The sequence below is a fragment of the Oncorhynchus kisutch genome, linkage group LG7, assembly GCF_002021735.2.
Source record: "Oncorhynchus kisutch isolate 150728-3 linkage group LG7, Okis_V2, whole genome shotgun sequence".
NCBI classification, from domain to species: domain Eukaryota; kingdom Metazoa; phylum Chordata; class Actinopteri; order Salmoniformes; family Salmonidae; genus Oncorhynchus; species Oncorhynchus kisutch.
Window position 1 is genome coordinate 8,129,616 of NC_034180.2, and position 111,532 is coordinate 8,241,147.

Below are 111,532 nucleotides of genomic sequence, written 5' to 3' on the forward strand. Positions count from 1 at the left end.
GACATAATTACTGCAAATACTGCAAAGTATTTTTATTTAAGTACCGTTTACTTAAGTGGGGCGGGAGGGTAGCCTAGTGGTTAGAGCGTTGGACTAGTAACCGGAAAGTTGCAAGTTCAAACCCCCGAGCTGACAAGGTACAAATCTGTCGTTCTGCCCCTGAACAGGCAGTTAACCCACCTTTCCTAGGCCGTCATTGAAAATAAGAATTTGTTCTTAACTGACTTGCCTGGTAAAATAAATTTTAAAAAAGTACACCACTGCAAGTAGGCTACATCAATGCAATCCGGTCTTGCGTGGCCAAGACCAAGTCAGAGACAGCTCATTTTCAAACATCCTCTTGACAAACTATTTCAATAAGAATCTGACACAAACAATTGATAATGTACAGACATGACTAAATGCATCAATCATTATAGACAGCATATACTTTATCACTAGGATGAACAATATTATCCGTGCACGCAAAACAAGAATGTCACATGCATTTGTTGCAGCTATTTATTATTAACAGCCTCAGAGCAAATCCATATACTGTAGCTACATTGGAAAGTCAATTGTAGATTGAACGGAATCACCTGTCAAACTGTTTGGAATCCACGGCAGCTCTCAGAACCCATCCGATGAGCGGGACACCGGCCAGAACTTTTATATTCTTCAGCGGGATCCCCTTACTGCCTCCCCTAGCTAGGATCAGGGCTGCAACGTGTATCTTCTCGCCGCTGTCTTTGAAAATCGTTGTTTTTCCATCTATCACATCTTCAAATCCAGATAGCGTACGTTTTCTTGCAGCAGCCATTCGCCTGTGTTGATGAAGTCAATATTGGTCTGCTAATACGGGACTAGTAAAAGACTAGCGCACTACTTTTGTGAAACAATCTAAACTAAATGTATTGGATTGTTAACCAGCATTTGTAACGTGAGTCTGATCATTATCTGTACAGAACAGTTCATATGATAATACTCTGTGGAATATAAAAATACTTGCTTGATATACAGTACCAGTCAAAAGTTTGAACACGCCTACTCATTCAAGGGTTTTTAATTATTTTACTATTTTACAGGGTTGGGGAGTAACGGATTACGTGGAAGGGATTACTAAAAACTGTACATTACCAGCAAAAGTATTGTAATCAGATTACCGATACTTCTGAAAATCTAGATGATTACTTCGAGGATTAGTTTTAAATTCAGAAAGGTTGTTTGCGGAAAAAATATTTAAATTTGTTCCACCTGAGCGAGTCTGACCAAAAATCAGAGACCACTATGATGACACACCAAATGTGTTTGATGGATCTCGGGAAAAGAGCAGGAATAGGTTTTTGTAGGCTACAATCCAACCTATGTCTTCCAATGGTGCGACTGCTGTCGGCATCCAAAGATTATCCAATTTGAATAAACGCTTGGAGGTAAAGATGACAGTAGTGGCGTAGTCTACGGCGATACGGAGATCACTTATTATTGATATCTACACAGCGCATTGATGTGAATCACACTGCTGCTCTCTCATTTAGCAATTTGCGTTTACAGATTGTGGCTGTTCACAAATCTAAATGTGCATTTGAACCCAATAACGGTTGATTTCTAGAAGTTTAAGCTGCTTATCAATCATTGTTTTTGAAACCAGTGGACAGCCAGTGAAAATTGCGCTCTTATAAAAACTGCTTAGTGCGGATCCCAGCCTACGGAATAAAAGTGGAGCTTTTATTGCTCAATCTAATTCTTGCTGAAAAAATATATATCCATAGGCCTAATGGACACATGCTCAAAGTTGCACACTTTTGATTGCCACATTTTTACAGGCTTTAACACAATATATTTTTTTGAAAGTCAAGAGGTGTGAATACTTTCTGAAGGCACACCTTTTTTTTGCCTGGTACTAGATTTTCTTGTGCTCTTGCCAACTGACAGTTCCATAAAGTAAACAGAAACAGACCGGTACGTCTCTAACAAAACAAAGTCCCACCTGTCTCTTTCGGTTTGACTGATGAGGATATTGGCATATCATTGGATGGGCCGACTTGAAGGAACTGGATTAAAGGGCAGGTGATAAGCAATCTCTTCCCTTTTCCACCGTGCAAGATTGCCTCTGACAATCTCACCCTTAAAAAATAGTTTGCTTTATTTGCCATAGGCTTTTAGTCATTTACCAACTAAATGTATCACTTTATTTTGAAAATGCCTCTGAAATTCGAACTTGGTCCTGGCATGATGATTCGGGGTTCTAACCCCTGTTTTATTATTGCAGAAATTGGACAGAACCATCAGGGAGATATTGAAATCCCAAAGAAAATATTCAAGATGGCCAAGGTAATGGAAGCTACATGAAGAGACATTCTTACATTTTGCCTGGACAAATGAAGCCTAGATTTGGACTAAAAGCATGCTCAATGATTTTTGGACTCTGTCAGGGAAACTGCCCCTTAATGTGGGTGACATTGGATAGAAAGGCACACATATACATGTATGAGTGTGGAGCAACTTATTCATCCTGCATCCCTCCCATGTAAATCTTCCTTTAATAACCTCAAATCAAAAGCTCATGTAGAAATGGCAGGACTGAGGGGGAAGGTATTTTCTGCTGTGATCCTGATATTGTACTGCTGCTGTGCATGGATTTGTATAAACGGAAATAGCGTGTGTGTGTGTGTGTGTGTGTGTGTGTGTGTGTGTGTGTGTGTGTGTGTGTGTGTGTGTGTGTGTGTGTGTGTGTGTGTGTGTGTGTGTGTGTGTGTGTGTGTGTGTGTGTGTGTTTGATGCTATTACTCATGTTGGCATCAATTCACAGGACTGTGGGGCAGACTGCGCCAAATTTCAGAAGAGTGAACTAGTACAAGTTCAACAAGTGTGCTCTGGAGCGTCCCTTCACCTCCAAACATTCCTGGGGAAAGAAATAGGTGCCATCTAGAGTTCAGTCATGAACAATATAGAGAGCTCCAGAAATATGCAAAGGGGGTTGGAATCTTCTTCGCAGCTTCTGGGATGGACGAGGTAAGAGGTTATTCCATGATACATGTCTATTGAATTCGTCTGCTCTGACTGTGTAGATATTCCGGATCTACATAGGCTAAGAGAGGCCCATTATCAGCAACCATTACTCCTGTGTTCCAATGGCACGTTATGTTAGCTAATCCAAGTTTATCATTTCAAAAAGTTATTTGATCATTAGAAAACCCTTTCTAAATTATGTTACAAATACCACCACTACCACCAACAATCAGAGGGCGTTCAGCAGGGAGAAACTTTGTGGAACGTTCAGATATAACATTTTTATGAAGAACGAAGATGCCTCTGACAAGTAGAAAAAGGAATCCTAACAGCTCTATTCATGACATTTCTATTTCAATCATTTCCATCTGAATATGGCCCTGGTTGCAGTGTTTCTTTTTAACCATTAGGTGGCGCTACTGGCTTATGTACTTGTGCATATCAAATTTGTATTCTTGGGTAACCAAATCAATAATGTATGCACCATTGCACCCTATAATGAATATTTCTATATTATATATTATATGGTAGAGGACAACATTTAGTGGATAATTTTGATAGGTTCGTTTTGGGTGATTTGATTCTGAAACCAAGCAATTTACACCTACATTTCAAACAAAGATCCATTTATTATCATATGACATTTTATACAGAATGACTGATATGAATTTTTTTAAACAATATTTTACATGATTCAAGTATACATGATTATGATTCAAATACACGATTCATACTTAAATATATGGTATGTAACAGAAATATAAAAGCATTGCCATTCATTCTTTGTTCTGTGTTATTATGATAGACTTCCACGCTGTCCATATAGTTCTGTATATTGACCGTCTTTCCTTCCTACTCATCCATGCATTAAATGTTACACACGCATAAGATCCATTGAAAAAAAAGATCAAGAAATAACCCACTATATGAAAGTGTTTCTTTATTAATGCAACGTGGATGTCTAAAGTCATGAACGTTATCTGTCTTTTAAACACGTTCTATACATATCAATAACATTAAACCCTAAAGCAGTGGAAGCGATATTGGTCTAAACAGAAGATGGAATTATCATGTTTTTGAGTTTACATTACAGTTTACAAACTGTTGGTATGCATAAACATTGCATTCGCGAGAGAAAACAAATTGACAATGATGAAATTGGCTTCGAGAATTTATCAAAAAGTGAAAGGGGTTACAGTAATACATGGAAAATCTTTTAACAAAGATAATCCATTATTTTAGTTGTCAATATAGTATATCTTTTTTTTTGTGTGTTTTTTTTGCCTATTCAGTCTCAGATGGTTCAATTATTATTGTTAAAAATCACATATAGCATATCCCAGTGAGCAAATATGGTTCAAAATACGTTGTTTCCACTGCACATCTCTTTCCAAAAGACATATTTTACACCATTTTTGCCCACTAGGATGTGATAATATAACAAGTCACTATTATGGTACAAGTATTGCAAAATTGGGCTTGTTATCTTAACAATTATTTATAAGAAAACAACTTAATTGTGGTGATGCACATACTGTGTGCTTCATGTGCTAGAGCAGGGCTCTCCAAACCTGTTCCTAGAGAGCTAACGTCTTATGAATTGTCGCTCAAACACTAATCTAGCGCACCTGATTCTAATAATTAGTTGGTTGATCAACTGACTCAGGTTAGTTACATCTGTGGTTGGATTGAAAACCTTGGTAGCGCGCCAGGAACATGGTTGGAGAATCCTGTGATAGGGATAAGGTTTTCCAGTCAAAGGGCAAGCCTCATACAGCAACGGTAAGGTAACAATTCTGAAGCAAATAAATAGTTTGACATTTTTTTATGATCGATCTTATAGTGAAGAAGAAACATATAGATTTTTTTTTTTACAGTGTAGAACTATCGATTATTCTGAGAATATCATTGACATGCTGTTTTGCTTTTGGTCAATATAAAATCTTAAACCCCTTATTCTGTTCAGTTGATCACAAGTGAGAGAAAAAAACAGGATGTTATTCAGATATACATGTTACTGTTTGCTCTATTATACAGAGAAAATAAGCAAACAAATAACGAATAAAAAAATAGATATTTATATCCCTATATGATTCTGAAGCATACAAACTGTATCAAACATGGAAAACTGATCATTTGTACAGAGTTCACAACCCCTTTATATATATTTTCACTTCACATCTGCTTCTACGTTTGCATTGTTTGGGGTTTTAGTCTTGATTTCTGTATAGGACTTTGTCACATCTGCTGATGTTAAAGGGGCTTTATAAATACATTTGATTAAAAGGGGTTGAAAAAGTGTGTCCCTACATCACACCTGTCGACCATTTGAACTATTTACACTTGTCATGTTCCTCAGCTGATTTGCGTACAGAATAAGTGGAGCACAGTGTATATATCTTTTACCGGGGAAAAAAATGGTATTGTTACATTTTCAACCATAAAATTGTTGTAGCATTAGGTACAATAGATTTGCTCAACTGGATTCACCTTAATATTATATGTCAAACAAGTTTGAAAATATGGGTTGGGTTTAAGAAACAGAAGATACATTAGAAATACTACATTATATTTAATTCACAAAATTGTCCCAAACAAAACCACCCTCGTCATATTACTACCATTTTCTCTTCATTTACACTTTTACCTTTCCAAACTTTGCAAGTCCATACAAACATGTAACAGTTATAAGCCCAATCAGAACTGTACAAATTCTAGATTTTGATTTGAGAACAAAAACCTTTTGGGTTTTGCAAAGTAAGCAATTGTAATATAAATACAACTGACAACTAATTTACAAAAATCAAGAAAAACACTTCCGCTTGATCCACGCAATCCTCAGACACTCTTATAGCAAGGACCTGTGCAAATTGATCGCGATTTTACTGGAGTTCGGTAAACTCTATGAAAGCTGAGGTGCTGCTCTTTAATCTACCTGTTGGTGCATCCAACCATGTTCCTCATGCCTTGATATTTCTTGCATCTGTTGAACCTCTCTTCCATTTCTCTGCCAGGTTCCACTTTCTGGTTAGGACCTGCAGGACCTTTTCCAGAGCTCCACTTCATACAGCCATCAAAGTTTTTACCGGATGGACAGTAGATACCTGAAATATTCAAATCTATTCTCTAAATCATATCACATAGTCCTCTGGATTGGAGTAACCAGACGTGGTCCCCTACTCTCCGAAATGGGCGTGATTACAATCGCCTGTTTGCCAGTCAACGACAGATTTAAACCAATGGAAGCTCTCGGATGTGGTCATGTGACGTGGAGAGAAACCCATCCCATTGGGCAGTAGCATCGTGAATCAATCCCTCATCGACAGGTCCGTCTGCCCTGCTCAAAGTTCACAAATTATCATTTGCAGGTTGGGCTCGGGCATTTGGAATCAATCAATCAAGTCATGCTAGTTTTCTACTGCTCCTCCCAATGGAAGCCCCCATTGACAACGGGAGGATCAAATGATTGTGTGTACTGTATGTGTGTGTATGAGAGAGAAGGTGTGTTTGTGTTTCCAGGAGGTTGGGGTTGAAGAGGGGCCTTCAGATGGAGATGGGACACATGATGATCTTGTCTTCCAGCATGACGCTGGTTACCAGGAAGAAGATGTAGAGTAAAAACATGAGGCCTCCCAGCACCTTGCTCATCTTCCACTTGCAGGAGGCGATGGAGATGATGACGAAGAGCAACATGAGGAAGAGGAGCACGATGGCGCAGAACAGGCCGTTGCTGCTCACCTGCACCGCCTTGAAGTCATTGACCAGGCCGTAGATGAGCCAAGGGAACGGCAGGCTGCAAGGGTAGACGGAGAAACAGAGGAATCACATGTACTGTCCAGAGTGGACTATATGGTGGTATAGTGAAATCATAGTTGCAGTTGAGCCTTGACTTCTAGGTTGACATTTTTTGTCATGCAAAAGAGCATAGATCTGTGCAAAACTACTCTCACACTGCAAATGTGCAGTGATAGAGCTTGCCTGAGAAAACATTTTTAAAAATGACTCATTCATGCAAACAGTATTTTAAATGTGCTTTTGGACCAACTTACCCCACGGTAATGTCAAATATGTTGGAGCCCACAGAGCTGGACACAGCCATGTCACCAAGGCCTTTCCGGGCTACAATGACACTGGTGATTAGATCAGGGATTGATGTACCAGCTGCTAATATGGTCAATCCCATGATCTCCTCTGTAATCCAGAAGGTCTCTCCAACCTGAGAGTAAAAATGGGTTAACTACATTGTTCAAACAAAGACAAAGAATCAGATTTGGCGTTATGACGTCTGGCGATAGGCACGGCTGGAACTCAATCGATTGACTGGATCTTGTTTGGATTGGTTGGCTCTTGATTATGTGTCGTGGTCACACACAGACTGATACGCTTCCACCATAATCAAAAGGCCATAGGTGAGGTGAGGTAATGATTGACACCAAACCCTATGCTTTGATTGGCTCAGAATGAAAGTGACATGTGTCAGGGAGGGGCTTACCTGATGAGCCCACCACACCATGAGGTAGGAGAAGGCAGCAATCCAACAGATGGAACCAATGAAAGTTATGGGGAAGAATTTTGTGGAAGTCTGCAAAAAAGAAAAAGAAAGAAAGGTTGTCCTTTTTTAAAGCGTCATAGACTTTCACAAATCAATCAACCAACCGTAGCTACACCCCAAATGTTAATGTAGTCTGAGGAGCAGCTCCACTTGCCTCTCTCCTGACATCCGGCAGAGAGAGCCACAGGGGGAAGACGATGGGGAGGATAAGGAGATACGTTATTCGTTTGCGGTTCGTCTCCGGCCACTCCAAACTCAGAGGAGCATCCTCATCTTCCTCCTCCTCCGCCTACCAAACAGAGAGGGGGGGGGGGGGGGTTACTCTCTTAAACATGTGTGTGTGTCAGTTACTCTCTTAAACATCATGTCACTGATTTTGGAGGTATTTGGTAGAAAAAGCCTACCGGTCCTATGTCGCCGTTTGCAGGCGAAGTGACTTCCACTGTGACGTTGGAACTGTTCGGGATGTTTTTGTCTGCTTAGACAGACAGACAGACAGACAGACAGACAGACAGAGAGACAGACAGACAGAGAGACAGACAGACAGAGAGACAGACAGACAGACAGACAGACAGACAGACAGACAGACAGACAGACAGACAGACAGAGAGACAGACAGACAGACAGACAGACAGACAGACAGACAGACAGACAGACAGACAGACAGACAGACAGACAGACAGACAGACAGACAGACAGACAGACAGACAGACAGACAGACAGACAGACAGACAGACAGACAGACAGACAGACAGACAGACAGAGGCCAGGGGTTAGACTTGAAGGAGAGACGGTGAGAGTCACTGGAGGATGTAATATAATATATATTATGTATATACAGTATATTTAAGCAATATGGCCTGAGGGAATGGTATATGGCCAATATACCACGGCTAAGGGCTGTTCTTAAGCACGACGCAACACGGAGTGCCTGGACACAGCCCTTAGCCATGGTATATTGACCATATACCACAAACCCCAGATGTGCCTTATTGATATTATAAACTGGTTACAAATGTAGTTAGAACAGTAAAAATATATGTTTTGTCATACCCATGGTATACGGTCTCTTATACCATGGCTTTCAGGCAATCAACATTCAGGGCTGGAACCACCCAGTTTTTAATATAGTATATAACACGTATAAAGTATTTGAACATATTTAACATTTACGTACATTTGAAATGTAAAGCTCACCTGCGACACCGTTGGGTTTTTCCCCATCCCCGCCATCTTGACATTTCTGTTTAGCCATCTTGTGGAGAATGGAGGCCTTCTCTTTGAATCTCCCTGAAACGCAATCGTTGCTGCATAGTCAGTGATAAACCCTAACGATATGAAACCTAGCTACGGATTCCCCACTAATGGAAACGTAAAACAAAACATTACAAATATTTGACTTTGTTTCCATTAATGAGAAATTATGAAAACATGTCTAATACAGAAACCTATTGAAACAAATACATCAAATATAGATATTGGAAGTGTGTCTATATGGAAGGTGTGACAAAAAAAACCCGTTGTTTTACCCCCCAGTCCCTCACCCTCACTGAGAGGGTCCAGGGTGTGGATCATAAGCTGGAAGATGCTATTCCTCATCAGGGTGTTGTGGAGGGAGGCTGATGAGCCTCCTCTCTGGAGACGGGGCTTGGCCTGCAGTAGAGACCAAGGGCATAGGCTGCTTTAACGTCTCTATACCAGATGATAGTCTATAGCTTCAATACTAGATCATCTATAGCTTTAATGCATCGCTCTAATCTACAGCTTCAATACTAGATCATCTATAGCTTTAATGCATTGCTCTAATCTATAGATTCAATACTAGATCATTTATAGCTTTAATGCATCGCTCTAATCTATAGCTTCAATACTAGATCATCTATAGCTTTAATGCATCGCTCTAATCTATAGCTTCAATACTAGATCATCTATAGCTTTAATGCATCGCTCTAATCTATAGCTTCAATACTAGATCATCTATAGCTTTAATGCATCGCTCTAATCTACAGCTTCAATACTAGATCATCTATAGCTTTAATGCATCGCTCTAATCTACAGCTTCAATACTAGATCATCTATAGCTTTAATGCATAACTCTAATCTATAGCTTCAATACTAGATCATATATTGCTTTAATACATAGCTCTAATCTATAGCTTCAATACTAGATCATCTATAGCTTCAATACTAGATATTCTATAGCTTCTATACAAAGCTTTAATCTACAGCTTCATAACATAGCTCTAATCTAAAACTGCAGGGGGGGAGTCAATTTGGTTTTCAATTCAGTCAAGTGAAGTGAAATTCAATGTATGAATTGAGTTTCGATTTTACTTTCCTGGATTGACCCCAACCGTGAGCTCACAATGCATATGTGTCTTTGGTACACAGTGGTGTAACAATGAGGCAGTTGAACAAAGTGGTATGCACAGTGAATACACAGTGGTGTAACAATGAGACAGTTGAACAAAGTGGTATGCACAGTGAATACACAGTGGTGTAACAATGAGACAGTTGAACAAAGTGTTATGCACAGTGAATACACAGTGGTGTAACAATGAGGCAGTTGAACAAAGTGGTATGCACAGTGAATACACAGTGCTGTAACAATGAGACAGTTGAACAAAGTGGTATGCACAGTGAATACACAGTGGTGTAACAATGAGACAGTTGAACAAAGTGGTATGCACAGTGAATACACAGTGCGACGTGTCAAGTGCGTGAGTGTCAATAATGCAGTGCCTTGTAGTGCAAACCAGCGGCATATATTTAGAGTTAATATATTTAGAGAGTTCATATATTTAGAGTTAGGTCAACTTTTGTTCTAATACTGGGCTTTCAGTTACATAGCATTGTTTAAATATTGCCCATGTAATGTTAATGGGGAGCTAACATGGCTGTTATAGAATGTTGCTGTGTCATGTAAATGCATCATAATGCTCCTAGACATTCAGTTTTATAATATTTTGGGGGAAATATTCCCCAAGTAAATCATTCGTTAGTGGGGAGCTAACATGGCTGCCATGTTGAATGTTGAAGTGTCGTGTAACTGTGTCATAATGCAGAAACGGCTTTGGGCCAACACTCTGAATACATGGGTATTTAGAGTGGTCCACAAATGGTCCACATTTGTGGACTATTACGTTTCATTGTATTCATGCAGCATTGCTGTCTATGACAACGTGCTTTGTGTGCTGAATAAGAACACTGGATATTCAGTATTGTCAACATGACACATATAAATACAGATGAAGATGCCACGACAGAACGTAAACGTACCGTCAACTTGTTTTCGTCGTCACCCGTGGTTGCCTTCAAAGGGAAGAGGTAAAGAGAAAGACGTGCATGTATGAAGTCACACGAAATCGCTCTTAAAACAGAAAACATAATCTGCCAGGAAATGCTAGTTATTGACAAGACGGTGTGGCCTAATGAATGAAATAGAAGCAGCCGTCATGATAAATTATCAGGATATCAAACGGTCAATTAGGTAAGCCGGTTTCAAAATGACCCATAGAGAATGTACAGGTTGTAATGGAGCTGGGAATACTTGGCAGCTGGGAAGACATAAAGCTTGTAAAACCTACAGATGCAGCTCCTCTAATCTAAAGCCAACAGTTCTTCAGAGGACATATACATTACAGTTGTGGAGACAGAATCCCGTTTTACACAACCGTTTGAGAGAGAAATTAAATTGAGAAAGCATACTGCTTTTTTTGTTTGGAATGTAAGGTATAGTATGATACCAAAGCAAGCAGTAGGTCTCCCTTTTGAATTCATTTGGAGAAAAAAAATGTGAAAAACATTGCCATCATGTGGTGTTGCATGTAGGCCAGTGACATAATTTTCTTTTTAAATGTAATCCATTTTAAATTCAGGCTGTAACACAGCAAAATGTGGGGAAAAGTCAAGGGGTTTGAATACTTTATGAAGGCACTGTAAATCAATGATATGAAATGAGTGAATAACTTCACTGAAACCCTGCGCAAAGACGACAAAACTATGCAACACCTCAGCAGCTTGCGGTGGTCAGACACAGTGTTATACTATAGCTAACTGTGTCTCTTCACACCACAAAACAAGCGAATGGGAATACATGACAATCCTAATATTTATTTCCTTTAAAAATGGAAGAAGGAACATCTTGAATTATAGGAACTAAAAGTCTTGAGTTACAGGAGCAATTTGACTAAGCAGACATAGGCCAAGCGTTAGCCATACTGTAGTTAGCTATTGTATGATTCAATAAAACAATTCTAGACTGTGATTACCAATTAAAAAAATACAGAATTTCAACTATTTCTTCAATTAGCAGAGTTGAAAACCCGTTCAACGCTTGGCCTATGTCTGCTTAGTCAAATTGCTCCTGTAACTCATAGCCCTGCTATTTGCCTACCGGAAAATGGGACAACAATTACACAACCAGTTTGTATCAATGTAGACCGAGTCATGTCGCCTAGTTAAGGATTTCATTGGGGTTAGGAGGATCCATCCAGAGCCACTAGTAGCGGTCTCTCAAAGTGTTAGTGGATGAGCGTTAGCCATGTGAGCACCCAAACTTAGGCCTTTCCAGTAAGGCAGGCTAAGGCCCTGTGCTGTGTTTGATTCCCGGCGGTTGGCTGTTGCCTAATGCTCACATGGCCCTAACGGGTCATACAGGTTATTTATTAGGCATTGAGCCTAATAACCTGCAGAGCATCTGCTGCCGGAGCTTAGGGTTAGGAATGGATGGATTGGCAAGATGGAGAACTGCTGGAGGTTTGCATCGTGGCCTGGCTTACTGTGGGAGGCATTTAGTCTAGCAGCTTAAGAACATTGGGCCAGTAACCGAAAGGCCCCTGGTTCGGATCGCCAAGCCGACTAGGTGAAAAATCTGCCGGTGTGCCCTTGAGCAAGGCAATTAACTTGTTGCCCCTGTAAGTCGCTCTGGATAAGGGCGCCTGCTAAATGACTAAAATGTCAAATGTACAGACATGGTACCTTTTATCCCCTCTGAAACCACCGCCAAACGGTCACATTTCCAACCTGTCCCGTTCTCACCACACTGACCAGTTTGCTTAACAGTTGGTCTGCTGTGTGTAATGTGGTCTGAAATGGGCGCCATTATCGTCTCTAGCACACAAGCATTTCACTGCACCTTTTATACCTGCTGTAAACTGTGTACGCGATGAATGCGTTTGATTTTGGGATTTGACGTCAACAGGACATAAACACGGACCGTGTAGAAATAGAATCTTAACAGAACTCCCACCTAGGTCAGGAATTGGAGTGGGTTTGGAGAATACTCTAGGTTTTTGGCATAGCCACAAATGGGGTAGAAACAAATGGGGTCGACACGATACAAATGTAGCAATAATACTTTACAAATCCATCTTTGTTCAACTGAAAAGTATTTGGCCTTATACTGGCTATAGCTTATAGCATGAACCCTTTACTGCAGTAGGCTAAATTAGGGTCACAATGTGTTTCTTGGTAGTCTTAAACAAATCTACTTTGAAACAAATGTATACAACTCACACACATGGTTAAGGACTTAAAAAAGAAGACACCTGTACCATGTCAGATATAGAGTTGAAATGTATTCCGTTTTGGGTTTGCATCCCAACATTACACTTTATATGCATCACAGAAGACTTAAATATAACAAAACCATTTGACATAAAAACACTGGATTTTCAGTGTTGAATTTTTATTTATTTTTATGTTGATTAATTATGAAATTATGAAACATTTTAACATTCCAACGAGGCCACTGGAGGGCGATTTGGTCATTTGGCTGCAGGAAAGGGATTTATTAAAGGTCAAATAATGATTTGACAAATTCTGTAGGCCTATCGAGAAATTCATTTTGAGGTGAATTATGTATGACTCTACATATAAAAACAAATACCAAAAAGAACACAGGAGCACAGGATGAACTGTGATTCCTATCATTATAATAGAACATCATCAAATTGATAGTTATTAACTCTTGCCAAAATGATAGAGGCATAGATGTCTCTAAGGTACAGAATCTGGGATTGAGTAAACAATGCACTAATGGGTGATCCATTTGATCCACAAACAGGGTAATTGAAGTTAATTAAAGTTAATTGATTAATAGGGATCTTAACATTCACTGCCATTGTTTTTATATCAAGTAGCTTGGGCACCCTAACTCCCTTTAAACCTCTACAATAACGATGGAAATAAACTTTTTTTTTTTGTTACTTTAAGTACTATTTTCCACAAAGTGTTTTTGCTGTAGAAGCGCAATCAAACACTAGACATGTCCTTCATAGCTAAAACAATATTTACCAAAAATGCTGGGGAATGGCTTGGAGAGGGATTTCATACTCTCCATACATAAACATACAAGCAAACACACAGACTGGACATGCATACACGCACACACTGTACTAAAACAACTATCTGGAAGAGAAAATCAACATATATATCAAAGGCATATTTTTTTTAAACTTCTTTCAGTGCCTCAATAACAGGAAATAGCTATGCCTGGAATTCAATCAAACTTGCACTGCAGAAGGTAACTGCACCATTGGAAAGTGCATGTTAGGGAAGGAAGGGGGATACCTAGTCAGTTGTACAACTGAACGCATTCGACTGAAATGTGTCTTCCACATCTCTGAGTCAGAGAGGTGCGGGCGGCTGCCTTAATCGACATCCACGTCTTCGGCACCCGGGGAACAGAGGGTTAACTGCCTTGTTATGTAATGCGGTTAATTAAAGTGTAATTAATTCAAACTCCCAAACAAAATGATCTTTAAGATCTTTATAAGGAACACGTGACGCTTTTCGAAATAACAATTATTCACAGTATACTGTAGCCGTAAATACCATAAGGCTGACAGCCAGCCAGCCAAGGCTTTCTGCGAAGCCGGGAGTTTCTGCAAGTATCCTTGCAAGGCAGAAGTCAATTGTGTCCACCTGACCCGCCAAGCTCCCAGACTTAGAGAGGACTAATCCACAGAGATAACCGTATTTAGAACAGTAATTTCAACCCCTTCATGTTAACTCTCATAACAACCTTCACATGTCACGATGCTGTGACGTTTGATTCGAACCTCACACTTTTATTACACTTATTCTGTATTGGGTTGAATAATGGTTGTTACTTGGGTGGTGTTACAACCCTTAAGGACCCCGGTGTCCATTGGATATAGAATATATTGGATATAGAATACAATGTTAAGTGTGTTACCGGTACCCTTTCTTCATGGGAAAGAAGTTAACTCAATAACAATACAAGTACACTTTTAGTTACAATTAATAATACAGACTGGAGCATAACCCTATTTCTGAAACAATGAAACACAGTGTAGCTGATTGGTCAGTTGTGGCCCTGGGGTTTAGCGCAGGAAGTGAACCCTCGCAATTAAGGGAAACATTACAATAAAGCAGGGCTCTCCAACCCTTCTCCTGGAAAGCTGTAGGTTTTCGTTCCAACCCCAGTTGTAACTAACCTGATTCAGCTTATCAACCAGGTAATTATTAGAATCAGGTGCGCTTGATTAGGGTTAAAGTGAAAGTCTACAGGACGGTAGCTCTCCAGGAACAGGGTTGGAGGGCCCTGTACTAATGATTATGGAAGCATGGACATTTACAAAAATGGTCCACAATCATTGACATGTCAATGAGAGACATGATTGAAAGGACAAATGTTGATGGAATTACGTGAACACTGGTGGTTGCTTTCTATCTAAAACATCAGTGAGAATTTTGCCCTGCAAAATAAGCATTCAGTCTTCTTGTCTCTTGCAACAACAACAAATTGCAGGCAAACACTTCCTAGTGCAGTCAGACCATGCTAGTCAAAAGCTCTTACACATGAGTTCCAATGTCCATACTAGCATACTATTTAGAATACATTCCCAATACGTTGCTTCATTCACTAGTACTATACGCTCGTGTATTATACTGAACAAAAATATAAAACGGAACATGCCACAATTTCAACTATTTTACAGTTCATATAAGGAAATCAGTCAATTGAAATAAAATCATTAGGCCCTAATCTATGGATTTCACATGACTGGGAATACAGATATGCATCTGTTGGTCACCGATACCTTTTAAAATAAGTAGGGGTGTGGATCAGAAAACCAGTCAGTATCGGGTGTGATCACCATTTACCTCATGCAGTGTAACACATCTCCTTCACATGGAGTTGATCAGGCTGTTTTTATTTAACTAGGCAAGTCAGTTAAGAACAAATTCTTATTTACAATGACGGCCTAGGAACAGTGGGTTAACTGCCTTGTTCAGGGGCAGAATTACATATTTTTATCTTGTCAGCTCAAGAATTCGATCTAGCAACCTTTTGGTTACTGGCCCAATGCTCTAACCACTAGGCTACCTGCCGCCCCTGTTGATAGTGGTCTGTAGAATGTTGTCCCACTTCTCTTCAATGGCTGTGTGAAGTTGCTGGATATTGGCGTGAACTTTGAAACACGCTGTCATACACGTCGATCCAGAGCATCCCAAACATGCTCAATGGGTGACATGTCTGGTGAGTATGCAGGCCATGGAAGAACTAAGCCATTTTTAGCTTATAGATCCTTGCGACATGGGGCTGTGCATTATCATGCTGAAACGTGTTGATGGCCGCAGATGAATGGCAGGACAATGGTCCTCAGGATCTCGTCACGGTATCTCTGTGCATTCAATTGCCATCGATAAAATGCAATTGTATTCATTGTTCATAGCTTATGCCTGCCCATACCATAACTCCACTTTGTTCACAACATTGACATCAGCAAACCGTTCGCCCACACAACACCATTACATGTAGTCTCCGGTTGTGATGCCAGTTGGACGTACTGCCAAATTCTTTAGAACAACATTGGATGCAGTTTTTGGTAGAGAAATTAACATTACGTTTTCCGGCAACAGCTCTGTTTCGAACATTCCGGCAATCAGCATGCCAATTACACGCTCCCTCAAGACATTGTGTGAAAAAGCTAAACATTGTACTGGTCTTTTATTGTCCAGAGCACAAGGTGCACCTGTGTAATGATCATGCTGTTTATTAATCAGCTTCTTGATATGCCCTACCTGTCAGGTGAATGGATTAGCTTGGCAAAAGAGAAATGCTCACTAACAGGGATGTGCACAACATTTTTGAGAAATAAGCTTTTTGTGCATATGGAACATTTTGGGGATATTTTATTTCAGCTCATGAAACATGAGACCAACTTTACATATTGCGTTTACATTTTTGTTCAGTGTGTATATGGATGTAGAGAAACGTAATGTGGAAAAGATCCTCTACTGTTCATTGTTCATTCTTTGAGTCACTGTAGGCTTCTGTGTTTTTAGTTAGTCAGCTTTAGTCAGTCAGCTGCAGCAGGTTGGTCACATCATGCCCAGGGCCCGATTCCCGATTGCGATGGAACTAATGCTGCGTTCATAACCAAGTGGGAAGGACGTCATTTCAAGTTGTGAAGTCATAAATGCAGTTGGATGCATCATGCATTCACGAGCTTTGAACTTTGTCAAGAAACGTTGATTGGCTAATGGCCAACAAGCTGCGTCAACCATAAACTATAACTACAGATATCATGCTTATAAACAAATTATAGTGTTCCAAAACCATGTTAATAGATTGTTAAAAAAATATAAAAAAATAGTTGTTACATTTAACTGTCGAAAATGCTGTTATTGAAAATGCTGTTATTTCCTTGGTAGGGGACGTCAAAGGTCAGCATGTAGCATGAGTTGGCACTCAGCGATGATAGATAGACAAGTTTCCCACTACTAATTACGAGTTGGAGGGGCATTTAATAGAATTTCCCGTCATATGTGGTAAATACCCGCTTTCCACGTAGATAGAATGCAGCATTAAGCTTAGGAGTGTTTTAACGGTGCATCTTGCCTATAGCAACTGAATATCATATACGTTTCACAAAACGTTCAGTGTTGTTGGTTCATGTATCGATACTGATAGGATCGAACGAAATGCAGCACCGCTGTCGGATCAGCTTTTGCCTTCCAAGTCTTACTTTAACAGTAGAATTATTCCACAATACTGACGACGGTTCAGCTCCTATATATATATATATATATGAGGATATATATATATATTATCACTTATGGCTGCAAATATTGGGGCACATTATTTTAATGCTAACCCTATAATAATACACTATATCACAAATGAGGTATTGCGCACAATTTGACACAACATTAAATATATTGAGGCAATTACATACAGTAGCCTAGAATTAGCAACAACAACAAAATCTGATTGAACATGAAATTGATTTCAGTATGGTTTAAATATATCGGTCTATACTGTACTTATATTTTAATGCAGTCATTAAAGTTACCGGCTGGTCACAGAAGATTCAGATAGGCGCCAACATCTTGATGCTATGTTTAGTGGAGATCTTCTGTGTATAAAATAACTATAAAGTAACGCAGAAGGGCAATTAAGCATCTAACGACACAATTGGCTGTTGTACGAGTGGTCTGGAGGCAGTTGGTAAATAACGAACGTTTTCAAGTGCAACTTTACTAACGATGGTTTTGGAAAACAGCTCGGAGCTTCAACGAAGCTCCTACGAGGGTTCTAACAATGAACTTAGTCTTGAGATGCTTTTGGGAAACGGGGCCCAGGAGTCTGTTGCTTTATATTTGCTGTCGTCACAAATGGTAATCAGTTAAGGGTTTAAGAAGGATTGGAGTCTTAGAATAATCAAGTAGGGTGAGTTCTTCCTGACTTCCAACGTCTTACATATTTATACATATCTCTCTACATATATATGGCTTGGGTTAAAAGCACAGACTTTACTCTGAATGACAAAACAATAAACACAATTGGTTAACATTTTGTAATTATTATTATTTTTTTCCTAGTGTTGAGTGAGTTTTGATCTCCACACCAGCAGTAGCACCTGGCTAAAATTAGCTGTGGTAAATGGATTGGAGGATTTGCAGAGGGATTACTTAAGAACTACAGACATATGAGGGCAAGCAAGTCGTACATCATGTGCTGGCTGGTTAAAAGAAATCCCTGAGGAGTCAGACCAGTACAAGGATGAGAGACTTCCTGTGAACAGGGCAGTTTTCCCCGAAGGACGGAATACAAACAAGAGTTTTTATATCCCCTTGATGATAGAAATAGTAACCACCTCTTCAAGTCGGGTTGAATAATGGCACTTGCATCTCAACGTTAAGATCCGAGGTGTAAACTGAACATACCACACATCAAATAACCACTGATCAGATACTTGCACGTTATGTAAAGATGTAAGAGCAAGGTTTGCTGCCACCCACTAAATGTTGCTGTCACTACAACATTGGTCCGTATTTTTAGGAGAGAAAAAATGGCTCGTAACTTAGTTACCATTAATGAATTTAACTAGGTATTTTTAAAGTACTGCTTGCTGGAATCATTATATCAAACCTCATTGCTAGATATTTCTTTACAATATCTAGTGTCTCAATGTGGTGTGACGATGATAATAATTAGTACATATGGATATTATTGTCTTCTAAATGCCAAATACAGGCCTATAATCTAGTCCAAATTGAACAGTAGTATTAAAGTATAAACCCCTGAAGACCTGAATTTGGATGCAATACAGGTTAAAAAAATAATCTACAGGTAAAGCCCTAACAATCACAGCCGACATCCAGCTAGGGTTCACCTGGGCTCCGTAAGAGTGTGACTCTGAGTATATAACATCTGAGAGCAATGAATCAGACTCCAACTGAAGACAAAGACAAGAACACAGCAGGTCGGACACATGTAGGAGATATGTCACAACAGTAGAGTTTTGAATGATAACGATGCAGTTTATTTTTGTATTTAAAAAAAAAAATGTATTCGATCTATATCTACACACATCAATTTATTCGCTGTGTCTTTTTGGGGTCGGACCCTAAATGTTTTATCCCATGGAAATGTATGTACAGCCTCCTTAAAGTCTCAATCCTCAAATCTGTTGTTTTCTTACATTAGGACCAGCATTTCTGGAAAAATACTAGCTAGCCGATCTTGATAATAAAGTACACGTGGGAGTTTTAAGAAAACGGTGAGTGCTCAAGCTACTTTAGCCTACTGTCTTTATCTCAACTCTGGTCATGAAGAGATGTTGATTGAATACAGCTGTTGAGAAGTCGGTTCAAGGGGACACACTGTGCAGTGCACATTGTCGGGCCTATCCACTCAAACGTCTCGATCCTTTGAAGAAATGTGGCCACACAAAGCTACCCTCTGGGGCCATGTTGATAATAGGAATTGGAATCTCCAAACATTGAGACCTCGTCAGAGTAACCACCCTCCCCCATTTGCAGCCCATTACAGATATTGGCAATTCCTGGTATAACTCGACAGCTGGTTGGTTCCAATGTTTAAGACTCCCTCAGATAACCACAGACCACTGAATTCAGTAAACCAGTTAATGTGTAACTGATTTCCTATAGGTCGAAGTTAATGACAAAGTTAATAAATGGTGTGTAATTACAGTATCCATCATCAAGAAGATTAAAAAGTCTACATATTTATTACTTAAATGACGTATACATTTCCTAAACATTGGCTGTGTAAATGTGTCTTGTGTATGTTTAAAACGTTTAAGGGAAAACTAGATTTGCGTAAAGTTGGTTGACTGACTACTGCGAGGGCTGTATGTATGGTGAGCCAGCTTTGCAAAGGGCTCAGAGGCCTGTTATTTAATATGGGAGTGGATAGAAGACTCCATGGAGCGACCTGCTTGGTGGTTTGACTTAGTCAGCACGAATAGGGAGGGACATCTCTGTGAGGCCATGCACAGGTGACATGCAGCTAAACCCCATGTTAATCCCTGGGCAGGCAGAGGTTTGGCGTCTGTCCGTTTACCTGGCCCTCAGGACGACTTTTAAATACCCTTCCCTTACGTTGCACGCGAGCAGCCTCCTGACAAGGAATGTGAGTTAAGAATACATCTGGGGAGGAAAAGGTGGCGGCAAAACTCACCTTAGGAGCGGCCTCCACCTCATCCACTTGATTCTGGCCCAATTTACTCTTTATGAAGGTCTCTACATCTGCATTGAACTTCATAAATGTCACATAACTCAAGTAGCACATCAGCAAGGCGATACTTTCCCACAGAAAGATCTGGTTATCCAAAAAAAACAGGATGAGCATCAACAGACCAATGATGTAGAAGGAGACGTCTCTAAAGAGGGGCCACCAGGTCAGCTGGAGAACCTCCTTGGAGAACAACGCGCACATCCCGATGACAAACAGGATGTTGAACACGGCCGAACCCACAATGGTTCCTATGCCCACGTTGCTGTGGGAGATGAACACCCCGATGACGGAAGTGAAAAGCTCCGGGGCAGAACCCCCGGCCGCCATGAAGGTTGCCCCGGCAACGTCATCCGAGATTTGAAGTTTCTCTGTGATCACAGTTAGGGCCGGGACAAAGAACTCGTCGCACACAATGGCTAAGGCGATGAACATGTACAACATCCCAAACATGTGCAGACCCACAGCCCCCTGCCTTCTCTCCTCCAGGTTGAAGAGATCCGTGGGGTAGTCCCCCTGGTTCATCTCATCCATGGAAGACTTCATGGCCACGGGCATGTCCTCCATCATAGAGACGTTGTGGCCTCCCTGGTGCTTGGTGGTGAGCAGTGTTCTGCGGGGGGCCGACTGCAGTAGGTCTCCCCCGGACATAGCAGCGGGGGAGGAGGAAAGTAGATCACCTCCATTTCCAGCGAGCCCAGTAGAAGAAGTAGTCCACTGGAAGGCACCCAATGAGAAGACTGTGCTGAGAGTCACAATGCTGAGGACGAAAGCTAGAATCCTTATGGGCCTCAATTTTCTCCGGACGTGGAGGTAGTGATGCCTTCTGCTCAGGGGGAAGGAGTCCTTCTGGGGCCCCATGTCAGCACCTGGGAGCATCAATTCCATCGCTGTTGCATAGGTGGAGGCTGAGGCTCAGGCTGGCTGTGAGGCTGATCTGGCTGGTTTAGCACGAGCGCTTGCCTTACGGTGTCGAGGAGAGCATAGTCCTCTAAACACAACAACCGACTGGCTCCTGATGTTCTCCAGGGTCTGGGGCATGTAAAGGCTTCCTCATATTAGTGTCTGGAAAACACAAACGGGGAAGCGAGAGGATTATTACAAGCTCAATCATCAAATCACATCTGTAGAAATATCAATAGGCCCAATCAATAGGCCCAATCAATAGGCCCAATCAATAGGCCCAATCAATAGGCCCAATCAATAGGCCCAATGTGAACCTTAGTTCTCTAAGTTATAGGCCGAGATTTATATACAATGAGTGTACAAAACATTTTGAACAGCTGCTGTTTCCATGACTGACCAGGTGAAATCTGTGATCCCTTGTTGATGTAACTTGTTAAATCCACTTCAATCAGTGTAGATGAAGGCGTGGAGACAGGTTAAAGAAGGATTTTTAAGCCTTGAGACAATTGAGAGGTATGGTAGTCGGTGTCAACAACTGCAACGCTCAACAGTTTCTTGTGTATCAAGAATGGTCCACCACCCAAAGGACATCCAGCCAACTTGACACAACTTGTGGGAAGCATTGGAGTCAACATTGGCCAGCATCCCTGTGGGATGCTTTCGACACCTTGTAGGGTCCATGCCCCGACTAATTTAGTCTGTTCTGAGGGCCAAAGGGGTATGGGGGTGCAATGCAAAATTGGGAAGGTGCTCTTAATGTTTTGTACACTCAGTGTACAAGCCCTGTGTATCAACATTTACTGTACGCCTACCAGGAACCAATAAGCTATAGGCCTTCTTTCTTTGAGGGCTGCTTAAATAAAACTCACAGACTAGGGCTTGATCACTATTTTCTGTCCAATCTAATGTATATCCTCTAGTTGGTGTGTTTGTACATTGACATAACCATAAATGAAATACAGCTGTGTTAACCTATAGATGAATCCTACCCCGCTATCTCTAGTACTTGTAAAACCGCTGACTTTCAAAGTCCTGTCCAGTCCTGTTGAAAATCAAATCTCAGCAGCTCTATCGCTGAATGGCAATCTCACATAAATCCATCTCATTGCTTAATTAAACATAATAGACATGTTTTCGAGATTGATTTTGAAAGATGAATACTTTGCACGAATACTATACATTCAGTTGACTTGATTATAATTGGATTTCTCCATGTACCTGCATCAACCAAGCTTAGCCTAGGCTATTATGATGATCAAAACCCTGGAAAGGTATCTCGAAAACCTGTCCAACATCTTTAAAACGTGCGTCTATTCGTGTGGTTATGACAGAGCAGACATCTATAAGCAGAAGCCGTGTGTCAGGTGAGGTGATAGGTGATAGATGCTTAGAATTGATAAACCAATTAGGCTAATTTAAAACCTCCAAGATTACAGTTCACATTTCTTTACTGGCAATTTCCTCCAATGCTAAGACTCAAAAGGAATGCAAAACATTGTAAATAGAAAATATATCATTAGATTAACAATGAGCCTTGTTCTCTTGCATAGTTGCAAGAACACAGACCAGAGCCAATCAACTACTCACCTAGTCCACCTTGCCAAACCACCATCCAAACCAATGCAATATCAAACACAAAACACAAAACAGTGTGCAGCAATTTAAATAAAAGTACTAATTTACCACACTTGCAGTCTCCTGTTGGACGCTGTACAGAAGAAATTAAGGTAGGTGGCGAAGAATTTGCCAGTAAAGCCAATACTGAGTGACAAGTTCCTTTAGGCTCCGACTGTAGACTGAATAGCTCATGTAAATCTGCTCTAAAATTTCCTTAGCACCGAAGGGGTGGAGATTACAGAAACTAACAGTCAATCCTATGGTGAGGTGACTCCTCCCCCTCTACCTTGTGTACCTGCCTACCAGCCACGTGACAGGAATCAACCTTACCTAAGGTCTTCTTCTGTCTTTATTTGACTTGAAGGGAAAACGTGAGATCATGTTGCTTGAAAGACCAGAACCCAACCTTATTGATAGGCCTTATCCTACCAGGCCGTCGTATTGTAGCCTGGCATCAGAGAATAGACACAACATAGTCAACGTGAATCTATGACTCTCAAATTAGTGTGATATGTTACGTGTGGAATGGTTAAATAAGACAGTTTGTGTAGTGTACTAACCAAAAGAGCTCTACCAGTAGGTTGATACACATATTAAATGACATGTATGTGCACACCTGCTTGTCAAACTTCTCATTCCAAAATCATGGGAATTAATATGGAGTTGGTCCCCCCTTTGCTACTATAACAGCCTCCACTCTTCTGGGAAGGCTTTCCACTACATGTTGGAAAATTGTGACAGGGACTTGCTTCCATTCAGCGACAAGAGCATTAGTGAGGTGGGCACAGATGTTGGGCGATTAGGCCTGGCTCACAGTCTGCGATACAATTCATCCCGAAGGTGTTCAATGAGGTTGAGGTCAGGGCTCTGTACGGGCCAGTCAAGTTCTTCCACACTGATCTCGACAAACCATTTCTGAATGGATCTCGCTTTGTGCATGATGAACCAGGAAAGGGCCTTCCCCAAACTGTTGCCACAAAGTTGGAAGCACAGAATCATCTAGAATGTCATTGTATGCTGTAGCATTAAGATTTCCCTTCACTGGAACTAAGGGGCCTAGCCCGAACCATGTAAAACAGCCCCAGACCATTATTCCTCCCCCATCAAACTTTACAGTTGGCACTATGCATTAGGGCAGGTTGCGTTCTACTGGAATCTGCCAAACGCAGATTTGTCCATCGGACTGCCAGATGGTGAAGCGTGATTCATCACTCCAGAGAACGCGTTTCCACTGCTCTAGAGTCCAATGGCAACGAGTTTACACAACTCCAGCCGACGCTTGCTATTGCGTATGGTGATCTTAGGCTTGTGTGCGGCTGCTCGGCCATGGAAACCCATTTCATGAAGCTCCCGACGAACAGTTCTTGTGCTGACGTTGCTTACAGAGCCAGCAGCATACCACCTTCCATCCCACTGCTGGCTTGCTTTGCAGGGTTGTTCCTGGTGATGTTAGAGGGCCAGTATGAGGCACTATTTCCTCTGGTCTAAAATAATATCCAAATGCCCTAAGACAGTGATTGGGGACATTGCTCTGTGTAGGTTGCTGTCATTCAGATGGGATGTTAAACGTGTGTCTTGACTATCTAGTTTAGTTTAGTTTATTTAATTTTTTATTTTTACATGGACAGTGCACATTAATCAACGTTTCAGTAAAAGTGCCGGTTTTAGCCAGCCGGCTAATTTTCAACCGCAGTCCCTGGGCAGGTTATTAAAAACAATTACAATATAGACAATAGCAACATAGAACAAGCAAGACATAGCAACATAGGACAAGCAAGACATAGCATACAGACAGAGCAACATAGGACAAGCAAGACGTAGCATACAGACAGAGCAGCATAGAACAAAAAGCAGCAAGTCAAAATTCATAAAAGCAACAAAGTGTTTCCACACCTCACAAGCTACAGACAACAGACAACATGGAGAGCGGCAACACACAGCTAGGGACCATGTTCACAAATCTGATTGACCTTTAGCCATGTCTTCAAGCATTTTGTGAAAGTGTGATATGTGGTGCAGTTATGTGTGTCTGATGGCAGTGTATTCCAGACATGGGAAGCTCTCACAGAGAATGCAGATTTACTAAAGGTGCTTTTCCTTAGGGGAACTATACAGTCACCTCTCATGGCAGACCTTGTGGATCTGCTGCCATATGTTTGGGTTTTCTGTTTAACAAAAATATTGAGTGGAGGGGGAGCCAGGCCATTAAGGATCTTGAATACAAGACATGCGTCGGTGTATTGCACAAGATTTTCCCAACTCAAGAGCTCATGCTTTCTAAGGATGTGACAATGATGATGGCTATTGGGCTTCCTATCAAGCACTTTGAGAGCCTGTTTGTAGACAGACTGAATAGGTTTTAATGTTGTACAGCAGGCTTGGGCCCAACTAGTCAAGCAGTATGTTAAGTGGGGGAGTATCATAGATTTGAAGTACAGTTTTGCTACCTCTGTAGTCAAACAATTTCGTATAAATCGGAAATTAGCTAGGTTGAATTTGGTTATTTGAATGACCTTTTTCACATGCTTTTTAAAAGAGAGGTTGGAATCAAGTATGATGCCAAGGTACTTAAAATCGGATACCACCTGGAGCTTCTCCCCTGACACATAGACATCTGGCTCAGTAGCATCTGTTGCCCTCTTTGTGAAGAACATGCAAACAGTTTTTTTCACATTGAGATGCAAACACGAGTCACTGAGCCACTTTGTAACCTGGACCATTACAGTAGTGAGTTCTTGTGCAGCTTCTTGTTTGCTCTTTGCATGCACATATATCACTGTATCATCTGCATACATTTGAACTTCAGACCCAGTACAGACAGAAGGCAGATCATTAATGTACAGGCTGAACGGGAGGGGCCCCAGTATTGACCCTTGGGGCACGCCCACATCATAGCTACGAGTGGACGACAGCTCATTGCTCACTCTGACACACTGAGTTCTGCCTTCAAGGTATGATTTCATCCATCTCAAGGCATCAGGGGAAAAGTTGAACTTGGACAATTTTGTGATGAGAATCTCATGGTTAACAGTATCAAAAGCCTTCCTTAGGTCCAGAAACACAGCCCCAACAGCACCCCCTTTGTCCATCTTGGACTTCACATTTTCCAGAAGAAAGCAGTTGGCCGTTTCTGTGGAGTGTTTCGCTCTGAAGCCAAACTGCATGGAGTGTAATGTGAAGGGGCTGTTGTTGAGGTGGGCAATCAGTTGTTCTGCTACACACTTTTCAACAACCTTTGACACCACAGGTAGTATACTAATGGGCCTGTAGTTACTCACGTTAGCAGGGTCGCCTGATTTAAAGATAGCCGTTATTATGGCCGACTTCCATACCCTTGGAAACACACCGAGACCAATAGATGTGTTGGTGACCTTAGTAATGGGGCCAATGAGTGACTCTTTGTAGTTTTTAAGAAAGGTAGAGTCCATCCCAAACACATCTTTGGCTTTAGAGTTCTTTAGTGAGCTAATCACCTTGTTCACCTTTGACTCAGAAACCTCCCTTATGATGAAGACAGGTTGAGTGTCATTCACTAGCACTGAGCCCAAGAAACCAGTGGAGGGGTTCTGTGTCAGTACCCTGACAGAGTCAATAAAGTAGGAATTGAAGGCTATTGCTATTTCGACTGCATCCTGTGTTCACCTCTGTGGTCACTAAAGATCCCATGGCACTTATAGTAAGAGTAGGGGTGTTAACCCCTGTGTCCTGGCTAAATTCCCAATCTGGCCCTCATACCGTCACCTAATCATCCCCAGCTTACAATTGGTTCCTTCATCCCCCTGTGAATATCCCCCAGGTTGTTGCTGTAAATGAGAATGTGTTCTCAGTCAACTTACCTGGTAAAATAACCGTTAAATAAAGAAGTTTGGAACTTGGTTGTGAGCGTTGCAACTGAGGGCAGATCTTTTTTACTCGCTTCAGTACTCGGCACTCTCGTTCTGTGAGCTTGTGTGGCCTACCACTTCGCAGCTGAGCTGTTGTTGCTCCTAGACAATTCCACGTCACTATAACAACTTTTACAGTGGACCAGGGAAGCTCTAGCAGGGCATACATTTTATGAACTGACTTGTCTATGGAGATTGCATGGCTGTGTGCTCAATTTTATACACCTGTCAGCAGCTAGTGTGGCTGAAATAGCCGAATCCACACATTTGAATGGGTGTCCACATACTTTTTTCACCTCATCACACAATACACCATAATGACAAAGCAAAAGCGAGTTTTCAATTTTTTTGCAAATGCATTCAAAATAAAAACCAGAAATACCATATTTACATAAGTATTCAGACCCTTTGCTATGAGACTTGAAATTGAGCTCCGAAACAGGATTGTGTTGAGGCACAGATCTGGGGAAGGGTACCAAAAAAAATGTCTGAAGCATTGAAGGTCCCAGAGAACACCGTGGCCTCCATCATTCTTAAATGGAAGAAGTTTGGAACCACAGAGACTCTTCCTCGAGCTGTGTTAAGTCGCTTTGGATAAGAGTGTCTTCAAAATGACCAAAATGTAAATGTACTACACTTGTTGCCCATTTTCAAAGACATAGCTGTTTATGATGTTTACTGTGGTAACATTAGTTTTATTTTTTAATTGAAAAGAAAATAATATCTAGTTTATTTAACTAGGCAAGTCAGTTAAGAACAAATTCTTATTTACAATGATGGCTTAGGCACAGTGGGTTAACTGCCTTGTTCGGGGGCAGAATGACAGATTTTTACCTTGTCAGGTCCGAGATTCAATCTAGCAACCTTTTGGTTACGGGCCCAACACTCTAACCACTAGGCTACCTGCCTCCCCAGGTAGCCTGTTTATAGTACAATGTCACCAAGGCTCAAAAGCCACGTTGTGTTCGCTTATAGGCCTACAGTACCAGTCCATGTGTAGAATTGGGCGTCTGTCAAAGACCTGTCCATTACGGAGGCTCATCGTCATATGGAGCTGTAAGTAAGCACACGCAGGGATGGATAGAGGGCAGGAGGGGGTGAGAGGGGGGAGGGGGGGGGGGTGTATTAGAATCCTCCCAACAGCTTTTTCTTCTTCTTCTTCTTCTGGAGACTAAAGCTGGTGGTGGTGAGGTCAGCCTAAACACGTGAGCCATTAGGGCTGTAATGCTCTGCAGCCTCTCTGCTGAAGGTGAGCTCGACTTATCTGACCTGTACTGGCTCTCTTCTCGCCCCTCCCCCCGGCCTACCCCTTACATGGGTAGGCCGTGGGGCAGCAGTCAGCCATCGCCTGTTAGAAAGGTAGAATGTGGTAAAGAAGAAGAGACATGCATGTTTGCTCTGCTGGGTGCCTGTTCTTTGGATGTGAACCTGTTGGCTGCACAATTGCATGCATATGGATTTCAGTACAGGAACCGTGAGCCTTTTGACACAGAAATCTTTACAGAAGGAATACATGACATGGTTTTCAAACCTGCGCCAAAGTACTGAGCATCATCAAATGCTATTGCCATGCCGAGATAAAATCATATGCTCCTGACTTTTATAAGTGTAAGTAGGTACTGTATGGCAGAAGTAAAGGATAGAAGTGTAGTAGAGATGGGCACTAGTTACAGGAGGCTGGTGAGGGGAGGGCGGCTCATAATAACGTCTTGAATGGAGTGAATGGAATGGTATCAAACACATGGAAACCATGTGTTTGATACCCTTCATTCCATTCCAGACGTTATTATGAGCCCGTCCTCCCCAATTAATGTGCCACCAGCCACCTGTGGTACTAGTATACAGCATAAGTGTCCTTGCCCTTTGGCCCTAGATGACATGAGGTAGTGTGGGAAGGCAGCTAAACTACTTTACAGGTTAGGCCTAACCAAGGTCAGCTTCAAAGTAACCCATGTAACTGTCCGTCACGGCTATTTTAAGAAGAACCGAGGCAGGCTAAATATATTACATAACGGCTAAATTGTCATGTAAGGTAGAACCCTTATAATGCTCAAACTGAGGTGTTATAAAAAAAAAACATGATTCTTATTTTCCTTTAAATGTGAAATTATTTTTCTTATTTTTTAAATCATTTTGTTTCTAGAGGCATGTAAAGGTCAATGCCAATTTGTCAATCCCAAGGGTTCAAAAGTTACTGCGTGAAGCATTGATATTATTGACATTGGGACCACAAGCATATGGAATACCGATATAACCTACAGTAAGTCTCTATTTAACACGGAATTGAACTGTCTTCTATTCGGGATCCCATATTAAGACTGTGTTGTTATTCTAAAACGCGGGGGAATATAGTCTCTATTTCAGTGTATTGGCAGCACTCTCCGTGGTACCCTAAAAAGAGCAATAGATTAATGCAACTCTGTTAAAAGGAGATTACGATCGGTAATGACTAAAGCTCCTCTCCTGCACTGCTTTAAATAGACGCTAAGCATAGTGTATGGACACCCTTACTGCAGTGAATATTCAAGCTTTTTCAGCAGGGACTCTATTTTTTTTCCGCAACCAAATCTCATGACACAACCTAAAATCTGTAAAATGTAGATTTTACATCAACAAATAACCGTCAATTCATTACATTTTCATCTGTTATCCAAATGAAATACATTTACTCAATAAAATGTATTTTTTTTTTTTTTTTTTCCTCAAAAACGTTTGTATGTTGTCCCATACAATAATCTGTACTCTTAAAGTTTTGTTCCTTAAAAAAAAATATATATGTATTGTTTTTTGGGGCCACCCCACTGCAGTTCCCCCCCGACTTTGAGTTTCTGTGAGAATGACCTTATGTTGGTAGGTTGGAACCATTACCAGATTAGCCTATCTATGTGTGAACTACCTGATAAGAGTCTCTGGAAGGAAAGGGAACATGGTTGGTCACGGTAGAATATAATACGATTTAACTTTGTTTTATTTGTATTTATTATACCTACAATCATTATTTAAAAAACGTCACATCACACACAACGTCATGTCTACTCGATGACACAGTCCGTTAACTTAACTTGATCTTTTCAATCATTTGTCTCGCATTCATGAGTATCGAGTTACAAACAGTGAATAAACATTTGTTAATGAACAAGACAACAGCCAGGTCACACTGCAGATAGAGTCAGAGCCATATGTTTAGCGCTTTACCAAGTGGAGATATTGCTACAGCAAGCCCATTACATCAAATATGGCACATTGCCACTGGGTCTTTCAGGATATGGCCCAGCAGTGAGGACATAGTCAATAAAGAACAGGATAAAGCTGTGAAGAACTACTAGTGTTGAGTGGAGGTGGTATATGTCCGCTCTCCGGCGACACCTCACGGTCACATAGAAGCAGCAGCAGTTTCATAACAGGGCTTTTATTTTGACATGATAAAAACCCGGAAGTTGGTTGTGCAACCGACAAATGGCAGCCGCCAGCAACTCGAGCACACCGCTGTGCCCGCGGGTTAAAAGTAAAAACACAAACAATTGTACCCCTCTGTCCGCTGTCTTGCTGGTAAACAACTTTACTTAATTGCAATTTCCAAGACGCTGGAGAGTTTAGCCTACCGCTAAGTTAGTTAGCGCATGCTTTTTTTTGCGATTGATCTGTTGGAGCCTCCAACGCCGGTGAAGGATAATGCTTCTTCTCATTCGGAGTTCAAAGCCAAGAACTGCGATCTGTGTCCTGCGATGAGAGCCCATATCGAACGAAACAAACAGCGGGCTCTGATGCTGAGGTAAGCCCGACTGGCCAGCAGACAATCGGCAGGAGAAGGGGGTGGAACCTCGGCTAAAGTCGCCAAGACAGTCGACTCTGGAGAATGGTTCTTCATTTGACGGAGAGCGACAGGAGGAACAAAGGACAAAGAAAGTTGTGCATCAACCAGGCATGTGCATTAATAGTCAGTCAAATATGGCAGGGGGAAGTCATTTACATTTGTTGCATGATGTAAATATAATCTTATCTGCAGATCCTCTGCATGTCCGGTGTAACAGAGAAAGATTCATTGTTGGTTCATGTGCGGCCCTTTGGATTCATTTCATTCCACATGCTGAGTGGAGTCAGTTTCAGGTATTACAGACGTCCCCTATTTATAAAGGATGTTCATAATACATTATTTATGGCACAGTGACAACCGACCAACCACTATCTGAATGACTGTAGATCAGTTTTTACTGACAAGACACCTTGGCTGACCTCTCCCTCCTAGCACTCTGCATTGCCTGTGATTCGGGATAAGTGTGTGTGCGCTAAAATGACTAGAATGTAATCATTTTAAATGTACTAGTAGTGTATTGGCAGTGTTGAGCCTGGGTGCCAGTCTACTGACAGTTCCGTAAGTAGTTTTCAGGAGAGCAGAGGCTAACTGGCGTTCAGGCTTAGTGTTGAGCTCTGCTGCTCTCTCTGACTCCGTCCTCCCCCTAGCCCCGGTGATGGAGGCTAACTGGCGTTCAGGCTTAGTGTTGAGCTCTGCTGCTCTCTCTGACTCCGTCCTCCCCCTAGCCCCGGTGATGGAGGCTGACTGGCGTTCAGGCTTAGTGTTGAGCTCTGCTGCTCTCTCTGACTCCGTCCTCCCCCTAGCCCCGGTGATGGAGGCTAACTGTCTGCTGTGTGATGACTGTGACACGCCGTTTGATGGATTCCTACCTCAGCGAACGGCTTCGATCTGGTAACTGCAGGTAAAGTCATACTTCTCATGTCGATGACAACCAACACAAATAACTATATATATATATATATATATATTTGTTGTTGTTGTACAGTGTGCTTCTCATAATAGTGTTCACATAAGTGCAGGACAAGTTGATTGCTAGAACCACATATTCACTATAAACTGAGTGCACTGCAGTATTACATAGTGCTTTGGTTTGCATTGTGCTTCAATGGTAAGAGGATGCAAAAATGCATCTGAACAGGTATTCTGTCTTGTCTTCCCTCTGTTAATGTCCCCCCGATCAGAGACGACGAGGTGAAATACAAGCTGATATCCCGTATGGAGGCTAAGCAGCTCTACCTACTGAAGGACTGGGACCTGGACCAGAGGGAGCCAGTGCTGAGGTTTGTCCTGAAGAAGAACCCCACAAAACCCTCACCGGGGAGACATCAAAATCTACCTCGAGCTGCAGGTAGGACAAGCTTACCGATACCAACCATCACTGGTTCTAACCGGCTGCTTTCCCTTAGCCTGGTAAAACCAGACTGTACACACTGCTCTCACCAATATTGTTTCAATCAGTTTGAATGCCAGGCTAGCTTTCCCTCACCTTGTCCTGAACTTACTGCCACTGAACCAGTTTTCCCTACTATGGTTTGTTTACCCCTACCTCGGTGTGTTCCAGGGTTTGTTCATTAGGCACCAAACGGAAGAAAACTGACTGTGTTCAGTTTCATAATGTTGCATACATTTCTTAATGATGGATGTGTATTCAATGTTAAATATGTATTTAGGTTATCTAAGTAGACATGATATTGTGCTGTGTGTTTCCAGGTTTCCGTGCTCCTTAGAGGTGTGGGGCTCCGAGGAGGCCAATGAGTCCAGAGAGGAGAACAGGGAGGTGCAGAAGCGCATCAACAAAAAGGTCAGTAACACTGTTTTCTGATTCCCACTCAGACGCAATGTCACTTCAACAGATAAGTCATTGTAATAGGAATTCCCAGATTAACAAAAAGAAGACCAATTGTTGGTAAAGTCCATTTTAAACAATGGAGTTGCGACACCACCCAGCCCAGAAGCAGAGAAAATGTCTAACTGACCTCTTGGAGACGGGGCCTTTCTATCCTAATCAGACAGCACCACATGTTCAGTAAACACCAGCCAGAGAGGCTTGTAGGAAGACAAAACAAAAAGGTAGCGACTGTCAGCTGATACAGAATCACAGTGTTCACAGGATGTCATCAGTACAATACAACAGTGAATAATCAGTGTGTCCTTGTACATCCAGTCTGGTGTCAAACACTATCAACAGATATAAGAATAATTCATAACATTCACTATCAAGTCTAGTGACCATCAACCTGCACCTTGAGTGTCACAAACGGAACACTGGAAATCATGTGTATTACAGAAAAGGGGAAATATATTTTAGCCAAACAGTGTTTTAACCTCTCTAAACTGAATATGAACTTTAGTCATTTTAAATTTCCCCATTTGTTACCTTTTCTCATTACAAAACTATCTGAGCGATAGTGACATAGAGAGAACACTAGCACCCCCCAGTGGATTGTAGAAAACACGTCATTCAGTTGTATTTCTTTGTTATTGACTTAAATGAAAAAAGCTACACGCTGTGCTTGCCATTCTATTTGTGTTTACTGAAGGCTGTAAACACAAGTGATACTGGCAAACAGTGTGCAGACTTGTATTTTTAAGTCATTAATTGAATAATTCCTACACGCCTGTTATAGATGGGATAGTTTGTTTCTCTGTTGTGAACAGAGCTGTTGTCGTGCAGTGAGGAGCAGCGTGTGGACAAAGGACACCAGTGCTCACCGGCACGGCCCTGAGGAACTAGTGGATGAAGAGGAGGATCTCTACAGGAAGGCCTGTAAACACCTGTGAACACAATCTGACCTATGAGGAGATGTAGCCTTGAGTCTTTTAAATCGGAGGCTCATAGGGGGAGTTATTTTAGATTTTTTTGGGGGGGGTCTCTGGTAATACACCAGACATGTAAAACTGAGATTCAAATGAGTGATACATCATACTTCTCACATGCCTTGAAGCTGAAGCAAGGAGGCCTACCTGAAATTGTCTCAGCACATGCCATTACACAAAGCCACCGCAAGAGAGCATTAATACATCAACGCATTTTTACAGAGAAACGTACGGCTCAGAAGCTGGCGATGGCTGCAATGTTGTGTTAACATGCTAAACAATTGATAACTTCCATTTTGTATTTGTCACTTCTAGGATGTAATAATGTGTAGAAGGATCTGCATGTGCAAAATAAATATATTTTTCCATAATGTGATCACTTTTTTGCGTCAGTACTTGACTTGTTTTAGATCTATAGACAATCTCTGAAACGAATGTGCCGTTTTTCCCACCTTGGTTAAGATCGATAGATTGATAGATAATTTATTAATCCACAATCACATTTATTTAATTTGCATAACATTCATTGAAAATGGTAGTCAACTTTATTTTTTCCCCTTTGCTTTCTGTTGCAGAATCACGCTGTAAGTAATGTGTCGTTTTTATGATCTGCGTTGTTTGGTTTGTGGTCGCCTGCTCCATCCAGTTCGTGCTCGTACTTGAATATTTGTGCGCCGACCCAGGCTTCTGAAGCAACCTCTAGTTATAACCACCCGCACGTAGTTCATCTAATGAGTGAAGGACTCCGTAGTCCAGACGTCACTAATCTAAAGGGAGCAACTGTGAAGGTACAATATGACTCCCCCTTTTTAATTTGAATGATATTATTTTGTCCAACAATACGTATCGTCGTGTCTTTATTTTATGCAAACGAAAGCTGCTATGCAGTAGCTGTTGGATGTGACTCAGCATGTCGCGGTATATCAATTTAAATGCAGCGCTTCGTGGTTGACTTTTTATTAAGGGGGGAACGGGTCGAAAGCAGGGTTCGTCAACTAAGTTCAGTCGCGGGCCAATTATTATTATTTTTTCACCAAATAATTTTGTAGACTGCAAATTGAGCGCAAGAAGCCCAAACGGGTATATTTGACTAAAACATAATCGTTTCCAACTTTGCTTACATTTGGTATACAATCAAATCTCTATTATACGTAGGAATACTTGGGAACAGATTTCCAAAATTAAAATCAGTCTTTGCACAGAGAACTTGGGGAGCCAAATAAAACCATGCGTGGGCAAAGTTCAGGCCGCCAGTAGGCGGGACCCTGGCATAAAGGCTACTGTAGACCTATAGCATACCTAAAATGTGGGTACAGGCTATAGACGTGTACTGAATTGTTTCAAAGAGATGTCCTGTCCAGAATTACAATCTGCAAACTCCAACATTTTCGGTGAGTTTCATAAGAAAAATATAACCCTGATCTATGATATTGATAATATACTGTTATGACATGAGCTTTTGCTATACTTGTGTGGTGAATTTTAACTATATCCCCAAGCAGTCAGTCACATCAAGCCCATGGCAAATTGACCATCATATTTCTTAGGGGCTACGTGAATGTAAGGTTTAAACTATTGCATTCACATCATAAACACTAGTGCAATATGCCTAGACAATTTAATACAAACTGACAATCGGGGGTTCGAAGCCTTACTCATGCAAAGTTAAGACTGGCAAGTGTGATAGTCAAACACTCTGGAGTGGCTCAAAGAGTAATACTGATGCCTTTCACCAAGCAACCAATGAAGTAGTCTGCAGTGGTGTAATGTACTTAAGTAGTATTTTAAAGTATTTTTTTTTAGTATCTGTACTTTTACTATTTATATTTTTAGACAACTTTTACTTCACTACATTCCTAAGGAAAATTATGTACTTTTTACTCAATACATTTTCCCTGACACCCAAAAGTACTTGTTACATTTTGATTGCTTAGCAGGACAGGAAAATTGTCAAATTGAAGCACTTATCATGAGAACATCCCTGGTCATCTCTACTGCCTCTGATCTGGCGGATTCACTAAAACACAAATGCTTTATTTGTAAATGGCATATGAGTGTTGGAGTGTACCCCTGGCTAGTCATAAATACATAGTTTGCTTATGTGAAGGATATGTATAGTCTGGAGGGACAGTCTTAAAAATGTTCATCTTGTCTCTTTTGTCATAAATAATCCTTGGTTCCTGCCTGTGCTTGGATCAGCTACTAATTAGATTGGGTAACCCAGAATGAAGGGTTTGAAAGTGCATCTAAGTTTGACTAGGACCTCTCCAGCTTGCTGACAATAGAGTGATTCATTTAGTGTTGACTTTGGGTGTCCCTGTGTTGAATTTACACAGCTTAATATAAGGAATTTGAAATGATTTATACTTTTACTTTTGAAACGTAAGAATATTTTAGCAATTACATTTACTTTTGATACTTAAGTATATTTAAAACCAAATACTTTTAGACTTTTACTCAAGTAGTATTTTACTGGGTGACTTTCACTTTTACTTGAGTCAATTTCTATTAAGGTATCTTTACTTTTACTCAAGTATGACAATTGAGTACTTTTTACACCACTGATAGTATGCCTGCAGTGTGGGTTCAGAATGGGGGCTCTCGCCCCCTGTGAAAAGTGGGGCAAGCAGGAGAATAATGAGTTTCACATGAGTAATTCTACAATGTATATTTAGTGGGTTTTTCTTTTGGTTGATGAGATCAACCAGAACATTTTTATTTTTTTATTTCACCTTTATTTAACCAGGTAGGCTAGTTGAGAACAAGTTTTCATTTACAACTGCGACCTGGCCAAGATAAAGCAAAGCAGTGTGACACACAACAACACAGTTACACATGGAATAACATGGAATAAACAAGCCAATAACACAATAAACAGGTCAATGACACAGTAGAAAAAAGAAAGTCTATAAGTGTGTGCCAAAGGCATGAGGAGGTAGGCAATAAATAGGCTGTAGTAGTGAAGAATTACAATTTAGCAGAATAACACTGGAGTGATAAATGAGCAGATGATGATGATGTGCAAGTGGAGATACTGGTGTGCAAAATAGTAGAAAAGTAAATAAAAACAGTATGGGGATGAGGTAGGTAGATTGGGTGGGCTATTTACAGATGGACTATGTACAGCTGCAGCGATTGTTTAGCTGCTCAGATAGCTGATGTTTGAAGTTGGTGAGGGAAATATAAGTCTCCAACTTCAGCAATTTTTGCAATTTGTTCCAGTCACTGGCAGCAGAGAATTGGAAGGAAAGGTGGCCAAATGAGGTGTTGGCTTTGGGGATGATCAGTGAGATATACCTGCTGGAACGTGTGCTACGGGTGGGTGTTGTTATCTATAAGTCTATGCTAGCTTTACCTAGCATAGACTTATAGATGACCTGGAGCCAGTGGGTCTGGCGACGAATATGTAGTGAGGGCCAGCAGACTAGAGCATACAGGTCACAGTGGTGGGTGGTATAAGGTGATTTGGTAACAAAACGGATGGCACTGTGATAGACTGCATCCAGTTTGCTGAGTAGAGTATTGGAAGCTATTTTGGAGATGCCATCGCCGAAGTCGAGGATCGGTAGGATAGTCAGTTTTATTAGGGTATGTTTGGTGGCGTGAGTGAAGGAGGCACCTTTTTGCGAAATAAGAAGCCGATTTCTAGATTTGATTTTGGATTGGAGATGTTTAATATGAGTCTGGAAGGAGAGTTTACAGTCTAGCCAGACACCTAGGTATTTATAGTTGTCCACATATTCTAGGTCAGAACCGTCCAGGGTGGTGATGCTAGTCGGGCGGGCGGGTGCGGGCAGCGAACGGTTGAAAAGCATGCATTTGGTTTTACTAGTGTTTAAGAGGAGTTGGAGGCCACGGAAGGAGTGTTGTATGGCATCTAAGCTCGTTTTGAGGTTAGTTAACACAGTGTCCAAGGAAGGGCCAGGAGTATACAGAATGGTGTCGTCTGCGTGGAGGTGGATCAGGGAATCACCCGCAGCAATAGCAACATCATTGATATATACAGAGAAAAGAGTCGGCCCGGGAATTGAACCCTGTCGTACCCCCATAGAGACTGCCAGAGGTCCGGACAACAGGCCTTCCGATTTGACACACTGAACTCTGTCTGCAAAGTAGTTGGTGAACCAGGCGAGGCGGTCATTAGAAAAACCAAGGCTATTGAGGCTGCCGATAAGAATACGGTGATGGACAGAGTCGAAAGCCTTGGCCAGGTCGATGAAGACGGCTGCAGAGTACTGTCTTTTATCGATGTCAGTTATGATATCGTTTTGTACCTTGAGCGTGGCTGAGGTGCACCCGTGACCGGCTCGGAAACCGGATTGCACAGCAGAGAAGGTACGGTGGGTTTCGAAATGGTCAGTGATCTGTTTATTAACTTGGCTTTCGAAGACTTTAGAGATGCAGGGCAGGATATATATCAGTATATAGCAGTTTGGGTCTAGAGTGTCACCCCCTTTGAAGAGGGGGATGACTGTGGCAGCATTCCAATCTTTAGGGATCTCGGACGATATGAAAGAGAGGTTGAACAGGCTGGTAATAGGGGTTGCAACAATGGCGGCGTATAGTTTTGGAAAGAGAGGGTCCAGATTGTCTAGCCCAGCTGATTTGTATGGGTCCAGCTTTTGCAGCTCTTTCAGAACATCTGCCATCTGGATTTGGGTAAAGGAGAAGCTGGGGAGGCTCGGGCGAGTAGCTGCGGGGGGAGGGAGGGGCGGAGCTGTTGGCCTGGGTTGGAGTAGCCAGGAGGAAAGCATGGCCAGCCGTAGAGAAATGCTTTTTGAAATTTTCGATTATCATGGATTTATCGGTGGTGACCGTGTTACCTAGTCTCTGCAGTGGGCAGCGGGGAGGAGGTGCTCTTATTCTCCATGGACGTTACAGTGTCCCAAAAGAGTTAGAGCTACAGGATGCACATTTCTGCTTGAAAAGGCTAGCCTTTGCTTTCCTGACTGACTGCGTGTATTGGTTCCTGACTTCCCTGAACATTTGCATATCGTGGGGACTATTCGATGCTATTGCAGTCCGCCACAGGATGTTTTTGTGCTGGTCAAGGGCAGTCAGGTCTGGAGTGAACCAAGGGCTATATCTGTTCTTAGTTCTGCAAGGGGCATGCTTATCTAAGATGGTGAGGAAATTACTTTTAAAGAATGACCAGGCATCCTCGACTGACGGGATGAGGTCAATATCCTTCCAGGATACCCGGGCCAGGTCGATTAGAAAGGTCTGCTCGCAGAAGTGTTTTAGGGAGCGTTTGACAGTGATGAGGGGTGGTCGTTTGACCGCTGACCCATAGCGGATACAGTTAAGCTTATCCCAGTTTAGGTCACCTAACAGAACGAACTCTGAAGCTATATGGGGGGCGATCAATTCACATATGGTGTCCAGGGCACAGCTGGGAGAGGAGGGGGGTCGATAACAGGTGGCAACAGTGAGAGACTTATTTCTGGAGAGATTCATTTTTTAAATTTGAAGTTCAAACTGTTTGGGTATAGACCTGGAAAGTATGACCAACCTTTGCAGGCTATCTCTGCAGTAGATTGCAACTCCTCCCCCTTTTGGCAGTTCTATCTTGATGGAAAATGTTGTAGTTGGGTATGGAAATCTCAGAATTTGTGTGGCCTTCCTAAGCCAGGATTCAGACACGGCAAGGACATCAGGGTTGGCAGAGTGTGTTAAAGCAGTGAGTAAAACAAACTTAGGGAGGAGGCTTCTGATGTTAACATGCATGAAACCGAGGCTTTTTCGATCACCGACGTCAACAAATGAGGGTGCCTGAGGACACGTAGGGCCTGGGTTTACCTCCACATCACCCGAGGAACAGAGGAGGAGTAGGATGAGGGTACGGCTAAAGGCTATCAAAACTGGTCGTCTAGAGCGTTGGGGACAAAGGGCGTGGTAGAATAGAGGGCATAATGTGCAGACAGGGGTATGGTGGGGTGCGGAGGTAAGCCCAGGCACCGAGTGATGTTTAGAGAGGTTGCATCTCTGGACATGCTGGTTATAATGGGTGAGGTCACCGCATGTGTGAGAGGTGGGACAAAGGAGGTATCGAAGGTATGATGAGTGGAACTAGGGGCTCCATTGTAAACTAAAACAATGATAACTAACCTAAACAACAGTATACAAGGCATATTGACATTTGAGAGAGACATAAAGCAATCACAAGTATGTGCAGGAATAAAGTTGCACATTCTGGTAACTTGCCCCAAATTCCCAGTTCTTATGGAAATCCCAGTTGGAGAATCTCTGGAATCAGGTGGGAATCAGCATGTTGGCATCCTACAACTGGGAGTCATCTGGGAGTCAACTGGGAGTCATCTGGGAATCAACTGGGAGTCATCTGGGAATCAACTGGAAGTCATCCCGGCGGGATTTTGGGGGAAAATTACCAGGATTTTGCAACCCTATACTATTTCGTCAATAGGCCTAAAAGGGCTTGATTCATTGGAATGTAAAGGTCGTTTCCGATTGAGCTGAAATGTGCCGTATTTATCGTGAATTCAGTCTCCTCGAACGCGGGAACGCTGCCTTTAACATTCAATTGCAATATAGTGGTGAACTTCAGCGATACGGATTGCATTGAGTCCTAAATCGAAAAAGGTATGACAACCAATTGTATATGGATGAATGTGAAATAATACCAATAAAGTAAATATGACAGATATGTACAGTCGGGTACGTGCATTGTTTCTGCACACGTATTTAACTTATGTTGGACTTATGTTGGATAGTTACTGTATATGTGCGATGGTAGCTAGACAAACATTCAGACATACATAAATAACCGAGAAAAAAAACTAGCCTATACGAAGATGACCTTGTAAGATGTTAAGATACATTGTTGGTGACACGGTGACAGGAATACGTAGTCAATTTTCCTAAGAACGATGATTTTTATCAACAACCTTTCTCGCCTGAATAAAATGGCACCTTATCCCCTACAGAGTGCACTACTTTTGACCACAGGGCTCTTAACTCTTTAAAAGGATTAAGGTGCCTATTCGGATGCAGCCTTAATGGTCAATGCTTTGATCTGACTGCCCCTCTTTCTCTTCTGGAATAGTCTCATGGAGCGATATTACCCCGGGGTACGATGTCATTATGTCGTTCTTTTCTGCAACACCCTTTGCCGCCTCCTCTTTTCCTTCCTCCCCCTCTTCCTTCACCACTCCCTCCACACCCTCCGTGTTCACGCCCTTCCTCCTCATCCTCCGCTCCCTCAAAGCGCAGGGCAGACAATTCACCAGGAAGAGAAGTACGGAGAGGCAGAGAAGGGAGAGAACTGCCCCGACACCCACCCCCAGCTCTGTATCCTCCAGTTTCTCCTCCCTCTCTCTCTCCACCCCGGGAGAGAAGTACACAGCGCTCTCTTCGTGATTTGGGGTCAACACCGCTCTCTCCAGGTCGTTCCTGGCGATCATCCCATCGCCGGCCTTGTCATAGTAGTCGTCACCTTTGACGGTGGTGACATTCCCTATGATGATGTCATTGTCCAGGAAGTTGCTGTACTTAACGTCCCTGTCCGATGACTCAACCAGCATGTCCGACATGTCGAGCAGCTCAAAGTCCGCCTCCTCGCTTCCCATTGGACGAAGGTCTGTGTCCAGGTTCACCCTGATCCAACCTGATCCTTTAGCCAGCCTCCTGGGCCCGCTTCCTTCTTTCGAATTGGCCAGGTCCCCGTCAACGGAGTTCGCCATTGGCTTGCAGGGGGTGACCAGGAGTTCTGCTTTCAGTAAAGGCCCGCCCCCTTCGCCCTGGGCGACGACGCGCAGCAACGGGCCGGGCATCACGGCAACCACGGTCTCTGCCAATGAGGAGAGGCGAAGGGCGAAGGTACCACGGCTGAAGGTGGAGAGCAACGTGGTGCTATCATCACTGAACTGGAGCCAGACACTGATTGACGCTTCCTGGTGGAGAGAGAGAGAGAAGGACAATGGAGATAAGGGGGAGGGAGAAAGAGAGAAATGTTCAGTATCATACCATACTGAAGCACAAAGGTCCTTCCATTGAAGCAAAAATGTCCCACAGAAGTTGCTGTTATGTAAAACTAAAACGTTTTAGTGAAGTGAGTGGGTCAAGAAAAACACTGAACTCACCTGCCCATGGTGGTAGAGGATGTTGTATGCTGTCACTGTTGCCGTGACAACAGCCGGATGGGCAGGGCTTGCATTGATTGACATACTGAGCCCTCCCACAACCTGCACTGAGAGGTCACCTGGGGTCACGGGTTCAGAGGTCACGATGACATCACAGCTACCCAGAACACCGTCCCATTGGCTTGATATGACCTGAGAGAGAGGGGTGCCAATAAAGGTGGTGTCTTGTTCAAGTTTACTTTCCATAGGTTATAAATATATTTGAGATCTGACCAAATGGAGATTTCATCATTTGTAATGACCATCCCTCAACTAAAATGCACCATGCTATTCAAAATACAACATCATATTACATATTACTCACATGAACTGAAGTTTTCCCCGGGTGTAGACCAATCAGATTGCTCTGCTTGTCGAGTACCGCCACGCGAGGATTCTCTACCCTCAGCCAATTACGGACCATCTCTGTGGCATCCACAAACCAATCAGAGGAGCCCAGCAGGTAGGTCAGCTTACCCTGGCCCCCCTGAGCACTGAACTGGGTCAGAACCTGAATCGTGGACCTCTGGTACACTGGAGAACAGCTGGGGGGCAGGGAAAGAAAGGGAGGGAGGGAGAGAGATAGTAGAGAGAAGGATGGATGGATGAGGAGGAGAGAGAGATATTACACAAATATGGATGTGGCATAGAAGCTGGGCAAAACCAAAAATGGAGACATCATAAGCTTAAATATGTTGAGGGTTGGGATAAATTCCATTTAAATTCCAGTCAATTGAAAAAGTAAACCAAACTCCAATCAAATTCCAATTTTTCCTCATGAAAAGCATGAAGACAATTGGAATTTTGGTGTACTTTCTGAATTGACTGGAATTGAAATAGAATTGACCTCATTTGACCCCTGGTTGAGATTTGACAGCAAGTCATAATGTTAGTGTTTAAATTGTTGAGCAGGTGCCAACTAGGAATCAGAGGTGGATAATGCAGAGAGCCTATTTTAAATCTCTGGGTTAGGGAATTAGTTGTCTCTTCTACCAGCTGTTTGCCTGAAGTGTTTGTATGGTGAATGAAGCTTTTTGGCAGTGACCAAATCCCACCTTATTCCCTATATTGTGCACTACTTTTGACAAGAGTTCATATGGCTAAGGTAAAAAGTAGTGCACTATATAGGGAATAGTGTGCCAAGTGGAACACAGACCTTCACTGTTACACCAGACATTGCCAGTGGTGTAAAGTACTACTTATGTTGTTTTCATGGGGTATCTGTACATTACTTTACTATTTATATTTTTGACAACTTTTACTTCACTACATTCCTAAAGAACATTATGTACTTTTTACTCAATTCATTATCCCTGACACCCAAAAGTACTTGTTACACTTTGACTGCTTAGCAGGACAGAACATTTGACAATTCACACACTTATCAAGAGAACATCCCAAATGCCTTGTTTTGAAATTACCCTTATTTAACTAGTTAAGAACAAATTATTATTTTCAATGACGGCCTAGGAACAGTGGGTTCAGGGGCAAAACGACAGATTTTTACCTTGTCAGCTCGGGGGTTTGAACTTGCAACCTTCCAGTTACTAGTCCAGTTACTAGTCCAACGAGTGTGACCCTGGCTATGGGTAAACATTTTTTTTTTTAATTGTGCGGTCTGGTTTTCTTAATATAAGGATTTTTTTAAATGTATTATTTGTACTTTAACTTTTGATACTTAGTACATTTAAATATAAATACTTTTAGACTCTTACTCTAGTATTTTACTGGGTGACTTTTACTTGAGTCATTTTCTATTAAGGTATCTTTACTTTTACCCAAGTATGACAATCGAGTACATTTTCCACCAATGGACGTTCCTGGTTTTGGTGTTTGAACCTCCTGCTCTGTCTTGAGACAGAACAAAAAGGGATTAGGAAAGGAGATTATGCCAAAAGGAGACCATATTGCCAGGCCCTCATTGTAAATAAGAATTTGTTCTTAATTGACTTGCCTAGATAAAGGTTAAATATTGGAACAGTTGCAACTGTTCCAATCGTTCTATCAACTGTTTTAGGACTCTTGATGTTAATGACATGTTAATGATGTTAATGACATGGCCATGTCTAATCCTGCTTTATGTCATTCCTGCTCAGTGTGTCTTCATCTTTCTCTAAACACACGCACGCGCACAGGGACTCACCCGTTCTCCGCGTGGTGGTTCCAGCCCTCGATGGCGCTCAGCTCGTTGTCGGACAGGGAGACGCGCAGCGGGACGACAGGAGCCCACACGGACAGACACAGGGACCCACTGAGCGTGCCCAGGAGAAACTCCACCCCTACACAGGTGCTGCCCACCCCTGATTCACTTCCGTCCACGAAGAGGGTGGAGCAATCGCTTGACACCTGTTGAATAAAGTCAGAGGGTGATAAAAGGGAGTGGAGGATTGTGGGTCAAATCAGTCTAAACCAATCAACTTGTATTTGTCACATGCTTAGTAAAACAACAGGTGTAGACTAACAGTGAAGTGCTTACTTACACAATTAGATAACGATAACTTGGCTAAATACTAAGGGCACCGGTACCCTGTCGATGTGCAGGGGTGTGTGGTAGTTGAGGTAGATGTGTACATGTAGGTAGGGTTAAAGTGACTAGGCAACAGGATAGGTAATAAACAGTAGCAGCAGCATATGCGATGAGTCAAAAGGGGGGGTCAATGCAGATAGTTCCGATTAGATATTTGGTTAACTATTTAGCAATCTTATGGCTTGGGGGTAGAAGCTGTTACGGATCCTGTTGGTTCCAGACTTGGTGCATCGGTACCACCTGCCGTGCGGTAGCAGAGAGAACAGTCTATGACTTGGGTGGCCGGAGCCTTTGACCATTTTTTAGGCCTTCCCCTGACACCGCCTGGCATAGAGGTTCTGGATGGCGGGGAGCTCGGCCCCAGTTGTGTACTCGTTTGCCTCTCTTGCGCCGTCGCTTCCTCTTTCTCGTCCCAGGGATTAGGGCTAGTCCAGAGGTGGCGACGTCCAGAGGTGCTGACGTCCAAAGGTGCTGACGTCCAGAGGTGGCAACGTCCAGAGGTGCTGACGTCCAGAGGTGGCGACGTCCAGAGGTGCTGACGTCCAAAGGTGCTGACATCCAGAGGTGCTGACGAGGTGCTGACGTCCAGAGGTGCCGACGTGCAGAGGTGCTGACGTACAGAGGTGGCAACGTCCAGAGGTGGCGACGTCCAGAGGTGCTGACGTCCAGAGGTGGCGACGTCCAGAGGTGCTGACGTCCAGAGGTGCTGACGTCCAGAGGTGCTGACGTCCAGAGTTGCTGACGTCCAGAGGTGGCGACGTCCAGAGGTGCTGACGTCCAGAGGTGCTGACGTCCAGAGGTGCTGACGTCCAGAGGTGCTGACATCCAGAGGTGGCGACGTCCAGAGGTGCTGACGTCCAGAGGTGCTGACGTCCAGAGGTGCTGACGTCCAGAGGTGCTGACGTCCAGAGGTGCTGACGTCCAGAGGTGCCAACTCGTTGACGTAGAAATTGTCATCCAAATCGAGGTTAGTCATTGCTGTTCTGATGTACAGAAGCTGATTTCGGTCATAGGAAATGATGGCGGAGACATTATGTACTAAAAAAGTTCATATTGGCGTAAAAAAAAACACAGAAAACAACAGCATTGGACAGGAGCCCTGTGCCTGTGTGTGTACAGTATGTAGACCTGCTTACCTTGACGATATCATCGTTGGACGACTGGCACTTCACCGCCGCAGTGATATCCGACACCTTCCCATCATGCCCCACTGCCAGCACAATGACAGGAAGTGACACGGGCTTGCTGGTCAAGATGGCAGTGTTGATGATCATGCAACTCTGTGTGTTGATGACAACAAGTTCAGCTTACTGGTCTTATTTAGGAATAAGCAAAATGAGCAGAAACAGTCCACTGCAACACTAAGAGATCCATATATGTACGGTATGTGCTGTAGCTATCACATTATCCATTAGTCTACTGCATAGTACATACATACAGACAATGTAACAAGAAGAAACCAATTTCCCGGACTAAGAGGCATGTTCAATGGAGATTCTGTGTCCCGGGAAACTGACCCTGATTGAGTAAAGTTCCACCTACTTCAGTTATGGGAGAGATGCCCACGATCTCTCTGTCAGTGAAGGAGAAGCTGCTCACGACTCCGCCGTGTGGTGGCGGAGGGTTTTTACGGCCTGAGTACTCTACCCGCCAGCTGGCTGATACCGTCATGGCAACCCCGAAACTCCTGCGCAAGCCGTCCACTGACAGACAGGCAACCTGCTGCAGAGCAGTGGGACTGAGGGAGAGGAGGCGGCGACAGGAGAAAGAGGGAGGGACAAGGAGTGGGGAGGAGAGAGAGAGAGAGTCAGGATGAATAGGTGGGGAGAGTAAGACAAAAGCCATTTGATGGAAATAAATCACATATGTTGGAATATTTAACAGAGTGATATTCTCTCACATATGTGGTATCACTTGCACGCAATATGAATAATGTATATAGTCAAAAATGGAACCGACATTTCACAAACCGGTTAAATTGAATACGTTCCTTCACTGAGGTAATATTGTGCCTGAGTGATATTGTACAGTAATATATATGATGAAGTAATACCCGTCGCTGTCCATGTGTCTGGCCAGTTTGTGGCAGATGATGGAGATGACATCATGTTTGGAGCCCTGGGTTCTCTCCAGGTTCACAACCCAGAGGTCAGAGTTCAGAGAGCGCTGGGCCACCAGAGACAAAAGGCCTTTCTTCACCTTCAGCCTGGAATAGAGACATACAGATATAGTGTGACTTACTGTTTGTCGCCCTGAATAAGAGCGTCTGGGAAATGACTAAAAATGGAAATTAAGACCACTTTATTCTTAAAATGAAAATGGACTTCCACTTTTAACCCAACCCCTCTGAAAGACACATACACAGGTTCTGGAGAGGAGCTGGGGGCTGTCACACTAGGCGCCCGTTGAGCTGTTGTTGTGGGGGGAGTTACGTGCCTTGCTCAAGGGCACAGCGGCAGACAATGGCATCTAGGATTTGGTACCAGCAACCCTCCGGTTGCCAGCTCACTTCCTGGCTGGTTTTTCCCGTGGGACCCAGGAATGGAAGTGGCAACCCTCCCGTTGCTGGCTCTCCTCTCTAACCGCTGGGCGACCTGCCGTCCCCAACGTACATGTACTACATACTGTATACATACTGTTCATACTTGACAGATACACTGGCAATGAGAGACATGGTTTGATATCGAAATATGAACACAGTATTTATCAGTAAAAGAGAAGGACCTGCACACTGCTATGTTCCTATATGTGTTTAGGTCGTCATCAGGTCTCCCTTTTCAATTTGCTGGATTATCACTTACATCACAGAGCATCACGTAACAAAGACTTACCGGATAACAACAAACTCTGCACTGAAATTGGCCCTCAGGTTCACAGAAACCCCAATTGGCTGTCCCGCTCGGACTGGTCCCCTGCGATAGCGAATCAGCACGTTGGAATCCAACCGTAGCTCCTCCTCTTCCTGTCCATTGCAACAGCCTATTTCCTCTTTGGTTCTGTTGGCCTCGTTCCGCTTATTGTCGACCCTCAAAGTCACAGCTGCTATATAAAACAACTCTCTCTGAGACTGTGGTAATTTGTCTTGCACACACCTAGGGGGCGCTAGTTTGAGGTTGGACGCCGTGCCGAACAATGAGTAGTACAGCTGGATGCGGTCGCCGGCGTGGGCGGGGCTGTATCGGAGAGCGCCTGGGAAGGGGATGCCACCGGCTCCACCGACAACAACACCCTCGTGCCGTCGTCCCCGATTACGGGTGCGGTGTCGGTGTGTGTGCCTGGCACGCTGTTTGGGGCTGAGGTAGGGCTGGCTGGTCTGGCCCGCCTCAAACCAGTCCTTAGGTAGGGCCAGGGTCACCACACACAGACCCAGTGGAGGCTGGGAAAAGGAGAGGAGGAATGGATGAAGAGAGTGATTGGTGAGCATTTGGTGTCATACTTTATATAGAACAAGTATCATACTTTATATAGAAGAAGTGTCATACTTCATATAGAACAAGTGTCATACTTTATATAGAACAATTATCATACTTTATATAGAAGAAGTATCATACTTTATATAGAACAAGTATCATACTTTATATAGAACAAGTATCATACTTTATATAGAAGAAGTGTTGTACTTTATATAGAACAAGTATCATACTTTATATAGAAGAAGTGTTGTACTTTATATAGAACAAGTATCATACTTTATATAGAAGAAGTGTCGTACTTTATATCGAACAAGCGTCATACTTTATGTAGAACAGAACATTTCAGTGTATTGGCCAGTGTAACAAACACACGACACGACATATCCATCATTCAGAGTCCCAAAGAAGACGTTTAGTCCGGCTTCAGTCTTTCGAATGGTCACAGGTGACGGTGGCTTCATATAGTGTGTGGCACGAACACACCTGTGTGACACAGGAAGCCTTCTGCTCCTCGGTCTCTTTGAAGGCGTGGAGGGTGATACAGCTCCCCCTGCTGGTGTCCCCTCGTACGTGGAACAACACCCGCACGCTGTACCTCTCCTTTCCTCCTTCATCCCCCTCTCTCTCCACGTGTTTAGAGAGGAGAGACGCAGTCAGAGGAGGGGAGAGGGGGAGGATGGGCCCAGAGACCAGCTGAGGAGAGAGAGAGAGGGTTACACTGTTAGAGAGAGGGCTAGAGAAAGAGCTCTGCGTTACATATGATCGTGCAACTTCTTAGGACACGCAGGAATAATATGAAATCTATGGAACTAATTCTCCAAACGTTTAAGTCGAGATCTACAGCATTCTGCTGATTGTCAAGGATCCCTATCCCAGTTGATTTACCTGGCTGACAGAGTAAGGCCCGAATGAAGCCCGGACCCCCGCTTTGGAGGCTGTCCCAGCCGGAGGCACCATGAGCAGGGACTGGGTGAAGGCGAAGGGGCTGGAGTTGGAGAACAGTGGGCCAAGATCAGCCTGCGACAGGGGCAGAGCGTGCCAGGGAGGGGGGACAATGATTTTGGCCAGTAGGGAGAGAGGGAGGGGAGGCTGGGCATGGGATGTGTGTACTGGTGGATGAGATAAAGAGATCGACAGAAAAGGAGAGGAGGGAAATATTGACTGGTTTGTGTCTCTTTCTCTTTGGTATATTTCACATCAATTTCACATAGATTGTTAGGCCTACACCTACTGTAAATCACAAATATCAGCTATTTTAAACACGTGAAAAGGGTAGCAGATAAATTGTTGGTATATATACACTCATAAAAAACATATATATCAATACAATAGATTTTTCATTAAAAAATCATAAAAAAGCGTTTTTTCAATACACTAGATTTTTTGAAGAAAAATAACCACTCACCGACTACTAGAAGCGAATAGAGCACGAGAGCCTTCACACCCTCTCTCCCCCATGATGCACTGGAGCAGCTGAGCTCACCCATCACTGCACACCTGAAGGATCCAGAAACACCACACAACCCCAAAAGTGTCGTAACATCCTTACAGCTCTGAGGTGTTGGGAGGTGTTGGGAGGTGTTGCGAGGTGTTGAGAGGTGTTGCGAGGTGTTGAGAGGTGTTGAGGGGTGTTGCGGGGTGTTGAGAGGTGTTGCGAGGTATTGAGAGTTGTTGAGAGGTGTTGCGAGGTGTTGAGAGGTGTTGAGAGTTGTTGAGAGGTGTTGAGAGGTGTTGCGAGGTGTTGCGAGGTGTTGCGAGGTGTTGAGGGGTGTTGCGGGGTGTTGAGAGGTGTTGCGAGGTATTGAGAGGTGTTGCGAGGTGTTGAGAGGTGTTGAGAGGTGTTGCGAGGTGTTGAGAGGTGTTGAGGGGTGTTGAGAGGTGTTGCTAGGTGTTGCGAGGTGTTGCGAGATGTTGAGAGGTGTTGAGGGGTGTTGAGAGGTGTTGAGAGGTGTTGCGAGGTGTTGAGAGGTGTTGAGAGGTGTTGAGAGTTGTTGAGAGGTGTTGAGAGGTGTTGCGAGGTGTTGCGAGGTGTTGCGAGGTGTTGCGAGGTGTTGCGGGGTGTTGAGAGGTGTTGCGAGGTGTTGAGAGGTGTTGAGAGGTGTTGCGAGATGTTGCGAGGTGTTGAGAGGTGTTGAGGGGTGTTGAGAGGTGTTGCTAGGTGTTGCGAGGTGTTGCGAGATGTTGAGAGGTGTTGAGGGGTGTTGAGAGGTGTTGAGAAGTGTTGAGAGGTGTTGCGAGGTGTTGAGAGGTGTTGAGAGGTGTTGAGGTGTTGCGATGGATCAGGTTCACACGCGTTCAAAAAAATGCGTCCGGGGAAGTAGGCTTCTATTGACCATACATCCAAAAACTGTCCTTCATAAACCAGTAGGTCCTATATCATCAACATCCTCATGAAACTGTAGGTTCTTTAGTGGTTGACAGAACAGAGTCTTACTACATGGACCACACGTACACTGACAGCGCCCTCATATAGTTACAACTATCAAAACTAAAATGTGACAAATCATATTTTACATCATTCTGTTATGTAGGGTATTTGCAAAACTGTCCCCGCCTGGCAACATAACCCACCAGGCTGTGCTTAACAACATAACCCACATGGCTGTGCTTAACAACATAACTCACCTGGCTGTGCTTAACAACATGACTCACCTGGCTGTGCTTAACAACATAACCCACCAGGCTGTGCTTAACAACATAACCCACCTGACTGTGCTTAACAACATAACCCACCAGGCTGTGCTTAACAACATAACTCACCAGTCTGTGCTTAACAACATAACCCACCAGGCTGTGCTTAACAACATAACCCACCAGGCTGTGCTTAACAACATAACCCACCTGACTGTGCTTAACAACATAACCCACCTGACTGTGCTTAACAACATAACCCACCTGACTGTGCTTAACAACATAACCCACCTGGCTGTGCTTAACAACATGACCCACCTGGCTGTGCTTAACAACATAACTCACCTGACTGTGCTTAACAACATAACCCACCAGGCTGTGCTTAACAACATAACCCACCTGACTGTGCTTAACAACATAACCCACCTGACTGTGCTTAACAACATAACCCACCTGACTGTGCTTAACAACATAACCCACCTGGCTGTGCTTAACAACATGACCCACCTGGCTGTGCTTAACAACATAACTCACCTGACTGTGCTTAACAACATAACCCACCTGGCTGTGCTTAACAACATAACCCACCAGGCTGTGCTTAACAACATAACCCACCAGGCTGTGCTTAACAACATAACTCACCTGGCTGTGCTTAACAACATAACCCACCAGGCTGTGCTTAACAACATAACCCACCTGGCTGTGCTTAACAACATAACCCACCTGGCTGTGCTTAACAACATAACCCACCTGGCTGTGCTTAACAACATAACCCACCTGGCTGTGCTTAACAACATAACCCACCTGGCTGTGCTTAACAACCTAACCCACCTGGCTGTGCTTAACAACCTAACCCACCTGGCTGTGCTTAACAACATAACCCACCAGTCTGTGCTTAACAACATAACTCACCTGGCTGTGCTTAACAACATAACCCACCTGGCTGTGCTTAACAACATAACCCACCAGGCTGTGCTTAACAACATAACCCACCTGGCTGTGCTTAACAACATAACCCACCTGGCTGTGCTTAACAACATAACCCACCTGGCTGTGCTTAACAACCTAACCCACCTGGCTGTGCTTAACAACCTAACCCACCTGGCTGTGCTTAACAACATAACCCACCAGTCTGTGCTTAACAACATAACTCACCTGGCTGTGCTTAGCAACATAACCCACCTGGCTGTGCTTAACAACATCACCCACCTGGCTGTGCTTAACAACCTAACTCACCTGGCAGGTGTTGTCCTCTCATCGGGGGGTGATGACCCAGAAATAATATATGCTTTCCTTCTCTCTTCTTTTTTTCTCTTCACTCGATTCTCTCTCTCTCTCTCTCTCTCTCTCTCTCTCTCTCTCTCTCTCTTCTCTTCTGCACCTGTGCTCACTCTGAGTTTCTCTTTATTCCAATGCCATGTTCATTCGTTTCTCTTTCGTGTTCTGTTATCGTATGTTCAGGGCTCCAGCTCCTGTTTGCTGTTCCAAAGTTTATGTTAAAGCGAATTCTTCTTTAGTTGGTTGGTATCTGGTGGTTGTCACTGCAGAGAAGCGTATTCCAAGTCCAATGCAGAGAGATTTTAGAGATCACGAAAACACTTTTTTTTATTCAGTTCTTGTTCTTCCCCTTTTCTTGGCAGTTGAGAATTCTTTCCCTCAATTTTTTTTGTGGATCTTTAGGTCTTTTTCAATGTGATTTTCCTCCCTCGCTCCCTCTCTCACTCTGTCTGTGTGCCAGATTCACACAATACGCAATTATTCATTTGAAACGGTGAATAATCCCTCTCTCCCTCTACCGCATCCCTCCCCCTCCCTTCTCCTCTTTCTTCTTCTCCCCTCTTTCTTACGTCCTCCCCCCTTTCGCTGCCAGATTGATTCGCCATAAAGTTTTTAGCTAAGCACCCCCTTCCCCCACTCTTTATCTCTCCATCCTTCCCCCACTCTTTATCTCTCCATCCTTCGCCCACTCTTTATCTCTCCATCCTTCGCCCACTCTTTATCTCTCCATCCTTCCCCCACTCTTTATCTCTCCATCCTTCCCCCACTCTTTATCTCTCCATCCTTCTCCCACTCTTTATCTCTCCATCCTTCCCACACTCTTTATCGCTCCATCCTTCCCCCACTCTTTATCTCTCCATCCTTCCCCCACTCTTTATCTCTCCATCCTTCTCCCACTCTTTATCTCTCCATCCTTCCCACACTCTTTATCTCTCCATCCTTCCCCCACTTTCTCTCCATCCTTCCCCCACTCTTTATCTCTCCATCCTTCCCCCACTCTTTATCTCTCCATCCATCCCCCACTCTTTATCTCTCCATCCTTCCCCCACTCTTTATCGCTCCATCCTTCCCCCACTCTTTATCTCTCCATCCTTCCCCCACTCTTTATCTCTCCATCCTTCCCCCACTCTTTATCTCTCCATCATTCCCCCACTATTTATCTCTCCATCCTTCTCCCACTCTTTCTCTCCATCCTTCCCCCACTTTCTCTCCATCCTTCCCCACTCTTTATCTCTCCATCCTTCCCCCACTGTTTATCTCTCCATCCTTCTCCCACTCTTTCTCTGCATCCTTCCCCCACTTTCTCTCCATCCTTCCCCCACTCTTTATCTCTCCATCCATCCCCCACTCTTTATCTCTCCATCCTTCCCCCACTCTTTATCTCTCCATCCTTCCCCCACTCTTTATCTCTCCATCCTTCCCCCACTCTTTATCTCTCCATCCTTCCCCACTGTTTATCTCTCCATCCTTCTCCCACTCTTTATCTCTCAATCCTTCCCCACTTTCTCTCCATCCTTCCCCCACTCTTTATCGCTCCATCCTTCCCCCACTGTTTATCTCTCCATCCTTCTCCCACTCTTTATCTCTCCATCCTTCCCCCACTTTCTCTCCATCCTTCCCCCACTCTTTATCTCTCCATCCTTCCCCCACTCTTTATCTCTCCATCCTTCCCCCACTGTTTATCTCTCCATCCTTCTCCCACTTTCTCTCCATCCTTCCCCCACTCTTTATCTCTCCATCCTTCCCCCACTCTTTATCTCTCCACCCTTCCCCCACTCTTTATCTCTCCATCCTTCCCCCACTGTTTATCTCTCCATCCTTCTCCCACTCTTTATCTCTCCATCCTTCCCCCACTCTTTATCTCTCCATCCTTCCCCCACTCTTTATCTCTCCATCCTTCCCCCACTCTTTATCTCTCCATCCTTCCCCCACTCTGTATCTCTCCATCCTTCCCCCACTCTTTATCTCTCCATCCTTCCCCCACTCTGTATCTCTCCATCCTTCCCCCACTCTTTATCTCTCCATCCTTCCCCCACTCTTTATCTCTCCATCCTTCCCCCACTCTGTATCTCTCCATCCTTCCCCCACTCTTTATCTCTCCATTCCTCCCCCGCTCTCTCTTCTCCTCTCGGAGTGATTTCAACTCTGTTCAGAGTCACAGTGTCTATGTATCTGCTGCATTAAGCCGCTCATGTTTAATAGTAGAATCATTTTGAGGCTTAGTTCTAAATGCGGCGCATCAGAGGTTCAAACCACTCTCCTCTACACAGTCAGTCTCTTAAAGTAAATACATCTCTTTCAACTTTTCTTTTTTTTTCAGCTAGTGGCCAGATTGATTCATATATTTGTATGTTTTCTCTCTCTCTCTCTCTCTCTCTCTGCATCCGAAATAGGGTGCTATTTCGGATGCAGACCCTATGATGTGGTTTGCTATAGAACACAAATATGCCTCTTTCTCTCCCTCTATCTCTCCTTCTGTCATCAACACATCCAACCTATCCCATGTTAACCCTCTGTATTTTCCTCTCACTATCCTATATGAACTCTCTCCCTCTCTGTTGAGCTCTCTCTCCCTCCCTCTCTCCGTCTATCCTTTCATAATCACGGTTTGATTAAATGACAGATCTGTAAGTGAACCCGCAAAACCTTTCCCCCCACCTCTTCTCTTCTCCTCTCCTCTCCTCCTTGCTTTCCCCCCAATCCCTATCTCCCACTGCCACTCTCTCCCCCACCATTCTCTCCCCCTGCCACTCTCTCTCCCTGCCACTCTCTCCCCCACCATTCTCTCCCCCTGCCACTCTCTCCCCCTGCCACTCTCTCCCCCCACCATTCTCTCCCCCACCATTCTCTCCCCACCCATTCTCTCTCTCTCTCCCCCCACCACTCTCTCACTCCCCCCCACCATTCTCTCCCCACCATTCTCTCGCTCTCTCTCCCCTGCCACTCTCTCCCCCACCATTCTCTCCCCCACCATTCTCTCTCTCTCTCTCTCCCCTGCCACTCTCGCTCTCCTCTCCCCCACCATTCTCTAACCCACACATTCTCTCGCTCTCTCTCTCCCCTGCCACACTCTCTCTCTCCCCCTGCCACTCTCTCCCCCACCATTCTCTCCCCCACCACTCTCTCTCTCCCCCACCATTCTCTACCCACCCATTCTCTCGCTCTCTCCCCCTGCCACTCTCTCTCTTTCTCTCTCTCTCTCCCCTGCCACTCTCTCTCTCTTTCCTGCCACTCTCTTCCCCACCATTCTCTCTCTCTCTCCCCTGCCACTCTCTCTCTCCCCTGCCACTCTCTCCCCCACCATTATCTTGCTCTCTCTCCCCTGCCACTCTCTCTCTCTCTCCCCTGCCACTCTCTCTCTAACTGTGGTATTACCATCATTTCCCACCACCGTATAAACATCCACTGCTCCATGTTTTCATGTTACTCCTCTGATTCCCCCATAACAGTTCAAATGGTGTCTGATGGTGTCCCACCGTGATCATCATCATCTGACGGCAGCCATTACAGAACACAGGTAGTGTACACACAAACAAAACTGTAGGTGGGTGTTGAATATTTGGCTCGAAATATGTTGAGATGAGAGGAGGATGGATCGAAACTAAAGGGGGAGAGAGAGGAGGAGAACAAGAGAAATGTGGAGAGATTGAGAGGACTCAAGAGAGTTGCAATATTCATTTAATTCTGGATAGTTTTCATCCCTCTCTCCCCGCATTTCTGTGCAGTGATACTCCTGTAACAGGCCAACAGAAGGGGCTCAGGGATGATGCCTGCGCCCCAAATTGCACCCTATTCCCTACACAGTGCACTAAGTAGAGCACTATATAGGGAATAGGGTGACCTTTGAGACGTGACCCACTTTCTCCCCTCTCATCTCCTCTCTCTCTCCCCATCTCCCCTCTCATCTCCTCTCTCTCTCCCCTCTCATCTCCTCTCTCTCTCCCCATCTTCCCTCTCATCTCTCTCACCCCATCTCCCCTCTCATCTCCTCTCTCTCTCCCCATCCCCTCTCTCATCTCCTCTCTCTCTCCCCATCCCCTCTCTCATCTCCTCTCTCATCTCCTCTCTCTCTCCCCATCCTCTCTCTCATCTCCCCTCTCATCTCCTCTCTCCCCATCCCCTCTCTCATCTCCTCTCTCCCCCATCCCCTCTCTCATCTCCCCTCTCCCCATCCCTCCTCTCATCTCCTCTCTCCCCATCCCCTCTCTCATCTCCCCTCTCATCTCCTCTCTCATCTCCTCTCTCTCTCCCCATCCTCTCTCTCATCTCCCCTCTCATCTCCTCTCTCCCCATCCCCTCTCTCATCTCCCCTCTCATCTCCTCTCTCCCCATCCCCTCTCTCATCTCCCCTCTCATCTCCTCTCTCTCTCCCCATCCCCTCTCTCATCTCCTCTCTCTCTCCCCATCCCCTCTCTCATCTCCCCTCTCATCTCCTCTCCCCCCATCCCCTCTCTCATCTCCCCTCTCATCTCCTCTCTCTCTCCCCATCCCCTCTCTCATCTCCTCTCTCTCTCCCCATCCCCTCTCTCATCTCCCCTCTCATCTCCTCTCCCCCCATCCCCCCTCTCATCTCCTCTCTCTCCTCTCTCTCTCATCTCCTCTCTCTCCCCTCTCTCTCCTCTCTCTCCCCTCTCTCTCATCTCCTCTCGCCTCTCTCTCTCTCCCCTCTCTCCTCTCATCTCCTCTCGCATCTCTTCTCTCCTCTCTCTCTCCTCCTCTCTCTGCCCTCTCAGCTCCTCTCTCCTCTCTCTCATCTCCTCTCTCTCCCCATCCCCTCTCTCATCTCCTCTCTCATCTCCTCTCTCTCTCATCTCCTCTCTCTCTCCCCTCTCTCTCCTCTCTCTCTGCCCTCTCTCCCGTTTCTCTCCCCTCTCTCTCATTTTCTCTCTCTCTCCTCTCTCTCCCCTCTCTCTCTCTCCTCTCCTCTCTCTCCCCTCTCTCTCCCTCTCATCTCCTCTCTCATCTCCTCTCTCTCTCTCCTCTCTCTCTCATCTCCTCTCATCTCCTCTCTCTCTCCTCTCTCATCTCCTCTCTACCCATCCCCTCTCTCATCTCCCCTCTCATCTCCTCTCTCTCTCCTCTCTCATCTCCTCTCTCCCCCATCCCCTCTCATCTCCCCTCTCATCTCCCCTCTCTCTCCTCTATCTCCCCCCTCTCTCATCTCCTCTCTCATCTCCTCTCGCCTCTCTCTCTCCTCTCTCTCCCCTCTCTCCTCTCATCTCCTCTCGCATCTCCTCTCTCCTCTCTCTCTCCTCTCTCTCTCCTCTCTCATCTCCTCTCTATCTCCTCTCTCTCATCGCTCCTCTCATCTCCTCTCTCTCTCCTCTCTCATCTCCTCTCTACCCATCCCCTCTCTCATCTCCCCTCTCATCTCCTCTCTCTCTCCTCTCTCATCTCCTCTCTCCCCATCCCCTCTCATCTCCCCTCTCATCTCCTCTCTCTCTCCCCATCCCTTCTCTCATCTCCTCTCTCTCCCCATCCCCTCTCTCATCTCCCCTCTCATCTCCTCTCTCTCATCTCCTCTCTACCATCCCCTCTCTCATCTCCCCTCTCATCTCCTCTCTCTCTCCTCTCTCTCTCCCCATCCCCTCTCTCATCTCCCCTCTCATCTCCTCTCTCATCTCCTCTCTCTCTCTCGCCATCCTCTCTCTCATCTCCCCTCTCATCTCCTCTCTCCCCATCTCCCCTCTCATCTCCTCTCTCCCCATCCCCTCTCTCATCTCCCCTCTCATCTCATCTCTCTCTCCCCATCCCCTCTCTCATCTCCTCTCTCATCTCCCCTCTCATCTCCTCTCTCATCTCCTCTCTCTCTCCCCATCCTCTCTCTCATCTCCCCTCTCATCTCCTCTCTCCCCATCCCCTCTCTCATCTCCCCTCTCATCTCCTCTCTCCCCATCCCCTCTCTCATCTCCCCTCTCATCTCCTCTCTCTCTCCCCATCCCCTCTCTCATCTCCTCTCTCTCTCCCCATCCCCTCTCTCATCTCCCCTCTCATCTCCTCTCTCCCCATCCCCTCTCTCATCTCCTCTCTCTCTCCTCTCTCATCTCCTCTCTACCCATCCCCTCTCTCACCTCCCCTCTCATCTCCTCTCTCTCTCCTCTCTCATCTCCTCTCTCTCTCCCCATCCCCTCTCTCATCTCCTCTCTCATCTCCTCTCTCTCTCCCCTCTCTCTCCTCTCTCTCCCCGTTTCTCTCCCCTCTCTCTCATTTTCTCTCTCTCTCCTCTCTCTCCCCTCTCTCTCTCTCCTCTCCTCTCTCTCCCCTCTCTCTCCCTTCTCATCTCCTCTCTCATCTCCTCTCTCTCCCCTCTCATCTCCTCTCTCTCTCTCTCCTCTTTCTCTCATCTCCTCTCTCTCCCCTCTCTCTCCTCTCTCTCCCCTCTCTCTCATCTCCTCTCTCATCTCCTCTCTCTCCCCTCTCTCCTCTCATCTCCTCTCGCATCTCTTCTCTCCTCTCTCTCTCCTCTCTCTGCCCTCTCAGCTCCTCTCTCCTCTCTCTCATCTCCTCTCTCTCTCCCCATCCCCTCTCTCATCTCCTCTCTCATCTCCTCTCTCTCTCATCTCCTCTCTCTCTCCCCTCTCTCTCCTCTCTCTCTCCCCTCTCTCCCGTTTCTCTCTCCCCTCTCTCTCATTTTCTCTCTCTCTCCTCTCTCTCCCCTCTCTCTCTCTCCTCTCCTCTCTCTCCCCTCTCTCTCCCTTCTCATCTCCTCTCTCATCTCCTCTCTCTCCCCTCTCATCTCCTCTCTCATCTCCTCTCTCATCTCCTCTCTCTCTCCTCTCTCTCTCATCTCCTCTCTTCCCCTCTCTCTCCTCTCTCTCCCCTCTCTCTCATCTCCTCTCTCATCTCCTCTCGCCTCTCTCTCTCCTCTCTCTCCCCTCATCTCCTCTCGCATCTCCTCTCTCCTCTCTCTCTCCTCTCTCATCTCCTCTCTCTCTCCTCTCTCTCATCGCTCCTCTCATCTCCTCTCTCTCTCCTCTCTCATCTCCTCTCTACCCATCCCCTCTCTCATCTCCCCTCTCATCTCCTCTCTCTCTCCTCTCTCATCTCCTCTCTCCCCATCCCCTCTCATCTCCCCTCTCATCTCCTCTCTCTCTCCCCATCCCCTCTCTCATCTCCTCTCTCTCCCCATCCCCTCTCTCATCTCCTCTCATCTCCTCTCTCCCCATCCCCTCTCTCATCTCCTCTCTCTCTCCTCTCTCATCTCCTCTCTACCCATCCCCTCTCTCATCTCCCCTCTCATCTCCTCTCTCTCTCCTCTCTCATCTCCTCTCTCCCCATCCCCTCTCATCTCCCTTCTCATCTCCTCTCTCTCTCCCCATCCCCTCTCTCATCTCCTCTCTCTCCCCATCCCCTCTCTCATCTCCCCTCTCATCTCCTCTCTCCCCATCCCCTCTCTCATCTCCCCTCTCATCTCCTCTCTCTCTCCTCTCTCATCTCCTCTCTCTCTCCCCATCCCCTCTCTCATCTCCTCTCTTATCTCCTCTCTCTCATCTCCTCTCTCTCTCCTCTCTCTCTCCCCTCTCTCCCCTCTCTCTCATTTTCTCTCTCTCTCCTCTCTCTCCCCTCTCTCTCTCATCTCCTCTCTCTCCTCTCTCTCCCCTCTCATCTCCTCTCTCATCTCCTCTCTCTCTCTCTCTCTCTCTCTCTCTCTCTCTCTCTCTCTCTCTCTCTCTCTCTCTCTCTCTCATCTCCTCTCTCTCTCCTCTCTCTCATCGCTCCTCTCATCTCCTCTCTCCTCTCTCATCTCCTCTCTCCTCTCTCCCCTCTCTCTCCTCTCTCATCTCCTCTCTCTCCTCTCATCTCCTCTCTCTCTCCCCTCTCTCTCTCATCTCCACTCTCTCTCATCTTTCATCACCCTCTCACTCCACATCTCTCCCTCTTTCTGAGATAATCTCTGTGTGTAATCTGTTGTCATCTGTCATTGTTCCTCTGATGGGACAGATTTAATCGTCTAGTCTAGCGTGACCTGATAGAGAGGAAGACACAGAACTACATCCACACACTCTCGCTCACAGACACACATATTATGTCACACACTGCCCTGCATGTACACACACACACACACACACACACACACACACACACACACACACACACACACACACACACACACACACACACACACACACACACACACAAAAAAATGTATAGTTGTCTTTCATGCCAAATGGTGTGTGTGTGTGTGTGTGTGAGAGAGAGACTCATGCATGCATGCATGCACACACACCGTGACCCCACTCTCCAAGGGAATCTCAGGGGGAATGGGATATGAAAAAAAGATTTCCATTTCACCACAACCTCTATAGGTTGCACTCTTGTACACGTGTGAAAAAGGACATGCATAAGCACCCTGTATTTGACCTTTTGACCCACACGCACACACACACGCGGAAGATTGACTGAGGCTCGGTTCGCCAAACAATGTTTTTCTACAATAAGATGCCGTCAGCACAATCTTCTCCACTTCAATTCCAGACAGAAAACATCCTTTCACTCAACTCAAAGGAGGCGTGAAACGATGCGGAAGAACAAGCTCCCCCCAACAACAAGCTCCCCCCAACAACAAGCTCCCCCCAACAACAATAGTCGTATTTTAAGAGAATAAATGAGAAGAATGGAGACACGACAGCCACATGAATAGGCAGGACGATGGAGAGGAAGAGGGGGAATAATGAAGAAAGGGATGACGGACGGAGGAACAAGAACACAAACGGGCGATGGAGGTTATTTGAGGAGGAGCAGAGCGACAGAGGTGTAAAAAGGTGAACATGAATTTAGAACGAGAGAACGAGGGAACAGCAGTGTGACAGAAATAACAGCAACAGGATGTTGGTGTCAACGGCACAGGAAGCCACACCGTTGCAGAAATCAGAAGTTGGTGCGCGCGTGAGACCCCTCACTCCTCACCTCCAGTGTCTCCACATCTTTCTGTATCCCCCTTTCTTTCTTTCTTTCTTTCTTTCTTTCTCACAACATGATATTCTCTCCCTCTTGCTTTCATCCTGCTTTTCATTGCCTTCTTGAGCATCCGGTTCACTTCTAAGTACGAGGTCCAAACATTTTATTCAACAACAAACGTTACGTTTATTCAATAAAAGAAGTGAATGACTGAATTACGTACAGAAACACCCCCCCCCCCCAAAAAAAAAGATATTATGTGCTTAAAAAAATATTACAATTAGCATAAAAAAATAAAAAATATATAATAAAATATGAAAAATACATGTACAGTGTATTGTCATTGTGGGTGAAGGATATGACTGATGATGATCACAAGTTATAAGAGTCGTAATCACTGTTTCTGTTAGACGAAGGCTCTCGGCTGGTGTTCACCGTCAGCCTCTCCAATCCTGGGAGAACGAGAGGGAATGTAACGCTTTAGGGTCTAATTAATACTAAACTTGAGATACCTTTGCATGCGTCATTCAAAGTTTGTGTAAGTCACACAATTCTCAGGTTAGGCTTCCGCCTGTGTAAATAGAAGAGTGGAGAGAGGAAGAGTGTGTGTGTGTGTGTGTGTGTGTGTGTGTGTGTGTGTGTGTGTGTGTGTGTGTGTGTGTGTGTGTGTGTGTGTGTGTGTGTGTGTGTGTGTGTGTGTGTGTGTGTGTGTGTGTGTGTGTGTGTGTGTGTGTCTCACCAGGGTAGGAGTGTCTCTTGTCTGTGTTGTCGTTAAGTTGGAGTCCAGCCTTCCCTCTATGGTAGGAGACTGTGAGACAGGCAGACAGTCAGACAGACAGACAGACAGACAGACAGACAGACAGACAGACAGACAGACAGACAGACAGACAGACAGACAGACAGACAGACAGACAGACAGACAGACAGACAGACAGACAGACAGACAGACAGACAGACAGACAGACAGGCAGGCAGACAGACGTAGGAGGGGGAAGAGGTGGTTATGGATTACATCGCTTGCCAAGATATTGCATTATTTGCGAGAGAACAACCAAAGTCTGTGTGTGTAACGTGAACTCATCAACTCAACGCATTATTCAACGATTCCACGTCTCTCCTACTTAGGCCTGCAACTTGGCCTGGTGGGTGTGCGTGTGTCTAGGAGTCATTGACTCACCACTTTGGCTCTGTGTAGGTCCGATCCACCGACTCTGCCTCTTGTCTGACACTGAATCACAGACATAAAACATGTTGATTAGAGGTCATGTTATAATGTTATATTACCAACACACACCAAGTACCCGACCAACACACACCAAGTACCCGACCAACACACACCAAGTACCCGACCAACACACACCAAGTACCCGACCAACACACACCACATTACCAACACACACCAAGTACCCGACCACACAACCACACCACATTACCAACACACACCAAGTACCCCCGACCAACACACACCACATTACCAACACACACCAAGTACCCGACCAACACACACCACATTACCAACACACCAAGTACCCGACCAACACACCACATTACCAACACACACCAAGTACCCGACCAACACACACCACATTACCAACACACACCAGTACCCGACCACACACACCACATTACCAACACACACCAAGTACCCGACCAACACACACCACATTACCAACACACACCAAGTACCCGACCAACACACACCACAATTACCAACACACACCAAGTACCCGACCAACACACAGCCACATTACCAACACACACCAAGTACCCGACCAACACACACCACATTACCAACACACACCAAAGTACCCGACCAACACACACCACATTACCAACACACACCAAGTACCCCGACCAACACACACCACATTACCAACACACACCAAGTACCCGCCAACACACACCACTACAACACCACCAAGTACCCGACAAACCACACCATTCCAACACCACCAGTACCCGACCAACACACACCACATTACCAACACACACCAAGTACCCGACCAACACCACACCACATTACCAACACACACCAAGTACCCGACCAACACCACCCCAACACCCATTACCAACACCACACCAAGTACCCGACCAACACACACCACATTACCAACACACACCAAGTACCCGACCAACACACACCACATTACCAACACACACCAAGTACCCGACCAACACACACCACATTACCAACACACACCAAGTACCCGACCAACACACACCACATTACCAACACACACCAAGTACCCGACCAACACACACCACATTACCAACACACACCAAGTACCCGACCAACACACACCACATTACCAACACACACCAAGTACCCGACCAACACACACCACATTACCAACACACACCAAGTACCCGACCAACACACACCACATTACCAACACACACCAAGTACCCGACCAACACACACCACATTACCAACACACACCAAGTACCCGACCAACACACACCACATTACCAACACACACCAAGTACCCGACCAACACACACCACATTACCAACACACACCAAGTACCCGACCAACACACACCATTACCAACACACACAAGTACCTGACCAACACACACCACATTACCAACACACACCAAGTACCCGACCAACACACACCACATTACCCAACACACACCAAGTACCCGACCAACACACACCACATTACCAACACACACCGAGTACCCGACCAACACACACCACATTACCAACACACACCAAGTACCCGACCAACACACACCACATTACCAACACACACCAAGTACCCGACCAACACACACCACATTACCAACACACACCAAGTACCCGACCAACACACACCACATTACCAACACACACCACATTACCAACACACACCAAGTACCCGACCAACACACACCACATTACCAACACACACCAAGTACCCGACCAACACACACCACATTACCAACACACACCAAGTACCCGACCAACACACACCAAGTACCAGACCAACACACACCACATTACCAACACACACCAAGTACCCGACCAACACACACCACATTACCAACACACACCAAGTACCCGACCAACACACACCAAGTACCAGACCCAACACACACCACATTACCAACACACACCAAGTACCCGACCAACACACACCACATTACCCAACACACACCAAGTACCCGACCAACACACACCATTACCAACACACACCCAAGTACCCCGACCAACACACACCACATTACCAACACACACCAAGTACCCGACCAACACACACCACATTACCAACACACACCAAGTACCCGACCAACACCACACCACATTACCAACACACACCAAGTACCCGACCAACACACACCACATTACCAACACACACCAAGTACCCGACCAACACACACACATTACCAACACACACCAAGTACCCGACCAACACACACCACATACCAACACACACCAAGTACCCGACCAACACACACCACATACCAACACACACCAAGTACCCGACCAACACACACCAAGTACCAGACCAACACACACCACATTACCAACACACACCAAGTACCCGACCAACACACACCACATTACCAACACACACCAAGTACCCGACCAACACACACCAAGTACCAGACCAACACACACCACATTACCAACACACACCAAGTACCCGACCAACACACACCAAGTACCAGACCAACACACACCACATTACCAACACACACCAAGTACCCCGACCAACACACACCACATTACCAACACACACCAAGTACCCGACCAACACACACCACATTACCAACACACACCACATTACCAACACACACCAAGTACCCGACCAACACACACCACATTACCAACACACACCAAGTACCCGACCAACACACACCACATTACCAACACACACCAAGATAACATGCCTCAATGACAAAAGAAACACTTGATCCATAACTGACAAAATATGAATGAAATAAATGCCACACCGATCCTGGTATCAACATCCTTTTCTTTTCTGCCATGACCTTATGACACATTATTTGATCAACTGCTATTGGATCGGTCCAAGTACTGTGGACTTTTTTCTTTAAGAACTTTATTGCAGTAATTGAAGTGCTTTGTTGTCATCCTAAATGTACTCTCATGTGTTCAGTGTTTAGATCTGGGCCCCCGTTAACGCACAGCATCTCAGAGTAGAAGTGCTGATCTGGGATCAGTATTGGCCTTTTTGATCGTAATGAACACGACGAGTACATGAACGGATCCTAGATCAGCGCTCCTACGCCGCCAAGCTTTGTGGATGCAGGCCCAGGTGTCTGGTACTCACGTCTCCTACGGAGGGCCTTGAAGGAGGGCTGCCCGAAACGCACCATCAGCACCACCAGCACCAGAACACACAGCAGACCAGTCACCACCTTATAGCCCACTAACTGATCTGAGACGACTGGAGTGGAGAGGAGATGAGATTCATATTTAACCATGACTTTACTAGGCTGGCCCCAGATCTGTTCGTACAGTCTTACCAACTCCTATGGTCATTTGGCAAGACAATCTAAATAGATATGGGACCAGGCTATTGTTTTACAGCACCGTATAAAACACTGACAAAAATATGTAAAAAGTGTACTTACAAAGATATTCATGTACTTGTACGCATGTGTGGTATTTCAACCCATTGTCAAGACACTTAGAGAAATATACGCAGAAAGGACACACAAACATACAGGACTCACCTTCGCATTGGATCCCCAGTGTTGTACAGGGGTTGTTGGCAACACTTCCATTCGTACTGATCTGGTAACCCAAAGCTTTAGGATTGATCTTAGTCCATGTTGGGGAGCCCTCGCAGCCCTTCCTCTTACACAGCCCTGCGCGATGAAGACTACGATGGGTAAGACTGTTAAAGCAAACTGGCAAGGAATGGGACGAGAGGAGAGACAGGTGTACGTCCCCCTTACAGGACTTTTCTTCCCATTTGACCTTGATAACACCCAGCGCAGGTGGCGGAGACTCGGGCTGGGTCGGAGAGGAACAGGAAGTGGAGACTTTACACACACAGGAAGTGGTGGGAGCAGGGGGAATGAAGGTAGCAGGAGTGGAGTTGGATGGTGTGAGAGGTTGGGAGGTGGATACCTTGATTTCATTGGTTACTACAGCGAGAGAGGGAGAGGGGGAGAGAGAGAGAGAGAGAGAGAGAGATTATTCATACCACGGAAACAACAGCAAAGAAAGGAAATTGGTATCTTGGAATCCATATCTACAAAAAATATTTTGATTAGATTTTTAAAAATCTATATTACATGTCATGCGATAGTTACTAATCACAGAGGCAGTTTTTCAAAAGTCTTAATGGGGAATGTTTGTCCACCTGCAGCGGGGACTAAAACTGGCCTGGATTAGCCTAAACCCTCTCTAATCTATCAATTAATACAACAAATTAAGGAAACGGAAATGCTCACCCTCTACTGAGAGATGAGGTCATAAGGGTAATTATCAGACCAATGGATGATATTTACTACTACTACTACTTCTACTACTACTACTACTACTACTACTACTACTACTACTTCTACTACTACTACTACTACTACTACTATTTCTACTTCTACTACTACTACTTCTACTACTACTTCTACTACTACTACTACTACTATTTCTACTTCTACTACTTCTACTACTACTACTACTACTACTTCTACTCCTACTTCTACTACTACTACTACTACTACTACTACTACTATTTCTACTTCTACTACTACTACTATTTCTACTTCTACTACTTCTACTACTACTACTACTACTTCTACTACTACTCCTACTTCTACTACTACTACTACTCCTACTACTACTTCTACTTCTACTACTATTCCTACTTCTACTACTACTACTACTACTACTATTTCTACTTCTACTACTACTACTCCTACTACTACTTCTACTTCTACTACTACTACTACTTCTACTACTACTTCTACTACTACTACTACTACTACTACTACTATTTATACTTCTACTACTACTACTTCTACTACTACTTCTACTACTACTACTACTACTATTTCTACTTCTACTACTTCTACTTCTACTACTACTACTACTTCTACTACTACTACTACTTCTACTACTACTACTACTTCTACTACTACTTCTACTACTACTACTACTCCTACTTCTACTACTACTTCTACTACTACTACTCCTACTTCTACTACTACTTCTACTACTACTACTCCTACTTCTACTACTACTACTCCTACTTCTACTACTCCTACTTCTACTACTACTACTTCTACTACTACTTCTACTACTACTACAGAAAAAAATATATTTAATCCTTTTTAGAATAAGGATATAACGTAACAACATTTGGAGAAAGTGAAAAGGTCTGTATACTTTCCGAATGCACTGTGTCCTAATTGCCTCGTACCCCTGCACATCGACTCGGGAACTGGTGTCCCCTGTATATAGCCATGTTATTTTGACTCATTATTGTTCGTAGTTTTCCCCTGAGTATTTATTCCTCGTGTCACTCTTTATATTTGTTATTCATATTTTTTCTATTATCTTTAACTCTGTATTGATGGAAAAGTAAGTAAGAAATGTCACTGTTCGTCTTCAGCCTTTTGTTCACAAAGCATGTGACAAATACACATTTATTTTCTTTGATATGTTGTTGTTTATCTACTTTAGTTGAATGCACTGAGTCTAAGTCACGCTCTATAAGAGTGTCTGCTAAATGACCAAAATGTAAATAAATATGTGAAAATGAACATACCAAAATGATCTGCAAAAGCACCCTGATTATTGTTATTGGCCTTGTTTCGGGTTGGACTTCATTAGAATAATACTCAGCATCCTTTGCAATTGTACAATTTCACATTTACATTGATATTTTAATTGATTTAGCAGATGCTTTTAGTACACCATAGTACCATCAAAATGCTGATACCAATGCAGGGAGAAAGGGGGACGCAAAATTGTGAACCGCTATAAAATAAATTGTGTAGAAAAGTATTTCGAAAATAAAAATGACAGCTCTCGAAAGTATCTTGTTACAAAATACATTGGAGTTGGGCCCAGTGTAATACACATTTTAAAATACTCAGAAGTAATTTAAATACATATATCAAATACATGTAACAGAAATACTGCCCATCTCTGATAGGGAATAGGGACGCAGCCAAATGACTACAATTCTGCTGCTTCAAGTTCAACCGTCAATGTCCGTGTAGTGTATCAGAACACGAGAGAAATGTGTATCATAATGGACTCACGGAAACCACGAGACTGTATTTCGATAAAGACTTACCAACATTCAGGGCCAGGACTGTAAGTACAAGCCTTCTATTCATTCTGGAGATGACCAGCTTGAGAAAAACAGGGGAGAGAAGAAGAGAAGAGAGACAATGCGCTTCAAAAAAAACGACAGACAGACTGAAGAGAGAGGAAACAGTGCAGAAGTCTAAACTCCTCGCTCTCCTTTCTCCCCATTCTCTGTTTCTCTATCCATAAAGCCTTCTCTTCATCTTTGGCGTTTGCTGCTTTTCTTCTGAGAGGTTTTCTGCAAACTTCCTCACTTCAAAGACAGGCACAAAAAAAGAATGAGAGAAGAAGAAAAGAAAGAAAGAAGTGAAAAGGAGAAGAGTGGAGGATAAGAGTGGAGGAGAAGAGTGGAGGATAAGTGCGAGAGGCAGAGAGAACCATTCGAATTTTTCACCTTTAGACATTTTTGTTGAGTCAGTCATGACCCTGATTTTCATACGCCTTCCAACAGTGAAGTGTGTTTGTGTGTGTGTGTGTGTGTTCTCCAATAGGTCAATGTACACACCAATGCCAGGTACACCAGTTGTTTGCAGCAATATCCCTATTATGAGTTTGATTCCTGCATAGGCCACATCTACAGGTAACTGCCCAAATGAAGGAAACACCAACACAAAGGGTCAATAGGGCTCTGGGCCTCCACGAGCCGTCAGAATAGCTTCAACGCACCCTGGCATAGATTCTGTCTGGTACTGGAGGGACGTGACACCATCCTTCCACGAGAAATTCCATCATTCGGTGTTTTGTTGATGGTGGTGGAAAACGCTGTCTCAGGCACCGCTGAAGAATCTCCCGTAAGTGTTCAATTGGGTTGAGATTTCACACACGCTTTAAACACCCTACACTAAGCATCTTTGAGACCCCTCTTTCAAAGTCACTGAGATGTATTCTTCTAGCCATGGTAGCCAATATATTTGGGCAACTGGGCATTTTAATAAATGATGCTAAGCATGATGGGATGCTAACTGCTTAATATACTCAGGAAGCATCTTGTGTGGAAGCACCTGCATTCAATATACTTTGTATCCCTCATTTACTCAAGTGTTTATTTTACTTTGGCAGTTACCTGTTCACTATGTATTAATTATCATTTATATTGTTGGGGAATTTAGAGAATTTAAAGGGGATATTATAAATCCGTTGTTAGTTTGTGGATAGTGTTGTGTACAACCTTCCCTTTAACTGTAGCGTAATACATTAGCTGTGGATTGAAGTGTCTGCTAAATGACCATATCATATTATTTTATATCCTAGTTAATAACCATATTATTATTATGTTCTTTGTTATCCTACAGTGCTTTCAGGAAATATGTATACCCCTTGACTTGTTCTACATTTTGTTGTGTTACAGCAGAAATTCAAAATGGACAATTTATTTTTATTTCAGCCATCTACACACAATAACTGATAAGAACCAAGTGAAAACGTGTTTTTAGAAATTGTTTCTAATTTATTAAAAATGAAATACAGAAATATCTAATTTACATAAGTATCCACACCCCTGAATCAATACTTTGTTAAATGCACCTTTGGCAGCAATTCGAACTGAGAGGCTTTCAAAATTCTTCATGCTCTCAAATCGGTTGTTGATCATTGCTAGACAACCATTTTCAGGTCTTGCCATAGATTTTCAAGTAGATTTAAATCAAAGCTGTAACTCGGTCACTCCAGAACATTCACTGTCTTCTTGATAAGCAACTCCAGTGTAGATTTGACATTGTGTTTAAGGTTATTGTTCTGCTGAAAGGTGAATTCATCTCCCAGTGTCTGGTGGAAAGCAGACCAAACCAGGTTTTCCTCTAGGATTTCGCCTGTGCTTAGCTCCATTCCGTTCCTTTTTTTATCCTGAAAAACTCCCCAGTCAAATACAAGCATACCCATAACATGATGCAGCCACAACTATGATTGAAAATATGAAGAGTCGTACTCAGTAATGTGTTGTATTGGATTTTCCCCAAACATAACACTTTGTGTTCAGAACAAAAATTGCTATTCCATTTTATACTTCAGTATTACTTTAGTGCCTTGTTGCAAACAGGATGCATGTTTTGAAATATTAAGTTAGTATTGTGGAGCAACTACAATGTTTATCAATCTTCAGTTTTCTCCTTTCACAGCCCTTAAACTCTGTAACTGTTTTAAAGTCACTATTGGCCTCATGGTGAAAATCCCTGAGTGGTTTCCTTCATGTCAACAGCAACTGAGTTAGGAAGGAAGCCTGTATCTTCGAAGAGACTGGGTGCATTGATACACCATGCAAAGTGTACTTAATAACTTCACCATGTTCAACGGGATATTCAATGTCTGCTTTAAAAAAAATGCTTACCCATCTATCTATAGGTGCCCATCTTTGCGAGGCATTGGAAAACCTCCCTGGTCTTTGTGGTTGAATCTGTGTTTGAAAGTTACTGCTCGACTGAGGGACCTTACAGATAATTTAATGTCTGGGGCACAGAGATGAGGTAGTCCTTCAAATATCATGTCAAACACTATTATTGCACACACAATGAGTGAATGCAACGTATGGGACTTGTTCAGCACATTTTTACTCCTGAATTAATTTAGGCTTGTCATAACAAAGGGGTTCAATACTTATTGATTCAAGATATTTCAGCTTTTCATTTTTTACTAATTTGTTTAAAAAAATAATAATATATATATATATATATATATATATATAGACATTATGAGGTATTGTTTGTAGGCCAGTGACTAAAAGTCAACATTTAATCCATTTAAAATTCAGGCTGTAACACAACAAAATTTCGAAAAAGTCGTGTGGGTGTGAACGCTTTCTGAAGGCACTGTACTTAATGTTTTCTTTTCATAATTCAACCATTACTCATGTTTTCTGTTCGTTCACACCCGTCCATTCCCTCCCTCTTTTGCTCTCGTTTTCTCTCATCTTCAGTCTCTGGTTTACCGAGCCGTAGATGTGTAGAAAGCCCCGTAAAAAAATTGCCCTCCTCCTCCTCCTTTCTCTATGAGACACTTCTCTCCGTACTTTGACTGAATATTCAAAACCTAGGACCATCCCGCTTTCCCCTCCTCCTCCTAGAGTTGTTAAACAAAAAAACAAAAATCTAAATTTCTCACATTTTTAAAAATCGTTCTGTAACAGTATGAATTTGTATGCTATTTGTCTTTCAGTAAATGTACAATTGAGCCTACATACACCTACTGTACTGTATATTATAGACTACAGCTACAGAAATCGTTCCACAACAATTGATTGATGACAATAATCACGGAGTAGGAATATTTGATAGGTTAGGTGGGAGTTTTTCCTCCACTGAAGTCGCCTAGTATTTCAGTGGCCTCCTTTCCCCACAGAGGTCCGTCGCTCTCTCTCTCTCTTTCTTCTCCCTGGTTAGGTCGTCTCAAACCACAACAGAAAAAGATCATCACAATCAGCGAGGGGGAACGACGGCCTGATAGTAAACTCTGTTCGAGACAAAACAAGCAAGGCCCACGCCCTTTCAGAACAAATCAATTAAACTCTTATCAAGTTCTATTCGATTGAATTAATCTTGAAGCAATTGGGAGTAACAGGCAAAACTAACTTTCACCCCACGTCAGGCAGTTATCGTGGAATTTGTATTTTCACCCAACACCAGAGAAAAGATAAGTAGATAAAACATTTTTTTTTTATCATTCAAATTACGAGTCAGAACACAGCCCTCTTAGATCAAGTTCAGTATTTAATTAATATTCACACCAAAAAAAAGGAAAGAAACTTAAAACAAGCTCCAAGCTTGTATTCTTATATTCCCCTTATTTATGCGGCGTATCTCCGTTGGGCTTCTAAAACCCCATTTCTGACTCATCTTTTCTTCCTTAAAAATAGAGTGTTAGGCTTGTCTCCCAAACGGAACACCATTCTCTGCCCACAGGGGCTCTGGTCAAAAGTAGTGCATTTTTGTAAGGGGTAGGGTGCTATTTGGGACAGTTGTAGTGTGACAATCCCATTAAGACACGGCCCCCTGGTCGTAGACGTCACCAGTCAGTCCAACCAGTTAACCTGAGGAAGAAGCCCTACATAACTAAACAGAAGCTTCATAACACCTTCATAGGGGCATGATGACAACCAATGTAGTAATGCTCTGTTGAAGACCACCGATTAAGGTTGTGGAGCTCACGACTTTAAGACGAGTCTATGAATGCTGTATGAGTCGTCGTGAAGGCGGTATGAATCTCTGTAGAACCACCCCTCAGTAAACAGCTCTCTCCTCTTGTGCTTTCTGAGCCAAAGCAGGCAGACGAGTCCAAAATGGCACCCACTTCCCTATGGAGTGCACTACTTTTGACCAGAGCCCTAAGGGAATAGGGTTCCATTTGAGGTGCAATCTATCAATCCCTTGTTTTAATGTCATGTCACCTGTTATTGATCACAGCGCTTTAATAATTTATACAAATCACATTATATTATTCTCATTGAAAGTGAACTTACAGAAATAAACTATTTCCTCATTGTAATCATTGTCAAGCGTCAGTTCACGTCGACTGGCAGATTATGGAGAGAGGGTGAAATAGAGAGTGAGGTGAGAAAGACGAGAGGTGAGTTTCACGCCAAGGGAGCCTCGTAGGGGAAGAGACGAAAAGACAGAGTGTGAAGTGAGAAAACGGAGAGATCAGAGAGAAGAGAAACAGGCATGATTCTCGACAGAGAATACAGATATGATTCTGTAAACAATGACGTCATTGTCAATGGGCATCAAAACACCTAAACCAACCAACCAAAACATCCTGTCAAGAAAAAAAAAAAGACTTGGAAGCTAAACTTGTAGGACATGCAGATGTAGGATCTTAACTTGATCGCCCTGTTGTTGCAGGACATTTCCTGCACAGCAGAAAATTCAAACTTATAGTGTATTCAAGGTGGAAAATTGTCTTATTAATTTCAGACTTCATTTGCCTTGACAATTTATCAAACCCTACAAAAACCTCCATTATAATCCACATGTCATTTTGCTGCAGGATTATTTTCCTGCTGTGAGAAACTGGTCAAACTAAGATCCTACACCTGTAAAGATGTCCAGATTTGGCATAGAAACAAACATCATACATGCAGAGCCAGGTGAATAAGAAAGAAGATAGGGTTATTGAAGTCTCCAAAATGACCACTGACCAGGGCCCGCATTCATAAAGCCGCTCAGAGTAGGAGTACTGATATAGGATCAGTTTAGCCTTTTAGATCAGAATGAATACGATTACATGGACAGGTCCTAGAGTTGCTATGATTTCAATGGGATTTTCCTTCTTTAGTAATGTCTTATGTACTTCCTAACCAGAACGAAGAGCGACAAAGACAGTTTACAGGACAAGAGAATCCCTGAACAGAACTGCACCTGTAAAACGTTTTGGTTCGGGTGGGTATTAAGTTAACATCATCATGTACGAACGAATATGATCAACACATGTCATCTGACATCGGTGTAGAATGATATGGGTGTTAGACCAAGTCAAATGTACTCCAATGCGTATACCGTACAGTGCCACAAGGGACTTGTGCTACGGGGTGAAACCAGCGATAAGGAATACATGTGTAGATATATTTTATGTAGAACATGACTCTCTGACATGTAGAATAAGGAGTCACGTCAGCTCCATTTCTATCTGAAACGTACGTGGCCAAGGTATCGTTGATTGGCTCAGTATTCCACAAAGGGAGGGAGAAGAGTGAAAGGGCCAACAGCCAATAGGAGGAGAGAGAGGGGAGAGTGAAGGGGCCCGACAGCCAATGGGAGAGTGTTTCTAACAACACATTGGAACACAAGGGGAGGTCCTGAGACAGTTATGCACTTGAGAATGACAGGAGGGGAGGAGAAGAGAGAGAAAGAAAGAGAGAGAGAAAGAAAGAGAAAGGGAGAGAGAGAGAAAGAAAGAGACAGAGAAAGAGAGAAAGAGAAAGAGAAAGAGAGAGAGAAAGAGAGAGAGCAAAATGAGGGAGAGACTGGAGAATGTGTGGTGGGAGAGGAGTGACGAGGTGAGAGCAGAGGGAGGTTCAGGAGTAGGGCTGTGGCACTCCAAACCCGGGCCTGTATAATGGCCTGCCTGTGGGGGACTGAGAGTTGGGCAGAGCAGGGCCCGTGGGGTAGCTATACCCCTCAATCCCGCCGTAAGGGTACACAGAAGGGTAGGGGGCGCTGTACTGCCCGAACGCAGACCCTGAGCCGGGGACGCCAGGGAACGTGGACTGGGTGGGGTACGGGCAGGCATTGGCCGGAGGCCCGAAAGCGGGACGGGCTGAGTAGCTCGCCGCTGAGGTGAAAGGTGAGCCGGGGCTGGGATAGGGAGGAAATTGACCTGGGGGAATGGACGGGCCTGGTCCTGCGGAAGTGGCTGTCGGGTTAGGAGGGGAGACGGGGTAAGGGGTGTAAGGTAGGGCGGAGCCAGGGCCATTTTGGGAAGAGGGGTTTTGGAAGCTAGAGTGATTGTTGGGATTGGAATTCTGCTGCGGTTGTTGTTGCTGAGGAGCTTGATGATGATGATTCCATGGCGATGACTGTGTTGTCGCTGGGTCCTGATTGGCGCTTGTTTGTGATGTCATGGAGCCGGCGTCAACGGCGGCGGTCTCCTTCTTCTGGCGCAGGATCTCCTGCAGTTTCTCTATCCGCACTCGTCTTTTGTGAGCGAGGGAGCGGAGGGAGAGGAAGCGGTCAAGGAACGAGTCCAGAGACAGCTGGCCATCCAGAAACTCATCTGCCAGACTCTGATGGAGAGCGAGAGAGCGAGAGAGAAAAAGAGTGTTAAAGAACGGGAGCGAGGGATCGGGGTAAATATGGACACACTATTGACAATGTCTGAGAACATGTTATTTAGTATTAGAATTATGTCTTATTCCAACTGCTGGTTCTCTGTACGGTGTTCAATAGAGTAAGAGATGAGTAGATAATTTTGTCGCCATTGGTTCTGTGTTTAAGGATACATAGGCATTTCCCAATCTCGTCAACAGTATAATCTGCCGGTTTCATTTTCCGACTGAGTCGTCTGTCACTGTGGCCTCTCACCTCTGACTCAGTCTCTGTGCTGGCGCCCTCTGTCTGGAGTCTGGAGAACAACCCCTCTGGTGATACCTGCCCCATGATGCCATCTGGGGGGGAGAGAGAGAATGTAAGAGACCAATATAGAGGGAGTGAGTGTAAGAGACCAGTATAGAGGGAAGGAGTGTGTGAGTGTAAGAGACCAGTATAGAGGGAAGGAGTGTGTGAGTGTAAGAGACCAGTATAGAGGGAAGGAGTGTGTGAGTGTAAGAGACCAGTATAGAGGGAAGGAGTGTGTGAGTGTAAGAGACCAGTATAGAGGGAAGGAGTGTGAGAGTGTAAGAGACCAGTATAGAGGGAAGGAGTGTGAGAGTGTAAGAGACCAATATAGAGGGAAGGAGTGTGAGAGTGTAAGAGACCAGTATAGAGGGAAGGAGTGTGTGAGTGTAAGAGACCAGTATAGAGGGAAGGAGTGTGTGAGTGTAAGAGACCAGTATAGAGGGAAGGAGTGTGTGAGTGTAAGAGACCAGTATAGAGGGAAGGAGTGTGTGAGTGTAAGAGACCAGTATAGAGGGAGGGAGTGTAAGAGACCAGTATAGAGGGAGGGAGTGTAAGAGACCAATATAGAGGGAGGGAGTGTAAGAGACCAATATAGAGGGAGGGAGGGAGTGTAAGAGACCGATATAGAGGGAGGGAGTGTAAGAGAGAAAAAGGGCGAAAGAAAGAGAAAGGGGCATAAACACCTCCCACACTTCAATGTCACGCCAAGCTTCTCAGTCCCCGTAGACACACACAACACCGACAGCACAACGCTTCACGCCACGTTAAACAGTAGGCTTGGGAGGTATACTGTATATACCATATCCCGGGGTATTTGGGAAAAAGCTACAGGCTGGTTTTTTCAATACCGTCAAAACTACTTAGCTGAAGTTTTTCAATAAATTGGAACATTTGTATCTACTTTTTAAGTTATTACCCGCAGGCAACTTGTACAATACGTTAGGAAATAAAGCAGATTGCGTTCTTCATTTCACCCGTCACATTATTTTACATTATGAATCTTACCGTTGTTCGCCAGAACAGTTGAGACGTGTTTGTTTGTAAATGGCACAACGGGAGAAAGCGAGCTAGTGAGTCCGTAGCGTTTGATACCTATCGGCGAATCCCAGTTGTGCGGCACACAAGAGGTGATGAAGTTACAATTGTACGCAATTCACTTCTAAATGTAGCCATTTTTCACCCCCTGTGCTTCCTACTAATAGTTTTCTTTCTCCTCCATGTACACATGCAGCTCTACCTTCAGAAAAGCACGCGCCAAAACTTTGTTCATTTGCGCGATTTCTCTCGTAAACATCCACACTCTCCAAAAACGTCATTCGGTAGTTACTAACTATGCTTGTATAACTTTATGAGCTGGATTTGCAATGCATTTGTTCGTTTTCGCTTGTTAGCACTTAGCTAACAGCATCTATGTGCTTTAGGGTTCCCTTTTGGGAACGACCCCTCCCACATTCAGCTGGAACGGTGGCGCACGGAACGCAAAAATATTCTTAGAAATATTTAACCTCCACACATTAACAAGTCCAATAGCTCAAATGAAAGATAAACACCTTGTTCATCTAGCCAGCAAGTCAGATTTCTAAAATGTTTTACGGCGAAAACATAGCACATATTTATGTCAAACCACCACCAAAGACACAGCTAATTTGCATAGCCAAAAAATGCAATCAACAAACGCAGGATTAAAAGAAAAATAATTCACTAACCTTTTGAAAATCTTCATCAGATGACAGTAATAGGACATGTTACACAGTACATTTATGTTTTTTTCAATAATATGCTATTTATATCCATAAATCTCTGTTTACAATGACGGCATGTTCACAAAATGCTACTCAAATGTCCGGAGAAATTATGATATCTGCCGGAGCTAACGTCAGATAACAAGCAATACACATCATAAACTTTGACTAAATATACATGTTCTACATATAGATAGAAAGATACACTTCTTCTTAATGCAACCGCTGTGTTACATTTATTTTTAACGTTACAGAATTCGTTCACTGGGCTATAATATGAGACGGCGCTCAGAAATTAGCATTATGTCTCCTCTATCTCGGAGTCCACAGAAACCCATAATTAACACATAAATATTCCCTTACCTTTGATGTTCTTCGATCAGAAGACGTGGAAGGAGTTATACTTACCAAAAACTGCGTTTGGTTTTCAAGTCTGTGTCTTTAGGTTACCAAACGCGACAAAATCTGGTTGAAATGCAGCCAAAATTCTAGTCGATGCGCATCTAAACTTCAAAATTACATATTATATGTCGACTAAACTGGTCAAACTAAGTGCAGAATCAAGCTTAAACATGTTCTAAACATGCAAAACAAACCTTAGCCCGAACAGACAAACCGAAATTGTTTGGTCAATCCTGGAAGAAAGAGAGCTCCGGACCAGACGTGCGCATGAAAGTACAGGTATTTTCGCGTGACCCGGAGGTTTCAGCCCGCCAAAACTTGAGCGCGCGCCGCGATTCTCACAAAGAGAGGCCCCACTGAAAGAGGACACCGCGCTGAAGAGATAGGAACTGTTCCCAGGTCTGTAGCTGGTTGGGAAGGGTGGGGGCGATGACGTCAAAGTTGGTCCAACTTTCATGAAGGCAAGAGAGAGTTTGGTAGAATGGCTGCCCTGAGAGTTCTGCTTTACATACAGACATAATTTGAACGGTTTTAGAAGCTTTAGAGTGTTTTCTATTCAATAATTATTATTATATGCATATATTAGCAATTTTTAACATATTTTTTTTCTGTTTACTATGGGCACGCAATTCCTCCAAAGGGGGTAGTAGTCGGCCCTATCTTTAACAGGTTTTAAGAGACCAGTAAGAGACCGTGCTTCTACACCTGCATTGCTTGCTGTTTGGGGTTTTAGGCTGGGTTTCTGTACAGCACTTTGAGATATCAGCTGATGTACAAAGGGCTATATAAATAAATTTGATTTGATGTGATTTTGCTAGCATTCTGGTAATAGAAGCACAATGGGTTTTCTTGCGTTTTTAGCGCCCCCATGTGTGCCATACAGGTAACACCGTAAATCCCGGAATGAGAGGAGGACGGTATGAAAATCTGGGTACCGCCGAAGCCTATTAAAACACATTTAAATATGAGAACAAACAAATCTCATGAAGCTCAATGTTGGATAAACATGGATACACACAACAGTGAAATCGACTTTCATGCATCTTCAAATACCTCTGGTAGACTTCTCAATGAGGGCAAGCGCAAGGTTAACACCCAGTCAAGGTGAATCCCTCGGAGGACTGATTCAGGGGCGAAATAACAACGCATTCCATATGACCTAATCACCTTTAGGAAAAACATATGACGTAACTATAATGAGCCGTACCCAATTCCAGCCCTGCAAACTGACACCATCACAAACACAGCTTCTTATGAAAAGCTGACAAAACAAGGCTGCGGGAAGGTAATGTGTGCATGTACACAGATCACACGGCCTGGTCTGCTTCGAGAGCTGACTGCAGTGGAATGGGAGCTGATGGGGTGGTATCCAGGGAGACCCTGGCAGACAGACACACAGGCCAGATCTGGAAGCCTGGGGGAGGGGGGGGGGCTATCTGTGTGTCTGTGTAACCAGTAGACCAAGGCTTAGCCCCAAATGGCACCCCATTTCCTATACTACCTAAGCAGTGCACTATATAGGCGAGAGAGTGCTTTTGGGACGCAGTGACTGTGTTTGACTAGTAGAGACGAACTGAGTGTCCAGGATCTGAACAGGCCAGACAAGATCTATCCCTACACTACACAATCTCTCTCAAGTCTGTTCCTGCCGTCTGTCTGTGTCTCCCTCCCGCTCATCGCTCCATCTTGCTACTTATATTTCCATATCCCCTCTCTCTTCCTCTATAATGTTGCTTTTCTTCATCTCTATCTATTATCCATCAAGAACCTCCCATCTCATCCCTCCCTCCCTCCCTCCCTCCCTGGGTACAGTGCTGTTTGTAGGTTTTTCTGACATCCTCAAGTTCAGAGTATCGCTCCATCCCATCCCTCCCTCTATCCCTTACCTTTCTGGTCACAGTGTTGTCTGTAGGTCTCTCTGACTCCCTCCAGTTCAGAGTATCTCTCCACTAGATGTTCTCTCTGTCTCTCCAGGCGAGGCTTCATGTCCAGGTTCTGTTCTGCCAGGTTACGGTTGGAGGCCAGTGCCATCTCCCTCTCCAGCTGGATGTTCTGAATCTATAGACGAGGAAGGAGGAGTCCATAATACATTGTATTTCCTTCATGTCTTTTTGACCGGGACTATGTACGACAGACATTGTAGCGACCGGACGTGAACTTCCATAGCTCGCTAATTCTCATAATGACCCTAGCCTTGATCAGCATGATAGGATTGCTCCCATTTGGGATAGCGTTATTGGGATTGTGTATAGTGCGTTCGTCTTGGGGGTCAGGCGACCCGGGTTCAAGTCCTGCTCAGGGCACTACTCTCTCCTCCTGTACGTGACGCCACGGCAACACGTTGAATGACAACATTACCAGTCGGTGTATGACAGAAGCTGCCAGGTCCTGCCTTCTGAGACCTGCTTGACAAAAGTCAGATTTTTTGTTTAGGGCAGACCTAGCTAGCCAAGACAGCAGCAACTTAACACGACGAGTTAGCCAGGAACAGGTCATCTACATCTAGTGAACATAACTCCCCACGTGAAGAGTGGAGACAAACAAATGAAACTCATTGGTTAGTGTTTTGGACTTATGGACAAAGGTGGAAGAGAAGTAAATATGACTGTTGGTGGCAGGATGAGCCTGGACATTGCTACTGGTCAGAGTGAGATGAGACCTAGATGTCCGTCCTCTGATGAATCATTCATCTAGGTCCTACACTGAGTAATAGCCAAGTCGTGTGACCTGATAGAAAAAGCAAGGCCTCAGCTCAGAGATAGGCCCTATAGACAACTTGGCTATTCATTATCCCTTACTCAGATACAAAAAAAAACACTGTCACGCCAAACATGACAATAATAGATGACCATAGGAGTTGGTTAGAGCACAAACAGATCTGGGACCAGGCTACAACTCAATCTATTTAAGACACAATCGACAGACAATGAGACAAAGAAAAGACGTGATTGCTTACCTCATCAGATTCCAATGCCATGGACTCCACCCGCTCTGTATTGTCCAGCAAATCCTCCAACTCGGATTGGCTGAGGTCCTGAAGCTTGTCCATTGATTTGCAAGGACAGCTGTCAATCACATGGAGGGAAAAGTGAGCTGTCAATGTCACCTGTTTACACCGAACATAGATCATTTAAGAAATTAAACTTAAAGCTAACAGATAGGATACAAAATAGATCCACACAAATTGAGAAATGAACAGGCAGGCTGATCAAATATTAAATGGGAAATCTATTTTCTAGACAAAAATCTAACGTTATCATTACAAGACAGAATTGGCAGTTATATGTGAGCACTAAAATGTTACATTGTTCTGCCATGATGCTACATACGAGAGCTGGGCGATATGGACAAAAATCTATATTGCAATAAATTCCCTGAATTGATGAGATAACGATAAACAGAACAATACGTTTTTAACATTAATGTGCACCACAGTTTTTTAAGTGTTTTATTATCCTTTAAACTACTACTAGTTTGATGGTTGTAGCCATCAATTGTCCCATTAGATTCACCCATATTAGCAAACTTATTTCATTCAAAACTTCACATTTCTCTAGTATAGGTTACTTATCGTAATGAACGATATCAGCAAAATGGATGTGATAAGTGATCGGTAAGGTCGGGGTGTTAAAATTTGATATGTCTATGATTTTCGGTTTATCGCCCAAGCTCTACCACATACATTTTATGCTTTGATAAACCAAACTAAACGAAGAGAGACTTACAATTAGTGCATGCATGTTAAGATAATTAGGTGAGACAACACACCACAGTCTTGCTACCACACCCCTATGTACATTTTCCCTCAAAGTAAATTATCAACAAAGCCAGTGCTAGCAGGAAAAGACAATTGCAGAGAATTATTTTCTTATTTAAGATACTCTTTTGATGAGTTAGGGTTTCAAATAAATTTTGCAAAAGATGGGCTGGGACTCCGCTGTCCTGACATTAGGGGGGGGAAGCTTGTTCCACCAGTGGGGTCCCAGGACAGAGAAGAGCTTTGACTGGGCTGAGTGGGAGCTGACATCTGTCGTTGTGGTTCCTTATTCTACATGTCAGAAAGGCATGTTTGTAACGCTACACAACATTGTGCCCTGCTAAAACGCACCCTAGCTATCTTGATTGATGGCTTGCCATCAGCTAACCAACACTAATACTGTTGTCAACCAGCTATAGTTAGCCACAGGAAGCAGACTGGCTATCACATTATAAAGCAAGTTAGAGGGCAACATTACTTATGTTATGCTGCGTGTGACGGATGACGTAAAACGCGCACGGGAGCCCTGACCCCAATATACAAACAAGGCAATCTGGTTGAGGACAAATAACCGGTAAAAGACGAATCTAACACAATTTTACGTGCTAGCTAGCCTTAACGGGTTGTTCGAGTTCCGTGTAGGGATGACAACAACAATCGTTATGATCACATTCAATGAAAGGCAATCTTGCTACCGTCAACTTTGAGGAAAGCCCACCGTTCGCGATCTTCATTCGACCGTGTTGCTTGATGTCAGATACAGCAGTAGTCCAACAATAATTACTTTAATATCTGCACGACGACAATCATAAAAATAGATTAAAGAATAGCTATGTTTTATCAGCAATATTTGGAAAGTTTCACTTCACACTACCAGAAACCGCCGCCATTTTTGGAATGACCCATATTCTGCTTCCGTGGGGGGTTATTAAATGCAGTGTCAATAATTTAATGACCTTTCCAACTAAAGAAAATTCAAATATATTGTGATCGTGTTGCTGTTTTTACCACACGAATCTTTAGATAGCATGAACAGTTTTCTTTGACAGTACGTCCACTTCTTGGGGCAATGGTTTCATCCAGCGCGCAGCTGATTTGAAGGGAAATCCACCCCTACGTGACAAGAGTATTCCATGAATGCCAGCAGGGAGGTAACCAGTAAAGTAAAGGAAGTCTGGTTGGAAGAACTGGAAACATTATGTCAACGGCCAATATCTGTCATCATGACTCTCACTATAAATGCTTACTAATAAAACATATTGGCAGCACTATATCCAAAAAATAATGACTATCCACAAGTGAAACATTCTAACAGTATGGAAAGAATATGTTATTTGTTATTTTTTTATTTTATTGATTTATTTAACCTTTATTTAACTAGTCAAGTCAGTTAAGAACAACTTCTTTATTTACAACGACGGCCTACCAAAAGGCCTCCTGCAGGGACCGGGGCTGGGAATAAAAAAATTCTTTTTTTTAAAAATATACACTGCTCAAAAAAATAAAGGGAACACTTGAACAACACAATGTAACTCCAAGTCAATCACACTTCTGTGAAATCAAACTGTCCACTTAGGAAGCAACACTGATTGACAATACATTTCACATGCTGTTGTGCAAATGGAATAGACAACAGGTGAAAATTATAGGCAATTAGCAAGACACCCCCAATAAAGGAGTGCTTCTGCAGGTGGTGACCACAGACCACTTCTCAGTTCCTATGCTTCCTGGCAGATGTTTTGGTCACTTTTGAATGCTGGCGGTGCTTTCACTCTAGTGGTAGCATGAGACGGAGTCTATAACCCACACAAGTGGCTCAGGTAGTGCAGCTCATCCAGGATGGCACATCAATGCGAGCTGTGGCAAGAAGGTTTGCTGTGTCTGTCAGCGTATTGTCCAGAGCATGGATGCGCTACCAGGAGACAGGCCAGTACATCAGGAGACGTGGAGGAGGCCGTAGGAGGGCAACAACCCAGCAGCAGGACCACTACCTCCGCCTTTGTGCAAGCAGGAGCAGGAGGAGCACTGCCAGAGCCCTGCAAAATGACCTCCAGCAGGCCACAAATGTGCATGTGTCTGCTCAAACGGTCAGAAACAGACTCCATGAGGGTGGTATGAGGGCCCGACGTCCACAGGTGGGGGTTGTGCTTACAGCCCAACACCCTGCAGGACGTTTGGCATTTGCCAGAGAACACCAAGATTGGCAAATTCGCCACTGGCGCCCTGTGCTCTTCACAGATGAAAGCAGGTTCACACTGAGCACATGTGACAGACGTGAAAGAGTCTAGAGACGCCGTGGAGAACGTTCTGCTGCCTGCAACATCCTCCAGCATGACCGGTTTGGCGGTGGGTCAGTCATGGTGTGGGGTGGCATTTCTTTGGGGGGCCGCACAGCCCATGTGCTCGCTCGCCAGAGGTAGCCTGACTGCCATTAGGTACCGAGATGAGATCCTCAGACCCCTTGTGAGACCATATGCTGGTGCGGTTGACCCTGGGTTCCTCCTAATGCAAGACAATGTTAGACCTCATGTGGCTGGAGTGTGTCAGCAGTTCCTGCAAGAGGAAGGCATTGATGCTATGGACTGGCCCGCCCGTTCCCCAGACCTGAATCCAATTGAACACATCTGGGACATCATGTCTCGCTCCATCCACCAACGCCACGTTGCACCACAGACTGTCCAGGAGTTGGCGGATGCTTTAGTCCAGGTCTGGGAGGAGATCCCTCAGGAGACCATCCGCCACCTCATCAGGAGCATGCCCAGGCATTGTAGGGAGGTCATACAGGCACGTGGAGGCCACACACACTACTGAGCCTCATTTTGACTTGTTTTAAGGACATTACATCAAAGTTGGATCAGCCTGTAGTGTGGTTTTCCACTTTAATTTTGAGTGTGACTCCAAATCCAGACCTCCATGGGTTGATAGAGTTGATTTCCATTGATAATTTTTGTGTGATTTTGTTGTCAGCACATTCAACTATGTAAAGAAAAAAGTATTTAATAAGAATATTTCATTCATTCAGATCTAGGATGTGTTATTTTAGTGTTCCCTTTATTTTTTGAGCAGTGTATAAATATAGGACAAAACACACATTACGACAAGAGAGACAACACTACATAAAGAGAGACCTAAGACAACAACATAGCAAGGCAGCCAAGAGAGTCTGGCACACATAGTATTTATATCAGCCCTCTGATTACAATTAAGAGCAACACGTGCCACTCTGTTCTGGGCCAGCTGCAACTTAACTAGGTCTTTCCTTGCAGCACTGGACCACACGACTGGACAATAATCAAGATTAGATAAAACTAGAGCCTGCAGAACTTGCTTTTTGGAGTGTGGTGTCAAAAAAGCAGAGCATCTCTTTAGTACGGCTAGACCTCTCCCCATCTTTGCAACCATTGAATCTATGTTTTGACCATAACAGTTTAGAATCTAAGGTATGGCCGAATGGTTAAGAACATCTAGCCGCTCGAGAGCACCCTTACCTGCCGTTCTATAAATTATGTCTCCGTAATCTAGCATGGGTAGGATGGTCATCTGAATCAGGGTTATTTTGGCAGCTGAGGTGAAAGAGGAATGACTATGATTGAGGAAACAAAGTCTACATTTAACTTTAGGTTGCAGCTTTGATATGTGCTGAGAGAAGGACAGTGTACCATCTAGCCATACTCCTAAGTACTTGTATGAGGTGACTACCTCAAGCTCTAAACCCTCAGAGGTAGTAATAACACCTGTGGGGAGAGGGGCATTCTTCTTACCAAACCACATTACCTTTGTTTTGGAGGTGTTCAGAACAAGGTTAACGGTAGACAAAGCTTGTTGGACACTAAGAAAGCTTTGTTGTAGAGGGTTTAACACAAAATCCGGAAGGGGCCAGCTGAGTATAAGATTGTATCATCTGCATATAAATGTATGAGAGAGCTTCTTACTGTCTGAGCTATGTTGTTGATGTAAATTAAGAAGAGCGTGGGGCCTAGGATTGAGCCTTGAGGTAATCTCTTGGTGACAGGCAGTGGCTGAGACAGCAGATTTTCTGACTTTATACAGTGGGGCAAAAAAGTATTTAGTCAGCCAATTGTGCAAGTTCTCCCACTTAAAAATATGAGAGAGGCCTGTAATTTTTATCATAGGTACACTTCAGCTATGACAGACTAAATGAGAAAAAAAATCCAGAAAATCACATTGTAGGAGTTTTAATGAATTTATTTGCAAATTATGGTGGAAAAGAAGTATTTGGTCAATAACAAAAGTTTCTCAATACTTTGTTATATACCCTTTGTTGGCAATGACAGAGGTCAAACATTTTCAGTAAGTCTTCACAAGGTTTTCACACACTGTTGTTGGTATTTTGGCCCATGCAGATCTCCTCTAGAGCAGTGATGTTTTGGGGCTGTTGCTGGGCAACACAGACTTTCAACTCCCTCCAAAGATTTTCTATGGGGTTGAGATCTGGAGACTGGATAGGCCACTCCAGGACCTTGAAATGCTTCTTACGAAGCCACTCCTTCGTTGCCCAGGCGGTGTGTTTGGGATCATTGTCATGCTGAAAGACCCAGCCACTTTTCATCTTCAATGCCCTTGCTGATGGAAGGAGGTTTTCACTCAAAATCTCACGATACATGGCCCCATTCATTCTTTCCTTTACACGGATCAGTCGTCCTGGTCCCTTTGCAGAAAAACAGCCCCAAAGCATCATGTTTCCACCCCCATGCTTCACCGTAGGTATGGTGTTCTTTGGATGCAACTCAGCATTCTTTGTCCTCCAAACACGACGACTTGAGTTTTTACCAAAAAGTTATATTTTGGTTTCATCTGACCATATGACATTCTCCCAATCTTCTTCTGGATCATCCAAATGCTCTCTAGCAAACTTCAGACGGGCCTGGACATGTACTGGCTTAAGCAGGGGGACACGTCTGGCACTGCAGGATTTGAGTCCCTGGCGGCGTAGTGTGTTACTGATGGTAGGCTTTGTTACTTTGGTCCTAGCCCTCTGCAGGTCATTCACTAGGTCCCCCTGTGTGGTTCTGGGATTTTTGCTCACCGTTCTTGTGATCATTTTGACCCCACGGGGTGAGACCTTGCGTGGAGCCCCAGATCGAGGGAGATTATCAGTGGTCTTGTATGTCTTCCATTTCCTAATAATAGCTCCCACAGTTGATTTCTTCAAACCAAGCTGCTTACCTATTGCAGATTCAGTCTTCCCAGCCTGGTGCAGGTCTACAATTTTGTTTCTGGTGTCCTTTGACAGCTCTTTGGTCTTGGCCATAGTGGAGTTTGGAGTGTGACTGTTTGAGGTTGTGGACAGGTGTCTTTTATACTGACAACAAGTTCAAACAGGTGCCATTAATACTGGTAACGAGTGGAGGACAGAGGAGCCTCTTAAAGAAGAAGTTACAGGTCTGTGAGAGCCAGAAATCTTGCTTGTTTGTAGGTGACCAAATGCTTATTTTCCACCATCATTTGCAAATAAATTCATTAAAAATCCTACAATGTGATTTTCTTTTTTTATTTCTCATTTTGTCTGTCATAGTTGAAGTGTACCGATGAAAATTACAGGCCTCTCTGATCTTAAGTAGGAGAACTTGCACAATTGGTGGCTGACTAAATACTTTTTTGCCCCACTGTACATTGCACTCTTTGAGTAAAGTAGTTAGCAAACCAGGCCAAAGACCCCATCAGAGACACCAATACTCCTTAGCCGGCCTACATGAATGGAATGGTCTAACGTTTCAAAAGCTTTGGCCAAGTCAATAAAAATAGCAGCACAACATTGCTTAGAATCAAGGGCAATGGGGACATCATTGCGGACCTTTAAGGTTGCAGTGACACATCCATAACCTGAGAGGAAACCCACTTGCATACCAGAGAGAATACTATAGACATCAAGAAAGCCAGTCAATTGATTATTGACAAGTTTTTCCAACACTTTTGATAAACAGGGCAAAATATAAACAGGCCTATAACAGTTAGGATCAGCTTGATCTACCCTTTAAATAAAGGACGAACCGTAGCTGCCTTCCAAGCAATGGGAACATCCCCAGAAAGGAGAGACAGGTTAAAAAGGTCTGAGATAGATTTGGAGATGATAGGGGCAGCAAACTTAAGAAAGGGTCTAAACCATCGGACCCAGATGTTTTTTGGGGTCAAGTTTCAGGAGCTCCTTTAGCACCTCGGACTCAGTGACTCCTGCAGAGAGAAACTTTGTAGTGGGGCAGGGGAAAAAGCATCGGGGATAGTCGCATCAGAAGGGGTGGAAGATGAGGAAATGTTGGATGGGCAAGGAGGCATGGCTGAGTCAAATAGGAACCTGACTTAATGAAGTGGTGATTAAAGAGCTCAGCCATGTGCTTCTTGTCAGTAACAGTCACATCAACTTTAAGGGACATGGGCAGCTCTGAGGAGGGTTTATTCTCCAGGTCTTTAACAGTTATCCAGAACTTCTTGGGGTTAGACCCACAGAGCGAGAACTACTCCTTAAAGTAACTAACTTTGGCCTTCCGGATAGCCTGAGTGCACTTATTTCTCATTTGCCTGAACAAGAGCCAGTCAGCCTGAGTATGCGTGTTCCGAGTCTTTCGCCAAATGCAATTCTTGAGGTGGAGTAACTCTGTAAGATCACGGTCGAACCAGGGGCTGAACCTGTTTTTAATTATCATTTTCTTTATGGGGACAATACCACTGACAGAGGGGATCAAGCTGATTCTATACCATTTTACTGATATTTATAGGTTATTATAAAAAGCCAGCAGTGACCTTACACTGAACACACAACCCTCAATCTAAATAAGCATCAGTCCACGGAGTTCATACAAATTATTTTATTAGGTTTCTCAAAACATTGTAAGCCTGTAAAGCTCGAAAGGAACAAACAAACCCATGAAATAAACAAACTCAAACAAGTTAAAGGAAATGTGGTCACTGAGAAAAATTGGATTAAACAGATCAATATTTTTCTAAAACAGGTTTTTCAACTAGCATCCATTGGTTAATCAGTTTGACTAATTGATTAATTGATCATTCGGCACAGTCTCACTCCAAGTCCCTTGAGTGCAGAGAAAGGGAGGAGAGAGTGGAGGGTAAGAGCACCCAAGTCATAAACGATGAGTAGGACTGTGAGACTCCTGAAGAACTCCTGGGACAGAGAAAAGCACAAGGAAGGATAAACACAAAAAAAAACAGTGCCACACACACACAATACAGGGCACTAAAATAGCATAGTGGCAAACAAGACTGACTGTCCACACACACACACGAACCACCCACAAATCATTCCTTACCTCTAGGTACTCTCCTGGGCACTTTTGTGCAGCCCATGTGTACAGGTCGATGCTTGGCAGAGTGCAGCAGAGCCCTGGACGGAGTGTAGGGAGACGCTGTACAAACACAGAGCCAGTAGGCCCGCCACATTAGTGTAGGCACAGCCCGTCAGCTGGGGAGGAAGACACAACATGGAAGAAAGAGTAAGCAGAGACAGGAAAATCTCCTGGCCCCAAACATGAAATACGATAAACTTTATTGTTCCTAAGAGAAAAAAAAAAAAGGTATAGGACCTAAATGTTGCTATATAATGGATGTATCTTCTCATGCACGTAATAGGGTATACACATTGCACAGTAGCCTATGGGCAACATGTTCAGCCTAACATGTGAGTTGCTTTACAGGTCGACATTTAAATAATGGAATCTATTACACCCGGTTAGAGCAGTGCATGCAATGCAACGTGACTGTTGTAATGACTTACTAGCTGTCTGCTGGGAGACTTCTCACAGGCCAAGGCGAACGACCCTGCCATCAAACTTTAAAAGAAAGTATAAACAATATCTGTTGTTTCAATTGCTACAGATGTGAAAAAATAAAGCCAAACCATCCAATGATGTACACTATATCACATAAAATAAACAGAAGCCACGTGAAGCTTGGCACCTTAATTGGGGAGGACAGGCTCATGGTAATGGCTGGAGCGGAATTGGTAGAATGGTATCAAATACATGGTCACCCTTCAATGTTGTGATGCAAAAATATTGGCAAAATGTATTTCTGATCAAATAAAAAAAGGTCCTACCGGACATTGTTCATCACGATCAGACGGGATTGTTAAAAGGAAGATATATTGGACACAACATAAGACAACTACTATAAATAAAAGGAAAAACTATGAGAATGAGGGAAACCAGGTATAATTTTCATGGCAGATGTCCCTGGATTTTTGAACTCATAAAATGGGTAAAAGTCATGAACAATCCTTTATGTGAATTAATAAATAACAGTTACTCCTCTGAGAACTTTGAATTGTCAAGAGGCATAAAACAAGGTTGCCCTCTGTCACCATACCCATTTATTATGGCCATTGAATGGTAAACACCATTGTGCAATTTGAGTCACTTCTATTGTAAATAACAATAGAATATGTTTCTAAACACTTCTGAATTAATGTGGATGCTACCATGATTATGGATAATCCTGAATAATGATGAGTGAGAAAGTTACAGAAACACAAATATCATACCCCCCCCCAAAAAAGTGCTACCCTCCCCTGTTATTATAATGGTGAGAGGTTAGCATGACTTGGGGATATCATATTTGTGAGTCTAACATTAATGTAGAAATGTTTAGAAACATATTCTTAAATACAATATACAGTTGAAGTCAGAAGTTTACATACACTTATGTTGGAGTCATGAAAACTTGTTTTCAACCACTCCACAAATTTCTTTTCAACTAACTATAGTTTTGGTAAGTCGGTTAGGACATCTACTTTGTGCATGACACAAGTAATTCTACAAACAATTGTTTACAGACAGATTATTTCACTGTATCACAATTCCAGTGGGTCAGACGTTAACATACACTAAGTTGACTGTGCCTTTAAACAGTTTGGAATATTCCAGAAAATGATGTCATGGCTTTAGAAGCTTCTGATAGGCTAATTGACATCAATTGGAGGTATACCTGTGGATGTATTTCAAGGCCTACCTTCAAACTCAGTGCCTCTTTGCTTGACATCATGGGAAAATAAAAAGAAATCAGCCAAGACCTCACAAAAAAAAAAAAATAGGACCTCCACAAGTCTGGTTCATCCTTGGGAGACATTTCCAAATGCCTGAAGGTACCACCTTCATCTGTAAAAACAATAGTACGCAAGTAAAAACACCATGGGACCACTCAGCCGCCATACCGCTTAGGAAGGAGACGTGTTCTGCCTCCTAGAGATGAACGTACTTTGGTGCGAAAAGTGCAAATCAATCCCAGAACAGCAAAGGACCTTGTGAAGATGCTGGAGGAAACAGGTTCAAAAATATCTATATCCACAGTAAAACAAGTCCTAAATCGACATAACCTGAAAGGCCACTGAACAAGGAAGAAGCCACTGCCATAAAAAAGCCAGACTACGGTTTGCAACTGCACATGGGGACAAAGATTGTACTTTGGAGAAATGTCCTTTAGTCTGATTAAACAAAAATAGAACTGTTTGGCCATAATGACCATCGTTATGTTGAGGAAAAAGGGGGAGGCTTGCAAGCCGAAGAACACCATCCCAACTGTGAAGCATGGGGGTAGCATCATCATGATGTGAGGTTGCTTTGCTGCAGGAGGGTCTTGTGCACTTCAAAATAGATGGCTTCATGAGGGAGGAAAATTTGGTGGATATATTGAAGCAACATCTCAAGACAGTCAAGAAGTTAAAGCTTGGTCGCAAATGGGTCTTCCAAGTGGACAATGACCCCAAGCATACTTCCGAATTTGTGGCAAAATGGCTTAAGGACAACAAAGTCAAGGTATTGGAGTGGCCATCAAAGACCTGACCACCCATCCTATAGAAAATTTGTGGGCAGAACTGAAAAAGCGTGTGCGAGCAAGGAGGCCTACAAACCTGACTCCGGTATACCAGCTCTGTCAGGAGGAATGGGCCAAAATTCACCCAACTTATTTTTGGAAGCTTGTGGAAGGCTACCCGAAACGTTTGACCCAAGTTAAACAATTTAAAGGCAATGCTACCAAATACTAATTGAGTGTATGTAAACTTCTGACCCACTGGGAATGTGATGAAAGAAATAAAAGCTGAAATAAATCACTCTACTATTATTCTGACATTTCACATTCTTAAAAGTGAAAGTGGTAATCCTAACTGACCTAAGACAGTTTTTTTTAACTCAAATTAAATGTCATGAATTGTGAAAAACAGTTTAAATGTATTTGGCTAAGGTTTATGTGAACTTCGGACTTCAACTGTACATTATGAACCATTCATTTCTATTGAGCACAAAAAAAAATCTGAAACAGAACCAAAACAAACAGCGAATATATATAACAAATTTGTAGAGTCACAAGCTTGATGTAGTCATTGCATGCTATGAATAATTGGACTAAATACTTTCTACTACTTTAAATACATGTACAGTACCATTCAAAAGTTTGGACACAACCGCTCATTCAAGAGTTTCTTTATTTTTGCTATTTTCTACATTGTAGAATAATAGTGAAGACATCAAAACTATGAAATAACACATATGGAATCATGTAGTAACAAAAAAAAAAAAAAAGTGTTAAATCAAAATATATTTAACATTTGAGATTCTTCAAAGTTGCCACCTTTTGCCTTGATGACAGCTTTGTCCATTCTTGCCATTCTCTCAACCAGTTGTTTCATGAGGTAGTCACCTGGAATGGATTTCAAAAAAATGAATGTGGAATTTTTTCCTTTTGTGTTGTGACAGGGTAGGGTTGGTATACAGAAGATAGCCCTACTTGGTAAAATACTATGGCAAGAACAGCTCAAATAAGCAAAGAGAAATGACAATCCATTAAGGATCAGACACTTTTTTTCAATTTTCGCCTAAAATGACATACCCAACTTTAACTGCCTGTAGCTCAGGTGCTGAAGCAAAGATATGCATATTCTTGGTACCATTTGAAAGGAAACAATTTGACGTTTGTGGAAATGTGAAAGGAATGTAGGAGAATATAACACATTAGATCTGGTAAAAGATAATACAAAGAAAACATTCTTTTGCACCATCATCTTTGAAATGCAAGAGAAAGGACATCATGTATTATTCCAGCACAGGTGCGAGTTTGGACACTAGATGGTGTAGAGAAATGCTATTTCTTATGCAGGTGACCAAACTATTGTTGATAAAGGGCTACAACTCAGAGTTGAGCCTGTGGGGTCCCCTACAGGATAGCTCCCGCATTACACTAATGGCCAAAACCAGCGCACACACACATGATCTCCGTTGTAGCTGAACGTTGAATGCCCGAAGAGGATTCTACGATGACGGACAGACTACTGAGCCAATGGCGGAAGACTACAGACTACACCCCAGCTGAACCAATCCAAAGATCCGATCTTCCAGAATTAACCTACTTTCTTTTCTATATAATAGTGGTGTACTGATTGTAACGGTCTCTTCTTCGTCTGCGCTTCCGTACGAACCAGCGGGAGAGCCGTAATTACGCTGTTCTAGATATCTTCACTCTGAATAAACTGTAGCTTGTCATACAATTTACCACCTTGTCTGAATCGATCCTTGACCGACTCGTCCGTCTACATATCCAAATTCTAACAGAAATGGTAGCAGAGGATGGTTTACTAACGATCCAGTCGAAGTGAGTTGATTTGGGTGTGGGGAGGGGCGAGTTGGTGAAAGGACGATTCATTAAATAAATAAGAAAGACGGGTGAAGACTTTCGGGGGAGGGCAACAATTCTGCTCAACTCTGAAAACTGATTTCAAGGTGCACCATAAAAAAAATAAGGTAAGCAAAAGCCTGTTAAATCAAACTTTGCATATTGTCGTAAAGTCTGTCCAAATTTTTATCAGTTTTTCCGAGTAAGTATGAATTCTTGTGTAATTTTATAATTTGCTGACGAGTCGAAATAACAGTGTATGTGAACATATGTAGTAACGAACCGGCGACGGCCGGTGTGATTTAAATCATTGATGAGATATCAGTAAGGGGATAGCTAATTACTATTCATTAAATCTGGCGCCGAGGGGACAAATTGTAATTTTGGGACCCGTGACCCGGTCAGCACAGTCTGCTAGCTTTCAATGATGAGTGATCACTGTTTTGTCTTTGATAGTTCCGATAGGGGTCGGGAATAGAGATCAGTAGGGGATAGCTAATTACTATTCATTAAATCTGCCGCCGAGGGGACAAATTGTAATTTTGGGACCCGTGACCCGGTATGGTTCAGTCTGATAGAGATTCACCGATAGGGGTCGGACATGTGTAATAATTCTGATAGGGGTCAGCTCGATAGGGATCAGGAATAGAGATCAGTAGGGGATAGCTAATTACTATTCATTAACTCTGGCGCCGAGGGGACAAATTGTAATTTTGGGACCCGTGACCCGGTCAGCACAGTCTGATATAAATTCACTGATAAGGATCGGCTTTCAGGGGTCAGAGATATAACGTGCTGTTTTGTCTTGTTTTGTCTATTTGTAACTGTTTATGTTATGTTATGTTAAAATGCAATGTGGTTGTAATTGTTTCCATTAAGATTGTTGGTGGTTAGATAGAGGGAGAGAGAATTATAATAAGGGATATTGGATAAATCCGAAACTTCTATATTGTATGTACCTATGTTAATAGGTACATGTATAAATGTATAAATGTATAATCAGGAATGAAATGACTGATGTATAATTGAAATAATATCTGAATATAATATTTAAATATTGAGACTAAATAGTCGAATAGATCCCTTGGTTGTGCGCTCCATAATGCTATACAAACCCATGCGTTTTTTCTCAACCTGAATATACGAAGGAGAAGCTCTGAGATAAGGCAGAGTACGAGCAATAGTGTCTCTTCGAATACATCGTGGGTATTAATCAACGTCGGGCGAAGTATATGCTAACTATATTCAGATAGAAGGAGAGAATTTCGATTAAAACTACGATTAGATTCCGATTGAATTAAATTAAATTACGTTTAAAGCAAATTCACAATGGCGAACCCCAATACTCCAAAGCTGAGGTTTAATGAGTTCCTAGAACAAAAAATTGAATATAGATCAGGGGGAAAGGAACGATGGACGCCTATAAAGAATGTTTGGGAGGGATTGAAGTTAAGATGGACACAAGCAGGTTATCTAGGGGGGGTGGCCACCAACAGGGGCCCAGCTGAAAACAATGGAATGTGAGTTGAGAGGGACGTAGCAGGAGGCCAGAGACAAGGAAGTTGAAAGAAATAAAAGCCATGTATTTAAGAACCAAGGGACCAAACAGAGAATGAACAGAAGGCGGGGCCATTGCGTCTCCCACTGGTCTGCTTACTGGCGTAAATGAAGATTTGTAAGAATCAAATCCTGTGCATGAAACACGCTTGATATTCAGTCGGGGACTAATATCGATATGAATGAGGTCGGGGACAAAGCGAGTGTGGTACATGAGGTGTTTCAGTTGGAGCTGGAACCGGTGAGAATGTTGAAAAAGTCGCAGGCTTGCTGATGAGAGTTATATCATAGAATATTGAGGGGGGTGCATGACTGTTGGAAAGAGTGTTAAACTCTATTAACGCAAAATTCTTTTTGCGGATTTATATTATGAGGTTTGAACTATACTAATGTTGTAGAATTACATAATCAACATACTTACGTTAAACATTAATTGAGCCACTGAGTAATAGATAAGCTGTACACTAGGTACGGGGCGAAGGGTGTGGTCGATGTAAGACGGGAGTGGTGTTCTAACCAAATTATTTAGTTATTTTAATTCATTTACACAAGTACTTCCCGGGTATTGATTTTGGTTTGATTGTTCAGATAACATCATTGAAATTAAACAGGAGGTCAAGGTATACTAACATTAGAATCTGTTTTCATTATGGAGAACAATGAAAGGCCCGCAGAGTGGATTGCAGGCTGAGGTTTTTATGTTAAAGGGACAGTGCACATTTATCACAGTTGTGTGTGTCTGTCTAATGGCTGGGTATTTAAGAAGTATTTTGGGGAGACAATTTGGAGAAACACGAATAAGACATGAAACATCGAGACAAATTATTTGAGTTTGAGGGGATCATCATAATTATTAGGTTTTGTTTTTGTAGTAAATGGTTGGGTTAAGGGGATTTCCATGTTCCCAGAGACATGATATTTTAAAGAGGCACGCTCACATATGGAACCTTTGAGTTTTTTATTTTATGAGTTATTACACAAGCGATTTTTATTTTATTTTAAGGATAAAGGGTTCTTTAATATGTCTAATATGGTATGGAACACGAATGTGGGGGGATGGTGTAACCCGTGACCGGATTTCATGGCTCTCTCGGGTGGTCTGATCAGCCACAAGGGGGTGCCATTTGAATAATACATTTGTGGCCATGGGTAATACTGTTTTAAAAAAATAAAAAATAAAAATAATAATAAAAGTTTTTTGAAATTTAATTTTTTAAGGTAACTTAATTATAGTGGAGTTTACTTAACCTATATAAAGACTTTAGAAATTGCCACCATAGACATGTTTTTCTAAAAATCCATGAGTTTAGATAAAGCCAAACAGTGAGACATTTAGTTAAAATGTGGAAACATGGGAAAAGGCAGACAGATGAGCACTCCCCCGCACTGCAGAGACCTTGACGGTTGGAGAGCAGAGAGAAGTTTTAGAAGGGAGCCAGGACGAGCAAAGATAACGGAGTGTGTAGATAACAGTCACTGAGTGGAGACAAAAGGGAGAATTGGACATGTGGAAAATTAAAGGGGCGCTCCTACATGATAATGTCAGAACAGAAGGATAATATACTAATCTTACCTAAGTCATTATTTAGAGTAGGTAAGGTTGTTACCTGGGCATAGCCAGGTATCAAAAGGGGGATAGGTAAATTGTGGTCTAGGATAGGGCCTATTGGATAAGAAACTAATATTTTTAAAAAATGTAGTTAACCAATGGGCATAGAAGTTAAAGATAGAATCAGATAAAACATGAGAAACTGTTTGTTAACCAAGCCTGTATGTCCAGCATTTTATGCATTATAGGTGAACTGCAGGTGAAGTCACTCAATCCAGTCCCAGAGGCTTGTTGGGGGGACCATACCAAGGTCTCCTGGTGACAGCTAGCTGAAAGAGCTACCCGGATTCATATCGCACGGCGGGAGGGTAAGACACACTGACACTATCGAACAATAAACAGTGTTCGAGAGGAGAACTGGAATTAACAGAATTCCGGGGGCCATCTCTCGAATGAAGAAAATCCTCCCTGTCCTGTCACCCCTGTTTTTGTTCATAGAAGTGAAGATGTGTCTGGCTCTTGCTAAGTGATGTGTTCTCGGGGAAAGGGTGGGGCTTCACATGGAAGCTGTTTGTCTGAGCTGTCTTATCGTGGGTGACATCCCAAATAACACAGCTCCGGATGAATCAGTACCCGAAGCCTCAGCTGGTTTGACCACCCTGGCTCACGGGTTGACAGAAAACACTGGGGTGGATACTTCTGATTAATTGGGTTTGATAGTATGTTTAGAAAATGGGGAAAATATTATGATCACTGTATTATGGGCTACATTCACCTGTGTGACTGTTTTAGTTTTATGGGGCTGTTGTCTAACTCCCTGTCTGAGGCCTTATTTCCAGGACTCTGGAGAAATCGATGGAAATCGATGGTGATGTACCAGCGAATTCCAGGTTCTGACCCATGGAATGCTGAATGTATGTCTACAGAACAAGTGGACGAAAATTATAAATGAAATTATATTAAATTGGGAGGGTGTCCGTATGGGGATTACAGGATTACCGACTTGGGACAGTTCTGGGATTGGAAGAGAGGGTATCCTTATAGCATAGGGGATCCCACAAAGGTGGATAGGTTTTCCATGATATGGGAAAACCTGGGAGCACTGTTGAACTTTGTAAAGGTGATGAAATCTTGCTAACCATCAAAACTATTAAGCTCTCTGATGCAGGCACTTACACCCTCGGACTACAAAGGACCGGGACAGACACAATGGGTGTGTTTTCTATTAAGGTGCTGCCAAAACCAGAGGTCCCAGATGAACCAGGGCCAGACACACTCCTCTACCACCCCTGGACCGAACCTGCCACCACTGTGTTAAAAATCCCATTCAGGTAATTAATGTTAGACTATTCAGCTATTGATCAATTAGGCACTGAGACTGGTGTTATTGGTAGGGACAATTTGTGGCTTTCTTATATGAGGTACAGTTAAGACCCTGAAAAGAAAGGACTACATGAGTTACATGAAACATTGGTCATGATGGACCTGTTCTGGCTACACACCCATTTGCTATAGGAGAAGGAGAGGGGTGGTTGTGTATTCTGAGAGGTTTATACCTGGTTGAGGCCAATTCAACTCTCTGTTCCTCTTTGAGCCTTGTGTTTCCTACAGTACCTCCTCATCGGGCCCCTTGGGGTGTTGAGGCATATGGGGGCAATTACAGTTGCATCACGGGTACAGGTAATGGCATTGATTATGGGAGATTGCCTGAAGCTGATTGCAGTAGTAACATAACCATTAATTCCACTTGGCCAGTTACAGGCCTAAACCAAACTAGTGGTCTGGCTGATGGGTGGTGGATCTGTGGACCCAAAAGAGTGCTGAAACTCATTCTTAGAGGAGACTGGCAAGGTACGTGTGCTCTGACCAGTTTGATAATTCCACTGACCATTGTTGATGTTACTGCTGAACAGTTGTTGGGTTCTGTATCCAGGGGACCTGAAAACATTCCATCCCATGGGAGACATAGAAGTAGTGCTCCATGGACAGAGGATGTAGTTGACATACACACTAACCTGTTAGGAGTGCCGGTGGGGGTTCCTCATGAGCTTCAGGCCTTGGGCAGGAATGATGGATTATAGGTCTAGCCATGGTGGATGCAAGACAGACTGCATGGATTCATTACATCTACTATGATCAACAGCGTTTTGTTAATTACCCCCGTGATGCACTCACTGGTATGTCTGAACAGTTTGAGGCCACATCTAGGGTTGCCAGACAGAATAGACTTGCTTTGGATATGCTTCTTGCCAGTCAGGGGGGCGTATGCAAGATGTTCGGTGAACAATGTTGCACGTATATTCCTAATAACACCAGTCCAGATGGTAGTATATCTAAGGCCCTTAGTGGGCTTGATGCACTATCTGCTGAGATGAGGACCATGGCGGGGGTGGAGGAGTCTGGCCTGTTCTCTTGAGTGGGAGCCTGATTTTGGTAAGTACACTAGAATGGTGGTTACTGGATTTCTGACCCTTATTTTTGTTATTTGACGTGTTGTGCTGCTTGCATCATACCGTGTTTCAAGAAGTCTGTTACAGATGTGGTGAAGGCTTCAGGCATGATGATGCCTTTGCTTGATGCTCCAGTTGGAGATGCTGATACTGAAGCATGCTTTCAGGGGAGGATGAGACTGACTGAGGATGACCCATGGTATGCTGTGGGCGAGGTAGTAGAATAAATCTTACACCACCACAGTTCCTTGTTATACATCTTTATGATGGGTTCTTTCCAGTATGTTTGTTCTCCCTGTTGTGAAGGTTTTGAGTCCCTGGGTGGCATGAAGCCCAACTGGTGCAGGATAGGAGTAGCTGAGAGGACCAGATGGTTTATAATAATGCTTTGCTTTGCTTTGTTTTACTCTGTTTTCCATGACCAAAGTTTTATCCGGTATCTTACATGTCAATAAACAATAAAGTGTTATCCTGTTTTTGCTAAGTGACACCCTTGTGGGTGTCAAAAGGGGGACTTAAATTTCACACCATTTTTTTGTTCTGTTTTTGAATGAGCTGTTCTCTTTTGACATGAAGGTATTTTAAACTCTGTGACTGTTATATGATTCATTGCTGAATTTTTGTTCACACCCTGGGGGGTGTGAAAAAGAGGGATTATTGGTTCCTGTGTTTTACATTATAGCCATTACCATATATATGATTGAATATTATCTGCTGTTGGCTTGTGTTGATGTATGCAAGTGTTATGCAACATAGCTGACTTGAAACATTGTTAAAAGTGTCAGGGCCAGGGGACTTTCTCATACTGGAAAAATACAGAAGGGAGGGCACATTCAGAGCGTGGGGTTGCGAGAACAAGCGTTTTTTTGTTAGATAACAGGAGCCAGGTGCGTGATAACGGTATGGAGCATGAGCGCCTGGCTGCAACTTCTCTTATGACATTCCAGAATCGCATTGCAGTAGATATGCTACTGGCGGAGAAAGGTGGAGCTTGTACTATGTTTGGTGAACAGTGTTGCACTTTCATCCCTAATAACACAGCCTCCGATGGTAGCTTGACCATGGCCCTAGAAGGTTTGAGGACGCTTAATGGTAAAATGAAATCTCATTCTGGGATGGATACCTCGATGTGGGACTCCTGGATGAGTGCGTTTGGTAAATATAAAACCCTGGTGTCCTCCATTTTGGTATCCATTTCGGTGTTCGCTGCCATTTTAGTTCTCTGTGGATGCTGTTGCATTCCATGCATCCGTTCCCTTGCCACTAGGGTTATCTCTAGAGCCATTGACCCTTCCTCCCCCTCCCAGATGTTTCCTCTGCTGGATAAAGACCTACTTGAATTCGAGGATGAGGAGGAGAGTGCCTATTTAGGTTTACATTATATCTGCTGTTGCCTTATGGGGATGTATGTATGTGTTATGCAAGTGGATCATTCCGCCTGACTTGCCTAGTTTAAGTCACATCTCTTTGGAGATGTGAAGAGAGGGAATCACAACTTTTTCCTGCGGGAAAAAAGTTGGCTTATGTAGACAAGCATTTAACTTTTATTTTGAGCTGTTGTTCTCCGCTCTGTTAAATGAGGGTTGTAAGTTCCTAGGTGGCTGGTAGCCAACTTAGTACATAGTGGGATTGAATGGAGAACATGATGTAATACATATAGATCTATTTCTGTTTAAAACCGTGCCTTATTTCATAGTCCCCTCGGGAGAAGTTTCTCTTTGTGTCTGGATCCAGTTAGGTTGTGTCACGTCTCTGGTGAGACGTGAAGAGAGGGTTTTGTAGAGAAATGCTATTTCTTATGCAGGTGACCAAACTATTGTTGATAAAGGGCTACAACTCAGAGTTGAGCCTGTGGGGTCCCCTACAGGATAGCTCCCGCATTACACTAATGGCCAAAACCAGCGCACACACACGATCTCCGTTGTAGCTGAACGTTGAATGCCCGAAGAGGATTCTACGATGACGGACAGACTACTGAGCCAATGGCGGAAGACTACAGACTACACCCCAGCTGAACCAATCCAAAGATCCGATCTTCCAGAATCAACCTACTTTCTTTTCTATATAATAGTGGTGTACTGATTGTAACGGTCTCTTCTTCGTCTGCGCTTCCGTACGAACCAGCGGGAGAGCCGTAATTACGCTGTTCTAGATATCTTCACTCTGAATAAACTGTAGCTTGTCATACAATTTACCGCCTTGTCTGAATCGATCCTTGACCGACTCGTCCGTCTACATATCCAAATTCTAACAATGGCAGCAGTGTATGTGCAAAGTTTAGACTGATCCAATGAACCATTGCAGTTCTGTTCAAAATTGTCACGAGTTACTAGGAGTGGAAGGTAGGAGTCAGGTGCAGAGAGCAGAGGGTTCAATAATAGATGATTTATTTCTCCTGCATAAAAACGGTCACGCCAAACACAGGCTGCAGAAACACTGACCAGCCCAAACACACAGGGCAAAACGATCCGGCGAACAAAATACATCCACAACCGACAGCGAACACAAAATCATCCCGCACAAACCTAAGTGGGCCTAACAGGCTTAAATAGGCCAGGAATCAAGAAACACAAAAGAAATAGGTGCAACTAATAAGACTAAACCAACAGAAAAGGGAAAAGGGATCGGTGGCAGCTAGTAGACCGGCGACGACGACCGCCGAGCACTGCCCGAACAGGCAGGGGAGCCACCTTCAGCGGGAGTCGTGACAAAAAAGGTTGTATCAAGACTGCCCAAATGTGCCTAATTTGTTTATTAATAACTTTAAGTGTAGTCGCAAAAACCATCAAGAACTATGATGAAACTGGCTCTCATGAGGACCGCCACAGGAAAGGAAGACCCAGTGTTACATCTGCTGCAGAGGATAAGTTCGTTAGAGTTACAAGCCACAGAAATTGTAGCCATAATAAATGCTTCACAGAGTTCAAGTAACAGAATCATCTCAACATCAACTGTTCAGAGGAGACTGCCTAAATCAGGCCTTCATGGTCGAATTGCTGCAAAGAAACCACTACTAAAGGACACCAATAATAAGAAGAGACTTGCTTGGGCCAAGAAACACGAGAAATGGACATTAGACCGGTGGAAATCTGTCCTTTGGTCTGATGAGTCCAAATGTGAGATATTTGGTTCCAACCACTGTGTCTTTGTGAGAAGCAGAGTGGGTGAACGGATGATCTCCACCTCCATATGTGTGGTTCCCACTGAAGCATGGAGGAGGAGAATGTGTGAAGGTGTGGGGGTGCTTTGCTGGTGACACCATATAAAAAGGTACACTTAACCAGCATGGCTACCACAGCATTCTGCAGTGATACGCCATCCCATCGGGTTTTCACTTTGTGGGACTATCATTTGTTTTTCAACAGGACAATGACACAAAACACTCCTCCAGGCTGTGTAAGGGCTATTTGACCAAGAAGGAGAGTGATGGAGTGCTGCATCAGGTGACCTGGCCTCCACAATCACCCGACTCTAACCTAAGTGAGATGGTTTAGGATGAGTTGGACCACAGAGTGAAGGAAAAGCAGCCAGCAAGTGCTCAGCTATGTGGGAACTCCTTCAAGACTGTTGGAAAAGCCTTTCTCATGAAGATGGTTGAGATAATGCCAAGAGTGTAAATCAAATCAAATACAGTACCTTGCCCCCTTGAACTTTGCGACCTTTTGCCACATTTCAGGCTTCAAACATAAAGATATAAAACTTATTTTTTTGTGAAGAATCAACAACAAGTGGGACACAATCATGAAGTGGAACGACATTTATTGGATATTTCAAACTTTAACAAATCAAAAACTGAAAAATTGGACGAGCAAAATTATTCAGCCCCTTTACTTTCAGTGCAGCAAACTCTCTCCAGAAGTTCAGTGAGGATCTCTGAATGATCCAATGTTGACTTAAATGACTAATGATGATAAATACAATCCACCTGTGTGTAATCAAGTCTCCGTATAAATGCACCTGCACTGTGATAGTCTCAGAGGTCCTTTAAAAGCGCAGAGAGCATCATGAAGAACAAGGAACACACCAGGCAGGTCCGAGATACTGTTGTGAAGAAGTTTAAAGCCGGATTTGGATACAAAAAGATTTCCCAAGCTTTAAACATCCCAAGGAGCACTGTGCAAGCGATAATATTGAAATGGAAGGAGTATCAGACCACTGCAAATCTACCAAGACCTGGCCGTCCCTCTAAACTTTCAGCTCATACAAGGAGAAGACTGATCAGAGATGCAGCCAAGAGGCCCATGATCACTCTGGATGAAGTGCAGAGATCTACAGCTGAGGTGGGAGACTCTGTCCATAGGACAACAATCAGTCGTATATTGCACAAATCTGGCCTTTATGGAAGAGTGGCAAGAAGAAAGCCATTTCTTAAAGATATCCATAAAAAGTGTCGTTTAAAGTTTGCCACAAGCCACCTGGGAGACACACCAAACATGTGGAAGAAGGTGCTCTGGTCAGATGAAACCAAAATTGAACTTTTTGGCAACAATGCAAAACGTTATGTTTGGCGTAAAAGCAACACAGCTCATCACCCTGACCACACCATCCCCACTGTCAAACATGGTGGTGGCAGCATCATGGTTTGGGCCTGCTTTTCTTCAGCAGGGACAGGGAAGATGGTTAAAATTGATGGGAAGATGGATGGAGCCAAATACAGGACCATTCTGGAAGAAAACCTGATGGAGTCTGCAAAAGACCTGAGACTGGGACGGAGATTTGTCTTCCAACAAGACAATGATCCAAAACATAAAGCAAAATCTACAATGGAATGGTTAAAAAATAAACATATCCAGGTGTTAGAATGGCCAAGTCAAAGTCCAGACCTGAATCCAATCGAGAATCTGTGGAAAGAACTGAAAACTGCTGTTCACAAATGCTCTCCATCCAACCTCACTGAGCTTGAGCTGTTTTGCAAGGAGGAATGGGAAAAAATGTCAGTCTGTCGATGTGCAAAACTGATAGAGACATACCCCAAGCGACTTACAGCTGTAATCGCAGCAAAAGGTGGCGCTACAAAGTATTAACTTAAGGGGGCTGAATAATTTTGCACGCCCAATTTTTCAGTTTTTGATTTGTTAAAAACGTTTGAAATATTCAATAAATGTCGTTCCACTTCATGATTGTGTCCCACTTGTTGTTGATTCTTCACAAAAAAATTGTTTTATATCTTTATGTTTGAAGCCTGAAATGTGTCAAAAGGTCGCAAAGTTCAAGGGGGCCGAATACTTTCGCAAGGCACTGTATGTCACATGCGCCGAATATAACAGGTATATAGACCTTACCATGAAATGCTTACTTACAAGCCCTTAACCAACAATGCAGTTCAAGAAAGAGTTAAGAAAATAATTACCAAATAAACGAAAGTAAAAATTCATAAAAAGTAACACAATAAAATAACAATAACAAGGCTATATACAGTGGGTAATGGTACCGAGTCAATGTGCAGACGTGCAGGTTAGTCGAGCTAATTTGTGCATGTAGGTAGGGGTTAAGTAGGTAGGGGTTAAGTAGGGTAGGGGGGGTAGGGGGGGGGGGAAATCAATGTAAATAGTCTGGGTGGCCATTGATGAATTGTTCAGGAGTCTTATGGCTTGGCGGTAGAAGCTGTTAATGAGCCTTTTGGTCCTAGACATGGCGCTACGGTACCGCTTGCCATGCGGTAGCAGAAAGAGCAGTCTATGAGTAGGGTGGCTGGAGTCTGACTATTTTTGGGGCTTTCCTCTGACACCACCTAGTATCATCCTGGATGGCAGGAAGCTTTGGCCCCAGTGATGTACTGGGCCGTATGCATAACCCTCTGTAGCGCCTTACAGTCAGATGCTGAGCAGTTGCCATACCAGGCGGTTATGCAACCGGTCAGGATGCTCTCGATGGTGCAGCTGTATACGTTTTTGAGGATCTGGGGACCCATGCCAATTCTTTTCAGTCTCCTGAGGGGGAAAAGGTGAGGTCGTGCCCTCTTCACGACTGTCTTGGTGTGTTAGGACCATGATAGTTCGCTGGTGATGTGGACACCAAGAAACTTGAAACTCTCAACCCGCTCCACTACAGCCCTCCTCCCTATAGGCTGTCTCATCGTTGTCAGTAATCAGGCCTACCACTGTTGTGTCGTCAGCAAACTTAATGATGGTGTTGGAGTCATGTTCGGCCACGCAGTCGGGGGTGAACAGGGAGTACAGGAAGGGACTAAGCGTGCAACCCTGAGGGGCCCCAGTGCTGAGGATCAGCGTGGCAGACAGGTTGTTGCCTACCTTCACCACCTGGGGGCGGCCCGTCAGAAAGTCCAGGATCCAGTTGCAGAGTGGGTGTTTAGTCCCAGGGTCCTTAGCTTAGTGATGAGCTTTGTGGGCACCATGGTGTTGAACTTTGAGCTGTAGTCAATGAACAGCATTCTCACATAGGTGTTCCTTTTGTCCAGGTGGGAAAGGGCAGTGTGGAGTGTGATTGAGATTGCGTCATCTGTGAATCTAGTGGGGTGTTATGCGAATTGGAGCGGGTCTAGGGTATCCGGGATGATGCTGTTGATGTGAGCCATGACCAGCATTGCAAAGCACTTCATGGCTAACGAAGTGAGTGCTACAGGGCTCTAATAATTTAGGCAGGTTACCTTTGCTTCCTTGGGCACAGGGACTATGGTGGTCTGCTTGAAACATGTATGTATTACAGACACGCTCAGGTAGAGGTTGAAAATGTCAGTGAAGACACTTGCCAGTTGGTCCGTGCATGCTTTGAGTACACGTCCTGGTAATCCGTGAAAGTTTACCTGTTTAAAGCTCTTGCTCACTACGGCTACAGAGAGCGTTATCACACGTCCGGAACAGCTGGTACTCTCCTGCATGCTTCAGTGCTGCTTGCCTCGAAGCAAGCATAAAAGGCATTTAGCTCGTCTGGTAGGCTCGCGTCAATGGGCAGCTCGCGGCTGGGTATCTCTTTTTAGTCTGTTATAGTTTTCAATCCGTGCTACATCCGACGAGTGTCGGAGCCTGTGTAGTAGGATTCAATCTTAATCCTATATTGACGCTTTGCCTGTTTGATGGTTCGTCTGAGGGCGCGCTCCTTGAAAGCGGCAGCTCTAGCCTTTAGCTCGATGCTGATGTTGCCTGTAATCCATGGCTTCTTGTTGGGATATGTACATACAGTTACTGTGGGGACAACGCCGTTGATGCACTTATTGACGAAGCCAATGACTGAGGTGGTGTACTCCTCGATGCCATTGGATGAGTCTGTGCTAGAAAAACAGTCCTGTAGCGTAGCATCTACGTCATCTGAACACTTCCGTATTGAGCTCGTCACTGGTACTTCCTGCTTTAGTTTTTGCTTGTAAGCAGGAATCAGGAGGATAGAATTATGGTCAGATTTGCCAAATGGAGGGCGAGGGAGAGCTTTGTATGCGTCTCTGTGTGTGGAGTAAAGATGGTCTTTTTCCCTCTGGTTGCACATGTGACATGCTGGTAGAAATTAGGTAAAACGGATTTAAGTTTGCCTGCATTCAAGTCCCCGGCCACTAGGAGCGCCGCTTCTGGGTGAGCATTTTCTTGTTTGCTTATGGCCTTATACAGCTGGTTGAGTGCAATCTTAGTGCCAGCATTGGTTTGTGGTGGCAAATAGATGACTACGAATAATATAGATGAGAACTCTTGGTAGATAGAGTACCTTATGATAAGCTGTAGACCACACTACCTCAGGTCAGTAATACCTGGAGACCACTTTAATATTAGACATTGCGCACCAGCTGTTATTGACAAATAGACACACACCCCCCATCTTACTGGACATAGCTTCTCTGTCCTGCCGACGCATGGAAAATCCCTGCCAGCTCTATATTATCCATGTCGTCGTTTAGCCACGACTCGGTGAAAGATATTACAGTTTTTAATGTCCCGTCCCGTTGGTAGGATAACCTTGATCGTATATCATCCATTTTGTTTTCCAATGATTGCACGTTGGCCAATAGAGCAGATGGTAGTGGGGGTTTACTCACTCGCCTACGAATTCTCTGCTGCCTTTTTCTCTGTCTTTTCTTCATGCAAATTACAGGGATTTTGGCCCGTTTCCGAGAAAGCAGTATATCCTTTGCGTCGGACTTGTTAAAGAAAAATCTTTGTCCAGTTTGAGGTGAGTAATTGCTGTTCTGATGTCCATAAGTTATTTTCGGTCATAAGAGACAGTAGCAGCAACATTACATTATATATAGATTTATTTTACTATTTTTGGGAGATTCCATATGTTATTTGTTTTACACTTTTTTGGTGACTACATGATTCCATATGTGTTATTTCATAGTTTTGATGTCTTCACTATTATTCTACAATGTATAAAATAGTAAAAATAAAGAAAAACCTTGGAATGAGTAGGTGTGTCCAAACGTTTGATAGGTACTGTAAGTGAATTTGTCCCAATATTGGCGCAGGATACCCTGGACCAAAACTGCGTACCGGCGACCAGACCCGCTGAGCAGGCACCATACGCCCTGGCTCGATACCCACACTCGCATGGCACTTTCGGGGGGCTGCCCTATAGCGCACCGGGCTATGGGCACGTACTGGCGACACCGTGCGCTTAACCGCATAACACGGTGCCTGACCAGTAATGCTCTGCTTATAATAAGCACGAGGAGTGAGCTCAGGTCTGCTACCTGGCTTAGTACCACACCTCGTCTGCCCCCCCCTCAAAAAAACATTTTTGGGGCTGCCTATCGTACCTGTCGCACTGCCGTGCTGCCGCCTCATATCGCCGCCGCTCAGCTTTCGCTGCCTCCAGCTCTGCTTTGGGGCGGCGATATTCCCCAGCCTGTGCCCAGGGTCCCTCTCCATTCAGTATCTCCTCCCATGTCCAGGAGTCCTGTGTTGCTGGCCGCTGTTGTTGCTGCTGCTGCTGTCGTCGCTGTCTTTTACCACGCCGCTTGGTCCTTGGTTGGTGGGTGATTCTGTCACGGTCTTCCTCCTCTTCATCTGAAGAGGAGAGGCGAGAAGGATCAGAGGACCAATATGCGGCGTGATATGTGTTCATAGTGAATTTTAATTAAAGAAAGAACTGAACACTATACAAAAGAGTAACAAAAAACAATAAACCAAATACGACCGTGACACTACAAATGAGACCTGTGCTGACACAAGCCACTAACATAGACAATCACCCACAAACAAACAGTGCAACCCAGGCTACCTAAGTATGATTCTCAATCAGAGACAACTAATGACACCTGCCTCTGATTGAGAACCATACTAGGCCGAAACATAGACATCCCAAATCATAGAAAATCAAACATAGACTGCACACCCAACTCACGCCCTGACCATACTAACTAAATACAAAACAAAGGAAATAAAGGTCAGAACGTGACACTTTTGGTCCCCTAAATGGGGGTACTATGTACAAATAGTGCTGTAACTTCTAAACGGTTCACCCGATATGAATGAAGACACCCTTCAAATGAAAGCTGACAGTCTCCAATTTAACATCATCGTCATTGTGTCACTTCTAATCCAAAGTGCTGGAGTTCAGAGACAAAACAACAAAAAATGTATTGTTAGGGGATCTGAAAAACATGCAGTCAATGGGAAATATCATTATACTCGAGTAAAGTATTTATTTTTAGGGCAATATCGGTAGAAATGTTAGAAATAGTTAGATTCAGGACCCTCGTAAGACATCCAAGCAAAATGGAGGGATGTATTGCAAAAGGAAATAGCATTATACTGGGAAAGATGGGTAAATCTGTGGATATGTGTTGGAGTTAAGATCAGAATGAGTGGTGGATTGGCCGCTGCGGGTGAGAATCCAGCACTTGAAGAAATTAGGAATATATGTATAATTTCTTAACTACAGGTACCGTAGATGTGAGCAAGATAGCTGTAAGTAGCAGTAAACATATTGTTGTTGTCCATTAGTTTACTCCAATTAGGGTAGGGATGGTATGGTAAGGAGAAAAAAGTATAGAGAGAAATAAAACAACATGGTTTCCATGTCTTTGATGCCATTCCATTCGCTCTCTTCCAGCTATTATTATGAGCCGTCCTCCCCTAAGCAGCCTCCTGTGACAGAAACAAAGATATTTATGACTTTACCAAATTAGGATCTTACCAGGAAGCCAATAAATAAAGGGAGCGTGAGTTGGGTAAACCAATGTCTATGTAGTACAGAGGCACAGCCAACAGCACCTGGAATAGACCCAGGAGTATCGAAATCACCTGGTGGAGAAAAGAGAGAACTGCGTCTAAAGGAACTGGGACGATTACAAAAATAAGCTCTGTGGTCCGAATCTAGCCTTTTCCCAGTTCCAATCAGTCTTGATCATAAGAAATTACTAGTGCAACATGTATGATGAGGACAATCGGGCCTTCTAGCCCTTGCTTTCACCAGTCCAATGCTTTTAAGTTCATGACGGGGAGTGAGCAAGTGATGTCTGATGCATGGTGACACGATAGATATAGAAATTCCACTCTTAAGACAATTGAATGGTACAACAAGGAGGGAGAGAGCAGTCTGGTAGATGTATTGGCTATCTATATGTATGAGTGTTTAGTAATCATTAAATTCATGCCCATTACTCATTCAATTCTCTTACCGCTACAACCTCTGGGTCAAACTTGATGAAAAGGCGATGTAGTTTAGGAACATCTGTTCCTGACTCAGTGGATGACATCATCCTGAATGAAAGAGTTTGGTCCAGGAGAAAGGAGAGGAAAGAGAAATGTGAGGAAGAGAAAGGAGAGAGGAGAGGAGACATGCCTATCAGAATCAACCACAAAATGTAACCAATACAAACACAAAATATAATCGCAGGCACTGGAACGCAGTGTTCTATGCTTTCCAGCGTGATATATGAACTCTGCTTATTAAATGGATACTTATGGATTTTGGCAATGAGTACCTTTGCCGGCAGTTCAAACTCATAAGAAAGACACACCCTCATTCACCTACCCTCACCTTATGCCCTTGGGGAAATCCCCGTCGCCATCTTGGAGGGTGGTCCAAACGATTAGCCAAGCAAGGGAATAGCCGAGCAAGGGAAGTTTGCAACGTAAGCCCGCCAGCCCTCGTTTTTAGTCGAGTTTGCAAGTGTACAATTATGTTCACTCCGGGGCCTGAAACTCACCATAATTCAATTTGCGACGATTGTACATCTGCTAAGAAAAGTCAGTGAAAACTTAAAAACAACATCAATGAAGAAGTCAACATACAAGTGTAAGTAAAAAACGAATGCAAATAAATTAGAAATTGTGCTACTAATGCACATGATGGCACAAACACCTCTCGTAAAAAGTAAATATGTTTTTGTTTGGTTATCTTTTGGAAATGATAGAAATAAAACATTTCCCTTCTTCAGAAGTTCCAGCTAGGCAGGCTAACGTTAGTTAGCTAATTCGTTTGCTAGCGATCATACAGTAGGCGTATATTAATAATGATATATTTAATATAAGTAAACATGCACTCATAATTGACTGTAGCGCATATAAAAAACACTAAATATGTTCAGAACTACAAATGAACTTTCTTCTGTCGACTCTTGTTTTTTTATGTCACAATTCCAACCCTCCTCCTTTATCCGGGCTTGGGACCGGCAAAAGTGACCCAAAATAGACACTCTGGCGGAGTTACTTAGTTTTTTATTTTATTTTTTATTACACAATCTACATTAACAATCTAAATGGACCAAAAAGGGACAATAGAAAAAACTGTCAATGACAATATGAGAAAATGATGGTAACTAGTCTGGCCCTAATTCAGGTTAAAACCTCTTTGGGCTGAGATCCCGCTAACGGGATCGATCTGACAACAGCCAGTGAAAGTGCAGGGCGCCATATTCAAAACAACAGAAATCCCATAATTAAAATTCCTCAAACATACAAGTATCTTACATCATTTTAAAGATGCACTTCTTGTTAATCCCACCACAGTGTCAGATTTCAAAAATACTTTTGCAGAAAAAGCACACCATGCTATAATCTGAGTACGGAGGCTCAGAGACCAAAACAACACAAACAGATATCCGCCATGTTGTGTAGTCAACAGAAGTCAGAAATAGCATTATAAATATTAACTTACCTTTGATGATCTTCATCAGAATGCACTCCCAGGAATCCCAGTTCCGCAATAAATAAAACAAGAATCAACAGAAGAAGTGCAATATGACCAATATCCCACTGTGTATTCGATAGGCCAAGAGTTGAAAAACTACAAACCTCAGATTTCCCACTTCCTGGTTGGATTTTTCTCAGGTTTTTGCCTGCCATATGAGTTCTGTTATACTCACAGACATCATTCAAACAGTTTTAGAAACTTCAGAGTGTTCTATCCAAATATACTAATAATATGCATATCTTAGCTTCTGGGATTGAGTAGCAGGCAGTTTACTCTGGGCACCTTATTCATCCAAGCTACTCAATACTGCCCCCAGCCACAAAAAGTTAATTGGGGGTTTTCCAGGCCCCCCTCCACACACACAGGCTGTGCTGGCTCACAGAAAGAGTGGGTCATCGTCATTTTGGTCAAGGCTCTCTATGGCAGGTTCAGCAACCGAGGGAGCTGACTTAAAAGAGTAAGCAGCTGATGTGCCAAAAAGCTGCAAAACATTATCAGGCAGCTGGTGCTCATAGCAAGCCTCGCCAGGCAGCTTCAGTCCATATCGAATGTACAGGATGGAGTTAAGGGTCTGCAAGGACATACGATTTCTAAGTTTGCTTTTTACCACACTCCAATGCTGAAGTCGAGAGAGTATTCAGCCAGATGAGTGTGGTAAAAAGCAAGGACAACACAGACTCAGCAGCCATGGCAAGCTCTTGAAACGGGTTGATATCAGCTGCATCCCTGAACTTCCAAATCTCACTCCAGAAGCCCAGTGTGTTTTTTGTATCATTCCATTCACTAAGATGGATGGCACACCATTGCTGGACTCAGCTGCCTTTGACTCAAAAAGGTAACCACGGTACGGTTTGGGACTGATGGATCCATCTATTGGCCCTTTGAGTACATCAACATTTGCCAGTGGATTCAGCACCCTGCTGCTTACAGACTTGATCAGGCTAACCAAGCTGTCAAGTAGCTTAAGAGGATCTACTTGCTCTCCCTCAAAAGCCTTGATGTCCCACTGTACCTCACCCAGCACTGACTTCAAAAAAGTCAGATCCAATATGTTTTGAGGATCACTGTACATGGAGTATAAAACCTCAGCCATGTAGCAGTGTTCACTGGACTTGGTGACTGCGAAATGCAGCCTAAGCTCCTCCCACTGGTCCAAAATGCATGAAACCGCGGGTTCAATGGAGAGCCAATGTGTGGCACACACCTTGGTTATCTGTAAAGGTTTCTCCCCACTGTTGATGGTCTCATAGATGGCCTTGTAGGCCTCCCAGCGATTTGGAGACACTGAAAACCAGTTATAAGTCTCTCGTACCAAGTACTCCACACTACGGGGGATGGTGTCATTGGAAGCGGGACTTACAGCAAGCGGCAGAGAGTGGCACACACAGCGAATAACAACCAGATATTTGAGGCAAAACTCCTCCAAAAGAACTTTATGGACCCCATTGTTTTTTTTTTTTTTAAAGGGGTGGATCAGCTAAATATTGCGGAAAAAATATTGGTTCCATCAATGTAATTGTCTGCATCATTTCCAATCCCCCATATATTTTTGGGGTAAATA

General features: G+C 43.6%; 4 protein-coding genes, 1 long non-coding RNA gene and 1 pseudogene across 8 annotated transcripts; 1 reads left to right on the plus strand and 5 right to left on the minus strand.

The window, feature by feature from the left end:
- Positions 1–3,597: 3,597 nt before the first annotated feature.
- Positions 3,598–23,245, minus strand: LOC109894767 (sodium/potassium/calcium exchanger 2-like). Its single transcript, XM_031828425.1, has 10 exons — positions 23,145–23,245; positions 20,502–21,620; positions 10,820–10,852; positions 9,070–9,193; positions 8,738–8,830; positions 7,945–8,015; positions 7,695–7,829; positions 7,481–7,570; positions 7,038–7,204; positions 3,598–6,781 (listed from the first exon to the last, which is right to left on the minus strand). Exons 2-10 carry the CDS (start codon positions 21,441–21,443, stop codon positions 6,532–6,534), a joined length of 1,905 nt encoding a protein of 634 aa, XP_031684285.1. The 5' UTR covers positions 21,444–21,620; positions 23,145–23,245; the 3' UTR covers positions 3,598–6,531.
- A 7,152-nt stretch (positions 23,246–30,397) lies between these two features.
- On the plus strand, positions 30,398–33,969 carry LOC109894132 (DNA repair protein complementing XP-A cells homolog; annotated as a pseudogene).
- Positions 33,970–39,669: 5,700 nt separating this feature from the next.
- On the minus strand, positions 39,670–42,583 carry LOC116374649 (transmembrane protein 132D-like). Its single transcript, XM_031828228.1, has 4 exons — positions 42,579–42,583; positions 42,057–42,276; positions 41,693–41,884; positions 39,670–41,503 (listed from the first exon to the last, which is right to left on the minus strand). Exons 1-4 carry the CDS (start codon positions 42,581–42,583, stop codon positions 40,607–40,609), a joined length of 1,314 nt encoding a protein of 437 aa, XP_031684088.1. The 3' UTR covers positions 39,670–40,606.
- An 18,061-nt stretch (positions 42,584–60,644) lies between these two features.
- cd5 (CD5 molecule) lies at positions 60,645–68,044 on the minus strand. Of its 2 annotated transcripts, XM_031828426.1 has the most exons (6): positions 67,743–68,015; positions 65,167–65,583; positions 64,761–64,877; positions 61,656–61,706; positions 61,218–61,286; positions 60,645–60,930 (listed from the first exon to the last, which is right to left on the minus strand). In XM_031828426.1, the coding sequence occupies exons 1-6, from the start codon at positions 67,783–67,785 to the stop codon at positions 60,851–60,853; spliced, it is 777 nt and encodes a 258-aa protein (XP_031684286.1). In that variant the 5' UTR covers positions 67,786–68,015; the 3' UTR covers positions 60,645–60,850. The 2 variants fall into 2 exon arrangements, with proteins under 2 accessions (XP_031684286.1, XP_031684288.1); XM_031828428.1 differs by lacking the exon at positions 64,761–64,877 and having other exon boundaries at positions 60,707–60,930; positions 67,743–68,044.
- Positions 68,045–71,434: 3,390 nt separating this feature from the next.
- On the minus strand, positions 71,435–81,825 carry vps37c (VPS37C subunit of ESCRT-I). 3 transcript variants are annotated; one of them, XM_031828429.1, is made up of 5 exons: positions 81,706–81,825; positions 79,897–80,005; positions 78,827–78,998; positions 74,764–74,846; positions 71,435–74,465 (listed from the first exon to the last, which is right to left on the minus strand). In XM_031828429.1, exons 2-5 carry the CDS (start codon positions 79,987–79,989, stop codon positions 73,758–73,760), a joined length of 1,056 nt encoding a protein of 351 aa, XP_031684289.1. In that variant the 5' UTR covers positions 79,990–80,005; positions 81,706–81,825; the 3' UTR covers positions 71,435–73,757. The 3 variants fall into 3 exon arrangements, with proteins under 3 accessions (XP_031684289.1, XP_020342958.1, XP_020342957.1); XM_020487369.2 differs by lacking the exon at positions 81,706–81,825 and adding an exon at positions 81,416–81,608; XM_020487368.2 differs by lacking the exon at positions 81,706–81,825 and adding an exon at positions 81,393–81,608.
- Positions 81,826–87,509: 5,684 nt separating this feature from the next.
- Positions 87,510–88,505, minus strand: LOC116374629 (uncharacterized). The gene is made up of 3 exons (XR_004210521.1): positions 88,445–88,505; positions 87,981–88,132; positions 87,510–87,835 (listed from the first exon to the last, which is right to left on the minus strand). It is a non-coding gene; the product is annotated as an uncharacterized LOC116374629 (long non-coding RNA).
- Positions 88,506–111,532: the final 23,027 nt, after the last annotated feature.

What these genes read in the sequence shown, in the direction of transcription:
- LOC109894767 (XM_031828425.1), bottom strand. Translation starts at nt 21,443, where the DNA reads ATGGAATTGATGCTCCCAGGTGCTGACATGGGGCCCCAGAAGGACTCC. An exon ending in AGGTGGAGGCCGCTCCTAAG is followed by an intron (nt 10,853 to 20,501) that starts GTGAGTTTTGCC and finishes TTCCCTTTGAAG; the next exon opens with GCAACCACGGGTGACGACGA. An exon ending in TGAGGGTGAGGGACTGGGGG is followed by an intron (nt 8,831 to 9,069) that starts GTAAAACAACGG and finishes ATTGCGTTTCAG; the next exon opens with GGAGATTCAAAGAGAAGGCC.
- LOC116374649 (XM_031828228.1), bottom strand. An exon ending in CGGGGAAAACTTCAGTTCAT is followed by an intron (nt 41,885 to 42,056) that starts GTGAGTAATATG and finishes CCTCTCTCTCAG; the next exon opens with GTCATATCAAGCCAATGGGA. An exon ending in TCCTCTACCACCATGGGCAG is followed by an intron (nt 41,504 to 41,692) that starts GTGAGTTCAGTG and finishes TCTCTCCACCAG; the next exon opens with GAAGCGTCAATCAGTGTCTG.
- cd5 (XM_031828426.1), bottom strand. Translation starts at nt 67,785, where the DNA reads ATGAATAGAAGGCTTGTACTTACAGTCCTGGCCCTGAATGTTG. An exon ending in AGTCCTGGCCCTGAATGTTG is followed by an intron (nt 65,584 to 67,742) that starts GTAAGTCTTTAT and finishes CTCTCGCTGTAG; the next exon opens with TAACCAATGAAATCAAGGTA. An exon ending in ACTGGGGATCCAATGCGAAG is followed by an intron (nt 64,878 to 65,166) that starts GTGAGTCCTGTA and finishes TCTCCACTCCAG; the next exon opens with TCGTCTCAGATCAGTTAGTG.
- vps37c (XM_031828429.1), bottom strand. Translation starts at nt 79,989, where the DNA reads ATGGACAAGCTTCAGGACCTCAGCCAATCCGAGTTGGAGGATTTGCTG. An exon ending in ACAACACTGTGACCAGAAAG is followed by an intron (nt 74,847 to 78,826) that starts GTAAGGGATAGA and finishes TCTCCCCCCCAG; the next exon opens with ATGGCATCATGGGGCAGGTA. An exon ending in GCACAGAGACTGAGTCAGAG is followed by an intron (nt 74,466 to 74,763) that starts GTGAGAGGCCAC and finishes GCTCTCCATCAG; the next exon opens with AGTCTGGCAGATGAGTTTCT.